At 38.3% G+C, this 144,179-nt stretch overlaps 5 protein-coding genes across 11 annotated transcripts in view; 3 read left to right on the top strand and 2 right to left on the bottom strand.

The window, feature by feature from the left end:
- Window positions 1-3,475: 3,475 nt before the first annotated feature.
- cacnb3a (calcium channel, voltage-dependent, beta 3a) lies at window positions 3,476-32,153 on the top strand. Of its 2 annotated transcripts, XM_043224428.1 has the most exons (15): window positions 3,476-4,116; window positions 5,298-5,390; window positions 17,253-17,372; window positions 17,591-17,713; window positions 17,853-17,971; window positions 19,013-19,086; window positions 19,380-19,399; window positions 20,082-20,162; window positions 20,239-20,297; window positions 20,506-20,606; window positions 20,835-20,986; window positions 21,073-21,168; window positions 22,248-22,418; window positions 23,354-23,400; window positions 27,178-27,307. In XM_043224428.1, the coding sequence occupies exons 1-14, from the start codon at window positions 4,036-4,038 to the stop codon at window positions 23,381-23,383; spliced, it is 1,320 nt and encodes a 439-aa protein (XP_043080363.1). In that variant the 5' UTR covers window positions 3,476-4,035; the 3' UTR covers window positions 23,384-23,400; window positions 27,178-27,307. The 2 variants fall into 2 exon arrangements, with proteins under 2 accessions (XP_043080363.1, XP_043080362.1); XM_043224427.1 differs by lacking the exon at window positions 23,354-23,400 and having other exon boundaries at window positions 3,477-4,116; window positions 27,178-32,153.
- Window positions 32,154-32,769: 616 nt separating this feature from the next.
- On the bottom strand, window positions 32,770-39,162 carry ddx23 (DEAD (Asp-Glu-Ala-Asp) box polypeptide 23). Of its 3 annotated transcripts, none has more exons than XM_043224426.1 (17): window positions 39,048-39,162; window positions 38,351-38,538; window positions 38,144-38,263; window positions 37,898-37,988; window positions 37,757-37,822; window positions 37,537-37,675; window positions 37,282-37,415; window positions 36,227-36,339; window positions 35,896-36,039; window positions 35,407-35,632; window positions 35,113-35,258; window positions 34,852-35,029; window positions 34,334-34,576; window positions 34,062-34,213; window positions 33,858-33,966; window positions 33,593-33,767; window positions 32,770-33,373 (listed from the first exon to the last, which is right to left on the bottom strand). In XM_043224426.1, the coding sequence occupies exons 2-17, from the start codon at window positions 38,536-38,538 to the stop codon at window positions 33,150-33,152; spliced, it is 2,448 nt and encodes an 815-aa protein (XP_043080361.1). In that variant the 5' UTR covers window positions 39,048-39,162; the 3' UTR covers window positions 32,770-33,149. The 3 variants fall into 3 exon arrangements, with proteins under 3 accessions (XP_043080361.1, XP_043080359.1, XP_043080360.1); XM_043224424.1 differs by having other exon boundaries at window positions 37,898-37,991; XM_043224425.1 differs by lacking the exon at window positions 39,048-39,162 and adding an exon at window positions 38,640-38,788 and having other exon boundaries at window positions 37,898-37,991.
- On the top strand, window positions 38,428-45,719 carry birc7 (baculoviral IAP repeat containing 7). 2 transcript variants are annotated; one of them, XM_043224430.1, is made up of 8 exons: window positions 38,428-38,559; window positions 39,991-40,539; window positions 40,914-41,013; window positions 41,626-41,707; window positions 41,789-41,828; window positions 43,179-43,391; window positions 45,126-45,179; window positions 45,358-45,719. In XM_043224430.1, the coding sequence occupies exons 1-8, from the start codon at window positions 38,523-38,525 to the stop codon at window positions 45,558-45,560; spliced, it is 1,278 nt and encodes a 425-aa protein (XP_043080365.1). In that variant the 5' UTR covers window positions 38,428-38,522; the 3' UTR covers window positions 45,561-45,719. The 2 variants fall into 2 exon arrangements, with proteins under 2 accessions (XP_043080365.1, XP_043080366.1); XM_043224431.1 differs by lacking the exon at window positions 45,126-45,179.
- A 589-nt stretch (window positions 45,720-46,308) lies between these two features.
- On the bottom strand, window positions 46,309-95,402 carry nkain4 (sodium/potassium transporting ATPase interacting 4). 2 transcript variants are annotated; one of them, XM_043225309.1, is made up of 7 exons: window positions 95,060-95,402; window positions 77,769-77,906; window positions 73,966-74,046; window positions 68,919-69,116; window positions 59,603-59,663; window positions 52,322-52,406; window positions 46,309-48,655 (listed from the first exon to the last, which is right to left on the bottom strand). In XM_043225309.1, the coding sequence occupies exons 1-7, from the start codon at window positions 95,111-95,113 to the stop codon at window positions 48,646-48,648; spliced, it is 627 nt and encodes a 208-aa protein (XP_043081244.1). In that variant the 5' UTR covers window positions 95,114-95,402; the 3' UTR covers window positions 46,309-48,645. The 2 variants fall into 2 exon arrangements, with proteins under 2 accessions (XP_043081244.1, XP_043081245.1); XM_043225310.1 differs by lacking the exon at window positions 52,322-52,406 and having other exon boundaries at window positions 95,060-95,398.
- A 5,011-nt stretch (window positions 95,403-100,413) lies between these two features.
- Window positions 100,414-144,179, top strand: part of LOC122329057 — a 46,517-nt gene continuing 2,751 nt past the window's right edge. Inside the window, exons 1-7 of one of the 2 annotated variants that reach the window (XM_043225262.1) lie at window positions 100,414-100,697; window positions 125,725-125,893; window positions 131,809-131,863; window positions 131,952-132,039; window positions 133,648-134,183; window positions 137,627-137,746; window positions 142,665-144,179. The exon at window positions 142,665-144,179 is cut by the window's right edge and continues 2,751 nt beyond it. In XM_043225262.1, the coding sequence (XP_043081197.1) occupies window positions 125,790-125,893; window positions 131,809-131,863; window positions 131,952-132,039; window positions 133,648-134,183; window positions 137,627-137,746; window positions 142,665-143,129 (1,368 nt within the window). In that variant the 5' untranslated portion in view covers window positions 100,414-100,697; window positions 125,725-125,789 and the 3' untranslated portion in view covers window positions 143,130-144,179. The remainder of the gene's footprint in view (window positions 100,698-125,724; window positions 125,894-131,808; window positions 131,864-131,951; window positions 132,040-133,647; window positions 134,184-137,626; window positions 137,747-142,664) is intronic. The other variant, XM_043225263.1, reaches the window with a different exon arrangement.

The following is a 144,179-nucleotide window of genomic DNA, read 5'->3' on the forward strand; positions in this document are numbered from 1 at the left end:
GTGAAAACACAAACTAGTGCTAATGTTTCTTGTTGAGGTCAACACGAAACGGCTTGGGACTCGTTTTAAAACCGACTTGTTTCAATGATTCCGAGTCGACTCTCTCTTTTGAGAGACAATACCTTTATATACGGTGCACTTTGCTGGATGTTTTCATTCACTTAGAGGGGTGTTTCACACCGCACGAAAGATCCATGAAAAGGCCACACTAATAAACAAGTAGATCATTTAGCATGTAACTTTTTTTGTAACCCAATATTGCAAGTCCGGTTCTGCACAAAATTTCTTGTGCAACATAAAAGTGCTTTGTTCCTAAATGAATCTGCACTTAATAAAAAACGATTCTGCATGTGGCAATAAAAGCTATATTTTTGTCACACCTTTTGGTGGACCAGGTGTCACTGTTATATATTTGTTAAGTTAGGCATGCGGTTGGATAAAGAGGTCATACATCTTCTTCGTTCTTATACAGGCCCGTTCTTATTTCACTGAACTGGTTACAAGTCAAGCTTAAAAATGACGCTCTCCTTTTTAAATCTCTTCATAATCAAGCCACAGTATATTTTTCTGATGCAATTTCTACCAGTGATCTCTAACAGAGTCATTCTACATAGATCAGTGATCTCTACTCATAACCATAACTCCCTAAGACCCAGTAATCGTTTGAATTTTGTGTTGTTTTGATATCAATTTTCCAGTCTACCCGTGCTTCAGATCTGCTGTCATAAACAAGACGGCAGGTTTTAACAAGAGGGTGTGATTGTATGTGTGTTTATGATGAAAACCACACCTAAGAGTTTCGAAGTAGTTACTTATGGATCACACTCCTCCCACTGAGCCGCATTCCTGTCCTCTTCCAAGCTTTAATTTTACCTTTCCTTTCATTTTTTTCTATGATGTACTTCTATGATGACATTTGGACACATGCAGTCATGGCCAAAAATATTGGCACCCTTGGCAAATACGATCAAAGGAGACTGTGAAAATTTTAAAATGTCACAAAAATGATACCGTCACGTAGCTCTTCCAGGCAGTTGTGTTGATTGTAAATTCTTAATTATTGCCCTGGTGGTGGAAATGGGATTTTTCACCGCTCTAGCCGCGTTCTTAAAGCCACTTCACTCGTTTGTGAAGCTCGATTGCCTTTTGCTGCTCATCAGAAATGTATTCTTTGGTTTTTCTCATCGTGATGGATGATTAAGAGCGGAGCTTGACATTAACACCCACCAAACCGCCAAATGCGTGTGGATTTCAGCTGTGGCGGGCAACCTGGTCACTCCTGTTAGCCACTCTGCTGGGTTCAGTTTTATATACAATAATAAACATGCTTGTCTGAGACAAGTAGATTTTTTTTGAAGGGGCAAGTGAAAGAAGAGAATTTAACTTGCCCGACTAGATAACTAATCCGATTAAAACACGTAACTGCACCTAAATTTCAGATTTGATTACATTAAGTGCATGTATACGGCGACTAACAGGATAATGAGGGACGCCACAAGGTAACGCCAGTGAGGATCACACCGCTTGTCCGTGTGAGAGGATCTTGTGGAGAAATCAAAACAAATGAACGAAACTGCACACAGAAGAAAAATAGTTAGTTTTTATATTTATAACATACAACACAGTTAAGCAACACGACACCACCAAGAGAAGTTCCCTGATAACCATGAGTGCAAATCTGACATTATATACTAGAGTTAAAACGAGCAGTTAATATACATTTTGGTTCAGTATTTGAATTTATTGAAAGGATGACAATACATGTTGACTATTTTGCTCCATTTGGTTAATACAACACAGAGCAGCGATGTTTTTTTTTAATGAATGATTCCCGTTTTTGAATTTTGAACAATTCGAGTCAATGATTGATTCAGTGGTCCATTCATAAGGACAGGCACTTACTTCATTCTTGAATGATTCAGAACGAATCATTTTTATATTATAAATCTGAATGTAATATGACATCATATATATATAGCCTATATATGTATATTAAAACACCAAGCTCACAACATTACGCTGTTGTAAGTTGCATGCTCTGTAAATGTATTCATGTTATATTTCAGCTACACTGAACTGTCATAAAAAGCATCTAAATGCTGCTCCAGTCAGTTTTTTCAGTAGTGGAAAGATCGATTTTATAGATATTGATTACTAACAGCATATATTATCTTATTAGAGATTAAAGATTATGCCTGCATTTAATACTGCAAGGGGGGAATGCTTATTAAATAGGTCAAATGACTTGGAAACATTTGTGTGCAGTATTAAATGTTAATTGTGGCCAGTGAAAATGCTGAGTGGCTAGTGAATTTGGAAAACCACTAGCCAAAGTGGCTGGTGAGCAAATGTCAATGTCAAGCCCTGATTAAGAGAACTTGTTTTCCATCCTATTTCTATTTCTGATAAACAGGAAGCCGTGGCTGGATAATTTCATGTTAATAATCACCCTGGCGTGCTCAGAATTGTGAATATGAATGGGAATATACTTCAGAGATATTTAATTCATAAGCTAATAATTGTGTCTAACGTGCATTTGAGAAAAACATTTATTTAATACTGATACCCCCTTTAAATGACTATTATCCAATGAAAAGTTAGATTTCTGTGAATTATTCAAATAGAAGATCAAAAGCATCAACAATGCTGATTCATTTTCACAGCCTTCTTTGATCATACCAGTGGTGCCGATATTTTTGGCCATGACTGTAAATCTAGCTAAAGATGACATATATCGAAGCACAGCATGTGTACGAAATGCATGATTTTACAGTTATAGAGGACTGTAATATTAATATATGAATTATAAATATAGTGAAGTCACAATAGACTTACCTATTACAATCAAAAGAAATTGAAAAAACGTATTAACATTTTGGCCTTCTACAAACAATAAGGCGTTTATGCTCAAATGCCAGAAGAGGGCAATGTAGTTTACTTCTTCAAAAACATAAATTAAGCTTCAGTGTCAACTATAATTGCCATTTTTTAAGTAAATAAATAAGGTATATTTTATTTGGAAAGTAATGATTATTAACAAATATTTAATACATGCACACATTCACTTTTTTATGCCTTAATATGTTGTAGTTCATCACATCCTGTTAGGATTTAGTCTACAGTAATCATGTAAGTTGTACATTAATTTCCATTTAAATTGATCAAAATTAACAGTGGAAAGAAACGAAAAGTTTCATCGCTTGACAGTAGATATATGTGTCAATTTATATATATATATATATATATATATATATATATATATATATATATATATATATATATATATATATATATATATATATATATATATTATTTTTATTTTATTTTTATTTATTTTTATTTTTAAATTATGATTGTTTCAGACAGGTTTCCGACAGCCAAGGGCATTCAACCGAGACTTGCATAGAGTCACTCCACAGTCTTGTGAGCCAAGGACTGCCAAAGAAACGATCATATTTTGTCCCTATTTGTGAGGCTGTACACTGTACACTGCTTGGAGCTTCAAAAAACCCCACATTACCTGAGCTGTTGTGACGTAAACCACTGCAATGTACTTATCTGAGAAATATCAGACATGCACAAAGTTCACAGAAATCGACGGCAGGCTGCTCCAGTGCAGCGGTTAAGTTCTTGCTATTTTTTGACTCGTCTAAATTTGTTTTGCTTAAATATTAATCTCCATGCATGAGCTGTACAAGAGAGACTAATGTGCTCGAGAGAGAGAGAGAGAGAGAGAGAGAGAGAGAGAGAGAGAGAGAGAGCAGCACACAGTAGCGCGAGACACATCATCACAAAAGGCGCATGCACAAGAAGCAGACCCGTTGCATTCGTACACCTGTATTTCAATCTCGATTTACAATAACCCGCGCGAAGGGAATATATCTTAGGATCTCCGCGTGTGCAGCTCAGACAGAAGCCTGACTGCTCAATCGTGATACCCTCTTCTTCCTCGGGAGGCATATGTATTCGGCATCGCCGTTTCTTCCAGTAAGCACCAATGCACGCGCGCACCCGCCTCCCTGCGCTCTCAAATAGATGGTGCAAGTAAAGATGTCCAAATCTTCCGCAGACCCTCTGTCTGGTGTAGAAAGCGCTTCCCAGTCGCACTATTTCCAGGTAAGACTTTGGGGTTGGATTCGAATGCGGTCTCATAAATGGTTAATTTCTTGCTACTTGTTGTCGAGCGGCCGTGCATCGACGCGCTTCACGCGTATCCGCAGCGCGCTGCCGCGTAACGTCGCTTTCGATCAGTCACGCGCTGTTGTTTTTAACGAGCGGAGGCGAGACGTTCATGAGATGTTTCGATGCTCCCCCACCGACCGCGAAACTCCCGCTATCCCGCTTTTCCTCAGCCCCGAGATTTCCCACCGCAGCCGAGGCCTCGTCCTTCAGGCCGGCCGTCTGTAGACCCGGTCTTCATCGCTTTCTGTCGGTTTCTGCTGCTTAGGGATTACTTGTAGGCTCTACCGGTGAACCCTCACTGGTCTCACCTGTAGCCAGCTGAGGTCCCGTGGTCACCTGCCCCATCCCTGCTTCGGATGCCACGTTAAGACGCTTGCTGGTTTCTAGCAGGTCTGGGTCATCAGCTAAAGCATCTCGGATCAGCAGCAAATCACACATTAGCTGCTCATTCCAGTTTCATTTGCTCCAATCTCCTGGTTTTACAATTTTCAATATTGGTGGCTAATTCTTATAATCTCGTTCATATGTTTTCATGCCTTGTTCGCTCCAATATCGTTTTAATGCTTACTAAATATCGCGTTTTCATACATTCGTGCAACAGGATTGCTTAACAGACCGCTTCTATTGTTTATCACCCCCCAAAAAAAAAAAGCTTTTGAACAAAAAAAGGTAATAGCTGAAGCAGAAAGGTAGTTGCGTAAACACAACCACTGTGGTCTTTAACACTGGTCCGATCCGCTAGCTAGATTCACTGAGATCTACAACATCTCAGATACGGACAAACAAGGTTCCCTTGTTACAAACTTTACATCCATGTCATATTTGAAGACTTGCTTTAAAGAGCTCACAGTTACTCCAGACCTGTTTTCTCATAATGTGAACATGAATCTAACCCGAAACACCTGCATCTGGTGTCCTAACCCGCTTTACCAACTTACAGGTTTGTTCAGGTCTTGTCACGCGCTTTCTGAACCGAATCTGCAAAACCGTGCACCGATCTCAGCCTTTGCCTCACAACTTCAGGATTTAATGTTACGGCTCGGGTGTTTGGAGCATGTTGTTTCTAAGGCATCTCGTGTCTGATCTGTTTGTCGTGTTGTGGTCGTGTCGCACAGCTTCCACGAAAACTCCCGAAGCGCAAGGGTCGCTTTAAACGCTCCGATGGCAGCACCTCGTCTGACACCACCTCCAGCTTCATCAAGAGACAGGTAAGACTGGGGCTGTTCTTCGCTTCTTTAGTAGTTGTGTAGATTGACTCTGGAGTCTGCAGGTGTCTTACGGACTCTTGCCATGGCTGAGTAAATGTCTAGCTTGTTTTGTCCTAGTGTTCCCCAAATGGAAATGCATTATTATGTTGGTCAGAGGACAGAAAGACGTCTGCAAAATGCATAATTCCCTCAGCATTTGTATTAAAACACTGTATTTTTATGCAGAGGTCAAAACAAAAAGTACATTCATAAAGTAAGCTTTAAATTTAAAATACATTTTGTTATACATTTACATCACTATATATAATAATTTGTGTGTGTGTAGAGTTTTCCAGTTTTTGGGGGGTTTTTCACATTTCAAAAATCGTGTTTTTTTTAAATTATGTTATCATGTTTTATTGTGGTTTATTTTTGCTGTTTTCTATAACCCAACCGCAGTTAGAGTACACAATGAAAAAAAACATGATTTTTGAATATGATTAAAAATGGAGAACTCGTGTGAGTGTGTGTGTGTGTGTGTGTGTGTGTGTGTGTGTGTGTGTGTAAGTGTGAGTGCAAACGTCATCACAGTCAATGAAAAAGGCTTCATTTTTACATATTGTGTACATAAATTTTTTATATTTTTAAATATACTAGAAATTATGTAACATTTATATTGCATAATATATTACATAATTAAAAATATTTCGTAATAGTTTGTCATATTAAAATATAAAGTGATATTTATAATAAATTAATGTATATGTATGGTTGTTTATATATATTTATATATATTATATATATATATATATATATATATATATATATATATATATATATATATATATATATATAATAATAACTCTTAATTTCCCCCCCCTTATTTTTCATATACATGAACATGTCTGAAGTCAGTTAGAATTTGATTGTGGTGTATTCGTAGTGTATTTATTTTCAAGGAAATCAATGATGTAATGTAATGAAAGGTTGTTTTCAGGTTGTTGCTAAAACTCCTAAATTGCCCCACTCTTAAAAATCTATTACTAAATAACTGCTGGCGTCTGCAATTATTAGTTGAACTACTTTTTTTCATTTTTTACGTGCCTTCGGCGTCTTGTGTGATGTGTTTAGTGTAGTAGCTGATTCCAGTGTCTGTGAGAACCGAGCCTAACCCAGTACTGTACTGTAGTCCCTTGCTCTCACTCGTGCTGCAGTTCAAGACGTGGCCGCTAGATGGAGGCAGCATCTTCATCTTATTTAAGAGAATCTCTTGAAAACACCAAAAGGAAAAAATAGGTTATGACAAGCACACTAAATTTCTCCACGGCACGCTTCAGCATCCGTGTCAGCCTCGTTACATCAATTAATTCCTCTGTAATGAGTGACCCAAATTCTTTGGTTTGTTCTGCGCACACCGTACAAGCTCATTCGGCTTTTTATTCAGCTTGTAAAATGTGCCACCCTTAGATACCTACTCCAAATTCATCTGAGGACGCAAAGGCAAGTTTACAGACAAGGACGTTTCACAGAGACGTTGACTACTTGGTGTCCATCTTTAACGTGTTACCAGAGAGTCTGTATGTGTGTGTGTGTGTGTGTGTGTGTGTGTGTGTGTGTGTGTGTGTGTGTGTGTGTGTGTGTGTGTGTGCGCGTGAAGAGACGGCATATTGAGCGGGTTGTTAATTTTCATGACCAGGAGGTCGTGGCAGTTTCAATTTTCTCCCAAAATATCACAGTTCCTAAAATATTAAAATAGTAAAATATTAATGGAGCTCATTTGGAGTGGAGGCTGCTGGAGAATGTTAATCCTCACGCTCTCTCTGCGTTCAGAAAAACCTGAAAATAAGCACCTGTGACGTACATCACGGACCTCTTACGTGCACGAAGACAGCATTTTAGAGTTCGACGTTGTTATCTGTTTTGGTTTCAGCAGTCTCTTATGCTCACCAAGGCTGCATTTATTTATTACAATTTAAAATATACGTTTTAAAAAGTCATTTATACACGCAGATCTGGATTTTCAATTTCATTACTCCAGTCTTCAGTGTCGCATGATCCTTCAGAAATCATCCTGATATGCTGATTTGCTGCGCAGGAAATATTTATTAATTTCTTGTTATCAACGATGGAAGTCTTTTATGAATATAAAGTTAAACACATGGCTTGGAAATATTTTGTATTTGTTTAATTGATCTGTTCTGTAAATTAAATATGTCATTGCTAAATAAAAAATGTTTATTTTGTAAAAATAAAATAAACTGTAGAGGGTGGCAAAACGTCTAGCTAATATTATGTAATGCAATATTTATTAACATTTACAAAAATATCTTATAATCTAATATAGAATTAAACATTTATGAATTAAATATGAAATTAAATATTTTTGTGATACTATTAGATGAAGAAATTAGTGTACTAGCATTATTATTATTATTATTATTATTAAAAAGTCTGCTTTAATTGGATACAAATACTGTATATACTGTAACAAATTATGTGAAACGTTATTACAATTTAAAACAACCGTTAAAAGGTAATTCATCCTTGTGAATCAAAGCTGTATCTTCATCATCATTACTACAATCTTCAGCGTCACACGATCCTTCAGAAATCCCTCTGATACGCTGATTCGTTGTCAGAAATGTTTTGCACAGATTAAATTTTATACTTTGAATCCATTAAATGTTTCCCTGCTCAATACAACAAACAAATGTCTTGAAAAAGAGAAATGATCCAACGGCAGTATACCTTAAATGTCAAATGTACTATTATATAATGTAATATATATTAACATTTTAACTGTAATTATAACTATAGTTTATTACTATCACACAAATAAAAAAAAAATAGTTCAACTGTCTTTATTTTTGCCACTCTGTTGCAGAAACGGCACATGCACGATGAGCTCAAACTGTTTTAAGCACAACAAACGCTCTGTTTTTAGGATCTAAAGCGAGAGCGGTCTGCGGCTCTGTTTTCTCTTCCAGAAATCTTTGCTCTGACTCGGGTGGGGTTGTCTTGCTGGATTGTGACTCATCTCTGCAGGAGAAACAGTGGCATTTACCTGCTGCTGTTGAGTGGATCTATTTCAAGACTCTATCCGATCCCATCTGCTTTCTTATCGTCTGAAAACGCCCCCCACGTGAACCCTCTCCCGTACGTGCGCTCGCTGCGCCTTCCAGGGGCTTTTCATTTTGCCACACAAATTAATATTGATTAAAAGCGCATCAGAGCGGCGGGTGTGAGCCTCTGCTTTTATCGTTTCTGTGCATCGCATCGTTCCTCTTCTGTTCTCTCCATCCGCTCTATATATAGTCTTAATGCAGCAAACCGTCACATGAGGAACGCGTGCGTGGCTCTAACTGCATCTCGCAGTCAAAACATTTTTCGGGACATATACCACGACGGTGAGATCCTATTTTTTGTAAATATGATGGCTCGTTGATCATTCGATGCACCATAGTATTACATGATTACTGTAGCAGCGGGGTGTTTGTGTGTGAAGGAGGACTTACATAAGATGCACGTCCATACGTCCTCCAGCCCCTCCCACTCCAGAGCACTTCAGGACACTCTGGGACGCTGCTGTGCTACTCGTTATCTTTCTGACACCTTGCTAAACAGACATTGCATAACAAACTCTCTCAAGCGCTCTCAGGTGTCCCAGTTCGGCAACGCAGAGTGGGAATCGGGTTTTTTGCGCGGACCGGTTAAATACAGATAATAGACACGTGCTGCTGGATTTCTGCCGTCCCGCTTTTGATATGAGAATTCAAGAAGCACGGTAGATGTTAGATGATGATCCGGCACGAGTCTGATCACTTAGACCGCCTCGAAACACCTCTGCTAAACTAGATTCTGTTCATGTGGCTCATGACTGACAGTTTTAAATCTGAAAGTGCACTGCGTATAAAGTTACTTACTTATAGTTGCAGCACCATCATAGTCTTGAACCACAATAGGCATCTCTGTCTAGACACACACACACACACACACACACACACGAGAGCAGGCTATGTGCCGACAGATGATATTATCTGCGATATTCAAGGCAATATTAGGCTAATTCTCCTATTAATGTATAAAACTGTTATTGTAGCTATGTATGACTGGCTGCTGTATCCAAATATGAAAAACATGAATGTATGTAACATATAAAGATGTGCAACAAACATCAGTCAAGGTAAATGCTTTGCTCCAGCTGAATGATCAAATCCGTTGATTTCCTGTTTGGTGTCTGAAGTGTCTGTCTGAAGATCACTGGTCCGTCCGGCTAGTAACTGCTCATTTAAGGGGATGGATGTTCTTATGAATATTATCGATCAGATGTTCTTGTTTTAATTTATGTGTGCTTATATCAAAGGAACAGGCAATACAGTTGCCATATTAACGGCTTTATGTTTATTGAATGTAGGATAATGCTAGCTGTTTCCAGTTTGACTAGAACAAAGCATCTGTTCATATTTCTTAGGTCGAGCCATTTTTTTTCTCTTTTATCCAGGGCATACGAAGGTACAAAAATAACTTTATGGCACACCTGCCCACTGTGACTGTATTGAGAAAATATTTGGTTTTTTTATTCTTTTTTAATTTATTCATTTTGTAACTGACACTTATATTATTTGACTATTTACACTTCATATCTGCTTTCATGTAAAAATGTCTGTAGTTTTTTTGACATTTTATTAGTTTTGTTGTTTTTAAATACGTTCGTTATTTGTATATTATATTACTATTTTTTTAATAGGTTTACGCGTTTCAAGCTCAAGGCGTTTTTGGAGAATAAAATGTCAAGATTTGGTTGAAATAACGTTATGTTGTCATTCAGTGTAACGTTTATGTAAAACTCCTATTTTTATGTAAAAATTCAAACAACATGGTTATTCTGACTTGTACATTGTGTTTTAAATGAGACAAATGGGTCAAACCTAAGTCAGTGGCACATTAAAAATGTAAAGTTACAAATAATTAGTATTTGGGATGAAAGCAATTCATCTTTTAATGTGACATAAATAGTTTTTTTGCTGTAAATATGCCTGGCAAGATTGTTACACTCAGTGACATTAGCGGCTAACTTTAGTAAATCAAGCAGAAGTGTGTGATATTCATTTTGGGCTCCGAAAAGACAACTTTTAAAAAACGACAGTTTAAAGCAGTATTGCACGTATTATTTTGATGATTTTCATCTTTGACCCATTTCCAAATGAATCCGCTAAGTAAGCCAGCTAGTTTTATTTTCTCTCCATAGCCAAAGCCTGGTTAGCGCGAAGCTTAGACTAAGCCTGCCGGATCTGAGTTCTGCTGACTAATAATCAGACGGGAATAGGCTAAATTTAGGCTGAAGAAGCATCTTTATATCTGACAGACACAAAGGCTCCTCCTCCCGCTCACTATTGTTGTTTGGAATCAGACTGAAATTTGAAGGAAGGCAGAGATGTTAGCGCAGGGTATAGGCCGCCGTTGAAATCCATCGCATTAATAATGGATGGGAAATGGCCGCACTGACGGTTCACAAACGGCCGTAACATCATTAAGGATCACTTAACAGGAACACTTTTCCCGCTTGTGCCATGCACAGGCCATAAGCACAGGAAGGGGTAATGTGTAGATATATGAGTGCTTCATTCCTGAGTCTGCCTCTGTTTCTCCTCAGTAAACCCAGTTTGTCATATGCATTTCTGTTTCTGTGCATATGAAGTCCCAAACAACTCAATAGCCCTTTGGCACCTTGTTGAGAGAATTATTATCCAACGTACTGTACATTTAACCTAGCATGAAGAGTTGCTCATAGATTAATCCTCTAGTAAAAATGTCCAAAAACGATACGAAACCTATATTATATTATATTATACGTTAGCCTATATTATATATAATGAAGATCTGAGGGCCATTCACATCATGGCCAGTAACTATAACTACAAAGTTTTAATAGTCTTTCTAATTCTATTAGAATAGTGCAGTCCAAATCTACAGGTTTTAGGAATCACTCTAAAGCCGCTTTTCCACCATCGGACCGCTCGATTCCAATTCAATACTGGAAAAGTGGCTTAAAATGTGCGATGAACTGTTCCAGAACAGTGTTGTAAATACAACTTAACCAACGATTTCTAGTTGTGTCCTCTTTTGGAAGCACAAACAAAGTAGTTTCAATTTCACAACGAAACACAACGTCTCCAGAACATGGCGCCGCAGCAACGCTACAGGGAGAGTAATAGCTCCGCCTTCTTTCTTTGCATAAACATTTGGGCAGTGTTATGAAAATAAACATAAACCTCAATCATTTTCAAACCCTGGCTACAGCCATGAACATGGGAGCCTTTATTATCTCCTGACAGAGGATTAGTATTGTTTTTGATGTTAACTCGCCACCAAAGACAAAAAAAGACAAGATACAGAAACGGGTCACTCTGAACAGGTAAAAGGGTGTTGATGTACTTGACCATTGAGCAATTTTAACGAAATCACGTTGGGCAGTCGATGTCCCCTTTAAAGAGCCCAAGCATTTAAAAAGACAATAACATCATCCATATCATAGTTATCTTTATAATCATCAGTCTTGGTATGAATCTTGAACGTATCTTGTAGTTTTTGTTGTGTTTGGTTTCAGCCATAAATCTAACAACATGCAGCGAAGTCTGTTGTTCCAACCCACTTTAACAATTGAACCAAGTGAGACATTTAGATGGAAAATATTCCTCCGCTTAATTTGTATTTAAGATACAGTTGTTGTTTGGGTTGTATGCGAGTGTCTCAAGAGACATGTCCTTTTTTCATGGGACTTTCTGTTCACGTTGGTCTGTCTCTCTTTCCATACCTGTCTCTCTCTCTCTCTCTTTTTCCCTATGTCTTCCTCTACTCCCTCCCATGTGTACCGCAGGCTTTGTTTGAGGCTGTTATTTGGAGCTGACAGAATCAGGGCTGAGTTTCAAATATAGGAGGAAGCATCGCCATGGCCTCGCCAACCAGAAGAACGTCTCCCACCGGCCCAGAACTTCCATCCGTTTCCTCCATATTTTTTCCATAGCTACAATCGATCTCAGCGACCACCTTCATCATTCCACCCACGGCAATGTGGTTTTACACACCGAGGCATTTGCTTATCTTTACAGTATTATGCCTCATCTGCGTCTTATTATTTCCGCCTGCCTCGCGACGAGGTGGTGTTGTTCGATAACCTTGGGGCGTATCTTGACGTAAAAATACGAAGGTGTCTGATGGATAAATGATATCCACTATCAATCTACGAAGATTACGCACAGAGAGGTAGATGATCTATGTGCTGTAAGGGGAAAGGAGAAGCCGCGGGGTGGGGGTTGTGTGCTATATTTGGTGTTGCAGTGAAAGCAGGAGTGGGTGTGAACCAACTTCATCTGCCATCGGAGACTCGCTAAGAAAGGGGTGAGGGGTAAACATCTGCACACAGCTGAGTTAGGCTTTGGACTTGGGAAGAAAAAAGAGGGCGTGGATGTGGGCTTTTGTAAGGCAGCAAATCAACTTCTGCTCTTTTCCAAAACAATAGTGATGTAATATTGGCAGAAGACGAGTATGACGATGATTCAGTTATGAGAAGTTATAGGGTGCGTCTCAATCAGCCCTGGAGATCGCGAATCGGTAGATTTCTACACGTTGGGACGGCGACAACTCGATACGACGTCATCGCTGGAGTTATTATATTATATTAATGGCGTCGTCTCGTGTGGTTAATGTTTCGCGCTTCATAAATGTGATGTTATTTTTAAAATGGCAGATGCGTGCCCTGACTGCTGAACAAGGGAGCTGATCGAGACGCTCCCATAGAAACAAGCGCACAGCCATCTTTAGTATTTTGGGAATTTTGAACTGACGCTTTTGCGGTAGCTCTGTATTTCTTTGCATCGCTTTTGAAAACAAAAAATAGTGAAGTGTATTTACTTATTGTTAGATATGTAGCAAATCTGACAATCAAACGAAAAACTCGCGAGACAATTTTCTTGCAATTTTTTTTTCACGACCTTTAAAGGGATAGTTCACACAAAAATGTAAATTGAAACATTTGCACCTATATAAACCGTATTTTATAGCTAATCGTCGTACTCGCGTTAAAGAGAGAGTGGCCGAGAGTTAGGTCCAACATTAAGTTATATCAAGTGAGTTGGCCAGTAATCAACCACCTAGCAACAACCTGAAACGCCCTAGCAACCGGACAAATCACTCTTGAACACCCTGGAAACACTCATAACAGTTAACCACAGTGTGTTACAAAGCATGTATACTGGGTCTCAGTGAACTAATTAGTCCTAAATAGTTTTCTGAAATTAGCTTTAGTGTGTCCCAATCATAGTACGTTGAAATAAATATCCCAAAGGTACCCAGAACACACAGCAGTGTCCTTAAATTGATTGAAATGTGCAAAACACGACATATTTTCTTGGGGTTGTTTTTCTGTGAACTATATATCTCAATCAAATCAATACATTTCACCAAAAAGAGAGCAGCACAGTGGTTCTCAATATTCTCAGTTATGTTTTTGTTATGAGGAAGATTAATTGCTAATTTTGGATGAATGCTACACAGAGACAGTGGCCATGACACGCTGCTCACAATGAAAGAGCTGAATCTGCAAAAACAAGCTTTCTGTTCAGAGCCGGAGAGAGTTAAATATGCTAATGTCTGCACTTTCTCGCCTTTTTTCTTCTTCCGTTCGCTGACGTGAATACAGTCGATAAGGGTGTGTGTGTGCGCGTGTGTGTGCTTTACCTCATACCTCGTCAATAGGGTATTGTCTGAGTATTGTGTACAGATTTTCACTTATAGTTAAATATTACTAATTAGTGATAGATACATAAATGTGTGTGTGTGTGTGTGTGTGCGTATGTCTTAGTATCAGTTTTTATTGTAAATATGTACGCATATATTAATTTAAAAAATGTGTATACTTTTGCTTATATTTTTTCCATTATTAATTTTTATGTACAAAAGAGTCTGAAACCACTACTGTAAAAAATTCTATTATGCGCTTTTCTCATTTATTTAATTTATTGACAAATTATATATTAGCATTACAATAAGGATCAAAATATATCTAATATAATTTTACAGTGCTTTACTGGAGGCAAGAACATCAAATCTTTGGCATAAAGGAGCCACGTGGTCAATATTTTGTTATAATCTTATATTGTTATAATCTTTTTCATTGTTACATTTTCCTTTTATATATAACTTACTGTTATATTACATTACATAGAGATCACTGGCATTATAAAAAAAAAGAAATGTAGTACATTTTAAGAACTGTGTAACATCAGAGATGTTTGTTTCAAATGATGTTGGACTCGTGGTGGACTATATTTGCGAAAACTGTTGAAAAAGCTGTTGTTGGTGATGATGTTTTCTTAAGCTTCTCTATTTCCGTCCACAGTGAGATCCAGTCATTTTTTCCCCCCTAAGCTTTCTGCTCAGTGCAGCTTGGCTAGTCCTGAGGTGCTCGTTTTCATCCCTCCCTCCATTTTTCCTTCTTCTAACAGCTTGTACCACCCGCTTGAATTTTCATTTGTCTCCTGAGTTCCTCTCTCTCTCTCCCTCTCTCTCTCTCTCTCTTTCTCTGTTTCTCATCCTCTCCCTCCCTGCTGTGAGGTTCTCAGGGCAGTTATGACTGCTCTGTTTTGGGTGCTGGATCTCGTTGTTGTTTTTGACTGGCACTGAGCGCCAGTTAAACGTTCTTGGACCAAGAACTATCTTCAGAGTGGACCAGGAAAGGGTCGCTAGCCAAAGGACTATGCTTTGAGGCTACTGGGGTCTCTCTTGAGCTCAGAGAGAATGAGATAGCGTTACAAACAAACCACTAACCATACTCCTAAAGAAGGTAGGGGGAATTTTACTGGTTATGAATAAGTAGACAGCGAATTTGAATTTCAGAGCGAGCTTGTTTTTATTGTTTTGTATGATTGATAGGTATTATGGTCTGTGAGGGTGTTGGTCTGGATGCACAAATTCTAGAACTGCTTCATTATCAACAGTGTTATAGAAGACGTTGGCATCGGTTTGAAATGCAAATTATGCTGTTATTGCTATATTTAGGTGGGTTTTGTTTCATTATTTATAGAGTCATTGTTCTGAGCGTTACATGACTGCCTGGGGCTCACCGCTCTGGTGCTGTAGTAATCTGTCACCTTAGAGGCCATACAGATGAAATCTGAGTGTTACGATCACTACGCTCACAGTTGTATTCAATGAATTACAAGCATTTGTAGTGTATAGGCTCGGTTTGTAGCCCTGTGGAATCTGTTTGTTGGATTATTTGAAGCTGGCTGTGCCTTTTAGGACCGTACAGACCACTGGAAAAGCATTTGATGACTCACTGACCATTTCAGCTCTAGTGTTGCTCCAGTGGTTGTTGAAAAAAAAAAAGTGTAAATTAAGAAGATTTTTCTGTGAGTTACATCAACATTAAAAAAAATTTCTCCCATTGTTCACTAAAATACAAATAGTCATTCAATTTGACTCTATAATTCTGTAAATCACACAGTGGTTAAATATATTAAATGTACCACTTAATTAGGCATACCTAGCTAGTGCAGCTTTGGACCTTCTTTTGCCATTGACTGTGGAGTTTTGTCATATGGCACATATCCTGCTGGAAGTAGCCATCACGAGGTTGGAACAATGTGTTCAGAAAGGGATGGACACGGTCAGCAACAGTACTAAGGTAGTGGTGTTTAAATGAGCTGATGATCTGAGGCAGGATGGATCCATGCTTTCAGGTTGTTTTTGCCAAATTCTGACCCAGACGTTGAGGCTCATCAAAGCAGGGAACCATTTCCCAGTCTTATATTAACCAATTTTGGTTTGCCTTTGGGAACTGTAGCTTTGATTCCCTGTCGTTAGCTGAAAGGAGCGGCACCCATTGTCTTCTTCTGCAGTAGCCCATCTGTTTCAAGGTTTGAAGTGGTGTACGTTCAGAGACGCTCTTCTGCACAACTCAATTCTGAGTTTCTGTTGTCTTAACTCAGTCTGGCCATTCACCTCTGACCTCGGGCATCAAGACACCGAACTGCACAGGATATTTTTTGGACCATCCTTCTGTAAACCCTAGAGATGATTTAAATCACGTTTCTTCCCTATTCTGATGCTCGTTCTGAACTTTAGCAGATCATCTTGAATGAATCTACATGCCTAAATCTTCAATCGATAGCGGTTATTCAGAATGAAATACAAGTCGTTTGGTTTTCTCAAGGAAAAAAATCTCCCTCAAATAATTCTGTAAATATCAGCAACTTAGTTTAAAAGATTATAAAGGTATTTTAATCAGTCATAGCTAGATAGAGCAAATGCTGGACAAAGAATATTCAAGATTCAGCTGAACATGTAATAAACCTAATAAAGTAGTCAGTGAGTGAACAATCTACTGTACGTTCATTCATTTAGCAGACACTTTTTAGTACTACGTATTAAATCTACATAATAGTATCAGTAAATTGTTTATTTCTAAAGGTTTATTTTAAAGGATTGTTTGTATGTTGTGCACATAGATTGTTTTATTATGCATGAACTAAGCTCTTAGGTTCTCATTAATTTACAAGCGCTTATAAGTACCACATAAATAAGAGCACCTTTGACAAAAAACGTGGCACGCATACTGTTTACCTTCACAGTTGTGTAGCCCAAATGTTTCTATTCCTGTATGTTTCTTGTATCTCTTGCATCATCCTTATAGTAAACCCCTGGCCATTTTCTAGAATCCAAAAGAGTTTTAAATGGTTCATTATTTTATTTCTCATGCATTCTGTCTTCCCGTAGCTGTAGATTGATGAGTGTTATGACTAGCTAAGCTATGTTTACACTGCAAGTCATGGGCTATTTCCTGCGGTTTTCATTTCTCCGTTATGGCCTCCCTTGTTCCTGCAGGGTTCAGCCGATTCGTACACGAGCAGACCTTCGGATTCCGACCTGTCAGCGGAGGAGGACCGCGAGGCGTATCGGCGTGAAGCCGAACGCCAGGCCCAGCTGCAGCTCGAGAGAGCCAAGGTTCCTCAAGCTCTTCTTTAATGGGCTCTTCTTTTTTTTTTTTCTTACAACAAAGTGCTATTCTGCAAGTAGCTTAAGAAAAGTGCCAGGGGATCGTGCATAAAAATGCAGTTCAAGCAACAAGATTTTCTTAGCATTTAGTTGTAAATCATAAGAGGATTATTTCATTGGTTCTTGATGGTTGCTTATGGCATTATTAACATTGGTTTCCCTGGCAGTCCAAACCTGTAGCGTTCGCGGTGAAGACAAATGTGAATTATTGCGGGGCTCTAGATGAGGACTGTCCTGTTCAGGGTGCTGCCATAAACTTTGAAGCCAAAGACTTTCTGCACATTAAAGAGGTGAGTTGCATATACCCTACATGCAGACAGATGTGTGAAGGGTTTTACGGGTCAGTCGTTTTTGCTAACAGTGCCCATAATACCATAATAGCTCACCATAATAGCACTGAGCATGTTTTCCTTCGTGTTTGTGTTGCAGAAGTACAATAATGACTGGTGGATTGGAAGGCTGGTGAAAGAGGGGGCAGACATCAGCTTCATTCCCAGCCCCCTCCGACTGGAGGCCATGAGACTCAAACAGGAGCAGAAACAACAGAGGTCTCTCTTTCCCTCTCTGTCTATTTCAGACACATTTGCATGTTGACAAATTTTGTTAACTGCTGCTAAAGAAATAGCTCACCCAAAAGTGAAATGCTTGGCTAGGTAGGTTAGATGAGCATTTTCTTCTATTTTAAGAACGTTTTTCACCCAATGAAAATGTTGTCATCATTTAGCCGCATGCATGCTGTTCCAAACCTGTATGACCTTCTGTGGAACACGAAAGAAGATATTTTACTGAATGTCCAGGCTGCTCTCTTCCATTTAAATAAATTGTTTACCCCAAAATTTGCTGAAAATGTACTCGACCCCAAGCGACCCAAGACAATGGCCTATTGTCTTCTCACATCAAAACAACAGTCATATTTGTTTAAAACTGTTTTTACTTATACCTAGTGCTTGATCTGAGCATATTTCTCTACTGATGATTTTTTTACTTCATTTGGATAGAGGGCAACTTCAGCGTTTGAAGTTAAAAATCTTAATTATGGATTTGTTTTTTACAAACATTGTTTTCTTCATAAGACATTAACTGATGTACTGGATTACATGTGGATTATTGTAATGTTTTATCAGCTGTTTGGACTATTATTCTGATGGCACCCATTTAGTGCAGAGGATCCATTGGTGAGCAAGGGATATAATGTTTAATTTCTTCTGTTCTGATGGAAAAACAAATATATATTTTGGATGGCCTGTGGATTAATACATTTTCAGCATTTTTTTTTATTTTTGGGTAAACATTTTTTCTTAATAATTTTGGTATTTTAGTATGCTAAAGCTACTTCCCCTAGTTGTTATGGGAAAGCAAAGTGTCCAATGGTTTCTCATGTCAAAATCATACGCATGCAATGGGTCATGTATTGTTCCAGTACTGCTTTTTGCATACTGTAAAGCTCTAATACAGATACCAATATATGGCTAAATGATGGCATGTTATTGAAACTGACAATTCTGATCATGTCCAGATATTGCTTACCAGTTCTGTGAAGGCATTTGCTGTTGCTCTGTGATGGTGATAACATTTTTCTTTCTCCGCAGGAAAAGTGGTAACTCCTCCTCAAGCCTGGGCGACATGGTATCGGGAGGTTGGAGATCCACGCCGCCATCTGCAGGTGAGAGGGAGTATGACTGGCCCTGGGCACCATTCTGCTTTTCAGGGGATGTGTGAGGCTGGGAATGCTGCCCCAAATGAGCAAAATATCAGTAGGGCTGAAGATCAGTGAGTTTGTTCTTCCCTTGCTGTTTTTTCTTTGCTCCTCTTCTTAACCTAATGCATGATCTGTCACAGGTTAAGCCTCCACAGTCCAATGCAGTAGTATAACAGTTCAGAATGGAGTAAAAACATACACCGTTTTGCTTTTAAAATCTTTTGAATGCTGATTCTGTGTTCTCTTATTTTCAAAAGCCAAACAGAAGCTAAAGCAGGTAGGTGCTGATATGGACTTGTGATAGATATCTTACGATAATCTCTCTATATGGTTGATCGGGTTGATCATAATTATAATTTATAGCTATTTTGTACTTCGCTTGTAGCTTTTGGCAACTCTGCCCAAAATACACACAAAATGGTCAACAACACTGAGTATGTGTTTTTTTTATTGTTGGTTTATGGGCAGGATTTTTTTATTATTACGCTGGATTTTTGCCATCATTACTCCAGTCTTAGTGTCACAGGATTCTTCAGAAATCATTCTAATATGCAGATTTTCTGCTCCAGGAACATTTCTTTGGAGATGATTGTGCTTTTTTTAAACTTTTGATCAATATAATATGAAGATCTAACCGGTCCCAAAGCTTTGAGCGGCAGTAGTGTACAGTAGATTGGAATAATGTGTCTATTTACTGAATGACTAGCAAGTGTTTTTTGGAGCACCATGCATACATCAGTGGAATATGTGTCTTTAGAAATGTCTCTGTGACAGGCCTAGATGCTTTAAATAGTAAGACAATATCTGACGTCTCATGCATCTCAAAAAGTATAGCCTTTTGTACCAGGTTTGTTGCCGGCGTGTGCTGATACATCACAGAAACTGTTTGTAATCCAGTATTGTGTGGTTGTAGTTGATGCTGTAGTTCTGTGTGACAGTGTCCCTCTTGTCTTTGTTAGACTGAACACATTCCTCCATATGATGTGGTGCCGTCCATGAGGCCTGTGGTTCTGGTTGGGCCTTCTCTGAAGGGCTATGAGGTGAGCACTAAACATTATACAGCCCTCTGAATTTGTCTTTAAAATGTGTTGTCTAATGTGTCGTTTCTGTCAACAGGTGACAGATATGATGCAGAAAGCCCTGTTTGACTTTCTCAAACATCGCTTTGACGGAAGGTGGGTTTTAAAAATAAAATACCCTGTGTGTATTATAGAAGAATATTCTGTCGGTATTTACTAATTCCTATATCCTTAGAATGGCAAAAAATGCTCACAGGGTCTGACAAGCTCCAGAAAGTTAATGAAAATATTCTGTGTAGGGTTTTTGAAAGCTTTGGACGAGGAATCTTTATTTCACATTGTAAATGTATTGTTATGCTGACAGGATTTCAATAACCCGGGTGACCGCTGACCTTTCTTTGGCCAAGAGATCGGTTCTCAACAAGAGACCCATCATGGAGAGGTCTAACACACGAACCAGTTTGGGTGAGAACGGCACACACACCCTTCAGAGCTCAACAATAAGATGGCCAAAGGTCAATGGTCACGAACGTAAACAATTGGTTTTATGTGATGTACCGTACATTATTCTTGCAAACCGAGAATCTTCTGCCAGAATGCATTAAATTTAAACTTATGTCGTTGAGCACTGTCAAAACATTTTGTCTTAGCATTCGTGTTTTGTGAATGCTATTTGTCTGTTTGTCCACTCAGCGGAGGTACAAAGCGAGATCGAGAGAATATTTGAGCTGGCTAAAACTCTTCAGTTGGTGGTTCTAGACGCGGACACCATTAACCATCCAGCGCAACTAGCTAAAACCTCGTTAGCTCCTATTATTGTGTACGTCAAGGTCACCTCTCCAAAGGTGCGTCTGATGAGCTTGTGTGCACTATTTTAAGGAATATGCTGAAAAAATATGTAAATATGTGAAATATCTCTCTTTTTTGGCAGGTCTTACAGCGGTTGATAAAGTCGAGGGGTAAATCACAGAGCAAACACCTTAATGTTCAGATGATGGCAGCAGATAAACTGGCTCAATGTCCTCCTGTAAGTTCTTCAAGTTTAAAAACACACATACACACACTTCCCTTAGATCTAACATTGGAGTTATTATGGTAATGTTGTGAGAATCAATTTCTTATAGATTAAATAGTTTGAGCATTTTTACAATATTTCTTTTCCTTACAAAAGAAGGAGATAGACTGATGTTTTTAGGGCTATTACCAATAATTCACTCCCCCTCATTTTGTTCCAAATACTTATTTTGTTCTCTGGAACACAGAAGATATTTTGAGAAACTGTAATGATTGCTCTTTTTCGTGAAATTACAAGAAATGGGGACCAGAGCTTTGTGGTTTTTAAGGACACAAAAGCGCCATAAAAATAAAACCTTTTTCAGGGATGTTTGTCATAAATTGGTTGATCTGGTTGACAAAACCAGTTCTGAAGATTCTTTCATGATGCCTCACCAATATGAGCAAAGGTGGATGTCACTATTTTCATGACAACCTTTTTGTCATGCAAAGACGCTGAATTAGAAAAAATAAAAATAATATTGCTTCCTTTTTTAAAGCCTGAAAGCACACTTTCATTGCAATCTCATGGAAAAGAGTAACTAGTACTTATTCCTTTAAATTTGTCCCATTTTTTTCAACTACTCAAGAATTTTTGTAAATGAAAACAGAATGTACATTTTTTGGATGATCTATTAACAATTTTTTTTAAACATAATTTAGCTGTTTGTTCTGTTCGACCTAATTAGTTAAGGAATGGCAGTTTAGGGCACATCTGACAACTACATTGTCTTTTTTATTGTGTGTTATTTGTAAATGACGTTCTTATTTGTAAATGACGCTCACGTTGTTAGCGAACTGGTGTAATTTAAAATGTTCTTCATTCTCACTTGATTGACTGGCCTTGCTACAGTTCTAGTGATGTAGACGCTTGCTTTTCCAAACCACATTCTGACAAAAGTCATGTTGCATGTTGTTCCATAGAGCCATTATCCTACCTGTCGCTCAACGTCATCTCCCATCACCTGACCACCATCACAAGATATTTTATATAATATCTTCTAATTCCATCCCCTGCATGTCATCTTCTCCTCCACCCTGTCTCCCCATCAGGAGATGTTTGATGTCATTTTGGATGAGAACCAGTTGGAGGACGCCTGTGAGCACCTCGCTGAATATCTGGAGGTCTACTGGCGTGCCACTCATCTGCCTGGCACCGCCCCCCTCAACCCTCTATTGGAGCAAAATCTGATGACCCCGCCCTCAGCAATCTCCAGTCTACAGGTAAGGTGGCTTTGTATGGATGGGTGGAAACATTTAAAAAAAATTTATATAAAGATATAAGAGATAGCAGTATGTTAGTTTGCATGGACCTTTGGCACTTAGGATAATCAAAGTAAGTTTATACGAAGGGATTGTGAAACCTCTGGAATAGCATTGTCTTTAAGGAAGCGTAATAGCATATTAAATCACGATATTCACAACAGCCAGCAAAATCATTGTGCACTGTATATACCATAAATATTCGATATCGTTCCTTTTTTATTTAAAAATGCAGCCAACTGCATTATTAAAAAAGGAAAAAGTTTGAAGTTTGCAGTTACTGACCTAGTTAGACCAGAAGCCACCAGACTTGGTATGTGTTCTCATCGATCAGCCAGGAAAGTAGTCCAGGGACTGTGCTAAACATAATCATCTAGAATATAGATGGTATTTGTATCAGCTTTGAGGAATAACTTATATTTGTAATTAGTAGACCTATGTCTGCATCCACCTCATCTAGGATTCAGTCAAGTTCATTTAAAGCATACAGCTCACCTTGAAAGTCAGAAAGTTGCAGTTTCACAGAAAATAGTTTTAGGTCATAACTGATTTTCACTAGAATATGGGACACAGTTTGTAAGGTAGACATGCACGGTGGAACTAAAAAGCCTGTATATTCATAATATCATTTCAATCAATCAATACTATTCTGCTTCAAGTAATAATTGGTCAATCCTATATTGTATTTTAAAAAAATAGTATTTTTTAAAACTCATAATTGTTATTTTTCGACAACAGGAAAGTCCTCATTAAACATTTGTCTGTCCTTTCCCTTACTCCATATTTTCACTCTCTGTCTTTAAGTTGTCTTGGGTCCAGAGATGCTTGTAATACTGATATGTTGTAAGTCTCAATCTGTCTGTTCTGTGTCTCATTCATGCCTGACATCTTTGCAGTTCTCTGAAACACAGGAATTAATTGAATGAACACTTACAAACCTGCGGTGAGTAGGTGGGATGGTCAGACCGTCTTTCCCACTCTGTTGAACAAAACCCCACCCTGATACTTCTTTTTTACATCCTTCAATTCCTTCAATCCCTCCAAATGGAAATGGCCATCTGGTATCCCCATTGGAAAAGCACATAAAATAAAAAAAATCATATATGCAAATATATGATTTTGTTATGCTGTGGTTGGTGGAACGTGTAGCTCATTCCTAGCTTTGATGTGGCAATGCCATTTGCCCAGTGGGGAAAAAGGAGTAATACAAAAGCATTTAGTTTAAAATTATACAGGATTTAAAAGGACTTTTAATGTTAAGAAAACTAAAAGTACATTAAAATATTCTTAATACAGTGTTTCTTAAGGTGTAGGCAATGTTTCTAAAGCCTTGTTTCCACCAAGTGGTCAGGTACAGTATATTATAGTATGATTCAGGATGGAACACCTAAATCTAGCTTTCGTTTCCACTACTAATTTGTACCCTTGGTAGGTGTGTTGTATGCCAGAGAGTAGAAATCAACATACACTCTGTACACTCTGATGTAAACAAGCCCAACACAGATAAGTAGCATGGCAAAGTTAAAAATGCACTTAATTCCCCTTGTAGCACATGTAAGTGATGATTTTCTGTCAACTGATCAACATTCTGCAATGAATCTAGCTCCAACCTTTAGGTAACAAATGATTGTTGTAGGTGTCTCAGCGGTTCACTATTTAAGCACCGTTCACAACTTCTCACAATGAAAATAGAAATAATACTGTACTGTAACCATACCACTTGGTGGAAACAAGCCATACATGTGTAGGCAGCATATTAAGTGGTGAAGATATTACTTCTTTAAGATGTAGACAGCTTTTTTTTAAAGGTGTAGACCAGAACTCTGGTGCTTGAGGTCCATGTTTAGCTTCAACCTTGTTTAAACTGTCCTGCCTGTAACTTTATAATGATCCTGAAGGCCTTGATTAGCTTGTTAAGGTGTGTTTGATTAGGGTTGGAGCTAAACCCTAAAGGAAAGTGGATCTCTAAAACCAGTGTGGAGAGCATGTATGACATTTTGCGTTTATAAACATGCTGGCCAGAGGTCTTTAGTCCTGCTCCCGGAGAGCTACCTTTCTGCGGACTTCAGTTACAACCCCAATTAAACACATGTCTGCCTGTCAAGTTACCCTGAACACCTTTATTAGATGTGTTGTGTTTAAATAAGGTTGCATGATGTGTGAAGGTTGGAGAACAGTAGCTTTTCTGGAGCAGGGATAGAGATCCCTGGTGTAGGCAGCGTTTCTAAACATGTAGGCCAGGGCTATCACATTCAGTGGAGGGCCACTGACCTGCAGATTTTAGATCCAACCCAAATTGAACACACCTGTACCAGCTAATCAAGGATCTCAAGATTTCTAGGAATTTCCAGGCAGGCGTATTAGAGCTACACTTGACAGGACAGTGGCCCACCAGAACCAGAGTTTGAAGCATGGTGTAGGCAAGTTCAATCAGGGAGATCTGCAGCCCTGTAGAGTTCAGCTTCAACCCTGAAAAAAATCTCACCTGTCAGTAGCCTTTATAATTCTGAATAAACTGTTGAGCTTGTTTAAGTGTGTTTGATTAGGGTTGGATACTATACTATACTTTGCAGAACTTTGGCTCTCTAGGACCAAACTTGTATATCTCTGGTGTAGGCAAATGTGTCTTAAGGTAGCTTTTCTAAAGCTGTAGACAGTGTTTGTAATGGTTTTGGCAGCATTTCTAAAGGTGACAAGGTAAGGGTGTAGGTGGCACATTTCAAGGTGTAGGTCAGTGCTTCACAACCACATTCCTGGAGTTCCCCCAAAACTATACAGTTTTCACCTCTCCTTTGTCTGTCACACCCAGAGTCTCTACTAAGGAGCTAATGATCTGAATCAGGTGTGTTTTAATTAAGGAGACATGGAAAACATGAATGGATGGATGATTTAGCGGTGGGCGCCATTTTTTGGCAAATCACTGAAATTAATTAAGTGTGCGATGCGATACACTGCATTTTGGGAATTCTCTAGCCTTTGAGTGTACATCATTTGTACACTTGTTTTTGCAGTGCATTGTGGGATTGAATGAGCTATGGAAACTATGGTTTCGGACACCATTTAAAATGGCTGTTCTCTCAAATAGTGCACTATATGGAGGTATTGGACGGCGATTTTGGATACAGCCATGCAGTGTTGGAGGGCCTCCAGGACTGTGGTTGGGAACCACTGGTGTAAACTCTGCGGGACACTTCAGGACTAATGTTGACTATCCTTGGTCTAAGCAGAATTTCTACATTTCTAAATTTGTTGAAAAGATGAAATAGCATTTCTATGGGTTGGAGGTCATAAAATTTTTTAATTCAGGGCAATAGTCACATGCTGGCACTTCCTAGCTGTCCATTTCACTCCTTACAGAAACATTTTCTATCAAATGATGCAAACTTCCATATGGCAGTGCAAACTTTCCATTTGACAAGGCCTACGTTTTCTATGATTTCTATTGTTATGCACCCCTCTACACTTTTCGCTTAATTTGCTGGAATTAGAGCGAGCCGCACACACAGTCATCTCTGACTGCTCTGTTTATGCACCTTGCTGATTGATATTAACACCATAGAACCGCCATAAGATGAGTTCACAAAGCAGATACAGCTGCCTGTTTTCCTGTGTTATAAAGAAACTTTATTTATTTATTAACTTTACTGATTTCATGACTTTGGAAAAGAGGCTGTATCTGACCACACAGACTGATGCTTTGTGAATGTAACAACCCTTCTAACTTCCCTTTGAATGCAACCTCCTTGTTTCTGAAACTAACCTATGAAACAATCTTTTTGCTCCAGAGGAAAATGCATAGCAATCTTTAATGCACAGCAGTTTGATTTTAGACCTAGAACCTAAAGCAGCGGACCCCAATTCCAGTCGTCATGCCCCCCGCTCTATATATTTTGTATGTATTTCTTTTGTACGATGTTCGTTCTGTTAGACCGTAAGTGCCCTGCTAAGTGGACATCACCGGATATTCCACCATGAATTCATTTTGAAATGAATGTAGATGTTCAAAGGGCATTTAAGTGTATGAGATGTGAATTTAAACTGTATTTATTTACAGGGCGATATATGATGCCACACTGGTCTGTGTGTGAAGACAAATCCATGAATGATTGTTTTAAAGTGAAGTAAGCATTAATGGATTTCCCCTGCTCAGGGAGTAAGGAACAATCAACACTGTGTAGGGATCATATTAATGGGAGCACAGCATGTAGCTCTCTTCTAACAAGCTGGTTATCTGAATCAGGTGTGTTAACTAAGAGAGACATGCAAAATATGCAGAGCGGGGACTGAAATTGGGAAACGCTGACCTAAAGGCTTTGTTCAGACAGGCAGACAAAAATGAGATTCTTGCCACATGTGACTCAAATCTATTCAGTCTGAACATCTTGAACAGTCTGAGCATTTCCAACAAACTCAATCCAAACCACAATCAAAGATATAAGTTTACAGTTTGGAGAGTCAATCTTTAAGATCGGATTAAACAACAAGTCCGATTTGAATGCAGTATGAACAAAGCCATAGCATCCAATCACTTTGTCACTGTTAAAACTTGTTTCCTAAAACTTCCTCTCACCTCTGTGCACATTAAGTGTTATATATTTGTGTGTTTTTTTGTCTTGAGGGGATCTCCTAAATGAATAATTTTTCTTTGGAGTGAAACAAAAAGAGGAAGCACGTGACCTCAGTGAGGTTCAGAGTTGTCATCTTTGTCTTTTGGTCTCAGAACCAGCAGCTGTCGCCTGCCGGGGGTGGAGGGGGAGTGGAGGAGGAGGAGCAAGGGGAGCAGGACAGCCTCATGCCCTCCGACGAGGCCAGTGACTCTCGCTCCCTCCGTCGAGGCGGCTCTAGCTCCCTGCACCCCCCGGAGGACGAGGAAGAAGAAGAGGAGGAGGAGGAAGAGGAGGAAGACGATTACGAACCCCAACGCCACCCTCACCCGTACCGGGATGTGTATCCGCCCAACCGTAACCACCCTGGCGGAATCCACAGCGCTAATGGACATGAGTCACAGGACCGACTCCTGCAGCAGCGAGACTCGCAGGACGGACACAACCAACGAAACAACCGCCAGCGCACGAGAGCCTGGCCAAGAGACAACTACTGATCGCCTGTCTGCAGGAGTCTGGAGGGGAGGGTTGGGTTGTGAATTGGGGTGAGGGGTGATGGGAATTGGTGAGGAATAGGAAACGCACAGTGTGTGTGTGTGTGTGTGTGTGTGTGTGTGGACGAAGCTGCCCGTGGTTGATGAAAAGGTTGTGTTGTTTTCTAAGCTTATGTGGTTATTATTTGACGCATTGCACTACATTTGCTTTTAAAAAACAGGGCAGCGTTTCTCCTTTAAGATCACATGCATGTTCATATCAAAACATCTGAGCTTCCTCTAAAACCCCACCCAAGTCAGTTTTATTTCTTTATTTTTTTAATAAACTTTATTATTTTGCGTACCACACGCTCTCCCTGATCCTGATGAGCACAGAAGGCAATATGGGGAAAGGAAAAGCACTTTTATAGCATGGGATGTGAGTCACAATGAAAGATATTGTAGCATTTTGTTGCATCCTACTTTAATAGCTTCCTTTTTTGCTAGTGATCTTGTAAATGTGAGTATTACTCACAATTTTTTTGGTTCAAGCCCTCAGTCATGGTGTTGCCTGATTGGAGCTCATATGCACTTGTCTTATTATGAGTTGTTTATTGGTCCTCCTCTGGACATCTTTCAGGCAAAAGACATGAATAGTCATTTTCACAGTCACGTTAACAGATGTAGCAAACATTGCCATTTGTAAAGCACCGTGTAAACGCGGTGAATGTAGGAAAGGAATTCAGGGTTACGCTCTGCTGTCGTAGAGTAAAATATTATTTGGACTATAGTCTTGGTTTGCACATGAGCTGAATTCCAACTCCAAAATGAAGAAAAGCAGTCGATCTTCCTACATTTCCGTACTGCTGCATAAAGAAAGAACCTAATTAGGTCAGTGTCACTGGTTTCTTTTTCTGGGAAATGAGAAAAACTGAAGTTATTTTACTATCCAAAAGTGGATTAGTACCCATATATTGGATTTTTATAGAAGTAGAATGAAGTACAGATTTGATGTCCTTTTTTGGGATAGTCATGTTGTTCCTTTGTGACTTGATTGAGTTGAAAGTTGAACTAGGTTTATATAATATATACATTTGCAAGCAATTTATTTGTTGACCTTATCCGAGATAAGTCAATCACCTTAAGGCATCTTGGTCTGTTTTTGAACTTGCATGCACATTAGCTAGACTAACCTGATATATATATATATAAAGGTAAAGAAGCTAAATTGCGATTTTTTGTTTTTTGTTTTTTGTATCATTGTTTCTGGGTGATTTGATCAGTTGTGGAATGGCTGGCAGTTTTGGTGATCTCCCCGTTTAAGTAGATAGGAGTTGTACTTGCATGACTGGAAACTAGCATTACCAAATTGGCCACTGGATGTACTGGCTCAGAACGAATTTATCTTTACCAAGAAGAATGTGTCTCTTACAAGTGAGTGATCTTCCTCTGTCCTCCATTTCTCACCACTCTTTCCTCTCCGAGGCTCTGGGTGTTTAAGGGGGCGGTTCTCGTGGCCTACTTAAAAACATAGCGTCACATCTTGCTTTGGCGACACGTTGACTGCTAGCTAGTTTAACCACCTTATTGGTGGTTACATTAGCATATATCAACCAGGTTGTGTTACGACCAAATCCAAGTTTGTCCCTTTTCTCATTACCATGACTCTAGACTCGGATGTTACCTGTAGCAGCTTAGGCTGAGGTTTATCCAGTGTAGGACCATTCAAACTGGCCTTAATACTTATATCTTTACCACTGCATGTCTCAAATACAATTATTTAGGACTATTTGCACATTAGGGTTGGAACAGGACCTTTAGAACACTTTAAGTATATTAGAGTAGAAAAATCTACTCCGTTTTTTGTTTTCAATTTAAAATCTGCAACAGAATATTAGTAACGCATCTAATAACAGCTAGTGTATATATATATATTGAATGAAATATCACAGGATCCTGAATATAATTCTTTAAAAATGTTACTTTACTTTGTATTTATGGATCTGTATCGTTTTTAAGAAATGTTGCGATGTTTACAGAGTCAGGATTGCTCTCACTCAGAGATCGTTGACGTGAGACGCATTGAAATATATGTAACGTCAGTTGTTGTACGGTTATGTAAAGTCACATAAAGTTGCAGTACACTCTCATGTAGCGCTGTAGGTGTCGTTTGGTTCTTTTGGAAGAAAAATTACAGTTAAAACATCTAAGTGTTATTAATTGTTGTGATGGCCTCTAGATTTCAGGGCATATCCAAAAAGCGCCATTCAGAAAGAGAAATCCTTGTTTTTCTTCAAAATTACTTTTTTTTTCCAAATTAATGCAATGTTTATACATGGGACGTGTATTTAAGTATGATTTCACATAGACTACACAGTTCCTTCCAAACATGCACAGAGACTTGAGTGAATGTATAGTTGCATGCCTTAACACCTCTAGTCCTAAGCACTAATGCATTGTCCTCCAAAAGGACAGTGCTAAATTGACTGTCCCTCAGTTGATTGTGTTGCATTGATTGTACTGGATCCGTACACTCCCAGAATGCACTTTCAGAAACATCCGCCCTCATATTAGATTGTAAAGACTTGTCTTATTGACCAAAATCGATGCCTGATATGAAGACTGAGCCAACAGCGTGCACAGCGTCGTATTAGGACAACATCACTACTATAATACGTTAGCATCTTAGCTAAATGCTGGAGGGTTTTTATGTGTATGCCTGAAATACACTGAAATCCAAACAGGGACAACAATACTTGGTAATGGTTACTACATTGTACTGACGTGGAGAATGCTAAAGCTTGAAACATACTCTACGCAAGTTTTCATTATTAAAAATGATCGTAGTTCACTTCAAACGGTTGCTCCGCAATTGGCTTGATGGAGAAACTTACCATAGAAGAAGATGCAGTGTGTGCTATAGTGCCCCTTGTGGCAATACCGAGGATGTAATAAAGTATGTAGACTATGTTTCAAAACTAAAAGAGCCTTTCCGTGTCAGATTGAAGAAATCACCCAATTACCTGTTAACAACCCGCAGTGTGTTGATCTCAGGTCATTAGACAAGTCACTGTATCTTCTCAGCTCTTGCCTTTCTTACATAGTTTCAAATTGACGTAGATTGTGTCACGGCTCCGGACACTGTGTTTACAGCACCGATCGGCCATTTAGAGGGAAATGTACTAGGGTGCGCAAGTCAGGGTCATAGTCCACTGACAAATGCCTTGACCAATCCTCTCTTTTAGTGTACTGCATCTTTATTTGCTATCAACATGTCTCACTTTAATCTATCGTTCTATATTTAAAAAGTAAAAAAAATACAAAAAGAAAATCAGAGCATGAAAAAAAAAAATTCTATGCAAGTGTTGCATGTGATCTGATTGTTCCTTTCGATTGTTTCTGATCTACTTTAGTACTGCATTGATTCTCGTTGTAAGTATTATTCTATTTAGTAAGACAATTCACCCTCTTTTATACTGAGCACAGACAAGGGGCTTCTGCCGCAAAGTTCATTTTCTTTTAATTAGCCGTTTTTCGAACTCGTGGGCTTCGATACCTCCACTGTTATTTGTTCGTTTGTTTTAACACTTAGCCATGGCACGTTATTTGGATTGATGTGATTAGAGAAATGTTCCAGGTTTAAATTAAGCTGTGATGACAGAATCTGATCATACGAAATTGAATCTAATCTTTCATCTGATCACGAAGAAAACAAAAACAATCAGTCATTCATTCGTATGAAGTTTTTGTAATCGATATAAGCACTTTGACGACAACACAAGCTGCACATTTGAGCTTTTTAACCCTCTAGAGTTTCACCCCCGCAGACTTCCAAGTTCATTACTGTACGTGTGATTTTTGAGGGACAAGCCCAAATTGCGCGTTAACAGGATTCAGCTTGTTTTTAACTTGGAACATTCCTTTTAAAAGCATCGATCAGATACTTTTATGCAAGTCAAGAACTTGCATCGCTGTAAATGATAAGACGGAGAAAAGTGATGATTTATACGATCCACAATGCACAGTGTAAAAGAGCATGTGTACTGTGTGATAAACTGTATGAGGTTCTGTCAAAGTATAATCGAAAAACAAGATGCGCATGTCTTAATACATGTAAATGTACTCGATACATTTTCCCCCTATATCTGTTATGGCATAATATTGTTTTCTAGCGGACCAATACAGAATCCATAACAAACGCTGATTATTATTTTTTTTTCTTTCTAAAGGTATTAAGAAGCACAATTTATACAATGGGTATTATTTGAGTCTTTTGTCTTCGATTCTGTATGCAATACAAACATGGAAAGAAAACGCCTTAGAACATTATCACTTCCTCTCCTGTGTAAGTAGAGAAAAAGATATTGCACTATTTTTTTTCTTTTTGATGTCTGCTTTGTAATGCAATAAATGCACTATAGGTAGAACAATAATTGCAGTGGACACTTAATTGGTCCTCAGGCGTGATGTAGGTACACTTTCTCTCTTTCTCTCGCCCCTTCATCTTTCTGACAACACAAAAAATAAAATCCTGCCTGATGCTGTATATGCTTTCTATTTAAAGAAAATGCCACTAATTATAATAAAAAAACAAAACATTTTCTGTACTTTTAACAGTCCAGTGGTGTCTCAGTGGTTTAATCATTGGTTACAAAAGGGTTTTTTGTTTTGTTTTAAAAATATGCCAAAGAATTATGCATCACTGCTGTTTTACCTTACAGAAGCTATTCTTATTCAGCGTCTTATCAGTGTTGAGCAGTTACAGTAGTAGTAATAATAGGTTTTGCTTTGACACTAAAAAGATTACTTTAATGTTAGCGTGTTCATGTCATTTCCAATATAATGATATCCGACTGAAAAGATGATAATTTACACTTTTTGATCGCTCAGAATCACACTTTAAAAGAAAATGGATATGCTCAAAAAGAATAATGGTGATCAACCTTCACCAGAATTCATTTATAAATAAGTAAAATTGCCACTAAAGTAAGGAATGCTCTTTAAATCAACTTTTCACAATCCCACTGGATTTTGTTTTCAATAAAATACATTAAAAAAACCCTAAGAATTATATCTAGATTCATGCTGCTTGTGAAATCCATTTAAAACGTTTTATATTTTGGCTGTGTCATTTATGTAACTGCCGAACAGATTATCGTTAAAGATTTTTACACATCAATCTGCTATCAAGCACTTGTATGAATATATTTAAATGAAGTTCAAATGACAAATTACTCAGTCTAAAGGACTTTATTTATCCACAGAGTGAAGAGTTTTACCTATCCTTTGACTGACATGGAGTATCTACAGATGCATTCATGAATTAGCATTTTTTACACCATTTAAAAACACAATTACATGTAATGTGTAAAAAAAAAAAGGAAAGATGTTTGCTGCTCTAGCCGAACAACTTAGGATGTCAAGTATTGCCTTCTCTCTACTACAGCTTTCTTACAGATTTCTACACTTTGTCATTGGTTTATCTGGCAGAAAACCGATCCTCTGGATTACTGGTGGTCTCTCATGAACTTGGTTGCAAATAATCTGGTGGTAAAACACAGCACACTTACAAGATGTACAACAGGAAACAAAACAGCATGTGTAAATGGTCTGGCTCAGGCAAAGATGGTCTCCTCTCTCCTCTTCTTGGTGAGGATGGTGCCGGGTTTGTGCTGGGCGTCCGGGTGATTGGCCAGCTCCGGAGGGCAGGTGGACACGGGGCTTTCTAAGATGGCCTGTTTCAGGTCGTAGAAAACAGAAGAGTCTTCTTTGGTCAGGAAAGTCATGGCCACACCACTCTTTCCAGCACGACCCGTTCGGCCAATACGATGGATATAATCTGTGAACAGAAACAAAAATTAAATATTATTCCTCCGAATAATAGCGTAAAACAGAAAGTCTCCTTATATAACCATTTGACAGTTCTAAAGGGACATGGATAAAAAGTGACTATAACCATTTATAAAGTGGACAAAGTTATTTTCACCTTTTCCAGGGGTAGTCTGGGATTTTATTTCCATTCAAATTCAAAATAGGGTTAGAATGATGTTGAACTCACCCTCGATGTTCTTGGCCATGTCATAGTTGATGACCATGGAGACGTCCTGGATGTCGATACCTCTGCCCGCCACGTCTGTGGCCACCAGGATGTCCTTCGCTCCCGCCTTCAGGTTGGACAGAGCAAACTCTCTCTGTTCCTGACCTTTACCGCCATGGAGTGTACAAGCATTATACTGCAGGACAGAAGAAAACAAAGATTGAGATTTTCTGCCAGAGTTATTTCCAGAAAGCATCACAAACATTAATAAACACTGTGCACTCACTCCGATCTTCTCCAAAGACTTAGCCAGCACGTCACAACCCTTCTTCTGGTTAACAAAAATGATGATGGGCGGCTCGAAGCCACTTGCCAAAACATCCAGCAGCTTCTTCCTGTTTACCACGCAAGAACATTTGGTAAGGTAAGTACACTTCCGATGATAACGTCCACTTGAATACGACTAGTTACAGTTACTGTGCACTCTGACCTCTTTTCACCCTCAGACATGAGGATGACCTTCTGCTCCACCCTCTCGTGAGGTTTGCCTGCAGAACCGATGTACACCACCGCAGGCCGACGGAGGTAACTTCTGGCCAAACGCTCCACTGCAGGAGGCATAGTGGCTGTAAACATGACCGTCTGAAAAAAACATGAGAAAGGGCATGGATTTAAGTGATTGTAGCAGGAAAAAAAAACCCTTCATAATTCATTGTTCACAGTCAGTTATTTGGTTTAAAATACGGCGATGCTCTCTGTTACCTGTCTGTATTTGTGTTTGCCTGACTCAAAGTTCTGCATCATTTTTTCCGGGTCCTCCGCATCATCCGTGTCTGGCTTCTGATTGGTCACAGGAATGTACTCCAGAATCTTCTGGACGTCAGGTTCAAAGCCCATGTCAATCATTCTGTCAGCTTCATCCAGTACCACATATGTGCATCTGCTCAGGACGAGGTATCGGTTTTCCAAGACGTCGATCAAACGACCGGGTGTGGCTATAACAATCTTAGAAAGAACAAAACACATATGAAAACTATAATGACTTTCATTGTGAATCAATATATATATATATGCATCGTATGCATGAGTTAATTTGCAAAAACATAACTCTGTTTTAGTTAGTTTTTTTTGTCTCATATATTTTAATATATATAACACAATACAGCTAACTAACACAATAAGAAACTTTTGCTTTTGCTGAAAATTTTGCTAAATAAATGCAAAATAAATAATAATAATATATATATGCATTAATAACATGGAAGGTATTGCACTCTCACCTCACAACCCATCCTGAGTTTGAACCCTTGATCCTCTCTGGATATTCCACCGATCACAGCCACTGTCCGGATCCCCAGCGGTTTGCCAAATTTAATCGTCTCCTCCTCTATCTGCTGTGCCAGCTCACGAGTGGGGGCCAGAATGATGGCATACGGTCCCTGATCGGAGTCCTCGATCCTACGGTCACAAACACATCAGATTAGCCACATCTGATCTGATTCCACGGAACAGTGGACTGCCGTATGAAGGTGAGCTCTCACCTGTCAATCTTAGGTAGAGTGGTGATCCAGACCAATAAAGGAATGAGGAAGGCGGCGGTTTTACCACTACCAGTCTCGGCCACACCGATGATGTCACGGTTCTGTAAACCAATAGGAATGGCCTGCCTCTGGATAGGCGTGGGATCCTGACAAAGAAAAAGAATGCACAGAACAAACATTTTAAATATTAAATCAATATATTTAAAGCATTTACACGGACGCCATAACAGCGAAACAGTATAAACCTGTCTAATTGTATCAACTGAGAAGCGCACCGAAGAAATACACACTGACCTTATAGCCGCACTTTTCGATGACCTCCAGAATGTGTGGCGGCAGGGAATACTCCTTCCAGTTGCGGATGGGGTTGGGGATCTTTCCTCCTTTGGTCGTGATGCTGTAGTCCTCTCTGAAGATTCTCCAGTCTCTGTCTGTCATCTCATCAAGCTTCTTCTGAGACCAGTGCCGGTCGTCCCAGCGCTGCTTGGCCTCCTTCTTCCGGACCTTCTTCAGCCTCTGTCTGTGAAACACGGTGCATTTTATAGCATATACATTAAACCTGTCAAACTCTGTTAATGCTAATTATGCCTGTAAGTGAATAATAATTTTATTTTGGGGATTTTTTAATAAATACAATAAAATTTACAAAACATTATTTATGTCAAGTTCATAAGTATAGAATTTATTTGAAATAGAAAATCTTGGTAACATCGGAAATGTAATGCATTCCGGCTGAACGGTGTTTTTCAGTAGAAATATGAAAATGTAACGTGTGGGACTTACTCCTCTTGCTCCTTCTCTTCAAGAGTCCTTCTCTTCTCCATCAGGTCTCCGTAGAATCGGGACTGATCTCTCTTCTGCTGCTTGAGGTCGATGCCGGCGATGAAGCCTCGGCCATACAGCTGAACCTGATGCTTTTCTTTATAGCTAAACACATAAACAGAGTAAGCCTGTGCATTGTGAAGTAACGCTTTAGCTCCTTTATCATATTATCAAGAGTGACCTAAGGCAGTCAAAATCAAATGCAACGCAGTAAAATATACAAAATAATCTGGACTTTTATGTTCAAACAGCAAAGGAGGCAGTTATTTATGGCATCTCATGAGACGCTCACATTGGATTGTAGTCGATTGACGTGTCTTCAGATGCATCCCACTCAAAGACGAACTTCCTGTCATTCAGATGGCGGGTACGCCTCCGTTTCTTCATACCACCAAGATAACGCTCCTGAAGAGAAAATAAGGAAGTGTTGGTTCACCATTAGTCAAAAAACACAAACACCTAATGCACTTCAATTCACCACAGAAAAGAAAAATTAAGGAAAGGTGATTATTCTGATGGGATATTTCCTATTCCTAAAGGGATATTCCAAGCTTCTCCAGGTCTCAATGCTTTTTGTATCAAAATAGCCAAACAATGTGATTCAACATCTGTTTGTGTACAATCTTATGTAAAGTATCGTATAGTATAAACAGTCATCAATATACATTGCTATTTCTATATACATTCAATTTTACTTTTGATTCAAAGTGTTACTAGGCAAATCTTTTTAATTATTCATTCGATTTACTAGCAGTTTATGATTAAAAGTGGTTATCCTACACCAAACTTTAAGTGCAACTATTAAAATTCAGTATATCCGTTCAGTATATCTCTATAAACTCTATAATCAAGTGTAAATAAAGATGAACGAACATAACACATCTGAAATATTGTAACAGTTAATGCATGATTTCATACAGTTGACTTGACAAATATGATGCACAGCAACACCTAAACACAAATACCCCCTAAAATTCAAGATATTAGTGCAAAAAAAACACTGGCCCCTGTATGTGTTTTCGTCTCATATTTCTAACATTTGATAAGCGATACTGCACAAGCAGCGAGAGCAATATCAAACGAGTTCTGCTTTTACCCCGAACATAACATAAAATGTGAATTTATTCACGACTTGAACAAATGATGTGAATCAATGATTCAAAGGCCCTATTATAAAGGATGTTTACTTAATTTCTGAATGAACCAGCCATGGTTAATGACTTTTACCTCCACCTGCTGGACGATCTAGTTTTATTTAGAGCATAATTTAATAAAAACTAAATAAATATATAATAATAATAACAACAACATTATAGGGATAGTTAGGTGTAGTGTAGGACTCCTCACCTTTATGGCCTGCAGTTCTTTTCCTTTGTCTTTTTCTTCTCTAATTTTCTGGCGCCCATCATCCTCATCATTGCCATTGTTCTCTCTTTCCATCCGCTCCCTTCTTTCCCGCCGTTCTCTCTCCTGAGGATCCTCTGCAAGTTGAATTGTAAGATGATGAGAAGAAGAAAAGAGACACAGACTAAATGACACAAAACTCATCTTAAAAGTATAAGGATGATTGTACAAGTGCTGCTGTTGTCCATCCTCTCTCACCTAGCATCTTCCTGCCAATGTCCTGAAATACTCTTCGTTTCTTCCTTTCCTCGTCCAGCTGTCTGCGGCGCTCCTCTGCAATCAGCTCCCTGCGTTTGATGGCCTCAGCTTCTCGCTCTGCTTTAGACAAGAACTTGGGCTGCAACAAAAACAAATGTTTAGGGGGAAAAAAACAACAGTGGAATGCATTCGCTTAAATATAAATAAAGCGTGTCTTCACCTTAGATTCTGCCTCTTCTTCCGCTTTCTTTTTAGCAAGCAGTTCTTCAAGAGAAAGAGGCTGCACCTGGAACAGTGTAGAAACAGTGTTAAAAATAAACCAAATAAGCATTTAAACTTAAAATGACTTCTAATAGAGCACCTTCTCTTTCTTCTTCTCATCTTCCTCCTCTTCCTCTTTTTTCAAATCCTTCTCCCTCTTTATTTTCAAATCCTTGGATTTAGGAGAAGTGCTCCTGGAAAAAAAACAACGACACTTAAACAGTCTTTAATACTTTTGACATTAATATTGATAATACTGCAGTGTCCACTATTATTTATCATTTATTTTTCTTTAATTCATGAGCCCGTTTTGCCCTAAAATATTTTTTTGAAGTGCGATTCATACCTTGATTTCTTAGACCGGTCCTTGTCCCGTCTGTCCCTGTCTCTTTCTCTGTCTTTGCGGCTCCTGTCTCTGTCCTTGTCTCTGTCTCTGTCTCTCTCTTTATCTTTTAGACGACGGTCTCTACACACAGAGAAGAAGAGTTCAAGCGTTAGAGTACAAACCCATCAAGGCACTGATATGAGAGGAGCAGTATATAACTGTCCACACCGCTCGGGAGATTTGGATCTGCTGCGGGAGCGCTTGCGTTCACGGGATCGGTGCCGTTTGCGTTCTCTGCCGGGAGACCCTTTCCGATCCCGATCCCGATCCCTGGAGCGAGAACGACTGCGCTTACGAGACTCCCGCTCCTTCCCCGCGGTGTCCAGGTCCTTCTTATCAGATGAGTCACCCGCCATCTGGAGAGAGGGAGAAAGAAGGTTTGATCGCCGACATGTTTGATGTTTACGCCGAAGCTGCGTGGACGAGAGATTGAGTGGATTGCAACACGCGCACTCACATTTCAATATTTTTCTTTCCCCAAAACCGTGCGACATTTACCAATCAGGATCTAACAGATTATTGTGTAGACTTATTGCACGGGAAAAGCATTTGTTTAGGAAAAAAATAAGTCACATTTTAGTCAAATCATCAAAACACAGCTAACCACAGCGACTACAACATCACAGGTGCAATAATATTATTTAAACATTTAATGGTATATTAGTTAAAGAGTTTGCGCTGGAGTTTTAATAATCTTGTTTAACTCGCACTGAATGTGCAGCAGTGAGCACAGCAATGGCCTGCTCTCTCCAATAAACAAGACCTTTAGAAACCAGAACATGACTATAACAAGTAAAATCGAGTTATTTTGAACATGTTCAACTGTACCGTGTTGAAAACAGTAGAAATTAGATGCATTACTTGCCTTAACAGATCAAAATGAAGTCGCTTGCGAAGCCTGTGCGTTTCACTGAGCCGCCATTATGCTTGGCGTCAACATATGACGGACTTCCTGTGATGGATTATGGGAAATGTAGTCTTTACTGTTGACGACGACGACGATGATAATAATTATTGTTGCTAGTTGTTGTTGTTGTTGTTGTTTAAATAACATTTTTAACGATTAAAGTAGTAGTTTAAACGATTAAATATGTAAGTAGTTTATATTAACAGTGCTTCACTGATTACTTTGGATGAGTGAAAGGCTTATAGGAGATGTAGGCTTCATCCAAAATAATTTTAGAAATCTATAAAATTTCTAACAAGAAGAACAACAACAGCAACAACAACATAAATAAATCTTCCTGAAATACTTTTTTTTTTACGTTATCCCAAAACACTGTCGGCAAGATGTGATTTTGATTTTATTTATTTATTTCGCTTTGGGTTTTTATGTATTTTCTCAAACTAAAATAAATAAACCAAGCAAAATGTTGAAACATGTTCGAATGTAATGTTAACAGTGCTTGACTGATTACTTTGGATAAGTGAAAGATTTAGGCCAAACTTGAAAACAGCCTGAAATGTAGCTTATTACTGTTTATTATTATGATTATTTTTAATAATTATTTTTATATAATATATATATATATATATATATATATATATATATATATATATATATATATATATAATTTTTGTGTTTTTTAATAACAAAAAATACCTATGCGAAATGTTTGATTTATATAAATATATGTAGAGGCTATATGATAGGTATGCTCATGTGAAAGTTAGAGAAAATCAGCATGAAAGGCGTCTATTGTATAATGCTATTCAGGGCTTGGCCACAGCGCAGATCATTTTAACAACTGCTTCTTCTGGAAATGTGCGCGCTTTAGTAAACGGCGCTCTGTTCCTCGTAATAATAGGCTATATGGCCAGCGGAGGGGGGGCCGAAGCACACTTGAACGGTCCACTATGGAAGGAGAGCAGGATGCGGGGAGATCGTGGACATGAGCGCGAGAGGAGCGCACGGTTCGGGATGCGGAGTGAGGAGGAGAGACTCAAGACTTTCCGAAACTGGCCCACAGACGCGCCCGTGAGCCCCTCGGAGCTGGCCCGGGCTGGCTTTCACTATCTGGGCTACGGGGACACGGTGCGGTGCTTCTGCTGCGACGGGGTCCTGAGGCACTGGGCGCACGGAGACACTCCGCGGGGTGAGCACGAGAGGCACTTCCCCGCGTGCGGCCTGATGCTGGGCAGGGATGTGGGGAATGTCCCGCTGCGCTCGGACTCCGTGGACGGGCAGCTCTTGAGTCAGCTGCAGCGGCTGACCGTGGACGAGCAGGTGTTGTCCGGACAGGCGGTGTACCCGGAGATGGAGTCGGAGGACAGCAGACTGTCCACGTATCGCGGCTGGCCCACGGGAGCGTCGGTGCAGCCGGACGCGCTCGCGCACGCGGGCTTCTTCTACACAGGTGCGTCTCGAGCGAGGATGACAATTATTTTGAGAGCGAACTAAGCAAGTTAAGCGAACATTTCACGCGGTTTCCACTCGGCGCGGAAAAGAAACCCTCTCGCTTCTGTTTTGTGCAAACCACAATCACGCGCCGGCAGTCACGCGCACTGTGAATAAACGGAATGAACGAGAGAGCGCGCGAGCGGCGCCTGCTGCTTATTATTACGATGATGGGCGTTTCAAAATTGCATATCATTCGCTCTCATTAAAGAACAATACACATACGTTAACCTAAATGACATGAAAATCCAAATTAGTTCATAACTGACCCGGCCTGTTTACTTAAAAGCTGTTTGGAAAAGTTTTAGAAGATGATGACTGTATGTTTCTTAGGCCATGGCGACAGTGTGAAGTGTTTCTTCTGTGATGGTGGACTGAGGAACTGGGAGCCAGGAGATGACCCCTGGCAGGAGCACGCCAAGTGGTTTCCTCAGTGAGTTCCTGTTTCGTTTTCTTTTTCGAAGCCAATATAAAGGAAGGCCTACGCTGATTTCTGAGGGTCAGCGTCTTCTGGTTTTTTTCCCAAGTTCCGTAAAAAACGTCCAAGAGTAAGCCTATGTTTGATTAGCGTGTAAGAAATTCAGCGAGGGATGTGTACAGCTATCCAAGCTTATTTCCACCAATCCATCACATCCATCACACATTTCAAGAATAAAGTCAGAATTGTGACATTTAAAAGGATCTTTAAAAATCTTTTTCCCCATAAATCTGAGTTTTCCCCTTGTAATTCTTTTTTTCTGCCCTGAAATAAATAAACAAAGAAAAGAAAGAAGGTTTTTGCTACTAGTCTAGCTCAGTTTTTTCTCAGAATTGTATCTCACAAATCTGTTTACATTTTACAATTCTGACTTTGTATCCCGTATCTTTTTTCCTCAGACAGTTATTTCCACTAATTTAACAGTAGGGGGATACAAAGTTGCACAAATAAACAGCACAGAGACATGCTGCACATTCAAAGATAAAGTGTATCATATTAAACTGATGTTGTTTTGGTGTTTTCAGTGCATGCGTACTCATTAATAATACTGTCTGTGTGTTTCCACAGATGTGAATATTTGCTTCAGTCCAGAGGACGGGAATATGTGAGCAATATTCAGCAGTCCTACTTCAACATGAATGAGAGCGTGGTAGGTCATAACAGCGGTTTACAGCTAATTTAACAGCTATATGTGCAAGAATGCTTTGTAAATGTTTTTCTTTTCTTAAAGAGTGGATCTTCGTCATCAACTGCAGGGAATATTACATCAGGTAAGTCCATCCAAAGGAACCATGCAGGGGTTTTCAAATGTTTAAATAAGAAATATGGACTGCTAAAATGATGATCCCCCTTCAAGGGGGTCTTCACCAAAATATGATGACAGTTTTATTTTATATTTGAATCGAGAGAGCCGTTTATGTTGCGTGCTAAAGCATAAAACTGATAAAATAAATACATTTTCAATTCATTTCAAATGTATTTGTGCAGCTTATAGCTTAAAAACAGCTTTAATCCGAATAGAGCCGTGTAATTGGTTATAAAGAATAATAATTGTTTCTTCTGTTAGAATGCGTCTGGTAAGATTATTTTATTTTAAAATTTTCCAAGGACCAATAAGCCCCTATTTGAAAACCCCTGACTTTACGTATTCCCTGCGATTCGTATGTCCTGCAAAAAGTTTGAGTTGTAAGGATAAGCAGGCTGTCACGTGTGCTTATTACACGGCTCAATAGTGTACTTGATTCTGATTGGTCACTCAAATATTTATCACTAATAGCCATTTCCGATTTCCACGTAGCTGTATGTGAATTCTGTCTCTAAACCAATAAAATAAAGTCAAATCTGTATGTATTTTTGGTGCAAGAAGCTGTGTAATAAGCACAAAATATCACTCATTTTATGTTTCTCAGTAGTTATTATTATTAGTATTATTATTATTCCAGCTCTCACAACTTATTTTTCATCCAGGCAAAGGATCTTCTCTTCTTCTCCTTTCCTCCCAAACTAACAAAGATGACGTTACTCTAACTTTCAGTCTTTTTGTGATGCAGTTTTGCGGTTTCAAATTAACGAACTCACTACATGAATCACGCGCGGCAATATCTTGCTTGATACGTGCGTGTCACGTCATACTCTTTTTGTACTTCTACTTGTGAGGACCCCGGAAAAGACACTGTAGTTTCTGAATTAAGCGAATTGCTATGCGCTTTAAAGGAAAAGTTTGAACATTTACCAAAAGTGTGCTCAGTTTGTTTCTCCGTGGGACCAGTTTTGACAAATGTAGCTTCGTGTCACTCGCTCAACGCTGGATGCTTCGCAGCGAATGGGTGCCGTCGGAATGAGCGGCTGATAAAAACATCCCATTGTTCCACATCCCTCCAGTCCGTCGATGAATGTCTTTTTAAGTGAAAAGCTGCATGTCTGTATTGTTTTCAGCAGCGAAAAAGCAGTTTATTCCGACGGCACCCATTTGCTGCACACCATGTATCGGTAAGCAAGTGATGGAATTCATTCATTAAAACCCGCTAGGCCCCTTTTTACTGGTGATAACGTCCTCTGAGAATGCTTTGGTGGACGCGGGCCTCACAAGTGAAGTGCGTGCTCTCGTGTTCCTCTGACAGAGGTGCTGGGTGGGCAGAACTCGGTGGCGGCGGGCATGCTGTCCCCTGTGGTGCAGGCGGTGCTGCAGATGGGTTTCCAGCGCTCGCTGGTGGAGAGCCTGGTGCAGTCACGCTACCTGCTCACCGGCTCACACTACACCTCGGTCTCTGACCTGGTGACCGACGTCCTGCAGGCCGAGGAGGAGGAGAGACAGCCCGGGGAGCCCAGACCAGGTGTTTCCAAATCTCAGTTACCGCACATTACATAAAGCGTACATCGCGTAAAAAAGGCTATTTTGACCATTGCGTTTAACGCGGAGGAAAACGAGGTACAGACGTACCAGTGCTGTATACGGTTTTATTTATTAAGTTTCTAGTCTGAACAATCTGCATGCATGCTGTTATTGAATACACTGTACCTCTATCTCTCACAGCTTCATTTTCATTCCTGTCAAAAAAGAAATATATGGTGCTACCATGATTAGGTAAAGAAAGGACTTTTACCTATATATTATTTTGACATAATTCGGTTTTGAGACGTTTTAGTGTTCATCTAACGTTGAACACTCGAGAGTAACATCCTTTCATCTTTCTGGTAACATTTTTGTTTAGGGTCTAACTCTCATATTAACTAGCATGTATATTATTAGCATGCAGCATGTATATTACTAGCAAATTATTAGTACCTGCTGTTTAAGCACATATTAAATCATTATTCAGATTTCTGTTCCACACCTTAAACTAGCAAGCACCTTACCAACTATTAATAAATCGCATCGGGAGTTCATTGAGGCAAAGCCAATAGAACATAGAGAACATAGCAAATGTTTAACACTTTTTTTTACACTTTTATTCACTGAATGAAATACATTTCGAATTTGGTGCCTGCTGCAGGTCTCAGAAAAGTCAAGGGTCAACTAAGGGCTGAAAAAGCAAAAACATTTTGAGAAGATTCAGCTGAACCAATATGTAGCAGCTAATTAAGTAATTACTGACATCAGGTTTGCAATTAGCTATAAAAGGGCCATAAAATGAGCCAAAGTCCATCAGAAGCTCTCTGATCTGTGATTGTGGAGTACTCGAAAAACTAAAAGTAGAAAAAAAGCTGCTGTAGCATGATAAACATGCACCCGTCCTGACTATTTTGAAACCTATAGCAGTCATCAGATTTGAAATGAACATATCTTGTGCATAAAATTGTACAATTTCTCAGATTAATTTTTTTGTTTATTATTTTTTATGTTACCTATGTTCTATTGTGAATAAAATATTGGCTCATGTGATTTGAAATGGTTTGTTTTCATTTTATTAAAAGTGTAAAAAAAACGTCCCAACATTTGCAGAATTCAGGTTGTACTCGATAGCAAGAACTGGCTCCCAAATTAAAGTGGGACCATGTTTTCTAAAATGGATATTTTAAATATTTAGGACATAATGTATAACTTAATGGGAACATTAGCAAAATGAAATGTTTGAACATGGTGTCACCTAACAAAGGTATCAAAACACTCCATGCCACTATATTTGAGTTTAAGTTATTTAAGTTATTCAGCAAAAATCCTGATGTATTTATTAACAGAATAAAAACAGCCAAAGATTTGCATCAACATTTTTTTTCATTCCGCTGCACTCAATTTAATGGTTCTCTCTCTCTTTTTTTTTTGGCTATTTCATATAAAAAGGAACTTGATCAATGCATCTCACTGCGTTTTCTTGCACGAGTGACATGCTTTTAATTTGCCATCAACAAACCATCAAATAAAAAAATAAATATTTATAAACATACTTAAAAAAAAAACCCTTCTGTTCTCTTGGGTTTCGCTCTTGTGTGATCACCCCCTAAGATCTGAAATGACTTTGGATGGATTAGTAAATAATGACATACTTCAGACTTGTGAACTTGTCTTTTAATTTTCTGATAATGTGCTCCATTCATTCCTCTAACATATGGATGGTTTGTTCCCTCAGAGACTGTGGGGAGGCAGAGAACACCAAGAACGCAGGTCTCAGAGAGGGAGAAAGGTTCATATTAACACGCTCTCGTTGCACTTGTGTGTGTGTGCGTGTGCGTGTGTGTGTTTGGGTATATCTTCTCTCCATCTATAGCATCTAGGATGAAACAGATCATGCTATCAGTGATCTCACCTGACTCAGACCGATCTGAAATGTCCTAACTTGTGCATTTGCGTGTGTTTTCCAGTGCGATCAGACCTGAGTCCAGAGGAACAGCTGAGACAGCTTCAGGAAGAGAGAACCTGTAAGGTCTGTATGGACAAACTGGTCTCCATGGTCTTCATCCCCTGCGGTCACCTGGTCGTCTGCACAGACTGCGCAGCCAGTCTGCGGCACTGCCCCATATGCAGGGCAGTCATCCGGGGGAGTGTGCGAGCATTCATGTCGTGAATTATACTGCACTATATAATGGATATATGATGGAAAAAAATACTCAAAAACTTTTATAGATGCCTCCAATTCAGCATCAGTGCACCGACACAAAGATATATTGCTTGATATTTGGCTATACATTAAAGCTACAGGGGTCCAAAAATTTCACAATAATATAAATATTATATTTATCAGTTTCAGTGAGATGTTTTATTGGTTGAAATATTAATATATAATATATTAATATTGGTTTTTCCACATAAATTAATGACAGCAGCACTTTAACTGTGCAAAAAATGTTCTTTAGTGACCTAAATAAAGCAGGATGTTAATGATAAAATAAATAAATAAAAATAATAAACAAAATATATATATTTTCCAGGTTTATACTAGATTTTTGGACCCTACAATGCTTAAAAATGTTTTTGCATGCTTGTAAGTTCTGGACAAAACCAAATTTGATTTTGTGTCATGCCAAAGTGAACAGCTTTAAAGAGAAAAAAAAAAAAAAAAAAAAAAAAAATATATATATATATATATATATATATATATATATATATATATATAACATATGTTTAGATGCCAGCTTATAAGAGACCATATTGTATAATATTATCTTATTATTACTGTATTAACTCATTGCACTTCTATTTTCATTAATAAAACAATTTGCACATCTTTGTCAAAGATCCTCTTCTGTTTATTCATGTTTGTTGGCCAAAGACAGAGACAGAAGCACCAATCCAAACACAAACAAGACGTGTAGTCTGTAGATGAAAAGCATACTTTTATTAACAAACATCTATTTACACTCTGGTCAGCAAACATGTGTTGATGGACAGGCAGTCAATGAAGAACCACGGAGAAGAGCTCAAACACAGAAAACAGATAGAAAAAGTGTTTACAAAAAAACACCTGTAAAAAGAGACAGAGACGTACAGACAAGGGGAGAGGTGTGATATAAATCTATATCATTCGTTTTCTCCTTATAACGCTACTGTTGCTGGCCTATGTTGAATATCCTAAACTCTACAATTACAAATGTACATGAGTATTTTCAGAGTGGTACAAAATGCAGTTTTCCCGGTCCAGTGTACAGAAAGACATTGAACACTAGAGGGCAGGAGAGATCGAGGACCAATAGGAGGATCTCACTCCAACACTGAAGGAGATAACTGTAAGCTAATGTCATTAAGCGAAAAGCCTTGGTTTCTGCCATTTAGTTAAATGCTAACTGCTAAAACTTCCCCTAACTATGCTGAAACATTTAAAGGAGCAGTTCACCTAAAAATATATATATTTTAGCATTTACTCACCCTTCTAATGATGCAAAACTGCTGATTTACTTTCTTCCGAGGTACACAAAAGATGTTTTGTAGAATGTTCAAGCTACTCTTTTCCAAACAAGAAAAGCACAAAGCTATGCCACGACTTCGAGCTTTGAACATGCACTCTTAAAAACACTTCTTACCATAGAAGAATGCATTTTTGGTTTTTCCGATTGCCCAAATTCTTTAAAGGACTATGTTTTTCTTAGTAAAGAACAATTTTAAAAAAACACATTTTGTGTATAAGAAAGGTTCCCTGGATGCTAAAGTCTCTTCACGGACCCACAGATGCCAATAAAGAGCCTTTAATGTTCAGAGTGACCACTTTTTTCTGTTTGATTGGAAAAAGAGCGAGACAAGCATTTGTCCAAAGCTCTCCTTTTTTGCATTTTACGTGAGCGACGGCAAGGATGAACTGTTCCTTTAAAATGACTAAATAAGTCCCGTTTCTTTACCAGCAGGCCACAAGCACCCGAAAATGCTGCCAATACAGTACGCACGTCTCGTGATATGAAACACCCGGGAAAACAAGCAACTATGCGACTACGAAAATGAGAAAACACATACCGACCTTTGACCTCCACGTCTCGATTAGGAAAGAAATGCACAGTCTCTTCAAAACATGTCATACACACTTACGGCCAGTCATTTGTGCTTTGAGGTTTATGTTTCCAGTAAACAGTTACAGTAGCTCTGCATCTACAGTGAAAGACATGGACAGCCACTCAACCGCTACTCATACTCATACAACGACATGCTGACGATTTGTTCACAAACTAACTTTTGATTACAAGCACCATTCAGAACCCTTTTCTGTCTCGTAACACCGGCCAGTCCTGTTACATTATAGATTACGAAAACAGCATGAGGTTATGTAATAACTGTACTGTCGGTATCGACTGACTACCGGCCGGAGCCCAAACTAGTTTCTGTTCTAAAGGCTGATACAAACACATTGTGCGATAAATGATGATTATTAACATTAAAAATACCGACTGCATGCACAGTGACCCCAAAACTCCCGAGTCACAATTAAAATGCAAAACTTAAAAAAAAAGTGTTTTTTGACCTTGCATGCATGACTCCCAAAACTAACCCGTCTGATTTAACGACTATCACGCATTGTTTAGCGTGATTTAAATGTGCCTCGGTACAGCGATTTGGGGTTCACTGCATATAAATCAAGTCTTAAAACGAACAAAAAAGAGTCAAACTGAATTTTACAGTGAATTATGAGAATTGTACATAACGCTACGACATAAAACAGCTCTAATTGTTTCTTGTATTTATATTTTACACTTCCTTTGCTTCTATTTTTTGACTGCCACCGGAGGTCAGCTTTCTTTGTCTATTTTTCGGGGCCGCACCCGTTTTCCTCGTCTCTGCTCCCTGCTCTCTTTCACCGGGCCAGTTCCCGTGTGAAGGTAAACAGCGCACACACACACACACACACACACACACACAGAGCTGGAACTCTGTGAACCTCAACATCTCAACCTTCTCCTTGAATAACTGGGACGCGTGGACCACACACACCGCACCAACAAAACACCGGGCCTTTCTGTTTAGATATGTTTTACAGCCACTTGTAAGAGCGTCTAAACACTGCGGCCGGAGCGTCAGATGGAGCTGGGAATCAAGAGCCAGTTCTCCAGGTCTCCAGAAAGGGCTGATTTAGGACGATTAGGAAGCGTTTTTAAACGGAGGAGAAGCAGGAGCTGAGAAGCAGAGAGGAGGAACGGGCCGAGAGCCTCTTCTTCACGACGCACTTTCATTTACGAAGACCTGGAAAACACAAAAAGAAATGTTAGGGTCCTCCGATATATCGGATCATTTTGGCACCGATAGTGGCTTTCTTGTTGTTATTTGGAGTGTTCTTTGATTAATTTTTATTAATTGTTTTATTAATAAATTCTATTAATAAAGTTATTTTTTGTTTCAGTTTAAATGCATATACTACCTTTCAAATGTCTGGGGCCGATATGGTCAAAAAATTAAAATAAATGTATACTATTATTTAGCAAGAATGCATTAAATTAAAGGTGACCGTAAGGATATGAAAAAAATATTTAGCGCTGTCAAACGATTAGCAATTAAATAATACGTGTATTTGTACTGTGCATATTTACTATGTATATATAAGTACGCATGCACTGTTATGTTTATATATTAAATATATGTATATCGAATATAAATTCTGATGATAAATATATACCGTATGTGTGTGTATTTATGTATGCATAATAAATAAACACATACATATAAAATGTAAACAAAACTTATTTTGAATCGCGGTTAATCATTTGACAGTATTAAAAAATTACGATTTTGTAAAAGGTTTCAAATAAATGCTGTTGTTTCGATCGTATTTCCAAAGTTTGTTTGATATATAATATAATAAAATCAATAAATGAATGAATTTCAAAGATGTTTAAGCAGCACGGCTGTTTTCAACATTGATATCAGTGAAATAATGGCTTCTGGAAATTTTGATTTTTATTGTAGGAATTTTTTTTTTGAGGCATTATAAATACAAATAATATTTACCGTTTCATATGGCCTTACCACACTGACGCTTCACACAGCAGTGTATCCAAATGTTTTATTTAATTTAATAGTTTAATAAACATTTTCATGGATAAATAATTATTTCTTAAATGTATTGTAATAAAGTTTAGCACTGTTTGACATTAAGTTAACTATCAGCTATCATATTAACTATCAGCTTATTAATTGGTTTACTGGCCTGTTTTCCCCACCTGAAATATTGATATTAGCAAAATCCAATTAATTTTCAATCAACCTCTAATTACAGTACTAAAACTTCAAATTTACTTGTGAATGCACACACACACACACACACACACACCTGCTGGGTGATTTATTAAACTCCCTGTGATGGTGAAACGCATGTGTATCTGGAGACAGGACAAGTACTTCGCTCATTTGCAACTGGTCTGATTAAACTGTCATGAAAAATGTCCCTGGGGCAAATATAATGTGTTTAGCACCTCCGTGTGCACATATTGAAAAGGCTTCTTCTGCACACACTCATTACAGTGTCTGCATAATTTAAGGCTTATTGAAATGAGGCCAGGGCCGGTCTCAGAGGAACCACTCCACTGATCCAAATTTCCCACATCAAAACCAAGATGAAACTCCTACTGTAAGATTGAGGGTGTATAGCAGCAGGTAGCAGGCGATCAAGACCCTTTCGGTCTCAGAAGCATTTACAGAGGGATTTATAGCTCCCCTCTACGAGAGAAGAACAGGCCTGACAGAACTTTCTTCTCTGGAGCAAAGCACGAGCAGCTTTATAATACCTCGAGCAGTCACGTGAATATCGCTCGAATGGCCTCGTGGAAGCAGGTGACCCGCGTGTTGCCGTCTTGAGCGCACGCCACGCTCCTGAGGTCATTTCTTTCAGCCAATCACCTGAGCCATAACTGTCACGTGACTGGCAAGTCTCTGAACTGTGCGTATAATGCTTCAGAGAACGATAAAACTGTTATTTATTGATTGATATATTTATTTTTTGGTTTTTTTTGTCACACCCCTGGACTTTTTTTGTGTGCGTTTTCATTCCTCATATGTCACGCGTGACCTAGTTTCTGTCCGGTGTGAATCAGTTCATCACGTCCAGGTGTGTCTCGTCAGTTGATGTCATTTCCTCCCGTGCTTGTTACCCCTCTTGGAATCGCCTTACTGTGGATTTATTAAAAGACTGTTAATTGTTATCGGTCATCTTCTTTGCCTCCTTCCCACCCCTCACTCATTTATTGTTGCACGACTGATTGTTTGGTGACATTGCTGTGTGACTAATCTCGTGATTTCTAGCCGGTCTTTAGAAAGCACAGTGAAACTGTAATTATGCAAATTAATCTCGTTTTACATTACAAATTTTTCTTCTTTAGACAGTCATTCTAGCACGCTTGTTTATTAATATACATAAGTAAATATTTCAAAACATTTTCTTTTTCATTAACACTGTATCATTTTGATCGCTTTGCCTTAAATGTATTTTATGTATTTACACGCATTTTGATTTACGGTTATGCAGCGTGGCCAACATTTTTACTGCGATTTTTCATGGGATGAGTCCTTCATTCCTATTTGTAATTGTTGTAATGTTATGAGTCATCTTATAGCAAGCCAGTTTGGTTGATATATTTATTTTTATATATATTTTTAATATAATCCACTTCTCCGGTCTTCTTTAGTAATGTTCAATGCAATAAGAGAACACATAGTCTCAAATGAAAACAGCTTCCCCCCGGCCTGCTTATGTGTAATTCTAACTAAATCACAAATACGAGTTATTCCCATCAAAACTTTTCTAGCACGATGAATACATGGCCAGAGACACTTACAATCAGTTTTTCACCGGTCTGGCTCGTCCAGCCGCAGACTATTATTCTCAAGAAGATGCTAATAGTCTAGCTGGCACGTAACTAATGATAAAAGCGAGGAGAGTTGGCCAAACTTTTGCGGCGCCTCCGGCTGCCAGTCTTTAAAACGAGATCTGACCTTAAAAAGTTTCCGCAGTACATAAACAATGAAAGCGCTGGCATGGATCTCATGTTAAAAATGAAGCTGAGCTGGAAGCACATCAACACTGGCATTTGTTCCATGTTAAGATAGAGAGCTTTAACAAATAGTTAACGCGCAACATTTAACAATAACAATACAAAAATGTCCAAGCTGATATAAAAGCTCCTTTACTGTTCGACTGAGCTTCCCACTGTTTGACTAATCCCTCACTGGACGAGATCGGAATGCTTAATGAATGGACTAATTAAGAACTTACACTAATTAAAAGAAAACTTACTTTAATTAATGCCTCAGATAAGGGGCAAGCAGGGACAAGTGTAAGAGGATCTATTTTACTTAACTCACACACACAGGGTGTGTTTGATTGGATTCACACACACACATTTTACTTTTAAACAGGGATGTACGGATGGCTAAATTGGTTTTATTACAACTGTAAATGAAACCTACTAATTAACTCAATAATTGCTATAATTATTTTAATTTGTAATACTTCTGTGCTGTTGAATGCTTGGATCTGATTGGCTGACGAATGTTCTGGGATGTGCAATTAGCTTTAAGGAAATGGACGGCTAAAGTAGTTCCAGACGGGTCTCGATCTGACTTTGTCAAAATGATTTCAGTTATTTCAAAGGTCCTCCAAAGCCTAAAATAGCAAAATAACCAAAACTCAGACCAACAAACACTACAACACAATAGCAAACAGGATAAAAAAAACTACTTATTCCCATGTTTTCGCCACTAAATAAATGTTTCAGCAGCCCATCGTCAATTATTCCTTACATATTTTACATTATTTAACTGATGACATCTTGATATGTGTTCAGATGTTGCTCATGTGTGGAACACATTCTTCACACACACACACACACACACACACACACACACACAGGTACTTACTGATGCACGGGCTTTAACAGAAGATGAGATGGTTTCTCATTGACATGGTAGAGTGGGAATGGGTCAAATCCACCAATAAAATCAACTGAAAACCAAACAAAAGATGAAATTAAAGAATGAAAGAAATGAAACAGGAAAATGAGCCATGAAGAGAACAAATGAAACATGAAATGATAATCGCTATGTAAAAACCACTAACAGACATAACGCATGACAGAAATATGAATGAGAATGAGAACATTAACGCTGAAATATAGACTAGGACACTTCAGATTACACCAATCAGACTATTATTAACAGTGTGCATGTGAAATGTGATGTGATAAAACACACACGTTCATGTACATGACATTTTTTCTCTGTATATATACAAAACTCTATTCGTTTTCACTCCTTCTCTCTCTCTCTCTCTCTCTCTCTCACACACACACACACACACACACACACACACACACACATAAAGAAAGACAGAGGAATGAATAACAGGTTTCTGAATGAGTGATTTTCATTATCAGATGTCTGGCCTCATTCAGCCCGGTGTGATAGACTCCACACTAAAAATACACACAGACACACACACACACACACACACATTCCTAACTCATACACAGCAAAAAAAGAAGATCAGCCCTGCATCCCAGTCCCAATACCACCTATTTGAAATGTAAATAAGTACTTGAGATTAGAATGAGCCCCAAAGCACCGTCTGTTAAAAATAGTGTCAAATTGTGCCCAAATTGCGTACTATTTCTGGGGATTTTGAAATGTGCATCACACTATGAAGTTTGTGAGTTCAAGAGATCGTTCACTCATAAATTACAATTGTCGTCTTTCCTTCACCTTTCATTTTCATTTCATTTCATTCTGGTCTCACATTACTTTCTGTTGTGAACGCAATTTCCATACCAAGGCATTTACGAAGAAATTAATTAACGGAATTTGCTAGACTCTAATAAGATGGCTCAGTTATCAAAGGCGCTTTGATACACACATTTTAGTGCATACTTGCATAGTAGGTGAATTGGGATCCGCTGTAAGCGAACATGTGTTTTAGCTGTGAAAGCACAAACAAGCCTTTCAGTCAATCCATAAAACCGCAACAGACGGCAATCTCAAGAGCAATTTCACCTCCATGTTTACGCGCATTAAACATACAGCAGGCTGGAAAATAGCAGGGCTGGTTTGTTTATCACAAATGACAGGCTTTGAGCTCATAATGTGTCTGTAGGATCCGTGGAGCAGAGACCATGTGCGGAGCTGCTATGTGAGGAATGCTGGGAAGGCAGAAGTTATTCCTATTCGTTTGAGTAAATGGATAACTTCACATGTACTTCGTACATCAACACTTGTTCGTATTGTTAGTTGATAAATGCAACTAACTGATATTAACAAAATTAAGAAACGCTTAAGGCCAGCTTCACAAACAGGGTGCAGTTTAAGTCGGGACTAGGCCTTAGTTAAACTCAGTAATAAAGCAACAGATATTTTCAGTGCATTTTAGTGCATCGTGCATCGCCTGTGAAATAAGTTTTATCGAGTAAAACACACATTTCCAGAACAAAACGCCACTCATTTCCAGATTTTTGCTCATCCACAAGCCACTTTCAGCACCAGCCTAGAACAATAAAAACGTTCATTAAAAATGACCAATATATATACGATCGACTTCAGAGATCTACAACACTATTAAAAGTTAATAATAAAATTAATCAAGCTATGTACAAAATGTACGATGAGAAAAGGCAGCAATGAATGATATGACTAACTATACTGGCTGAAACTTATGAAATTTATTTTCATATGCAGACTGTTTCTGCGGTGGAGGACGTGCCTTATAGACAAATGAATCTGAAGCGAGAGGATGCAAAGAACTGTAGTACAACTGTTCAGAAGAAGATAGCCACTAGGGCTGAGAAGAGAGGTGGGTGGAATGAATAGCAGTCACAATACTGTGAAAACACCTCAGCTGAGTGAGAGAAGTTAAGTGTGTGTCTCAATGTATGCAGATCTGAGAGCGCTCTCTCCATGAGCGGAGAGGAGAGGAGTCCTGAGGCGATGGTGGGACGATGCCCGACCACAGCGGAGCTGGTGGATCGATGGGGACGCCTACGAGGCGTGGGTAACGGAGGGTGCTCTAGAAGCACAGTCACGGGAGAACGCCAATAACTCATAAATGATATTAAAATGTATGCCATTTAAAACTGTCATTAAATCACTAAATACCTATGTTCTTAACCCTGTTAATTGTCATAATCTGAACTTTCCAATATCAATATCCAATATCTAACTTTCCAATATCAATATCCAATATCATTCAAAATCTGATGGCAGTAAAGTGTCATGGTTACAGTGTACCACCCCCCAAAAGGTGCTTCCTGTGCCATACAACAACCAACTGGGAGGCACTCTGGAGGCTCCAGGGGACCAGGATTCAGGTCAGACGGCCTCAAGAGCAGATCTGGGGACTCATGCCACCACTGTGGAGGGGGAAGGAGGGGAAGACGGAGAGCTGATGAGCCAGGGTGGTGTCAAGGATTCTGGAAACCGAGGCAAAGTTAGAAATTTGCAGAGCCGGAGTGACTGAGGACCAAGGTGGAGCTGACAGGAGGAAGGAGCCCAACAGAGCAAGTGGGACCAAGTGACGAGGCGCAGCCAGAGAAGAGTCCAGAGGAGATCGAGGGATGATTCCCGACCTTTGCGGAGCTGGATGGACGAGGGAGTCCTGGAAGCGCGGAGACACAGGGGTGCTTGGCCAGCATGGGGACTTGGGGGTGCATACAAGGCGTGAGTACTGGAGGGAGATCTGGAAGCATGGTGTTACCAAGAAATCTTACGTAAAAAAATTAATTTAGCAAAATATTATTACAAACTGTTGTTGTACAAATTGTAACATATTTGCAATGTAATTTATTCCTGTTATGCAAAGTTTAATTTATTTAGCATTATTACAAGTCATATTACAAGTCTTTTATCAGTGTTGAAAACAATTATGACGCTTAATTTCCTTTTTCCAAAACGTCTTTCCGACCCTGAACTGTACAATATCATATGTTATATAAAAAATATTATACAAAAAAATAAATTAAGGTTAATAACCAATATGATACTGAAATATTCAGCAACGAATACCTACTGAACAGTGTATACATTTATTTCTCGCAACCATCTATTCATTCAATTTAAATTAAGTATGGCATCTGCTCATCTGAAAAAGGTTAAGGTCACTGCAGTCCACAATTTTTGTATGCCTCTATTTTTTCCATCATCCTTTCCAATCAAAATGCTTGTAACGGATGCACAAATGCAAATTCAAACCCGATCTCAGTGTGCAATGACGTTTAGTCTGAAGTAATCTTCAAATAAAAACAACATCTCTGTAGTACAGCGTATAGCAAGAGTTTAAACCGTATCAGCTCGGCGTTGCATAACAGGTAGAAATCACAGAGCTCACGCAAATAAAATATTCTTGTGTCTCTCTCTCCCCTGCGTAATGTAAGGCACATACATCGAGAAGCGTTCATGCTAACATTCAGCTCTATTTTGACCCACTTTCATAAAAAGCCTGCACAGGAATCTGCTCAGCGCTGATAACCAACCAGACACTCGAAAGTCCCACACACAATCTCTCTCTCCTGCTCCTGCTCTGATGTGAAGCCAGGTTTGCGTTTTCTTTTGGTAAAGGCAGGTCTGAGAGAGGATCCGGGCTTAGATCAGTACTCAAGAGCCCACGCGTCCCTGGAGCTGGCAGAAGGGCTGGTCTGTCCGCTGTGATTAGATTAGATTCACACGGCAGCGAAGTGACTGCTGCTGCTTTTAATGAGCCGGCGATAACAGTGGGACCGCGACTACAAACTAATTATGAATGCAAGTCATTTAAAACAGAAAGAAAGAGCGAGTGAGATGAGAAGGAAGGGCGGACAAGGCAGAAGAAGAATCCATGGATAAAAATGAAGCCTGACACATTATTATTCAAATCACCTGTAGAGAGAGAGAGAGAGAGAGAGAGAGACAGACGGAGAGAGAGAAACTTCAGAGGCGAGGAAGAGCAGTGGAGAAATTAAATCCTCCACTTCAAATGAGCGTGTAAATGAACCACACACAGCTTTGCATGATAGAAAATAGACCCACTGGGCTGCTTACACACACACACACACACACACACATCTGTCTGTCCAATGGCAATATAGCATGAGTAAAGGAAAAAGTGCTTTAGCCTACAAATTCGAACTTACCCACGACCACAAGTCAACAATCATCTCCCTTAGATGCTTAAAATATTATTTTAGGTACAGAATCTGAGGTGAAGTCGGTGCTTTAAGGGTCTGCAATTTAAGTCAGAGACCTGCAAAACCTCACTTCATTGCTTTCATGGATAAAAGCATTGAAGATTCTTTCTAACACTTTCCAGTCACTGCCTTCACAAGCAAATAATTCTAGGGAAGCTATGAAATGGCAGCTTGGCAATGTAAAGTGTCTCAACTACAGCCTAAAAATGTTATCATAACTCGTTGAAACTTTAATTATATATATTTAAAATTCATCAGACACTAAAAGATGCAAATCGCTTATTTTGATTCATTGCAACTTTGACATTGACTTCATATGTGAGAGATTTAACATTTTAGTGCACAGTAGATTTCTGTATGGGCTGCAAAATGCTTCATAGCAATTAATCGCATTCAAAATAAGTTTATGTTTACATACGTATTTGTGTGTGTGCTGTGTATATTTATTATGCAAACTATACACTTAAAACGCACACATGTATATTTTTAAAATACATATTTGGACATATATACAGTACATGTATAGACTTTACATATTATATAAATAAATCTAATATACATTTATTTAAAAACCGTAATTGTCCGAAGCTATGAAAATTATTTTTGTGTGCAAAGAAAATAACATAACTTATTCAACAATTCTTCTCCCCGAGTTACCGTCTTGAATATGTTATATTTGTTTAAATAGTATGTTCATATCTTCGTAAAATTGGAATTATATTTCACTGATGTCCTTGCTAGGTTTTTGTGCGTTTATCGTGGTAATATCCATTCATGCCATTCATGGCAGCACAAGGGTGAGTAGTAATAGTAATTATTTTTTAATAAACTACACATTCAAAAACAAGGTGGATAAAGCTATGGCTGGATAAATTTCATTAGCGCAACTGTGTTTTTCTACTCGCTATTTCTAATCATTTTAAGAGTGCTGTCATTCAAGAAAGCATTTAATTGGGCAAAAATCGTCAGTCTAGTAGAAAAACATTACAATTTACAAATGCTTCAATGTATTAAAAATGTATTTAGCCAACTTTTAGCAGTGCACTAGCGCGCAGATGTTCTCAAAACTAACAGGCATGAAAGCCACCAAACGGACATTTTGATTTCACGCGCTCTTCAAATCTCCAGGGCTATGAAGCAACCTCGGAGCAATAAAACTTTCCTCGGCGTACTTATAATCACTTTGATGTTGGTAAATTTGTACGGAGCATACATACAGAGTTCAACCGAGCACATGCGCATGATAAAATACAAACAGACAAACCACCTGGGCCGGTGTTTGACCCGTACAAACATGGCAGTGGCTTATCTCATCCCCTGGGCTTCACTCAGGTCCTCTCCCACTTACTGAGGCTGTTAAAGCTTGTTCTGCCGAGACCAAATAATTGCTGTTTATATGCGCTGTGGACAATATTTTGAAACTGAAGTGAATTTGTACAAGCTACAAAAACACCTATCACCTGTATGCCAACAGAGTCTATACAACACTGGAATGCACTTTTTTTTTTACCTGGCAAATCCTAATCTTATTGTTTATCTGATTTATCTGGCAAACTCTAATCTGTGCTGCTACTGGCATCTTCCAAGAGTGTTACACACACACACACACATGCAGATTTCCCACAAATACACAACCCAGGCTCACTGGGATACGCCTGGGGTGATATTTCTGAAAAATAATGGAGTTGCTTCTTGCATGTTTCGTGACACTTTTAAAGTGAAATTTCCAGCGAATGACGCCAAAAGTACTTTCTCTCTGATGAATCTGGCAATTTTATTATGCTGGTTGTTGTCGCTAAAAGCTTCATGCTCTATCACATTTGAATATAATGTATGGCCTACAATAGACCTGACCTGATAATGTTAAAAAAACAGCATACTTATGATAAAAAACACATTTGTGACCCAGTACTACAAAACCGAAATTTTTCGAAATTGAGATTTATGTATCACCTGAAATCTGATTGATGTACTTGGTTTGTTAGGGTCGGGCAATATTTGACGTTGCAAAAAATCTGTGTGAAAACACCAAATTAAGTTCTTAGTAATGCTTATTACTAATTAAAAAATAATATAAATATATATATATATATATATATATATATATATATATATATATATATATATATATATATATATATATATATATATATATATATATATATATATATATATATATATATATATATATATATATATAATATATTTACAGTAGCAAATGTACAAAACATATTCATGGAATATGACCCTTACTTAATATCCTAATTATTTTAATATGTATTTTTGGCTATTGCTATAAATATACCCCAGCGACTTAAGACTGGTTTTGTGGTCCAGTGTCACATTTGCTGTTTAATTCGCATTTGCATTGCAGATTAAAACAATAGCAAATTAGATGCAATTAAATGCATGCGATTTGTAGCAAAAAAAAAAGTTCTTTCAACTCCAATCCAAATCCACCTAAACTTTAAGGCACACTTGCAAAGATGCAATCTTACTGAGTAATGCAGCTTTTCTCACAAAATGTCTAAGAGTAGTGCGCTCCCCCTCACATGGATCAAAAAAATGGGTTTTACATACATATTTCATATTCTTCAGCATTGATAATTCATAAGGTTTAGATTTATTCTCAAAAAAAACAAAGCTAGAAGGACACAGATCCATCATATCTTGAATGTTTGCGTAAGGCTACAATCAGACAGACATATTTCTTTAATAAAATTGATAGTGTCTGTTTTAGACACATAAACAGGGGAAAGAATGTGTTGTTTGGACAGGCTTGCATTTTTCTCTTATCTCATACACACACACCCACACACACACACACACGCACACGCACACACACACACACACACACACACACACACACACACACACACACACCCACACCCACACACACTTTTGACCTGAGCAGACAGACATCAGCCCTCCACACCAGCAGAACTACTGCCAACCAGACAGATTGGCATGATAGGAGATAAGAGAAGATACTCACAGCTGTCCTCCTCCTCTGTGATGACACTGATGACATAGCAGGCGTAGATGAAACCCAGCAGCTGAGGAGACAGACACAAACACATCAGTGTATCGAAAGAGACTGACAGCACAAAGAGCGCCAAAGACAGACAGACACCAGACTCGGACAGATCTTTTCACCTTTCGCTTTCCACTCGTGTCTTTACCTTACGGCAGCGCATTGTTATTTTGAAGCAAAATTTTTATATTTCTGTGACTGCCTGGACAAAAATATCCCGTGATTCTTGAGTGATGTGGGTGGTTGCCAGGGTGTTGCCATGCAGTTGCTATTTCTTTTACTTCATGTTTTGGGTGACACTATTAGGTTGCTATGGTGTTGCTATGCAGTTGCTAGGCATTGTGAGTTAACTAAGTAGTTACTAGGGTATTTTGAATAACTGCTAAGACTTTGTTGTGTTGTTGCTAATACTAAGTGTTATGAGTCAATTTCAGAATTCTTTAGTATGTTTGTGAAAGTAATCTAAGTGATTGCTTTTAAGCATTGCTATGTGGTTGCTAGGTGTCAGTGATTGCTAGGACGTTGCTAGGTGTGCTAGGGCATTGCTATGGAGTTGTAAAGTGTTCTGAGGGATTGCTAAGGTGTTGCTAGGTGCTCTGGGTGTTTTTAATGTGTTGCTTAATAGACTTGTTAGGTGTTGTTAGTGATTGCTAGGGCATTGCTATGGTGTTGTAAGGTGTTCTGAGGAATTGCTAGGATGTTGCTATGGAGTGGCTAGGTGTTCTGAGTGATTACTAGGGCACTGCTATGGAGTTGCTAGGTCATTGCTGTTAAAGTTTGTTGCTAGGTGTTCTGGGTGATTTTTAGATTGTTGTAATTACTATGTATTTACTAGGTTGTTAGGTGTTTTGAGAGAATGCTAGGGTGTTGATATGGAGTTGCTAGCTGTTCAGTGATTGTTAGGAGGTTGCTATGGAGTTGCAGGGTTTCTTAGTGATTGCTAGGGTACTGCTATGGAGTTTTTAACCACTTTTTTTAGCATGCTGTCACGTGGTTGCTAAGGCACAGGTGTATGCAGGGTGCAGTGAGTGGTCACTAGGGTGTTGTTAGGTGTTCTGGGTGCCTGCTTTATTACTGCTCAAAGATAATGGTTAATTACAGGGCACTGCTTACTGGCCAAAGACCTAAACCCTATGAAAGAGTACATTGTCAACAAGTTAAGAATTGCTTGTAATGTTCTTTATTTTTATTTTCAATAAAAGCATCCACTAAATGAATAAATGTAATGTATATGAAAATGAAAATGATGTGCTGTATCATTCACGTGTGGGATTAGTTACTCACCAAAGTTTAATACTCAGCATTAGGGGCGTTGTTGAAGTCCCTAACCATAAGTATGTGCAGCAGGAACGGCAGGCACATCTAATAAACCGTTCATTATGAGAAACACATGGCCGATAATACATTACTCAAAGTGACATTAGAGAGAGTTTTACGAAGTCCTGTGCCAAGTGAACAGGGGACGTGTGTGTGTACGTGTGTTGATGACGGACATATTGATGGGTACGGCAGTGCCACAGAGGCAGATGGCACAGCTCTGCATGAAAACACACACAGGGCAAACTCAAGTCTCAGAGAGTGGCACTATTCCAAACCAATTAATCTGTCACTGGGCAGACTGCCCACATACACCTTCCCCCGAAAAAAAAAAAAAATGTTTGCATAAGAACGAGAGAGATAAAGAGAGAGAAATACATACTGAAGAAACTTAAATGAAAGTGCATGAGGCCGTGAGAGGTTGTGGCGGAGCGGCTGAACGCTGATGTGCAGCGGTTCAGACCTCCAATCGGCTTCATTACACTGAAGGACTTGTGAAATACCAACTGCAACAGAGGAAATGTCAACAACCAGGCTGCCAACTACAGCTGACTTGATTAGTATGTCGCGTTTACCTTGAATCTGTTGCTCCAGGTTGCCATGTGTACGCTGAAAAGCCGCGGAAGTCATTTTAAGCCAGTCATATAAAGCTAATATAGTGAAATTGTTTTCTGTTTGTGTATATTTTTCTAAATCCAAAGCTGAATTATCAGCGTCAGTCTCACACAATCCTTCAGAAATCTTTCTAAGAAGCTGATTTGACGCAGAGGAAACACACTTTATAGTTTAAAACTATTTCGTTATTCTACGTTTTGATAATATTTCTTTCAAGAACTATCCCAAACGTGTACTGTATTTTCATTCATTGTACAAATATGTATTTTCCTTTTCTATTGCAATAATAACTGGCTTACTGTACATTACCGCTCGTTCCACACAAGAACAGTACCCTGAATCACACAGCAGAACCGGCTATTATTATTCAGCTATAAATATTAAACCCTTTGTTGAAGAGCGCTCTCACTCCGAGATCAAGACACAGACGTAACCCAAATGTAATAAATTCAAAACTAATTCTTGCTCAGGGCATCTCAGGCAAAAAGTGGAAAGACAGACGGCGCTGCTCTGCACCTGAGATCTGACCGCTCTCAGCTCAGATCCAGCGCAACACTTGATATCGCCTTAATTATGGTCATTAAAAAACATAAGCTATTTAAAAGTCAAGGACTTGAAGCCAGGACCCTCTGTTTCACCGTTTCAGGCGTTCCTCTGCTGATTTTCAGCGTTTTTTTCCCACTCTCTGGTGAAGTGGCACAAAGTGATGCAGATTTAACCTGTTCTCTCTCCTCTGATATATAAAGCGACCGAGCTGACAGGTTGGGTTAACGGTATTTCAGGGGTGTTTCATGGACCGATCATTCAGGTCAAAGGGTAAAGCTGCTGTCGAGAGACAAGGTTTCTGGGTCGGTGGCCTTCGACTCCCTCGGGGTGTTTCTCATGACAGCTAATTCAGATTTCAATCTCAGTCTAGTCTTTCTAATGCCTTTAATATGAATAGAATTATCTCAGAATTGCTTTTGTAATCATGGTGAAATCTGCCTCAAGAAATAATCCTTAGAACTCTTTAAAAGTGTAATATAAAAAGTAAACTTGGTAAAACGGTCAAGCTCAGCGAATATCAAACTGCTCTTTAAAATAATGGAAAACTTCAGAGAAAAATATGATATAATTTAGCAATTAAACACTTAAGTGTTTTTATATATCAAAAATCTTTTTTAAGAATTTTTTTTTTGTCAGCATGGTTTTATCTGCTTGAATTCTTTGAAAAAAAAATATCATTTTGAACACAAAAAATTAAAAAATGTTGCTTGTGATGAATCTCTTTACAGCACTGGATCTTTACAGCATTGCATGTGAATTCTTTACAAGTTTATGACCAAATCTCTGACTCAGAGTGAGAGATGTGTCTGTATGACTGACAGATCAAACGCCGGCTCTATGAACACGACCTGGTTCTGTCATCCCAACACTTACGTAGCGCTGCTGTCTGGTCTGGGCTTTGGTACTACACACCTAAAAAACACTCGAGTTTGTGTTCCTCTGCAAATGAAATCTATATTAGGAGGAAATCACATCACTGGCCTGAATTAAAGACAAAAGAGAATCTGAACACACCTAATGAAACTCTTCACAGTGTGTCAAAGTCAATAGGCATTACAACTTAAGGTGTCGTATTATGTATGTCTGTAGAACAAAGAAAAGTTTAATATGTAGTAGTGCTAATTAGAAATGTACAAAGCATTGCTGTATATGCATTCTTTAAAGAAGTCTATTTATTTGATGAAAAATACAGTCAAAAATGTGAAATATCAGTTATATTTTTTTCATCTGAATACACTTTAAAAAGTAATTTATTCCTGTGATGTAAAGTTGAAGAACTTATTCAAATATTCAAAATTTTGTAACAATATAAACTAATATGGAAAGGTTTGTGGTTTTGGTGAGCATTTTGTAATATTTTTATTTTATTTCTGAAAGAAGATAAGCTAAATTGCTAAAAAGTTCATTATATATATACACACACACACAAACACACACACACACACACACACACACACACATATAAGCTTTCCTAAAACATAAAACCAAAATGTTTTGACTAAATCACTAAAACTACTGTGTGTGTGTGTGTGTATTTATATATATATATATATATATATATATATATATATATATATATATATATATATATATATATATATATATATATACAGTATATCCATACACACACACACACACACACACACACACACACACATTTATGTGTATGTTTAAAAACGTCCACAGATATTACCTTCAGTTCACACTATATTTTGTATATCATTTCAATAATAAGTTCTCCTTTAGAGGTACAGTAAACAACTACTTTAAAAGTATCACCACCACCATCAGTACAAAAACTACACTTCCATTTCTCTCAAGTGGCTTTATCTACTTCAGTTTCAGCTGGCTGAAGCCGAGGCGCAGAAAAAAAGAATAAGAGACTGCAGTAATACAGACCCAGAAACTGAATACATGTCTGAATGATGGACACACATCACAAAAACCTGATGCTTTGACCCACCGCACGGACATGATGTCTGACAGAGTAACCATGTGCCAAAGTCACCCTGCTGTGAGAGAAATTAGTCCAACACACACACACACACACACACACACACACTTACATACCCTGTAAACAGCACTTCTGATCTCTCTCTCTCTCTCTCTCTCTCTTTCCTGCAGCCGCCGGAGGCAGAATTCAGAGCCGTATCACATCTGAATCAGAGCACTCTCAACAACACTTCACAAAAGTGCTCTCGCTGCAACACACTCGCAGCACTTCACACCCACCAGATCTGAGATTAAAACCAGGCAAAAATATTCCACCTGTCATGGCCGCCGAGCGGCTAAACAAACGGCTCTCAGATGTTTGCAGCTGGCCACGTCTAATCAAAAATCCACTTACATTTGTGTGTACATGAACAGTGATTAAACCGCCGCAGGGAGCGAAGGGAGACACTTTGAAGTGAAACTTTTCTTAATCATGTTCTCAGACGTGAACTCAGCAACAGTCTGGATGGGCGTAAAACAAGCTGAATTTGTGATAACGCGGCAGAGTTTGAACGTGACCATTTTTTTAAAAGCGTGTTTGGGTGCTGAAGGAAAAATGAGAAGAAAATCACCCAGGAATCATGCATTTTTAATCTGCTTATGTCTTTAAACGGCGCATTTTAAACCCTTATCTCGTGCCAATACCTAGAGAATAATGTTTTATTAGTAATAGTATTAGTGATCAAAACTCATAAATGTCAATTCAAAGAACTTTAGGACACTTGTTTTGCCTCTGTGGCCTCAATGCAACGCAAATCTTTGCAACAACAACAAAAAAGGTTTCGGGTATCTAGTAGATTTTCAGTGTAGATAAAAAAGTTCCTTGAATATACAGCCATCTATTGTCACTCCCTGGGGCAGAGAGCATGATGGGAAAGGAAGTGATGAATTCCCAAACCTTCCTGACAACATACTCTTCTCCGTCTGAAGCTACTGCCTTATCTTGACTTCAGTGTTTTACTGAAGAGAGAAGCTGAGATATGAGAGCAAGAGATGTCAGATGAGAAAAAAAGAGAGAAAACAGCAATAGACAAAGATGGAAGAGGAATGAACTCATCCACCCACTTAAACTGATAAAACATAAACGGAAAAAAACGGAGATTTGTGTAGTTATGACAGCAATGCTTTTCTTCTTGGCAAAATGGTGAGTGAAAAAAGTTAGGTCAACCTATGCCTAATAAAAATGATATTAATTTATTTGATTTGATTTTGCAATCCCATTAGTAATGTATATAATATAATTAGTGCTGTCGAATTATTAATCGTGATTAATCACATCCAAAATCATTTTTAAGCATAATATATGTGTGTGTACTAAGTGTATTTATTATGTATATAGAAATACAAACGCATGCATGTATAAAAGAATAACATGTATTTTTATATATTAAATGCATTTATATATATATAATATAAATATAATTAAATGTATAGTGTATGTGTGTGTATTTATATATGCATAATAAACAAACACAGCGTATATATTATGAAAAAAAACTTTTATTTAATTACAGTTCATCATTTAAAGTCACTATATAATATAATGTAAAAAATAAATAGCACTGAGAGCTAAAAGTGCAATCGCAGAAAGAAGGATGCTGAGGAACGGGTGGCATGTGAAGGGCGATGTTTATGAGTTCCCTGCACAGGTAGCTCCCTCATGAGTTGCACTAATGAGGAAAGCAGATGGTGCTCTCACGTACACACCTCTCAGTTGTCATACAGGGAGGGATTTACATGAAGCTCTGCTAATGACTCTTTCAGTTGTTCGCTTGTCATCCGAGGTGTGTGTCCTGCTCTCCTCTCTGACTGTCCTCCTGTGACTGCGCTGATGAAACTCTCTGAAGCGCAAGAACGTGACTGTTCACTACGGCACGAGTCTTTTTTGATAGTGACCTAGTTTTGAGTCTTAAGTTGCGCACACAGACGCGTCTCAGAAATCTTTATGAAGCATCTGACCCGACTCGCTTACTCTATCGTTTGCCCTCTCAGTCCTGAGCAACAAAACTATTTGTCGCAGGTGACAAACCTCTCGCTCTCTCCCAACGTTGCCCGCTAACACCAGTCATATTTCCCCCTGATAAATAAATGCATTCAATCAATCATTCTGTATGGGGATGCTCAATGTCTGATGACACTGTAAGTTAACATACAGCCTATTAAAAACATACAGCTCCTGAAAAAATCCAACCACCCCTTTAGTTCGCTTTCCATAATTTGCGACCGACAGAGGAATTAAATCGTCAGGGATTTAAATCTTTAAGACTCAAACTTACACAATGTGAGAGACAGTTTTTTTTTTCGACTGGGTAGGGTACAAGTCATTTAATCCAGTTTATATACAGCAGCATGCATTTAAAGTGGAACAAAAACATTTTTCTCAAAATAAGAACGCAAGAAAGTTTTTGAATGGTTTTGATCCACTTCAATGTTGACTACTGTATATATATATATATATATATATATATGTATATGTATGTGTGTGTGTGTGTGTGTGTGTTTGTGTATTATTATTTATCTCATGTAAGATGCATTTGGTTGAGTTATGCTGCAGTAATGCGCTTCCCTGTAGTACTACGATGATTATCTCTTCAGTGCGCAGCGAGAGCAGGACAAACAACGATGCAGAACATTAATAACTATGACTGGGACTGTCATTTATAATGAGGACAATTATCATGAGAACGCTATTATAATAAATCGCGTTGTTGCATAAAGAACGCGTCCACAAAAGGAGTTCATTCAGAGCCGTTCACGCATTCAGGGCAGGCATTCGTGCAGACAGACTATAAGTCGTGATATAAATGATGAATTAAATCTCATTGATTAAAAACCTGCTATCGAATGCTTCGCTGCTGGTCATCTTCAGCGCGAGCGGCTCAAAACAGAAATGCGGAACGATAATAACTAGGCCTAATGCCATATACGTAACGTTATAATGCGAGGACTACTGGGAAAAAAAAATATTGTGAATTCTTAGCTCTTTGTTTACATTTAACATTAACTATATTTTAAACAGAGCATAAAACATTGTATTTACCCCATTTGTATCTGCGAAGCATACATTACACATCACCCTGTGAGTTAACGAATGTCTGACTTGACTCTTGGTCATGTTTTTTACCCTCCGACCCCAAACATATGCTTCGACTATCAGATAAATATCAGCAAGATTTGAAAATTCTGATTAAGAAAATCCTTAGTCGGTGGCACCCCTAATATATATACACACACATGCATGTGTATATTTTTTTCTATATTTAATTTATAGTATATATATAAATATATTTAATATTTGAATTTTGAGGTTAAATGAACAGTTCAGATGCTGAAGTTTTTCTTTTTGGGTACTATGTACAGGTTTCTCTGTATGAATGGGTTGAGACTGGGATTTAGAGCATTTGAAGTAAAAGTTCTTCATAAACTCATCTCATTTTTGACCAAGATGACTTTTAGAGGCTTTTGCATCTGAACTTTTCATATATACATAATACGTGTGCACTGTGCATATTATGCAAGCAAAAAACATTATTTTTGACGTGATTAATCGCGATTAATCGTTTGACAGCACTAGTGAATGTATATTTAAAATTGTTTCTTTTGTGGATCATAAAATTATTCAGTTAATAACTGAATATTCAGTTATAACAGTCAATAATTCATAATACTAATTATAATTTAAACTATATTAATTATATATTAAATAACCAATCACAGTTCAGTTCAAGATTCTATTACGGTATTTTTTCTACAAAAAAAAAAAATTCAGCAGTGATTACGCAAAAAAGAGGTCTTATTTTATTTTTTATGAATTCAATTTTTTAAAGCTAAATCTTCTCCCTTATTTATTCATTCATTCATTTAAACTCCTTTAATCACATTCTCATTTGTCTGAGCATTTTAGCACTTCCTTTTGAAACTGTGGTGACAAGACCACAAGCTGAGTCCTCTGGGCACGAGAGATAAAGATCCGGATGCCTCCCACTAATCTCTGCATTCCCTGTAGAAGAAGCCTGTAGGAACCTGACTGGAGTGTGTGTTTAAGCTCCCACTTCCTGCAGGCCACTTTGTTCAGCTCTCACCGTGAACTTCTCAGTTCATTGTTTGAGCAAGAGCAGATAATCATCACTCTGAATAAGCTTCCAGCACTCGACCAGGGTTTAGTTGGCTCACGTTTATTTGAAATACAAACCTTTTGTCAAAATATAAACGTCTTCACTGTCACCTTTGATCACTTTAAAGCATCCTGATGCTCAATCAGTCTTTTACAGAGCTTTTAACAATACAGATTGTACCTAAGCACTGAACAGTATCAAATAGGAGAAAAGAGTGATAATGATGTATAATGACAAGATTAAACACTTAATTTTGATTAAATGGAGATGTCTGTGTAATCAAATCGATGATAATTGTTAGAAATTAAGTGTCCCCAACTAAGCAAGCCTGAGGCGACAGCGGCAAAGAAAACAAACCCCCATCCGTGGCATAATGGAGAAAAAAAAACCTTGAGAGAAACCAGGCTCAGTTCTCCTCTGGCCGGACGACCAGCACGTAATTTAAATATAAGTTCTGTGTTAAAGGCATGTTATTTGCAGTTATGTTATTTATCCTATAGTGTCCTTGCATAAAGTAAGTTGTGCGTACACTTGTAGCTGTTATGTATCTTTTTAAATCATTGCAAGTTCTCTTTTGAGCTCCTTTTGAGCTACTACTTGGAATATTCAAGAAATGCTTGTTGAGCGTTTTAGCTTTTCTGCATGACATGGCATATAAATTTTATCATGTGTATGCGTTTGGAGTGACTTACAGAGATAAGGATTTGGAAGCCGCTGTGCAGGACTTCAATGTACTGGTACTCCAGCAGGCAGCCCATGATGGATATATAGGACTGTGAGTCTGCACTGCGGTTTTCGCTGGCCGGGATCTCTCTTCGGACACAGCCCGGGCCGTGCTCGCTCCACCAGGAGTGGTGTGCCGAGATGTTAAAGGTCAAGAGGTCGCTGTCCTAAAACGATAGAGAGGAAGAGTGGTCGTCAGCCTCAGCCACACGTCAGTATAAAGTATGAAGAAGGGAGTGACGGAGAGGCTGCACGCTGTAAAGCATACATGCATAATTTAATGTGGAGATGACAAAGAATCTCTTCCATAGACATATGAGAGGGAGGAAAGATGTGCATACACACAAAAGGAGGAAGTATGTGGTCATAATCATGGGTTTACACATGAAAACTGATCAAATTTGGTAAAACTGTAGTGTGTTATTCAAGCATATTTTATGACGACAAACATTTGTATTTTATTATTGCTTATTTAGCAATTAAATCCTTCAATATCATTGCAGGGAGTTACGTTTACATGTATGCATTTGTTATTGCATTCTTTTTTTAACCCTCTATATAAACAAAAATCAATTCAATTTAATAAATTATTTTTGTTTGGAATAATGAAGTTTTTTTGAGAGCAGTTTCTTGTGCCTGCAAGCCTGCAGTTATCTGTTGAAAAAACACTGCAATAACGCAGATTATTGTTTTCTACTGTAATATATTTTTTAAAACGCTGTTGGTGTCTGTGATTAATTTTTGTAACTAATAGTGTTTATGTGTATGTATATACAGTCATAAAAGTGTTTCAGTATTTCTAGATAAATGTGTAAGCCCTACCCTAATTGTGTTCCACAGCTCGTTCAGCAATACTATCTTACAACAACAATTTTTTCCCATTTACAATACAAATTCGGGGCTCCCAAATCCCATTTCACATATTACTGCAAATAAAGGGAATAATTATGTTTGCGTCTGTTCACACAGTCCTTGTGTGAAAGTGCAGTGAAATACAAGTGTCACCTTAGAATTATGCGTCTGTGTTGCAAATGTTCCTCACACGCTCATGGATACGTGTGCATCAGATGTAATGGATTCTGTCAATCCACACCGTTTTCGGGCTGTATGAGATGAATGACACTTGTCAAAATGAAAACGTATGGACTGTCGTATGCTTATTAGAGAGAAACTCGTCCTTGACCTCTTTCCGGCTAATGGAGACACAAAGGCGTTTGTCCCCTTCATCATCGGCAGGCATTATCATTATACGAGTCACTATATGTCACTGAGAAGAGTGTGTGTTTGTGTGTTCAGAGAGGGGGTCGATACAGACTGGCCTGTCCCGTATTTAATCACAGCCACAGTGTGAGACTGACAGCCACAGCCTGCGGCCATGCATGAGAGGACAACCCCACCAAAACACCTCAATCAAGCAGACAGAGAGAAAGAGGGAGAGAGAGAGAGAGCGTGTTTCATAAAGTGCCCAAGCACTTAATATGCCTTTCCTCTTCAGTGAAACTACATGTCTCACGTTCAGGGAGTTAATACGGTTCTCCATTATCTGAATGCGAGAGATTAATTCCACATTCACGTTGTGTCAGAATTATCGTAATTATGAGATGACAACTCTGAGCAGTTTGAGTCTGCTGAATTATTAGTTTCCATGGCAGCGCTCACAGCCATCATAGAGTCAAGTGCGGTTTTGTTGTTGATGACAGCAAAGTATTTTAAGACAAGGAGATTAAAGATGAAAGAATGAGCAGAGTAGATTTAAAAAAATTTATACTATTATTATTAAAATTGGCGCTTTTTTCCCTGGATCATTACCAATTAAAATCCGTAAAAGAAGAGAATGTATTTTTGCTGACAGGATTGCATTTTAGTTTCAAATGTTTCCAAAAGTGATATCTAGTAGACACAGCACATAATATGCACTGCAAGATATACACTCAGACATAATATACACTGGAAGACAGAAATACATAAACACTGAGACAATAGAGACAACATAATAACACTGTGAAACAGACACAATAAACACTAAAAACAGACAGACATGATAAACACTGAGACAGAACGGCATAGACAGACAGACAGACAGACAGACAAAATAAATGAGAGACAGACAGACAGACATACATAATAAACACTGTAAGACAGGCAAAAATAATAAACACTGTGAAACAAACACAATAAACACTAAGACAGGGAGACCTGATAAACACTGAGACAGAACGACATAAACAGTTACACAGACACACAGACAGACATGATAAACACATTAAGACAGACAAAAATAACAGACATAATAAACACTAGGAGGCAGACATACATTATAAACAGACTGGAAGACAGAAAGTCATGATAAACACAGAAACAGACAATAAACACAGTGAGACAGACAACACAATAAACACTAAAACAGACAGACGTGATAAACACTGGGAGACAGAACGACATAAAGAGACAGACACACAGACAGACTGACAGACAAACATGATAAAAGACTGGGAGACAAACAGACAATACTAAGACAGGCATGATAAACTGTGAGACAGACATGATAAACATTATAAGACAGACATTATAAACACCGCAAGAGAGACAAAAATGATAAACACTGGGAGACAGAAAGCCATTATGAACACTGAGACAGACAGGTATGATAAACAATGCAGGACAAACAAACAGACATGATAAACAACAAAAATAGGCTGAGAGACAGACAGACAGACATAAACACTAGAGACAGACAAACACTCTGAGACAGAAACATTACAAGACAGAGAGACAGACATTACGAAACAGACAGACAGAGATGATAAGCACACTGCAAGACAGACAGACACATTGATGATCGACATTACAAGAAAAACAGACAGATGGACAGAGAGACAGACAGACACAGAATCTAATGTCAGACTGTTTCATTCAGATGTATTCTTCTCACCACAGTCTAATTATAATCAGTCTTACAGCAGGGGGTCCTCGGTGCAGCATGATATTATCATATAGCATGCATTTGCTGTATGACAGTAGAAACAGCAGTCATATTTTGAGGTGTTTCATTAAGGGTTGTTGCTGGCCGTGTTATTGCAGGGGTTGCATGAAAAAGGCTGAATAATGGGGAGCAGGTGGCAGAGGGTCGGACTCAAGCATTAACTCAACAGATGGACACACAGCACTCCCTCACCACTACATATGGACAGCAGGAGGACAAGCGGCTAATGGAGAAAACACACACACACATATAAACACACAGAAACAGGAAAAAAAGAATCAATGGGCAAACTCGCTGCTTCTGGACAGCAGATCTGTCTGAATCAGCTCATGAATATTCATGCGTTGACTTTATAGAGGTGAGGGGGGTTTTGGGGGAAGGGCGTCCCACCTGTGACAGCCCACTGTAAAGAAAGGGGAGGGAGTGACGGAGCGTGACTGTGTGAGACAGAGGAAGAAGAGGATGAGGATGATAGACACAAAACACCCCCACACATTTCCAAGTGGGATAAAATGTCAACACACAAGCATAGGATAAATTCACAAATAGGTGCAGAAACGACCAAGGCCATGAGCCCAAACTCTCTTAGGAGCAAAGAACAAAACTAAAAAGATTCAAATAAATATATGAATCAAACAACATTAAAAACAGCTGATACACATATCTGGGGGGATTGTGCTGAATGCATTACGTTTTGTGAGATGAAGTATTGGCTGCTGAGCCACTGAAGCCATTGCAATTCAAGAAACCAAGCGCTCAAACTGTACGAAAAAGCCTTTCGAGATATTTAAAAGATATATAAAAAACAAATAAACTACTGGATCTGGTAAGATTTTTTATGTTTCTGAAAAAAAGTATCTTGTGTTCATCAAGGTTGCAGTTACTGAAAACGGAAGTACTGTGAAATATTACTGCAGTTTGAAACAACGTTTCTATATGAATATATTTTACTACGTCATTTATTTCTGTGATGCAGCATTATAGCTCCAGTCTTTGGTGCTGCATGATCCTTCAGAAATCAATTAAACATTTCTTATAATCGATTCAGTTCCAAATAAATGATAATAAGAGCAATTATTTTATACAGAAATCTTTGGTCAACGTCTTTATGATCACTTTATGATTAATTTAATGCGTCCCTTTGATGTCCCTTTTTATATGTGTACCCTCTCCAATCGATGTCCAACGTAAAATCTGAATTTTGAAGCAAAACCAAAAGAAACATTCTTACACACTCCATTAGTGACTGTCTTTTTACTGAAGAGGAAGCAATTAACCTGGAACAACATTCCTGTCAAACAAAACATCCTAACCATGTTCTCAACTATTAGCATTTATTAAAATTAGAGGGGAAATTAAATTATGTTCAGGCCCCAAACTCAGTACTCGAGCTGTCGATGATTTTTGGACAAATATTTCCTTTGTCCTGGAATAAAAAGGGCCATTTGTCCCATGCAGCTGCGACAAATGTAGAAAAGGTTTATTTTGAAAGAAAAGCAGCTCATAATACATGTACCAGATTTACTCCTCGTGCATCTGCATGCAGACTTTAAGACGTTCTGTGCAGCCTCCCTCCACCTCCTGAAAGCGGATAAGAGCTTTTCATTGTGGGGGAACAAGAAATCTGAGTCCAGGAAACTGGCCAAGCAGGAGTCATAAACAAGCACACGCAGAGAGAGGAGAATGTGTAAATTATACAGCGAGCCTGTTTCTCACTGTGCAAACACACTAGGGGCCGAGTGTTTGAGTCCATGACCTGTCGGCACATGCAGACAGAAGTGTATCACGGGATGGGTTGGGGATAACACAACTACTGCTATAACTTCTGCTTTCATCTGAATTCATTTCCTCTGCATAAATGCCCTGTTGTTTTCCGTGACAGTTCAGTGCAAACATAAGCTCTGGCGCTTCTAAATAAAGTTTTAGACAGTCTGTTCAATGGCATTTAGCCGTAAAACAAGGTCATTAAAATGCCTTGTATTCCTAAACACTGACGGGTGACTCGTGTGTAACTTTAAACAGGAATCTCGTACCTTTGATAGACCTCCAACCTCCAGGTAGAAGCAGATGATGAAGACATTCCAGGCCACCCACAGCGCCGTCCACACAGTATACTGTCAAAAAGATGGACAGTTCATTACTACCACATTCAAACAAAGGCTACACCGGTATGGTACAAATTTACTGTTAAAAATCCTATTATTTTAAAAGGAATCATTTGACTATTTTCTGTGAGGTGAAAAAACGTCCCAAAGCAGATTTCGCTCATGTCGGGCTACCCGAAAGTGACCTCTGCGTGAGCTGTACTTTTCACATCTTGAAAATAGATCACGTATTTTGTTTGCCCTCCAAATTTCAATGTGGCCACAGTATAAGAAACTTCTGTAAAAAATGACACAAATGCACTTTGCTAATGTGAAAAAGTGTTCATCTGTATCGACTTGCTACTTTAGGGTTGAAGGAAATGCCTACAAACTGCCAGGACATTATCCATTTTTCGATACATAACATACAGCCTAAAAAAATTCTTGACCGAAAAATATACATTTTGTTCTTATTTACTAACCATCATGCCATTACAAAACCTTTATGCCTTCCTCTTTTGTTCATGCAACGTAAGAGATCTCAGCTTAATTTTGGACCCCAACGACTTTCATAGCATAGAAACGCTTTCGTCTTTTTTGTGCTCCACAGAGGAATAAATGACAAAATATTAATTTCATTTCTCATTATTTCAGTACCGCAGCATATATTAAAGTACCACGCTGATACCGCACTACCAAATTGGACAGCAGGCAACTACCCGTCTAAAACAAGTTCAATCTCAGCCCCGTTCCAGTCTTAGTAACATCAGAGCTGTTTTATATGGGAAACAGGAGTCGATGCTTGAAAACATGTTCGGGTTTAGAGCTCAGTCTTGAGAAAAGAGCGTTTCTTTTACACAGGATCTTATCTTTCATCTCCCAGATTTGTATCTTTCTTTGTTCTGATTTTATCTCCTTTTTTACAGCAGAACATCTCATTTGAACATCAAGCCTTTTGTCTTCCTAGTCGTTTGTACTGTTGTTTACCACACACAAACGCGATCAATTAGGATTTTACGAGCCTATATAAATCCCATTGAAATGCTAATCTGAATTAGCGCCCCCAACCTGAGAAAAAGAAAACGAAATGAGCATTCATTTTTGCCAAGAGCGCAAAGAGAATAGCGCTCCTGGGGAGTTTAAAGAGAATACAGAAGTTTATGCTGCACAGAAGTAAAAATGGATCTCAGGTTTCCTGTCAGTCCCTTACGGAGGACCGGCTTGGGACGACTTCATAAAGCAATTTTCTCTTGCTAAACTGAAAAAGAGCGTTTTCCACTGGGATTTCCTCCACAGATATACAAAGATCAGAAGACTACTTTGTCTGAGGATTTTTCTATTTTGGATAGGTTAACTGAGTTTCTCGCAAAAGTTGAAAACGAAGCGAAGTTGCGAACTCCATCCAGAAATTAAAATTCATTCACAAAGATGAGCTTAACGTTTCCGTTCATGGACTTCGATTTGTAAGTACGTTACTGCAAAAGGCACCTTCTTCCTCAAATTTAAGAAACAAGTGAAGTTGTGTTTCGCTCAGAAAGCCTGCTGTTTGTTTGACAGGACACCGTATCCATCCGTGACTCCAAAAAATACAAGCAGGTCAGCAAGACGAAGGCTTTAATACGTCTGTCTCTCAGAAGATGAATGTGTTGGAAGGAAATGATGCGCCTCAGACGGCATGATTCACGTGTCAAATCACTATTATGTGGTGACTGGTGTCATTTTAAGCTGTTGCGAAGCAGAATGAGTCTTTATAACGTGACAGGGACACAAGCCTGAGCAATACTCCTCAGCATTCCCAGGAGTCTCAGCGCCGCTAGTCTTGTTTCTAGGCTCATCTATCTGCCTTTAACACGTTCTCATGCCTTTGTCTATTCTCGGCTTCTCAACTTGATTAACTCGATGTTTCTTCTCGCCATGTGAGAATTTAGTGTTTGAATTAAATTATCATCACATTTCGGTATAATCAAATGTGTAAATCTAATGTGTAATGAGCATATTGATAAAGTTTGGTGTTAAATAACTGATAATTATTTGTTACTGTGTACTCTCATTCAACAGCTTTTCAATGATTTTATACACAATAAGGCAATAATATGGCAATAAAATCAAGTATCAATAACCCATCTTTCTTAGTTTTATATCTTATTATCTTTATGTCAGTTTCAAGAATTAAAATGCCCCTATTATCAGCCAAACACTATAGCAAAATGCATATGAAAATAATGCAAGTAATTATTTTAAAAACTGCATTTTGCAATGATAAAAGTTAGAAAGAAAGGTATTCTGTGTTGATATTGCAAGACTTTATGATTCTCACAGCATCTAGTTACCATCTTTGAATAAATAAATAAAAGTAACCATATTTAATTCCATTAAAGATTATGTGACTTCTGACAGCCTGATTAAATAATGAATCAAAATAGATATTTTACTGTGGTTAGTGTTAAGTCTAGCTCATTTACATTCTTCTACACAATATACACATTTTGGTAAATTTAGTAGGCCATCTCGTTTTTCGAGGCAGTGCACAGAATGCTACATTTAGGCATGAATTATAAATTATAATAGTCTGTTATGCTATTTCAAACATAGCCGCGATGTAAACCGAAGACTACTGGTTATAAAAATAAAAAATAAAATCTGTATGAATAGAATATTAAAATTCCAAAAATAGCTTGCGTCCCATCTCATCAACTGAACCAAAGGCTTGATAATCCTGCTGAAGCTGAAGTGAAGCTGCATCATGGATTGACCCAGTGAAGAACTGAAGGGAGCTGGACTCTAATCATTTAATTCATGGTAATTAGTTGCAGATATAGGGGATTAAAATGCCATACAATGTGTCAAAGTGTAAGGCTGGTCCAGTGTCTGCAGGGCCGCATGCCAGAGTCCATTATCAGCAGAGGGCTGTGTTCAATTCTGCTTCAGAGGCCTGCTGTCTTTGTTCAACAGTAAGCAGATTTGCATGTGCCGCAAACACTATTTGCATATAAGCATTTCTAAAACAGACGGACAAAAAGAAACTGACGCTGCTAATAAACAGATTTTGGAGAAACCTATCAAAACCTGTCAAGAACATGCCCTGGTCATGTTTCCGAAAGAACAAAAATAATGTTTTGATGAACGTGAAAACCATCTTTCGGGGCTTTTTTGTGCATATTGCCTTTTGTAATTATTTTGTAACACTTCCTGTTCTCTTTCTCTTCCTAACTCTTTATTTTTTTGTCATTTATGTTTATTTATTTACATTAAACATTTATTGTAATGCATGAAAGGCCATTTCTGCCACATAATAACAAAAAGGCAATTGCAACCTTTTATCTCGTAAATCTGACTTCACTTTCGAATTTCTTTTTTCTGCCACAGAATAAAACATGAATGGTAACTGTGACATTTTATTTTCACAATTCTGTTTTTCCTCTCAATCGCGAGTTTACATCTCAATTCTGAGGAAATACGTATGAGATATATTCAGATATATTATGCTCATTACATGTTTATCGTGTGTGTGTGTGTGTGTGTGTGTGTGTGTGTGTGTGTGAGAGGAATTGAGGAAAATTTCAAGGCAGAAACAAGCTTCCATATTCATGAGATGAGAATCTAATAAGAATGAGAAAAATCAAAACTGAACACAATTTCAAAAGTATATTCAAACTTAATTTCTTCCATTTTACTTTTGGTGATTAAAATGTGACCCAATTCGTTTTTGAGAAGTTCATCGTAGTTAAGGATGAATTTAAAGCAGCACTTACCACCACAATGTAGCGAGGTCTATACTGAATGGTGCCAAACAAACCCAGAATGACAACCAAGATGTGGAAGAAGTTTGCAAGGATGGGAGCCCACTGGTAGCCCAAGAAATCAAACACCTGCCTCTCTAATGCCACCATCTGAGAGAGAGAAAGAGATGAGAGAACATATATTTAGATGAATGATTGAGATGAGGAACGATTTGGAATAAAACTTTAGTGCATGCGACAGCTCATTTGCATGATCACTTTTCCTTTTATTCTTTGATTATTTCAGTTGGAGGACTATCAAAGGATTTTGATACACGAAATGTTTATGTGTCACACTCAGCAAAAGAGTTTTCGCAAGAACAAGAAACAACAGAACGTCTCGGTAATGATTCTTTTAAATTCAGGAGATCTGTGGAATAATAATACTGTAGTAGTGGATCTGTTCAAATTTAACACCAAACACATTTCTTTTCACAACACAACATTTTCGCCACACATTTGGAGCCAGTGAAATAAGAAGCCTATTTTATTCTCTTTTATCTATTATCTGACACATGTACAATTCAATTTATACAATTAACAATTAAACAGTAGTTGTGGTGCCCATATATGCATTTTTTTAAACTGCCCCTATTATGGATTTTTGAAAATGATGCAAAAAAGTCATGCGTTGTGTAACGCAGCTGAATTAAAACATCCTGCAAAGTTTTCGATCTCAAAGTGCACCGTGTATAAAGTTACTGTCTCTCAAAAGAAACTCTGAATCATTGAAACAAGCCGTTTGCCATCGCCGTCCACTCGTTGGTCTTTTCACATTGGTCTGAATGAAAATGCTAATCCATTCTTCACCACTAGGTGCTGCTTTTGGAGCGGTAAAATATTTAATGCTGTACACAAAGCAGCACTGAGCTCACAAACACTGATTTACAGACATGATGAGATGAAAATGAGACCAGTCGGCCAATCACTGCTGATTAGAGTCACTCAAAGGAGGGGTTTGAGCAAGAAAAATAAATGCATATTATAAGAAAATGTTCATTGGCATTGCATGCATGTCAAGCTGTTGTTTGGGACTCCCAAAACCAAAATAAGAGCCTTTCATTACCCATAATAGAGGCACCTCAAATAAGCATGCAATAATGCAAAGAAAACAAATACACGTTGTGTAATTTATGCACATTATAAAGTGGTTCAGAAAATTTTTTTTTCATTATGGTCTATTTTCTACAACTCTCTCCAAACGCACTTGTTTTCTCATCTTCAAGTGGCTCTTAAAACACATCAAACAGCTCGTTTTTATCTTCCTAGCCTGCGTTTACTCAAGAGCGTATGAACACGAGGGTGTTTCTCCGACAGGTGCCCGTGTCCCGCCGCCTCCTGTGAGACTCGCTGTAAAGGCACGATTAATGAGAATTCAGTGAGAGCGTGTCACGTGTTGTGAGCTGCATACTGCGAGATGATGAAAGACAAAAAGACACAGAAACCTGCACCGCTTGCAAAGAGAAATAACGTTGTGTGATAGATGGTAATGAAATGGAAACCTCAATGTCGGTTTAATTAAATAACCCTGTTTCAAAATTTCATTGAATTCCACTCTTTCTGCACTCATGAATGCCAATTAAATGTCAGATAGTACGGAGAGATTAAAATACCGTCTAATTGATTATGTACACTGTTGAAAACAGTTATTTGGTGGCATCTGTGGTTGCAATTATGGAATTTTTCCATTCCACAAAAAGCTTTTTTACGGTGTAAAAAAATGTTTTTGGTCTATTTAAATGTTCTTAATACTAAGAAACAATTGATCTTTTAAGAACTGTTTCTTGAAAAGTTATTAGGGAACTCATAAATGGTTTTTCTATGGCTTTTAAGAAAACTTGGCTTTTAAGAGTGTTGGAGAAATAGAGATAACTACAGAAACTTCAATAAGTTTACCAATTAGGTAAAGGCTATATTCCTAGGTTTAAGTGAATAGTTTAGATGAAAATTCATTCATCATTCGCTAACCTTCATGTCATTATAAATCTTTCTTTTGTGGAAGGGACACAGAAATTTCATAGTCATAGTTGACTGAAAAGTGGGTTTTTATTCTCTCATTTGTGCCTTTGTACACTGAAACATGGTATGTGAAGATGACATAAAGCTGTTTTATAACCGATCATGACATGCCAAGTATGAATACGTTTATGTCATTCCAAACTTGTCAAGACCCAGAAAGGTAGTAAGGACATTAAAAAAACATCCATGTGGCATCAGCGGTCCAACCTTAATTTTAAGAAGCTATGAGAATACTTTTGGGGCAGGTTTTACTAACACCTCGCACCAGAACAAACCCAAGAAAATCAGTCACAGAGATCTGGAATTGTCTGAGACAGAAATAATATCAGAATACTAACCAAAGTCAGTAATTTAATAAATAAACCTGAAAGCTTGGACTTTGGGCTTAGAAACAAGTCCCCTTCTATTTACATCCTGTCTGTCCTGCTGACATTTCAGAGCTAAATGCCAGGAAACACAGCATCCCGCCTGACAAAGACCAGCGCCCTGTATGAGCACGAGTGCCAGGGGATTGTGGGACTGTGGGCACATCACAGACCTGGCAGACACAATTAAGCATCTGCCATGATGGCTTGATCAGAGCCGAACATCTTGGACAATGTGTGGAGCAGACAGCAGGAGTGATCACACACACACACACACGGAGAAGTGTGGTGGGGGAGGGGGGTGACGAAAAAAGAAAGGAGAGTGTGATGGATGAGGAGAGAATGAGCACAGATGAGAGTGGAAGAAAGGATACAGTGAGGAAGATGAAGTGATTGGGAAACAGACGGGTGGGACGTCATTGAAAACAAGTGCCTGATGACGGAGAGAGAGAATATAAAGCTAAGAGAAACTGACATCTGTCCCATTTGAATCAGCAATTGGGAAAGTGATGACCTCCCAGTTAAAAGTTTGAACCCATGAGATGCAGTATGTCTAGGGAAAATATAGAAACATAATAACACAGTTTATTGGAGTTTTACAGGAAAATACTGTTTCAGTTTTTCTGCTTTAAAAAATTCACATTTAAAATGTTACTTTATTTGAATAATTATATACATAGACCAATAATAATAAAAAAAAATCTTTCTTTCTTTTGATAATTATTTGTTAAATTTACTAGCACTTCTTGAATGAAAATAGTAAAATAAAAATTAAAATATCTTTGTTTGATATATCTCTGAGATAAGCCAATAGTCAGCATAACACAAAAACATGATTACCCCATATGATTTATTAGAAAGATTAATGAAACCAGATTCCTTTCAAAACCGTAAGTTCAGTCATGCAGTATGGATATTTCAGAAGTGACCTCACATTTCCATCATCACAACATTATCAAGCTGCTTCTGGACCAGCTCCATGTTTTAGCACATACTTAATGTATTAGGAAAAAAAACTTGAGATGTTCTCTTTAAGTAGACAAACTTACAAAAGACCGAGCACCACTGGACAGCTGAAAGCCTGATTTTTGTCGAAAAGAAAAATTAAGATATGAGGCAAGTTGTTACATTTTGCGGAACAAGATCAGGATTAAAACTCTATATTCCCAATACAATTTCGTAAATATGTTGACTAGGCTCCACTTTTACACATTTAGTGCTTTTTAGTGAGCACAATCTCTCTCGCCCAGTGAGAATCATTGAATATTGACCACTATCCAAATGTAACATTCACATCCTAATGGCGTCCAAGTTTCCCGCCAGAGAGAGAGAGAAATCAAATCAACTCTAACGACACACAGGAGGAAAAAACAACCGGTCGACTGATAGCTTTAGTAACCGTTTGAGAAGCCAAGATTGGGAAAGACTGTTATTGGTGAGTGCTGGAATTAGGCTAATCAGGACTTTGGCAGGTGGTGTGATTGTGCTTGTGGCGTTTTGGAACGCTTTCGGTGCTGGAGTGGGATTTCAGTCCAGGCTGTGGAGAAGCGGGTTGGGTTGGGTTTTGGGGTCGTCCCGGGGTATGGACAGATTAATGGTAGAAAATGTGGTCAGGTCATGGGGCTGAGGGTACAGATCTCAAACTAATTGAGATGTCAGGCATGGATTTAGACTTCACTGCACAACAAAATCCACATATGATGCTGACAGCAGCTGATAGCGAGATTAACAGGCTTATTTTCTAGCTTTGTATTGTTGCAATGTTGGTATGTAGCAACAATTTCAGGAAAAAATAAATAAATAAATTATACTGCATAGACAGCCAAGTTACAGTAGTTGCCCAGTGGTGAATTACTCATTTAAAGCCTGTTCACACAAAGTCTGATGCTAAATGAAGCATGGAGGTGTAAAATGTTTTCAAAATATTTTTGTGTAGCAAAATGTTAGTAGGCCTAAAAGTACATTGCATTCAAAAAGGACCAAAGTGTTTCAATATTTCTCCTATTTAAAACTTGACTCTTCTGTAGTTAGATTGCAACTAACTGCCGGTCTTAGTACACAATATAACTACAGAAGACAGAATATAACTACAGAATATCTAAACTCTATTTTTGAATGCAATGCTACTGGTCTAATGGGATTCAATGATCTATGCTAAGCTATGCTAAAAGTGTTACCGCAAGACCCAGAGATCGGCTGAATGGATTCAAAAACAGCAAAACTCAACTCTGGGGGAATTGGAGAATGAGCTTATTTCCAAAAAAAGTGGACTGTTCCTTTAAGTACAAAGGGCTGTAACGATCCCACATGGCAGTTGTAACTGAACATGTTTACTTTGTTCTCACTAACCAACAGAAACCTCCGAAAAGTGTGAAAGCAATAGAAGCGGAAAGATGCCATGTTAAGTGTTTCATGCATGCAAACAGCTAATGATGGAGAACACGCTCTCTCTTTCTCTCTTTCCTTGACTTGTGGGACTCATTAGCACGTGCAGGAATGGCTGAATGCTTTTAGAGGCTGAAAGATGAAGCAGAGGTTCCTGGCAAAGTATTCCGATCTCCATCATATCAGATTCACTCCCGCTCCTTAAACCAGCCATTTCCCTTAGATTAGCTTCAGCTAGCCCACAAATCAACTTGTGTAATGCACCTTTTTTGTCCCTGATCGATTACCATGAGGCTAGGATCCGCTGCGGTAATCATCTGTTTAAACTGGAGGTAATCCCATAAAGAGTGTGTGCAATCCTTCAAATCATTTTGGAGAAGATGTTACGGGTGTGTCGGCGGGGGTGAGGTTAGGAATGAAGTCCAATAAGAGAAGGAAAGAAGTTTTACATTTCTCTAAAGCTTAAGTAACAATCAAAATAGCTTTTGTTTACGGCTAATAAATCCACATAGCTACTTAATAAACATTGGGGAGAAAAATCGTATTATATAACCTTATTTTATACAGCAAGGATGAATTAGATTCTATTTCAAATAAATGCTATTTTTTTTAACCTTCTATTCAAAGAATCTTCAAGAAACCCCTATTAATTGTTTTCAGCATTAATAATACTAAATGTTTCTTAAATCAGCATACCAGGATGATTTCTGAAGGATCGTGTGACACTGAAGACAATATGCTGAAAATTCAGCTTTGCATCACAGGAATGAATTACATTTGAACATTTAAGTCGTAATAATATTTCACTACATTTTTACTGTAATAAACGCAGCCTTAGCAAGCATTACTGACTTATTATTCTTAAAGTTGTGTGTCAAACTTTTTTTAACAAACAACACATTGCTTTCATTTCATTTCATTTGACCCAGCCTAAATGGATATTGAACACTGAGAAAATAGCATGAGAAGTACAGCTGTATGCTATTCCAAATCAAAGCTATTCACGCACACACACACACCACTCTGTGTTTCTGAATGATAGCGAGGGTGTGATTTCCGGCCCGTGACCCATGACTGCATCCATCTATCCATCCACTCCCCTCTCCCTCCTTCCTGACCCACATCAGAGAGTTCAGCCAAACCCTTGGGGAGGTCACCTCTTTTCTGCCCCATTCTTCCTACTGATAAAAAGGTGGCTGTTTTCCATCCTTGATAGCAAGCCTGCTGTACAAACATCACTAAGACACAGATAAAAGCAGAACATCTGAACAATTCAGTCATTCAGTGACCCCTCCATCTGTTAAACTTTCCCCTAGCTGGAAATACCTCATTGCGTCATTTCTACTTTAGTCCCAGGTTGGCTATTGATTCACATATCGCATAAAAATGGCGAGATCTGATTGGTTGGCTTTACGCAACTTGTGGAATTAAGAATCAGAATCAGAAGATCCCCGTAATGTGGAGGAAAAAATCTACGCATTCTGGTTAGAAAATGTGAGTGTGATCATGCGCTGCAGTCGATCAAAATCGGCTGTGAAAGCCTTGAAGAGGACAAGCTCATTAGTCAGATTATCACTGGACAAACCTTATATCCGCATTCTGATTGGTCAGATGGCCTGTCAATCAAGCTCCCCGTGAAGGGTCACTGATATTGCTGTTCTGGACAAGATCAATTACTTCAAACGCAAAGAAAAATGACAAAATACAATATATATATATTTTATTATATTTTTTTTTACAGACTATAATAACGCTGAAAAAACTATTGTAATACATTCCCTTTGAAGCCTAACGCTACAATTGCATTTTTTTTCTCCAAGCCACAGCAAAACTAACAACAGCTGCCAGGATGTTTTTCATCAAAGTGTGTTGTAATTAAGTCCCTGTGGCATTCATCATTGCAAAATCTCTCATAATTCGTCTTTATTTGCAGTAATTAACTGCTCCAATCACAGTCAGCTGTCCGGTTGATAAAGCCGTTAATTAGAACATCACAATGTGCGATTACAGCTTGTACAACACAGTCAGCAGCTTTCAGCCAGTGAATTGTGCTCAGACCTGTGAACCCCGAGCCAATGAACATTAATGACTTCTCTGCACTGAGGAGTTTTGCATATAAAAGACTAACAAGTACGTCCAGTAATAGTAACGTAGTGGGGGCTTGTTTATTGCTGTTAGAGAAGCCATCTATCCACGATGTGCATCGCATATACAAACACGCTCTCTCGATTTCAAGCCCCAGCACATGGAGGATTTACACAGTTCAGTGATCTCAGGGTCAGCAGGAAATCAATGAAGAACCGAACGAGCTGAAATGATAATGGACGTGCATCTGGAGGCCTGGAGATGTCTACAGGCTGTTTAGTTTCAGCAGAAGGTCTGGTCCACATTGCATTTATACAGAAACCCACAATCAGACATAGGTCTATTCACGCCAAAAGCCTACACCAAGTGATAATAATATTCTGTTTATTATAAGCTTGAGCTCATTAAGGTCACTTGGATTCTGATTGGCTGGCATGGTTTTTATGAATCTAATCTAATAAAAAGAAGTTGGCCGTTTTCACTGGGAAATTGAGTAAAAATGACACATACTGCATGCATGCATAAGTCGTTTCAAGTAAGACACGTTTAGAAAATTGACAGGGTGAATCTTCCTTTTCACTTTCCACACACAATTACACAATAAACACCAGAAAAATAATAGAGATGTATATTATGTGATCAAAATGTCTGGCATGCCAGGCCAGTCGGTCACTTTATAAAGAACATTACGTATATGCACACATAATTATTCACTGAACGCATAACTCACATTCCGTCATCGTTTTCATAAATATGATTTTTCGTAGTTCACACGAAGATGATAACGGTGTTGTTTTCAAAAGGGTGTAAACAAACAGACATAACGCTTAACGCATAAAAGTCAGGTTTTAAAATCAGGTTTCAGTTTAAAAACGCCCCATTAATTAAGTTTTTACTTTCCTCATCCGGATTCATTCAAGGCACGCTGACTTTGAGCATTCAACAACGCTAGGCTAACAAAAATACTGTAAGTAGCAGTCCGAACATGAACTGATTAGCTAAAGTAATAAAGTCCAATGAATTGAAATTTCCAGAATTAGCACATTTTCAATTTTTATTCTTTTTTCAGCAGCTTAACAACACAGAGGGATGGATCTGCACTGATCTAAACGTTCTTATTTATCTCCATCACTCCACTTAACTGTATGCCCCTCCTCCTCGTTTTGCATATTAAAACCATATCCTTCACAATGGCTTGATTTCTGCTGCATGATTCTGGGGGGGGGGTTGCTATGGGAACCACTCCACCGGACAGCTCATAAAGGTGCTTTTATGGAGAGAGAGCACTCTGATCTCTGCATTCAGATTTATAATTGGTCCTTCAGCAGTGAAGGTGAGACGAGGAGGAGCAGAAAGTCAGCACACTCCACCCCCTGTTCCTCTCAAAGCCCCCGGCATGTACGATAAATCACACTCTACAATCAATAATTCACACATGCTCAAGGAGGGGGAGGAGGTCAACGAGACAATTAGAGACAGACTCAGATAAAGAGAGGAGCATGCGGAGAGATAATGGTGACTAGGGGGTCTCCCTTACAGTTTAGTATCGTATTTTTTTCTTTTGGTATTAGCATAACCACTCAATATCTGTTTCTCAATATCTCCATCCTGAAGAACTTTCGAACATCATCTGTGGCATTTGCTCTTCAAACAGGACATTTGGGCAAGGCATATCAAAGGGCACACCTTATTTAAAGCAGCCAGCAGAGTTCGGTTCATCACAGCCATGAAACGAAGGTGCATTGAAATCATAAACTGATGAGTGACAGTCAAACTTGACTGAGCGTTTAATCTTCATCTCTATTGTTAATAGAGCTTTATAAATAAAGCTGACTGACTGTATGAGGACATGAACACATAAACTTTATCCCCAGAGCTGCTTTAAGAGTAATTTCACCAGCATTTTACCATTTGATGAAAACATCACTTATAATAATAACAATACTCACTTCCTTTTACACAGTAGAAAGTAACTCTCTATAATAATAAATTGCATTGCTGTTATTAAAACATTATTTAGGGAAATGCACAATACCAACATTTTTAAATAGTAAACTCTGAAACATTTTGCTGTGTCAAAAATAAAAGAAACTGTTACTTTAAATATGTATTTAACCCTAAAACACAGAATCCGGTTAAAAGTATATCGGGTAACTCAAAACGTCCGAAAAGATGAAAGATTTTATTTTATTTGTGGAAATAGTTTTTTTTAAGGTAACATCACTGATAGTCATGATTGACAGGTTACACTTGAGCTATGGCTAACGTTGCTAAGCTAACTTATAGATGTTAGCTAATAAAATAGATGTAACTTTCCCTCGTGTGCTGCTCTTTTTCTTTTGTCTCCTTCACTTCTGCGGAGTATCATATGATCAGTCACCTTTCCCCTCAGAGCTATTGATCAGCATCTGGGTGAATGACTGGCCTGCTGTTGCACTCAACGCAGGGGCTTCGCTTTTTCAGAGCGCGGTCAATATCCATACTCAAGGCATCAATCGACCCTATTCAGGAACGTCTTGTTGTGGACTCAGCACACAGGTGGTCAAAATCAGTTGTCGTGGCTGAGTAATGATCCAAAAAGACCAAATGCACCCACTTATCAAAGCCTGCTAGCTTAGCCACAATGCATTATTCACAAAGTTAACCTGATTCGTCTGTTCTGAATAGATGCTTTAGATCGCTGATATCAGCAGCTGCGCACGCTTTCCGTTATACTTCAGCGTTTGTTTCTCGGTGCCGTGATATTAATTTAGCCCGTCCTTGTCCTGAAGATGCTGTTTGTTGGCATTACACTCAATGTTCATGTCCTCCGAGACGACACTCTTGTTTGTCATCTAGCCAGTGCTCAGAGTCAGACACAATGAGTTAGCCACGGCCTGACGGGACATCGAGATTGAGAGAGGGAAAGTACAACACATTTCGTCTGTAACTCCACACTGAAGCTCGGGATGTCAGTAAATGCAGATGGAGGTCAGAGGTCGAGGAGATCAGTTGGTTGTTTGCTCGCTGGTGGGATGTTGATAAAGCAGCGATTCATATGCACTGACACAGTGTTGACTTGTGCGTGAATAAGCACAGATATGGAAATTCAAATCCATCATTGAGAATGTCTGGGATGTGAGTAAAACATTACATCCAGCTCCTCCATTTCCATTTGCCCTTCATTTTCATTTCAGTCTGATGCGGATGTTTTCGTCCCAAGCAACTCGCGGCCATGGCACGAGCGCAAATTTCATCTTCGGAGGGGGGGCAATGAAAATGCATTTCTCAAGAGCAATTTTTACAGACAAAATTGTACTTGTGCGCATAAAAAGTAGATAATCGTCTTCAGCAAGCTCAGCGATCTACCACTTAACATCATATTGAGCAAAACACAGCATTACATCTTCAATATTAGCCTAATATAAAAACAAGTCACCAAACAAATACACCCATTATTTTCCGTGAGGGCTCGTTTAGTAATGACTCTGCATCGTCTGTATTGAAGAGAAAAGAATCAGAATGCTTGAAGTAAAATAGTTCAGTGTTTGAAGTACGTGTGATACTGCTCCTCCCCCCTCTCGCTGAATTCTGCCTGCGGTTACAGCATGCTCAGTTTCATATATTTAGTTATGCGTAGCCTTTCAAAACACACTCTGATTGCACAGGTGCTCGGAAACACGCACACAAGAAGCCCTCACAATATCAGTTAAGAATTTATCGACATAAAATGTATTTGTTATTGTTTAAACTAGTGTCTCCAGTAGTTTATTGTTGCTGTCGTTCCGTCTCTTCAGTTTGCTAACACTTTATTTCCCTTAACTAGTTGCTTATTAGCATGCATATTACTAAAACATTAGCCATTTATTAGAAATAACTGAGCATATTAATGCCTTATTCTACATGAGCTTAGTCTACATCCCTACCTAATATATAAAATTAACAAACTATTAATAAGCAGCAGATTATGAATTTATTGAGGGAAAAAGTCATAGTTAACAGCGAATAAGTGTAAAAAAAATCGCAATTCGTTTTTCATTTTTGTGTTTTCCATTTTAATGTTTAAGACGTTTTGCATGTAGTTTATATTACTGAAACAAAACAGCATTTTATTTCAGCTAATGTTCGCTGTATTTCAAGCTACTTTCTTAGTTAATGGTTTGAGTTTTAGTTAAGTACAATACCCCTGGTGGTATGATGAAATTCATTGTTCTAGATCTGCTGCCATCCTTCTCTCCGCTGGATCCCTCATCGGGTCTTTCTGAGTGCAGCAGAAGCATTAAGTGGTAATGGACCTATGTGTGTGTGTGTGTGTGTGTGTTTCTGTCTTTCTCTGATTCATTCCACTAATTACTCTTAATACCAGCCTGAGTGCATTAATGAAAAGTTGTTTATTCAGAGTACATGGACTGTGTGCGAGTGAGAGAGAAAAGAGGTGGCGTCCTTTGTTTTATAAATATTCATCTGCTTGTCTGGCTGGGGGATGCACATTGGGTGTTGGGCTGAATCGTATGCAAATCGGCTGATAAACAGCGTCGCACATCCCTGCCTTTATTTGTCTGGGAAATAGAGGCGGCCGTCAGGTCTCGTAAAACCGTCGGGTGTTTCTATCTCCCCTAGCTGTCCTGAAACAGCCAACAGGGGCAAATTAACCTTTACAGGAGGGCAAAAGGTTCCATCAACATACCCAGTGAACCCCTGCAGCCCCGTAATGACACCTCTCCAGCAAATTAAACCACAAATTACCCCGTCCGAACGCCTTTTTCCTGCCCTCCCGTGAGGGTCTTTGACTTTGCGGAGTCAGCTGGTGCATGTTTCCGTGGCTTCTTGTTTCCGCTGGGAGCGCTGTTTGTTTAGATAATCTGGCTCTCAGCGGGGAGTTAAGAGTAAAAACACATGACATGTCAACGTTACTTTTTCTTACAGACGGACCGCGAGGAATAGCACGCCGACTGGACTTATATAAAGCACGTGTGGGTTCGATATGAGTTAAGCTCTTGTGACAGCATCATTGGCATGCTGTCGATTTCCTCAGAAAATCATTTAATCTTATTTGTCAGTTTGCAAAAGCAAGCAAATTGTTAACAGTAGCAGGGTTAAGCTAAAAATGGTTCCATTTTGTAAAAAAGAAAAATCGCAGAACCAAATCTTGAAATATGAAATGCTTCCTGCGCTATTTTCAAGGGAGACGCAACACCGATAGCGAAAGCCACACGACAGCGACACGTCGAGCCAACAGTCGCTCAATGTCGGCTCGTTTTTAAGATGTTTCCCAATTCAGAGGCTGCATCCTTTAAAGACTGGATCTGACGACCAAATGTGTCACAAACGAGCACCGAAAACTGTCCCATTTCAAAGGCTCCTTCAAAGGCGGCCTTGAAATGTGTCTTTTGATACACAGGCCATGCAGGATTCAGGATACAACTAATGGATCTTTTGCAGGCCAGACAATCTCAAGATTCACTGTGCACTGGATATGTCAGGGGGTTTTGTTGTTGTTGAGGTAACTGGCTTTTAACATTAACAATTGTTTAAAAACAAAAAAAAAATTATTATGCACATAAATGGACCATGGCTGATATGGAAGCGTTACATTTTTAAAATATTTCCATGAACACAACTTTAAGATCGTTTGTGCTGATCTGTGCAATGTTATTCTCAGTCTTTTAACTCCTATCATGTCCATGTACGCCTGTAGAACCTACAAATTTTATCTGATAACTGCAAGCCAATGTTAAGTTACATTTAAAAGTAATACATCACAATATTGTGTTACTCCAAAAAAAAGTGACTAATTGCATTACTTAGTTACTTTTTATGGAAAGCAATGCATTGTGTCGCTTTTTCTAATCTGGGATGAGCTTGCATATAATAATTTTTTTTATATTTTTGGCAGCTGTAAAAAATTAATAACCATCAGGCTGAAATAATTAGCATTACATATTTGAAAAAGTAACTCATTTTAAAGGTAATGCATTACTTTACTTGAAAAACGTAATCTGACTGCATAACCTGAGTTACTTGTAATGCATTTCCCCCAACACTGATACATGCTTATCAAAAAAAAAAGATGCATCTAAAAAGAATAGTAACCGTTTATTTTAGGGTCTCTAGTTGCATGCAATATTACTAGAATATTATCCATTTATTAGCACTGATTAAGCACATATTAATGCCTCATTCTACACGGCCTTACTCTACACCCCTAATCCTAACCAGTAGCAACTTCCTTACTAAATATTAATAAGCAGCAAATTAGGAGTTTATTGAGAGAAAAGTTGTAGTAATTCATTAATACATCCTCCCTATTCTACAAAAATGCTTTAAATAGATACTATAGACTACAAATGTAAGTTCTCAATGTAAACCGTGTTTGGACCAAGGTTTTGAATGGAGAACTTTCCTTTAATCTGTATGTAAAAAGATCAAAGAGGTCATATACGTTATCTACTCAACATTCATGCCTGGATTCGACGTGTGTGTGTGTGTGTGCGTTACGGGTCAGAAGTCAGAGAGTATCCTCCTCCTGACCTCATTACCGTATCTTTCCACGAGCCTCTCGGCCGTAAAGAGGTCAAAGCCACTGCCGTTTATTACCCACAGTCCATCAGTCACTTTCTCTGTTCAGGGGCTGTCAAACACACACCATTAAGTGTGTCTTTCTCTAGTCAACAACGTGTACAACACTGCGAATACAACTCTCCTTTTTCCGACTGATTAGTCCGCTTTTTCTGGTTCACTTCAAAGAGTCTCTCGATTTCTGTCCTAGTTTGACTCATCTCTTAAGGAAAGAGATACTGTAGAGGAAATGTATTGCACGAGGCAGTGTTTTGTGTGCGTGCGTGCACTTTCAGAAATAATCTCCACCTCTAACATACTTAAAGGATTACTTCACGCAAAAATGAAATTTACTCACACTCATGTCACTGCAAATCCACGACTTACTTTCTTCAATGTAAAAAAAATAAAATAAATAAAAAATAAAGCAAAGGGACCGAAAACAACATAACACGATAAATAAGATGTCAAAACGCTTGGCCGTTCTTTAAAATTCCTCGTATTCAGCAGAAGATTTAGAACAAGAGTCCCATTCTTTGGTGAATTATTCCTTTAAGTCAAAGAAAAAAATTTTTAAGCCGCTTGTTAACAAAAGAAAGAATTTTTAATCAAGAAAACCTCATTATTAGGCTTTGCCTGGATACAGATAAAATTCCTCCCAGGTTCACCATGAGTCCCTGCACGGCCCGATCATGCGAGAGAAGCGGTAATGAGAGACGCTTCGTGGAGGAGAACGTCTCAGAATTACAATAAACACCATAACTCTCCGATTCATTCCAAACGTAGTGGTTTCCAAGTCTACGTGGAGAATGTTTGTAAGAAGAAAGCCAGATCAGCTCACCACCAGGGAGTCTTTAAACCAGCTGCTGACAGTTTCATGTGCTTTTAAACAAACTCCTCGTCTATTACTGCTAGAGCGGAGATATGGAGGAGGAGGAACCAAACCAGATGTTCCTCAACAGCTACAAAGGCTGAAGTTCAAAACGGTTTATGTGTGTCTACCTGTGTTTCCCATGCTCCTTTCTTTCCCTTATCCGGCGCAAACAGATGTGTACAGCTCTCACGAATGATTTCAGATCAGTGGAATCATCTCCAGTGTGTGGAACTGAGAAATGAGGAGCCATTCAACCAAAAAGTAAACTTGTCCATGCCAACTTTTCCGCCGTGATGCTAGGGCATTGCTAGATTGCTGCTAAGGTTTTCTGGGTAGTTTGCTTATTGGATTCACACGTATCTCACGTTCAAAATGAAAAGGAAGCAGCAACAGATCTTTACTTTCGCATTGTGACTATCACAAACGATTTAATCACGATTAATCACGTGCGAATAACGTTTTTTGTATACACAATGCATGTGTACTGTTATGTTTATTAAATATATATCTAAGAAAAACTTTTATTTATTAAATATATATTTATATTTTATATATATATATATATATATATATATATATATATATATATATATATATATATAATTCACAAAATATCATTTTAAACTATTTTCTGTAATTAATAAACAAAAATTGCTGCATATTAATTTTGGAAACACATTATGAACATGCAACATAAAAATATTCATTTTGAAATTTGATACATTTTGCCATTAAGTTATCATAATAATATAGATTTTATTAAAAAAGCTCTAACAATGTCCAATAGCCAATATAGCACCAACATATCCCTAATATTGGTCTCCAGACAAAACTCATGTGCTTCCTTCATCTGTTTTATAATCTGCCTGGTAAAACTCATCTGATCACTTCAAAGTAATACCATAAATCTCCTCAACAAGCCACGGCGAGGAACAGATTACGAGTCGGAGTTTATTACTTAGCGTTAAGGGTTTCTTCAAATCTCTAACCTCAAGTATGAGCAAGACGTTTGTCTCAAGCAGCGCTAATAAATAACAGCATCAATCCATCCGATAAATTATTAAATCAGCCTAAGAGAGTTTCGTGACATCTCTCCACCGAGAGCAGCAGTAACATCAGACCCTTGGACATCAAGATAATAAGATCTCGCAGCAACACAGAGAGCAGAACCGCATCAAAGCGCGGGAACGTTTCCCTGAGGTGCCTGAAATGAAAGGAAGACGGACCCTGTCAGGCTCAGGAAGGGCCGGAGGTCTGACAGCAGCCGACGTGCAGACACGCATGCATGCGGGCCGAGGAGAGTTACACTTCTGTCTTTAGGGGGCAGCAGGTGTCAGCGGTTTTTTAATGCTCCTGTCAGAGAGGATTGTGGGGAGGATGGACGGCGTTTCTCAAGCGCCGCCACAGGTACCAGAAATAAAAGAGGCGGCTGCGGTGTCAAATCTGAATAAGGTGCAATCGGTCTCCAGCAGCTGTTCAGCGGTGCAGGCGTACATTGCCGTGGGATCAGTGTAGTCGTCGAGGCTGGGATTGAAACGGCGCAAAAAGCAGCTGCAAAGACTTTCCGCATGAAAACGAGGACACGATTCCGAAGCCAATATAACTAACAACTTCTACGAACACTTAAGCTAGGATGGAGTCTCAAAGTGAGCTGCAATAAAGATTAAGCGACGATCGCGGTATAACAGCTTCTTGGAGAGACGAACATCTCTCTCTCTGACGGGAACATGGGTAGATCTAACTAATGACTAACCGCTGAAAGCTCCTGCCAACTCTTTCTAGAGTGTAAACAGATCAATTTAACGCCGAGGGGCATGCCGTGGGGTCTGAAGAGTCCTCGCCGTGTCCTTTCACATGCTAAACCATTGTTCGAAAGCATCCGAACGCGGGATCCGCTGCGTCAGCACGGGCAGATATTTACGGAAACTTCATCACGAACACGCTCTTCATGTTTTCCACCCGCTGTGAGGTCAAGGCCGCAGAGATCCGCGTGTTTCGGAGGTTTTTTAAGGGTAAGCTAATTATCTACGAAACTGTGGAAGCGGCAGATCTTTTCTTCAGTGTTATAAAGTACATCAGACAAGAAAAAAAATACACAATCCATTTATTAATCCGACGTACATCGTAGACGCCGGAAGACCGAGTTTTGACATTTTGATTCAAAAGTATGAGGGCAAAACGTAACGCAAGCATTCATTGGACCTGTAAGACGCGTATAGAAAATAAAGTGGGTGAATTTTTATGTCATGCCGACTTAAGTGGTGGTGAATATTTTGATGTGACAAACATGACATGCAGAATCTGTCACTCAAATGGTTTTAGATCATTTACTAACAACACAGCAGAAAAAAAACATAACGCCTTTTACATTTATTTCATGTTTGATGTGGAAAGCAATTCTAATTTTACTGTCTGATGGTGGTGAAAAGTTAACGGATGGAGTTCAAGATTAATTTGAAAGCTTATTTTTTATAATAATAATAACAATGACGTGCCAGTTAACAGTATTTTGAAAATGTGTACATTTTCTATTTTCATATATTTAATAGTACGCTGTAACATTTATTTGACACTGCATGAGAGAAACCGACTGTGCTGACACTTCTGTGAGAAAAAGAAAATCTGTTTAACAAATTCAATACAAACAAATCCTTGGCGTATGAAGTTGTGTATTCTGTTCTGTCCCAGTAAAAAAAAATCAGTGCGTAACACTATGAGAAAAGTTCTCCTGGGTTGACTTCAACAGTGGAAAGGCATTAAACTGAACATAAAAGTCTTTTACAACTCTGGGCTATTTTATGGAGGGGCCAACTACTTACAACACATGTTAACTCTCAGATCAAGACAAAAGAGTTCAAGCACACACAGCGTTTAAACGGTGTATTAAATAATGTATCCAGCGACATAACGAAAAGGCGTCCTATACGGCTATAACACGACCGGCTCACACGCGCGTTGGGAGCAGGCGTAATTACGCATTTATAAGAAAACAAACTCACCAACTGAAACGTGCACAGGAATATAAGGGTGCACCGTCCGCTGCAGCAGCCCATTGTGTTAAACGCGATAATGAGATCCTGAATATATGAGACTATCAGCAGAAAGTCCTAAACAAACACAGAGAAGCGCGTCAGTCTCTGTCCGACACAAAGCGGCTCCGTTCCCATTGTTTCCAGCGGCGCTGAGTGAAGCACGCGTGGAAGTGTGAGCCGAGCACTGCTGTGGCGCGAGGGTGTGTGTGTGTGTGTGTGTGTGTGAGAGAGAGAGAGAGAGTGTGTGTGTGTGTGAGAGAGAGAGTGTGTGTGTGTGTGTGTGTGTGAGAGAGAGAGAGAGACTGGGAGAGACAGAGAGTGAAGTGCGAAGAAGAAAGAGCGAGAAGACGAAGAAGAACAAGGGGGTAGACGGGGTGAGGCGGAGGGGGTGTATGTAAATCACAACAGCTTGGTCTCACATACACGGACACAGCTGTGTGTGTGTGTGTGTGTGTGTGCGCGCGCGTGTGTGTGTGTGTGTGTTGATCCGAGCCCAAGGAAAAAAAGCTGGAAAAAATACACGCCAACCGCAGCGTTCGAGAAAATGACAAGCAGGCGCTGGTGGTCTGGTTTATTCTGGTCTGGTCAGCTGGTTTGGCTTTTTGGCCAGCTGATGGCATTGCCCGACCAGCTGGAAGGCGCCCGAACCCCTCTGAATGCGGTCATCTGGCCTGGGAGACAAGCACTGAAACCAGCCTGCACTGGTGTGGTGGTTTTATCTGGTTTAAGCTGGTCTCCTAAGTTAAGGTGCTGAAAGACCACTTAAGACCGGCAGAGAAGCAAGGACGCTGTATCTAACCACAAACAGAAAGCCTAAGACGGCGTGCTGGTCTTAAGATGGTCTACCCCGATAAGATGTGGAAAGTTTCAATCTAGCCTACATAATCAGACTGGCAGACCACCTGAGGCCAGGAAACATGCTTAGTAATCATATCTAGAGCCTATATGACGGTATGTTGGTCTTAGATGGTTTTTCCAGGCTTTCCAACTAAACCAACTGGTTCCCCTTCAGACCAGCAAAGACCAGTAAACTAGTTTAGTTCAGTGCAAATGTTTTAACCAAGTTTCACAATCTAACAAATAAACCAGCATTAGGCTTTAGAAGGGGATTAGCGTTTTTCAGATTTTTATTATGAGTAAAGATGACAACACTGTCGCTTGATAATTATCTAATGTAACAACTAACGTGAATAAACAACGAACAATGCATTTATTGCGCTATTTACTCATCTTTGTATGAACATACAGTTATTCGTTGTTTATTCCCGTCAGCTCACAGTGCATTAACTAACGCTAACAAATACAGCTTGTGATGTTAATAATGCATTAGCAAATGCCTAATTAAAAAAACATTCATAAATGCCGCAGAAGTATTGTTCATTCTTAGTTCATTTTAACTAACGTCGTTGACTAATGAGCCTTTTTTTATTTTCTATACTATTTATCGTTATTTATTTGGTATTAATTTATTAATTTTGACAGGTTCCCACAGCTCATTGAAGTCTATTATTAAATCCAAGGCGCCACCTGCCGGTCGCGCTTCGCCACTGCACCCCGCTTAGTGTCAGCTCGTGTAAATTAGTGTTATTACTCACTTTTATCACTTTGTTACAAAATAATATTTTCCTCACAATTTTTACTGTTTGTAACTCTTTTTTTTTAGATCTATACGACCACGAGCTGCTGAGGAAATGCAGTCAGCGCAGAGCATAAAGCAGGATTTCTTCTTTGCTGATTTGACTGGTCTAATTTTCTGCTGCAGTTACATAAACACACACACAATGGAAGACTATAGGGTTATACACAATAACAAGCATAACTTTTTTTCAGACACTGCACTGACTGTACAGATACTGCCTAAAGCCATATCGCTCTGTTCAGATCCATGTTTATTGACCTGATAAACTAGGAGCTCCATCGCCAAACCTCTGTAAATAACACACACATTAACGATGGAGTTAATCTCGATAATATCACTTGTTGTTCGGTAACCCTTGTCTTCTCTCCGTGACAGCTGTGGCTCTGTCAGTGCGGATCCATTATAGAAAACCCGTTAAAAGCGGTTCCTCCCCCGTGCTGCGGTGCTCTTTCCTCTCTGAACATGAAGAAGAGTGATGAATCTTTTACAGGTTGAGCCTGTATTGCCATGGAACACTTCACTTCTCATTACATCACTGTAGCCTCTGCTTCCGCTCTTAAAAGCTTCCCTCCTCTCTGTCACTAACACACACACACACGCGCACAAACACACACACACACACACACACACACGCACACACACACACACACACACACACACACACACACACACACACACACACACACACACACACACACACACACACACACACACGCACACACACACGCACACACACACACACACACACACACACACACACACACACACACACACACACACACACGCTCGCACACACGCTCGCACACACACAAACGGCTATAAATAGCTTTTGGTGATATTTTTAGATGAGAGAACTGCAGATGCTGCTCTTTGAAGAACATTATACTTTTGTAAATATTTCATTTGTATGAAGATTTTGTAGTAATTTGGTTCGCATTTTTTTGAGACATTTGTGCACTTTGTTTGTTTGTTTGTTTGTTTGTTTGCTATCATCTTTTATTTATATCAGTTTTATTCGTTTATTTTGCTTTTTTTATCGAAAGCGTTATTGTCTCGCAGATGTTAACGTTAAAGATTTAAGAATATTCATGCATTAGTTTGTTTGTCACCTTTTTTATTATTGTTTATTTCTAAGTTATATCCGTTCATTTTAGTTTTGTTTTAGTTTGTCTTTGAAGGACGTTGCTCCTTTATAAAAATAATTTGCACATTACCTAAAGCTTTTATTCACAATGCATTATAAACATTTTCAGAATGCACAATGTAATGCATTATATCTTTTTATAAATAATAAAATAATCACGATGCATAATATATGGGTTTATTATGTTCAGTTCCAATTATTCATGAGGTCTTACAATGCATTATAAGCTGCATTACAGGGCATAATTAATGCAGTAAAAGTTTATAATGTATGATCTATCTATCTATCTATCTATCTATCTATCTGTCTATATCTATCTATCTATCTATCTATCTATCTATCTATCTATCTGTCTATCTATCTGTCTATCTATCTATCTATCTATCTATCTATCTATCTATCTATCTATCTATGATAATGATAAGGTTTATCATTAATGTACAAGGATTTAATGAACAAATTTTAACAATGGCATACAAATTTGATAAAGCATTAATTGATTAATTTATTTTAATCATACAATACATTTAATTGGGTTTGTCTTAGTGTGTTTTTAGTGTGTCTCTGGTCCCCAAGACGTGACCCGCTCAGACACCAGGTGACACTGGGCTGTATCCGTAAGAGTATCTGATGGGCTCCTGGGGGTCCGCCGCTCATCTCCTCCCTCCAGTTAAAGTGTGTTGATGTGTGCTCTTCTCAAAGGGGGCTTGGGCCTTTCTATTGTACACTTTTCAAACCGCTAGACCTAATGCAGACTGACAGGCCGGTTAGCAGTCGAGACCTGTGCTACGAGCCAGACGTAAATAGGGACCACAATCAGACTCCAACAAAGACGGAGGAGTATAAAACCTGCCCACACACAAGAGCACTCAGAGAAAGTGAGCTCCTCATTGATCGTTTCGGTGAAGACCCACAGTCATAAAAGAGCTGTGATACAGTAAGTATATTTAGGCCAACTTTAAACACAGCCATGACTATGTTAGTGGATGCTGCCCAAATACTGCACACTATCACACTATTATTTGATGCATTTATCGTGATCAATTATGAAGCTGTTTAGGAACGACAATAGATACCATGTTGGTAAATCACAATAGCCGTAACAGTTTATAGGTAGAAAATAGAAAAAGAAGCACGTTGTTCATCGGTCTTACTTGTACTGATTAATGCTGTAATTACACTGGAGCATGAACACTTATGTAAAGCGTGGCACGCAGCTATTATTTAATTAAAACTATTGATTTCTACAGTGCACATTACAAGAAAGGGGTATATAGTCCAGCGGAGGCAGTACAATACAATACGACTTTATTAATCCCAGCGGTGCAATTTAGTTTCAGGCATAACACAAGCAGACACTGCAAGTGAAGAGCTAAAAGCCATACGGCACAAGAAGGAGAAAGGACTGACGATAGATAAAATAGCGTACTATGACACAGTGTTTGTAAGACATAGAATAGACTGTTTATGTGAAATAGCCTGTGAAACAACGGCAAGAGGAATAACAACCGAACTAGAATAAGGAATCAAATAGGTTTCGGTGGGGTCCGTGTTTCTGCAGGTTCATCAGTTAGTGGCAACTGTGAACGAATCATTTAATCATTTGTTCAGCCCGATTTATATAGAAATACTTTTTGATCAAAACAGTGAAGTTTGAGGGCGTCATTGAATCATTTATTCAACCGATTTGTTCAAAAACGCTGATTCATTTAGTGTTCGAAGCAATTTATGAGCGATTCGTTTGATTCATTAAAAGAATCCTTCAACAAAAGGCATGTATTGTATTCGTTAGCAAAACTTAATGTACTATTTCAGTCTAAAATGCAAGTCACTCAAAATGAATGAGCTGTTGGCCAAATCAGTGTGCATGTGCTTCCTTAGGACTAAGCCCAACGCCTAAATGTTCAGAACGTGATGTTATAAGTAGCCTATTAAACTTCATTTTTCATCTAAACATTACGTATTGAGTCCAGGCCAAGATGCTGATGTAGGCCGTTTGTTCACAGTGGGAACTGTTCATGAATCGACGAATAAACATGGTTTGGTACAAAATATAAAACAATCGACATCCTGCTTGTTTCAGCCAGCCTAGTAATTGTTATGAAAGCCTGTTATAAACTTTAAAACTTGACATTTATGCTTATTCTTTGTTTGCATATATATATATATATATATATATATATATATATATATATATATATATATATATATATATATATATATATACACACACACACACACACACACACACACACACATATATATATAGTGTATATATGTGTGTGTGCGTGTGTGAATTTAAACCTTACTTAAACCTTTAAACGTAAATTGCAGCGTTATTTACAGATTGAACTAACCAACATCACAGAGCCAGATAAAACACATCAGTATCATTCGCATCAGTATCACCACCAGCCTAATATCTGCACGCAATAAATGCAAATGTTAAATCTTTCAGAACTGGGCCGATTGTATTTCCTGAAGGGCGGCCCGATCGCGTTATATAGCAGCACGTCTCCATCGGGTGGCGCTGCTCGGGCTCGCGCGGATGGAGGGACGAGTCTCATCACATGGTCCATATGCCCGGAGAAAGTGAGCGATCATCGCAGCCTCTGCGCTCTCGAAACTCAATCAGAGTAGGCGGCATCCGCGGCGGATGAACCGAGAGCTCGAGACCAGCCACGATGCCCAGCCTGCAGCGGTGCGCGCCGGAGGAGAGCTGAGGAGTCATGCCGGAGGAGAGCGCACAGTAGAAGTCTCTCGCTGAGGAGGGCTGGGATGCTGCGCGCCGCATCTCTCTCTCTGGCTCTGTGAAACGCACGGTAAGCGCGCTTCGCCTTCCCTCGCCGACCGTGTTATCTGCTGTTCAACTTTGAGCTGTTTCCTCCGGCGTTTGGAGGCGTTTTACGCGCTGGGCTGTTGGACACCAACTTTATGAGACTCTCATTAGCTCTGTCACTTTATGTAACTATCATTCCGCGTAGCCTAAATATGCAGTTTGGTTTCAGACTCTAGACGTTTCGCAGACAATAGCAGCCCGAGTCGGTCTGAAACGCGATTAGGGCTGTGCTGAGATCTTGTTCAGCAGGCTGGAGATCATTGAATGGGTATTCTGAGCTCATATTGATGTTCTTATTGATTCTGTATTTTCTCGAGAGGGGCGGCGAGGAGGAAGATACAGTACTGAGAGTAAATTAATAAGGTAAAGATGCTTTAAAGTGTGCACTGAATTAGTTTTTTTTAAGTGAATTCATGCTTGTCTCATTTGCTACCGTTGAAAAAAAAAACTATACCAAAAAGTGCAATGGTGCAATCTATTTTTCAGGATGCCATGGTTCTATCAAGCCATTTCTATCAACATTTTTGCATGACGCTTCTATGTTTTTGGGATGGGACCATATTATTTTTACATAACGCCACGTACTTTTACCATGGTATTTTAAATATATGAGTACACGGTGAGTACTGGGGCTGTATACCGTGGTACGGTGATATTTATACTTATTTCATTATAAAAAATTGCTATCCACAGTACATCCAAGGAACACAAAAACCTTTACGTAATTTTTAGTGCTGTCAAACAATCTCACTTGACCACACCCCAAACAAATGTTTTTGATGAAATGATATACGTACGTGTACTGTGCTTTATTAGTAAAGCGTACATAAACACACACACACACAGTATACATTTACACGCGTATACATCATATATTTGATATTATACAAACAAAAACGTTTATTTCGGAGGCGATTAATCGCGATTAATCGTTTGACTGCACTCGTTATGTACGACTGGACGCACTGCACGGTCATTTAGTGTCTTGATATGTGTTATATGTAACAGTATTAATGTCGTTACTGCACCGGAGGACTGTTTTTGTAAGGGATATTATTTAACGTGGTGGTTTTTTTGCACCTGTGATAAAGCAGCACCTTTTCGTAGAGCGCAGTTAATGGCGCGATCTTCTAAGTGTTGAGTTCTTCCTCCTGGCCCAGCGGGATAGACTTCACTCAGGCAAGAAAGTGACTTAACACCGAGAGCTTATGCCCCCCAGTGCACGCTGACCGAGAAACTGCACGAGTCTGTCCGATACAGTGAATATGGATGAATGAAATCCTCTTACACTGCAGCTCAGACTCACTGTGAGTGAGTGCACGAGAGAGATATGCTCTCTACTGAGGGCTTAGTGACCCATCGACTGTCTTTTGCACCTTATTGTGTCAGCTGTGTTGAGTCTAATGTCATCAGCAGAAATTTTTTTTTTTTACATTTGATAATTATGTTGCAGGATTGTGGATCGAAGCACGCTTGACTAAAGCATGGCCCGTTGTAATCTAATTTCGGTCAGTTAATCGAGTCACAACCTGTTCACATTTTATCATCATCGTCCACCCTTATAGTGTACGTCACTCAAATATCAAAGCTGCTTATCATTACTGATTTTCATGTTCAGCTGCACGGTAATTTTTATTTATTAAACAATAATTTGTTGTGAAACACAAACAACAATTATTGTAGTTCGTATCGTTATCTGGTGAAATACAAACAACAATCTATAATAATATAATAATGATTATAACTGGTACTACTACTTCTGCTATTAAAAATAATAATAATATATTTTTTGTATTTCACCAGACATTGTCATTTCTGTAATAAAGGAAATTATTATTATCATTATTATTGTTGTAGTTGGTATCATTATCTTGTGAAATGCAAACAACAATATATAATAATTCAATAATAATTACACCTACTACTACAATAAAAATATATATACATATATTTATTGTATTATATTTTTTCACAAGACATTGTAATTTCATTAATAAAGGAAATTATTATTATTATTATTGTAGTTGGTATTGTTATTTTGTGAAAGGAAACAACAATATATATATATATATATATATATATATATATATATATATATATATATATATATATATATATATATATATATAATTTTTTAAATTATTATTATATTTTTTCTTTCTTGTGAAATAGATTGTGAAGTAATAATTATAACGGTAGCAAATAATAAATAATAATACCAGTAATCATTATTATCATGTTACGTCATTAGGTCATGTTAAGTGCTCTCAAATCAAATACTACATACCAGTATTAAAAAACTATTGACACCGTCAGCTACCCACACTCACATATATATATATACATATATCACATTTGTAGTTTTTTTTAGATGTCCCAATGTAATAGTTTATCAAAGCAAACATTGAGAAGAGCTTTAGAGACACGTACCCTCTATAGCAGTTATGGGCTTGCTCTTAATAATTCAGAACCACAATAAAACCATTCAATACTTAAATACTTAAAAAACTAGTACATTGTTTAAAAAATGTCTTTGATTATATTTTCGCTACACATAGAGCATCCCGAAAAAGCGATATTACAAGAACCGGCTTCCTCTTATGAAACACACCGTGTATGAAATCATGTAAACTGCAAAAATGGCATGACCTTTTAAGGGCCACCAGCAGCTCTCTTCTGTTTTGCTGCTTGGCTCTTATATATTAAACATGCCACATCCTTACAGACAGGCTACAGTGGCTGCATTTTTAACCACATGACCAGAGTCTGTGTTGTGTGACGTGACAGACCGTCATGCTGTCACAGAAACCGGCTCGCTGCGGGTTCACTTAAGTGTTTGAAAGGTGACCGAGCGGGTCAGTCTTTACGCCAGATACGCTTTTTGCTGTAGACGCTCTCCCACGTGTGCAGCGCGCAGACAGGGTTTAATATGCACGCCGTGCACTCCTGCCACCGTTGATGTCAAAGTAGATTCAGGATCAAGTAACACTCGTATACGCTTCTGTATCTTAAGACAGACATGAGCCGAGAGAGAGAGAGAGAGAGGGAGGGAAACATGAATAGTCCCTATGGATTAGAGTGGAATATGTGTGACGGAGGGTAGAGGAAGGGTTTAGGGCACCAGACACACCGACTGTATGAAAATCCCTTAATAATTAACACTACACAGGGCACGTGGACAGAGGAAGGGCACGAACGGATGGAAAACCACTGTGTACGTGACAGTTACGCAGAGTGGTCAACATGTTAACTAGAACGAATGAATTCTACTGAGAAGTGTTTGGGGGATCTCCCAAAATGAATGAAACATGAAGCTCTCTTTAAAGTCGTCTTAAAGGGACGGCACACCAAAAACCAAAACTTCATGGTGTTGGAAACCCGTACGACTAACATCGTTCCGTAAAAGATATTTTGAGAGATTTTTTAAATGTTTTATTTTTTTCTACGTGGAAGTCAAACAGCCCTCAAAAACGGTTTGGATAACCCTCCGTGTATTTATATGTTGGTGTTAGAAAGCAAGCCATGCAGGTTGTCATGACGTCGATTGGTAATTTTTTTTTTTTGCTAAACTGCTTCCTGAAATAGCTCTTTCATTCTTTAAGGTTCTTGTGTGGAGTTTGCGGTGCATTGTGCCATGAAGGACCTTCAGCATCCAAATCACAAAGGGCTCCTTATAGTGTAAAAACGCTCTTGATTTTACAGGCTTTTCAGATTCACGCTCAAAAAAAAAAAAAATGGACGCTTATTTCACTGGTACGCAGAAAAAAAGCTCTAAAGATTATGGCAGCTGTTTTGGGACACGCAATGAAATAATGTTTATATTTTCCTTTCGTTTCACAGAAGAAAGTCGTACAGGACGGGTATCACTGAGACATTCTGTATATTTTTTATAATAGTTAATTCATTTAATTTTTCTTTGTTTTATTGTTTTATTTCATATTTGTTAATTCTGTCATATTTATTAGTGTTTTAATTTAACTTAATTAAAATGAGAAATGCTGAGGATGTTATATATAATAAATTATATACATATTTAATACATAATATTTTCATAATAATATTTTCAGTTACTTCAGTTAATATATATATATGGGTAGTCTATGCATCAATGTGACTTATGGTGTGAACTGTAAGAATGAAGATACATTTTTTTATATGTTATTTTGTTATATTATATATATATATATATATATATATATATATATATATATATATATATATATATATATATATATATATATATATATATATATATATATATACATACACACACATACCCTCTATGTACCCTCTATCAAAATTTATTTACTTTCTTTATGCACACTTCTGGTCTTATTTATTCAAAAAATGTAAAAAATAAAAATGTATTCATAAACATAGACCAGAAGTCATTTGGGAACAAAATGCTACTTTACTCTCACGTTTCTATTCAGATAAAAAAAAAAAAATCATCCCACAAGCAAAAGAAACCCTTATACGCCGCCATTTAGAATCCATTGCTCATAAGAGTCTATTGGTTTCTGGGTTTTTAGAGCACCGGTACACAGATGGCTTTCTTTTGGAAACTTTTGGAAAAGTTCTCCTGCGGTATCCGTTTCTAAAGGAACCCTTATCGCGAAGAGTCCCAAAGTGTTGTTCTTCACAGCTGAACAAGAGCGACCTGCGCGGGTTTGGGTCACTGGCATCCTCTTCAGTCTGCGGGGCGGAGAGGCGGTGACCCGAGGAACAGCCTCTCGTTGCATCGAGGATGACAGAAAGTGAGATTCATGTTGCCATTCCTCTCATCCAGGCAGACAGGAACCCCCCTCGCTCTCGATTTCTCATCACTGGCTATCATATGCTCAGGAAATAGGAGTGGGCTGCACCAAACTCAATAGGCATTTAAGCACTTAGGAGTATTTCGGGGCCTGTTGTGATACGCATTAGACTAACAGGCTTCATCCATAACACTACACAATATTGATTCATTTCCTCAGGGCGAAGGGCATAATAGCCTTTATCTATTTTCACTCCTTATCACCCTTGTTGCCTAATCACTTTGACTGTTTGCTGCCATTAAGGTGCTCAAAGCGCCAACACCATAATCTCCGAAGGGTAGAAAAACCCGCGTGAAGCACTTGTGGCGTCGCTGATGTAGCAGTGGCATTTCGATTAATTGAAAGACCCTACTTGTGTGTCGTCGTGGTGCTTCGTGCGATGACCGTTAACCAGAAGAGGAAACGCTGGTCTTGTGCAGAGACAGACCGGACTCTGGAACCTTTGCAAATGGTCCCAGCTAATGCGTTTTGACCTATTTTTTTTTCTGAGGATGGTCTGAGATCAGCTTTCCACGTCCTCTTTTGGCCCACGCTGAGTCCTGGTTTCTGTAGCTCACTACGGTCGTGCGCAACAGGAAAAGTGCAGCATGCCTGTGAGCTGCAGAGCATCCGCCTAGAAAACACAGACGTAGATCTGAGAGAGAGGGTGAAGTGAAACAGAGGAAGAGACGCTGGCTTGGCCTGCACCTCGTTCTCAACTGGTTTTGCTTTCGGGTCGAGATGTATCCAGCGGTGACCCAATGCCTGTACCAAAATTGTTCAGCGCACTAAAATATAAGCCAAAATATCAGAAATTGCATTGCTGTGTATTGATAATAATAATATAGTGTCAATGTATAAACAATACCTAAATAACCAATAATTAAATATTAATAGAAAATGATTGCTTTACACATTTAAGTATGCATATGCAAATGTTTTTTTTTTGGAGGCAGCAGCAATGCTCAATATTCTAGGGTGCGCTGGGGGCATATTGACATTTTAAGTAAGTTAGGGTATGGTTACATAAAGCCAAGTACTAAAAAAAAAAAATTGACTGGTACAAATGACTGCTTTAGACAGGAGATCCCTGTTCATTGCATACACTTATTGTCTAACTGTTAGAGAACTCTTAACAATACACAATTAATACTTTAAAGTGCCTCTATTATGGGTAATGAATGGTTTATATTTTGGTTTTGGGAGTCCAAAACAACAGGCTGACATACATGTAAGGTCAAAAAACACTTTCATTTGTCTTATTATATGCACTTATTTTCACCTTGTTCAGCGATTCGTTTTTTTCAAACCACTCCTTTGCGTGACGCTAATCTGCGGTCTCATTTTGATCATGTCTGATAAAGCAATGTTGCGAAGAATACGTTTTCATTTTTTATTCGGACCAACGTGAAAAGACCAGCAAGTGGGCGGCAACATGCTAATGTTTCACGTTGACGTCACCATGAAACATTAGCATATCCCCGCCCAGCTTAGGACCCGTTTTAAAATATTAATAATTCAGAGTCAACTGTTTCTTTTGAGAGACAGTAACTTTACACGTGGTGCACTTTCAGATTTAAAACTTTGCGGGATGTTTGCATTCACCTAGAGCCGTGTTACACACCGCGCGAAACACCGTTTTTTAAAGATCCATAATAAGGGCAGTTTAACTGCGCAAATAAACCTGTAAATGGCTTTTAACGGAAGCAAGAGCTGAAGATGAAGACGCTATAGCAGGCAGAGCAAGATCAGTGTTCACACTGTGCAAAATATTAGAAGAAAATACTAAATAATAAATTGGGGTTTGTCTGAGGGAATCAGATTGTCTTCACACAAGTTTTTATGGTATTTATTTTCATCTTACTTCAATTTAATGCTAATTAATGTAGCATTTAAAAGTGTTCAAATGCATTCAAAATGCTGTTTTCTGTCACGCTCTTTGAGAAGCATTCGAGTTAGTTGAAGCAAGATGTACCTTTTCTACATAAAATTTAAAAACTAATTTTCCGGCGTTTTGTTTGCAGTACTTTTTGTGCGGGATTCATTTTTATTTTTTTAGTTTTATTTTTCACTCTCCTATAGATTGTCATCAGGTGTGCGAAAATTCATTTTTAATCGACTAACATTAAAAAAGCACGAATGCACGTTGGGTTCATGCTTTTTTATAGCTTTATTCGGTTTTAAAAGTCACAATCACAAATTTGAAATTTTTAACAGGGATACTGCGTTAATTGCATCCAATAGTTTCTCACTGACACCGATTTATCCCTGAACGTATGTCCCACAATGCACTGCTCCTCTGCTGTGAGCACCACCTGAGAAACATCAGTGCAAGATTTACCAGATGAGCTCGATCATTTTAGCAAACTCTGTCGACCTCTTCCCATTTCGGCACTATATTACCAATATAAGACGTTCCGCTCACCGTTGCTTGAAAAAACAACAGGATGTAAGACTTAGAAACAGGCTATGAATAAATCGAGTGTCTGGTTTCTATTTTGTAATGCAGTTGAATGGAGCCGTGGAGACCGAGATCAAGACATTGCGACGTTTATTTATAGTTTATTTACAATCACAATCTCAATGCCGTCGTCTTGGCAAACGGCAACAGCATCCTTATCAAAACAACACCTACATGTTGTAGCGAGACGCAACAGTCTGCAGTTTGCCAGGAGGTGAAAGAGTGAGACGGAGTGCGGTAGGAAATCAGTTGTGGTAGTTCAAAGAATCTGTGGTCTTACGTATGAAGAAACACACGCTGACATGCAGGAACACACACACACACACACCCTTGCTGCGCTGTCCTCTTTTACCAGTGTGTCATGTGAAGCAACGGCAGACACCAGTGCAAGTCTATTTTTAGCAAGTGCCTGCAAGACGCAAGCACATATGTTAAAATGCCGCTGAGCGGAATGGCAATGATAGCTATCTTTGCATCTCGTTGCATTATCATAAACCAGACGTGAATGTAACGTATAGGGCAGTGTTTTGAACGGCAGCAGGAATGCTTTGTGTCACGTACGTGTCTGTTTTTATGCTCTTGCTGAACGTGGGTTTGTCTTAGCCATGCTGCTAGCGTGTGTTGCTTTTTTATGAATGCTGTACAGATTGGCGTTCTGCTGCTTTTCTTGTAAGCGTTAGAAGCACACATCATGTTTGTTTTTTTGGTTTCGTTGCAATGGCTGTTAGATGCAGTCGGTAAAATGCTGTCTAACACAAAATTAAGCTAGCGTGACGCCTTAAATTGTAAAAATCTTGAACTGTATCCGTCAAAGAAAATAAACGCCAGAGCTGCTATGCAGGGCTATTTTAATATTACGTACTGCACTGAAAAGAAATGGAGTAAGAAACAAGTTTCACTCAGATATTGTTAATAAATTGTACAAATAATAACAAACTAAATGTAAACTTTAAATTGAAGTAAAAGTGACTGAAATGAAATATTCCAATTATCTTTATTTTATTTACAGGTGTTAACAATAAAAAAAAAAAAAAAAAAAAAAAAATATATATATATATATATATATATATATATATATATATATATATACTGTGTACTAATATTAATATTAGCATTTATTTTTATTTTATTTTATTTGCAGTTAATTAATGTGATTTTGTCATGTTTATTATTTTTAAAAAAACATACCGTATAATCTATTAATAAATTAAGTTTAACTGTATTTTAGTTTTAGTTTTAATATTTTACATTCATGTTTTAAGTTATATTTCATTCCAGCTCAATTACTGAAAAATGAAAACTGCCGTTTTAGTTTTAGTTAACAATAACACTGTTATTCAATGCACTACAGTAAAAACTGACTAAAAACTACCTAAATAAAAAACTAAGCAAATACACATATATAAAATAAGTATAAATAAAAAAATACCTACATTTTCTACACAACTCTTAGCTCACGATTTCCCACCATTACCAAAAACACAAAAGACTGTCATAAGCTAAGTCATCTGGGAAGACTATTAGTTTCGCTCCACCACACAACCCTGCTATTATGATCGAACCATCAGGCAAATATTTTCTTTATTCTAAAATTAGCTAGTCCCTTCAGAGTGACATCTTAATTCACTAAATTACTATTTTTACTAGCGTATATTTCATTTTGATGTACATGTCATCTGTACTGCTAGAAATGGACAGAACCACAAAATAAAACACGATGACATGAACCAGGGATTCAACGAATATAAACAATGAATAAAAAAAACCCCTAACAAGTTCATAAAATATTTAGCACGACCACCTGTGGTTGACCACAGTATTTTTTTGTCTGTTGAGTGTTTTTTTTTTTTGCAGTCATATTTTGCACGCGCCCCGCTCGTGGAATGAGACTAATATAGGTATTAGTGTCTCAAAGAAAGCTCTTTTCTTCCCCCGGTACAGCAGGTGAGGCTTGCGCCGAAGTGATTGGAGGATGAGAGCGCTCTATTTCGGGAGTTTTCTTTGTTGAATTAATTTTGCTTATTTATGCATGCACCTCCACATGAAAGCATCCCGCGGTCCCTGGTGGAACTGATGAGTTGTGAAATGAGAGGAGTTTTAGCTCTTCCTTTCTTTCTTTTCCCGCTCGCTCTCCGTCTGATTCGCTTCTCTGGCGTCTTCTGTTTTTTCTACAAATTTTTGCCTCCCCTCGCTCTCTCCGCAGACGAACGGAAAGGTCACCGAAGTGTTTATTCCCGGGGCGACGGCGCTTTATCGAACGCGACGGATAGATCGGTGCGGCATCGATCCCTCTGATCGATGGCTAGAGTGTTCGGAGGACTACAGAGGACTCTAATGAGATTGTTAGTAACCCAATTAGCTGCAAAAAACACAGCTTATGAATTATGCAAGCCGCTACGCTCAGCCGCCGTATCAAAAATAAACTAAACGCATTATTATCAACCTGATTAGTGGTGAGCAAGGTCAACGAATGTCAGTCTTCGTTATTAGATTCGTGACTTCGAACGCTCCACTAGCTAATCATTTCTGTCTGTCCAGTCAGGACAGGAAGTGAAATGGTATATAACGTTGCTTTTATTGGAAGTAGGCCTGATTTTTGATATGTAAAAGCACTCGGTTTGTGGATGAGACGAGGCTGAGCGGCTGTTTAGCAAGGAATGAGGTTGAGGAAAGACGGATGGACAGATGGGAGGTCGGTCAAATTCGACTGGGACTACATTTTTCATAACTCTGTCAGGCGTAAACCTGCTTCGGCTTTCAAGCTGCATAAAATCAATGAGCGCGCCATTAACCTGCGATTGCACCGGTTCACTCCACCGCTGCCCGCCGTAGTTCACGACCGCATCTGAACGCCTCGGTCTGCCGAGAAAGAGAGAGCGCTTTGGAAATGTCTAACTGTATGACTACAAACATGCTATGACATAAAACCGAATCGTTTCCGATTTGAATCCCCACGTCACACTGAAAATAGATCTTAGAGGAATACTCTGGGCTATTTACAGCATCGGCGTATTAAATATAAACTTCAATGTAAAGCATTTTTCTGCTCGCCTGCTTTCTTAAAGGAATACTCCGGGTTCAAGCTGAGTTCAGGCGACAGCACATGACGTTGATTCAAGTCCTTTTCTTTAAAGACATGTAAAATCTTTTCATTAACTTGTTTTATGAAAGCAGTGGAAGTAACGATAGTATGTTCACTTTTAGCATTAGTGCTCTGTGTGAAGTTGTATCAAAACTTTGTTGACTCAGAAAAATGTAGACGCTTTAAAACAAGAGAAAACTATTTTAAATAATGCAGAAGTTTAATTCCATTTTAAAAGCCTCACCGTATAAACTTTACATTTTTTTGAATCCAGACTAATCCAATTTGAAACGCATGAAGACGAACTTATTTATTCAGTGTTTTTTGGAAGGTTTTCTTTTTGGTTTGCTTCTAAAAAATGCTTGTTACTTAAAAAAAGGATACTTTGGTTTACTTCTAAAATAGGATTTCTTAAAATACACATTTTCAGTGAGAAATATGAATCATTTAAACATTTACACGCACAAACATTAAACTTATATATGTTTTATTAAATGTAATTAAATATATATATATAAAACTATATATGTTACATGTCTACAATATATTATGCATTGCATTTTTATATTACTATATATAAAAATTATTTTTACATAATTTTTTGCATTTTATAAAATGAAATAAAATATGTAATATGTAAATAAAAATTTATTTTTAAAAGTATTAACACACACACACATATGTATACACACACACATTTAAATGTATACTTTAAATTAAATAAAATTATATTATATTATATAATAAAATATATGTATACAATTATATGAAAAAAATAATAATAAATAAATAAATAATATATATATAAAATACACACACACACACATTTAAATGTATATTTTTAAATAAATGACATTACATTTATAAAATATATGAAGTATATGTAAAGGGTTTTTTAAACAAAATGTAATTTTTGGGAGAACTATTCCTCTAACTACCTAATCTACAACTATTTTCCTCTTTTACCTCAATTGTAAGAACTTCATCGTTTATTAATCTTGAAAACAACAGACGAGTCAAAAAACCATTGGGTCAAATGCTGTCAACCGAACGTGGCTCGTGATCGAACCCTACATTTAAGACAAATGCTCTTTGAAATGATCTGAGTCTATGGGTTTGGGTTTGGACAATCCTCAGGCTCTTATATGAATCGGTTAATAATGAAGCGTTATTTGAGCTGTAAAGTTGTCCAAATCATCTCTCCCTACTCGGAGAAACTTTTTGGGTAGACACATGCATAAACATGAGGCTGAAAATCAACCGGAATGTGCTTTTAAGAACGGGGCTTTATTCTCAAAATCGAGATCTTTTTGAGGCTCGAGGTCTGATGGATTTTTAGTGGGGGATTATTAAAGAAGCTCCCTTTGTCTTTTTGCTGCATACTGTACACTTCAAACGTCTCACACGGCTGTTATATATTATTCATGTGAGAATTATGTAACGGTGCCTACGTTGTGAAATGTCATAGAAGATTCAGAGGAGTTTGTTAGGCATCAGGTTCGTGGATCTGATGGTGGATGGAAAAGACAGTTACACTTTATACTGCCATAGACAATCAAGCGGCGCTCTGCTTTGTTCTCCCGCTGGAGAGCGAGCGTGTTTTATGCGTTTGATCACGACGTGTCCCGCTCGCAGTGGTGTGTGGGTGTGGGTTCGTGCGCCGATGTGGAGGCAGGGCGGAGGTTGCCTGCACCTTTGCAGAAGAAGGTGGAAAGTGGGTGAGTCATCCAAAATTAAACCACAAAAGCAAGAGCGGATTTGTGCGCTCCGGGACTGCACACACACACACTCACACACCTGATAGCGCGGGTTAATTAACGATTAACCTGCCGTTTTAAGCAGTAATGAAATGCCGTTTACCTGAACGAAGAATTTCGTAATCGCGAAACGGGTCGGACGGCCGTACAGGTGGACCCTGATCATTCAAACAAATCCCGGGAAAATCCACCGGTTCGCTGTTTAGTAGCCGATTCAAAAGCTGTACATCGTTCGGAAGCGCAGCGGACTGATTCATAACTTCATTAAAAAAATGTGTTTCAGTGAGAAAGCACTGAAACAGGTAAGAAAGAGAAAACGAAAATATTTATAATTAGGCTATCGTTGTATATACATATAATACAAAACAATATACCATTAAATATGTAGCAATTTCAATAGCAATTATCTGTTATATATTTGATACTTTTTTGCATAAAAGATTATGTAGTTAATATATAAAATATATATATATATATATATATATATATATATATATATATATATATATATATATATATATATTAAAATGTATAAATATATACACAATAATATTTTAATATAGCATTGTACTGAAATAAAATATCTAAATAATTAAAAATGTTAAATAATTTATGAAGAGTATATTTGCAAAAACAGATGATTTTTGAAATTGTGAATTTTTATTGTTATGAAAAAATGTATATATATTTTTATTTAATTATTATTATTATTGTTATTTTAGAATATCCATGTTTTATTTCTATCATATTAGTAGATTTTTTGTTATCATATATCATAATATTATACTATAAAACACTGACGCTTCATTATGTGGTATGTGGTATGTCCCTGTATCTGTGCTGGTCAGAGAGCAGGATTTAGAATCAGCTCTTTTGCTCTCGTCAGATGTCTTCTCGTCTGTCACGTCTCGGAGCTGAGAGTAGAGGGAAAGGCGGTCATCTTCTGAGGTGACCCCGTCAGAGACGGCGAGCAGAAGACGTGTCTGTCAGCGGCCGCTGTGCGTCTGGGGTCTGATCAAGAGACGAGTCGCCCCGTGGAAAAGAGCTGGGCGTGTCTGGAGACACAGAGCCCGGGATGGGTTCCTTCCGCCCGCGTGTGCCGCTGTTTTAGCGCTCAGATTGCTTTCCGGACGTCTGAGCGGTCCTCGGGGAAATATAGTGCCTCGGAATCAGCGTACGAAGGAGAGCGGGCGACGGATTGGCTTGAGAGATGCGTCCCGCCGTCTCTTTCCGCAGGGGGATGTGCGTGAAGCCCGGGGCGGGCCGCTAACGTTTATAAAGCCATATGACTTGGTGAAACCCCAGAGGTGTTGTCAGGCTGTGAAAAATGTTGTTAAGTCGCAAGCGCACTAGTGAGCACACTAACACGACTCTCAGGTTAAAGGATCGCTTTACTCATAGCTTGCATCTCGCTTTTTACGGTTTTTCCAAACCCATGCGGAACAATAGAGCTTTAAAAGTACGTATTAGCACGTGACGGGCATGTAGGGGTATGCCCCGGTGACAGCTGAGATTTCCCTGAAGGTCAGACGTGTGACATGCAAAGGCTTATGGGTTTTTGATCGACGTGAGGGTGAGCAAAGGATTCATTTCTCTGATGAACTGTCCCTCTAAATCATTGTTTTCTGTAAACGGGTTATCCGGTAATTGCTATCAGTGAGTCGATTCGCTGAGTTTGTGAACTGAATCCAATTAATTTGACTAAGAATTCATCTTTCATAGCACGAATGATTCTCAATGAGGCTTTGGTTCGTTCCTGTGATTTCAGACGCTTCTCGGTGACTTTGAAAGCTCAAAGCTTGATGCGCTATGCACTTATACACTATGTACTCAGTCTTGTAGTGTATGAGTTATATAAGGTTATTATAAACGGGGTCTGATAGGCCCTCCACCGTAATTAAAGCTGTGAGAGTTGAGTGTGCTTTAAAGAGCACTTTTTGGGAAGCTCGGTGTGAACACTGATTCGGGACGCGCTTAAAAGAAAGACTGATACGGTTTTGCTTTAGACTGCCATCTACCACCTTGGAGGAAAAAAAAAGCTGTGGGTTGTGAAGTGGGACGGAGGGATGGAGAGAAGATCAGACGAGGATGGGGAAGGACGTGGCTTGGGTCTGGGTTGCGTGTCTAACCTCGAGAAGGACCAATCCAGCGACTGGAAAATGATCGCAACGGTTTTTATCACCTCTATCCTCCTGAGCAACGCAACCCAATCATAGGTTTTCTAGGACATCTGTCTCACAAGTCTCTCTGGATAAAAGAGCCTTTCTCTCGGAAAAAAAAAATGTATTTGCTAAATATTAAATACTAACACTGTCGCAATTTGACGAACTGCAGCAGTTAGCATTTTTAAGGTCAAGTGTATGGGCAGGTAAATCACTCTAGTCTTGGATCAGTAAGTTTATTTATTTATTTAAAGATTTTTTTATTTATTTAAAAACATTTCTACTTCAAATGAAAGCTATTCTTTTAAACTTTATATTCTATTTTTAAACTATTATATTACTAAAAAATTATGGTTTCCACAAAAGTATATATCAACACGACTGCTTTCAACATTGATGATAATATTTCTAGTGATATCAAACAATTAATCCACATCTAAAAATATATTTTTAAATACTTTATATAAATGTAATAAATATATTACATATATAATATATTAAATATATTATATATATATAATTATGTTTATTATGTATATATAAATAAATAATAAAATATATATATATAATGTAAAAAAAATATATATATATATATATATATATAATTATGTTTATATTTATATATATATATATATATATATATATATATAATTACATTTATTATGTATATATAAATAAATAAATAATAACATATATAGAATATAAATATATATATATATATATATATATATATATATATATATATATATATATATATATATATAATTATGTTTATATTTATATATAATATAATTATATATCTAATTATGTTTATTATGCATATATAAATAAAGATGCTGTATATTTGTGACGTATTTGGACTGGTTTGTTGTTCTTTTCTCCTTCCATGTGCTCCGTGTGACCCACTTTGTTAATTGTCTCATTGTCGTCAGGTGTGTGTTGTTAATTTGTGCCGATTGCCTTGTGTTTAAGAGCCCCGTGTGTTTGAGTTCAGTTTGGTCCGGTCTTTATCCTGAGACGCGTGTGCTTTCTGTTGATCTTCCTGAGTGCCTGTCTTTATGTTTATTTGTTACTTTGTTTAAGATTAAAAGTTATTAAGATCATTTCCTCGTCCAGTGCTCCTTCTCCCTGAACCACACCGTGACAGTATTATTTTTAAATGTGTATGTTATTAAAAATATAGCGTAAAATATTTATATATGATATGCATTTTATGAATACAGATATGAAAATATTAAATATATAAATATACACAGTATTATGTAAACAGACTTTTATTTTGGATACACAATGAATCATTTCACAGCGCTATTTTACAACATTACTGTATTTTTGAACAAATGTGTCTTGCTGAGTATAAGCTGCTTCTTTTAAAATGTAACAATGAGTTTATTTATACTTGCCCAGCTATCCTGTGAAAAGCCTCGCAAACGTTGCCAAATTCGGCGTCTGCATCTTCTTTTGAAGCGCTAAATGTAGTAGCCTCTGCCGCCTTGTAAACAGAAGTTTATTTCCCGGTGGACTGATAAAAACCTGTGCTCCCTGACTCCTGGAAATTGCATAAAGCAGTCGGTCAGATCCGAGCTTGCTCTTGCCACTGATGTGTGCAATCTGCAGCCTGTCAGCGAACGCTTCTGGGCGGCCTATGGACGCGCCATCTGAGGCCAAAACTAGGTCAGATATGGCATAATGTGTCTAATGTGACCGAAAGCGCATGTAAGTGTTTACGTATTCCTTATTTCCCACATCTTAATTGGTTCATACGGCCTTGATGTTATCAAACGATGCTTAAAAGTGGATTAATGCGCTTGTGATGAGCCCGATCCTGTAACTTCCCGACCCGGAAGATAACGGCGAGTCTTGTAACGGATCTGAGCGTGATGGATGATGTAGTCCAAAATCTGTTGAGCTCCCTGCTTCTCTCACCCATTTTCCGAGAGCTTGGTTTTTCTTGTCTCGCAGCAGTTGTGAGTACAGAGGAGGAGCAATGAATTATTAAATGCGCCGTGTTTGAGCAGAAATAGAAACCTGCCTTCAGAAGTGCGAAAATATTGCTCATCAACAGGGAAAAGGATGCATTTGTTTAGTTTTAAAGAAACTCTATAATGTTTGCTGCTAATCTATAACAGGGGCTTCTGACAGCAATCTATCCAGTCATAGTATAGGGATTACATTTGAATAAGGGTTAACGTATGCATATTTTTTCTTATTTGTTTATTATTATTATTATTTATTATTGTCGATTTATTATTATATCAACTTATTAGTTCATTCATTTATCCATTTATTTATTTACAAACATGCAATTCTTTAGTTTCTTTTTTTAATAAAAACCCTAATTTTAATAAAATATTACTCATTTTATACTATTTAGCTTCACGATTTTATTGCATTTTCTTTTATTTTTTGCAATTAGATGTATTTATTATAATTTTATTTAAATAATGTGTAATATTATATAATATGTAATATGTAAAATTATTTAAATGTTTAAGTACTTTTTTTTTTTTTTTGCCAATGTAAAATGATTTTATTAAAGATTAATGAAATAAATAATGCTAATTCATTTATTCTTTGCACAATTTCTCCAATGTTTAATTTGCAGAGTAATTTTGGCATTTTATTTCTGAAATCTAAAAATAGTTCATAAATAATATTTTGTACTTTTTTTAATAAAATTATATTCTGTTTTATTATATATTATTTTATATTATTGTTGTATTATTTTATTTATTATATATTTAAATAATAGTACTATTTTAAAATAATTTTAAAGTAAAATTGCATTTTGAAAATGTAATTTAATTCAATTTACATTTGCTTCTGATTATTATTGTTCTAAATGTATACTTTTAAAGTGTGAACAGAAAATGATTGCAGGTAAAAGTGGCGAAATATGATTGGGATTTGAACCTTTTGTCTCCTAATGATTCTTTTCCTCTCTGAAACTTAGACGTGGCGTGTGTGGATGGATGGAACGAAACTAGCGATGGCCATTTTTATGACTTATTTATTATTTATCCTCTCATATCGGTGTCTTATAAAGAACAAGCAGACGCTCCCTGTGGCTGTTACTCCGAGTGCTGCTCTAATGATGCCGAGGGGTGGGAAACCAAACAGACAATCAGAGATTACTCACGGATCAAAGTGATTGGCACGTCTGCATCACTGACACCGAAGCATAGGGAAGAGATTTGTCACTCTCACGCTCGATGACTGTGATAGAGAGAAAAAACATTTCCATGCTCAAACAGCGTTACGGAGAAGCGCGCAGGAGCCCTGGCGAACCCTCGGCAGAAGCAGGTCTGACTAGTTTAGAGTTAAGACGCTTTGTGAGAAGTTAAGTACTGAAATCATTCTAATCTGCTTTCAGCAGACGTTTGATACTTTAGGACATTTGGAGACAAATTCAGTCTGTGTCGTAAAAATCCCATTTGGGTGTACTTGAGGCGTTTAGACCGTCTTCAAACCGCTATGAGAAGACCTAAGTGTTTATTGATGAAGTCTACAGCGACTGTAAACTTCAAATAGCTGAAAACTTTAACTGAGGTAGTGTTAAACTTTTTAACGACTGGAGAACAGTCATGGGTGTTCAGGCGGCGTTTGGGATGTTTCTTTATCGTCGCAGTTTGCAAAGATGCACGCGTTCATCCATCCAGAGTACAAAATGTGGTTTTAAGAGGTCAAACAGCCTTACCTGGTCTCGTGGCGTAAACGTAAACTTTTTAGCGAAATACGTACCAACAAGTACATATCACTGCGGTTTCCAAAAGAAATGAACACCGGAGGAAGTAAAACTCTGTAAATTTATGTGAAAGGAATCAAAGGTGTCAGAGTTTCCATTAATAATGATACGCTTGAAGTATATCATGGTATGACTTCAAAACAATATTAATATGCTGGGAGATTTGAAAATGTATGCTTTTGAACGTTAGCATCACGCACGTCCAGCTTCGTATGTATGGGTTTTTATAGACGGTAGCTTTGTTCGGTAGCTCACAGACTATAGAGATGCTCTGCTTCAAATCCTGTGTAACTACGCTTCTAATCTGTATGAAAGTAAGCTAAAGTGCATTAGTTTTGCTTGTTTAACACTATCAGGTAGGTTTAGGGTTTGATTTGGTGTAGGGCATATATCCGTAATGATAGAACATTAACTTTTAGCAACAGTCCCTGGATATTTCAAATCAGAACCGCAGCTATACATACCTATATCCATTTACACAGATATTTTTAAAAGAATTGCAAATAGGAAAAAACACAGAAAAGCCCATAACCAAGTCAGAAACATGGTGTAAAATAAAACTAAAATGAATCAGACTTTCGGTTCAAACTATGTAGCATTTTGTCACACAACACCAGTAGGTTTTGGATAAAAAAACGAATGCTGATTAAAAAAGGCTACAACATTAAGCAGCCTATGTTTGTATGTTTGTAATAACTGCGGAGCAAAAATTCCAGAAAAAAATGGGAAATACTAATAATAAACTGCTTGATGTGAGAATCAGCTGATGTCTATTGCAACAACAGCCTTTATTGATAGATAGATAGATAGATAGATAGATAGATAGATAGATAGATAGATAGATAGTGCTTGCTTCAGTCAGGAAGTAAAAGCCTAGTAATGTTTTTTCATTTATAAATCATGACTTTTGAGGTTGTTGTGCTGTTGATAAAGTCATTGATCTGTATTCATCAGCTTATTTTCACGATAATAGCGTTCAACAGTGGAATTCATTGGGGATGAACTACATTACCCACGATTTTATAAAGAAATCTCCACCAATCAGAGAGTCAATCAATCAATCAATCATTTTTATTTATGTAGCACTTTTAACAACACAGGTTGCATAGCAGTATAAAGTAGAAAACAAATCGCACCAAAAAGAAAATACACCTTAGCGCCCATCTGCTACCAATAAACATTATATATGATCATAAAATATGTAATATATAGTATTCATACATACATACATCTTCAACTTGATGGTGACTTGATTGTTCATGTTTGCACGAATCAATCGTGATCCAGCTTCATGTGTTTTTATGAATCTTTTCAAATCATCTTTAACGCTAATAACATGCTAGTTAGCCAGTTTCACAGCTGACGTTTACAGTCAGAAGAGAGGGGCCGGGTCAGCAGAGCTCATTAGCATTTAAAGCAGCATGGACTAGAAGAGCTCGGTGAAAACAGAGCTGATTTTGAAGAAGGTGATTTGTACACTAACACTGAGGAAGAACGTAGGTTACAGGCTTTTCGCTAAAAACCTAAAGAATCACATCAACTTGAAATGGCCATCCGATGACCATTTAAATACAGGAAAGGTTAGTTAATGCATAATACGGGGTTTGTTTGCATCAGTAACACTAAGCAATAGTGATATGAAGCTTGCTGGCAGGAGAAACCATGACCTATAACTGCTGCCAGCATGATGAAATCTGTTGATACAGTAAGTGTAAACACACACACACACACGGTCTCGGTCTAACCATAAAAACGGTCACACTGCACTGGTCAAAAGTCATCCCGTCCACCCGTCAACCACAGTGTTGTGAAGTGTCCAGATGGTCCTCTTTGTGGAACGGTCCACAGTGTAAACCCACAGGCCACGGTGCTGAGGTGTTAAACGCTCGACTGTCTGCGAAATAGCCAGCAGCAACGGCTCACCCAGTTCTGAAATGTCGGGGTCAGTCGGGGACTTGTTCTGCAGCCTCTCCGAGGATATGGATTGAGGGGTTTTCCGCTCTCATAATGGGATTTGTCCGCATGGTGAGCTGAAAGATGGAGCGGAGTACGAGGAGCAGCGGGAGGCTGAACTCCCTCATTCTCACGAGGTGCCGTTTGTGATGGCCGCAGATGGAGTTTAGCTGTCATATTAGCAGGGCGTCGAGTGCATGTGACGAGCGGCACGTGATTCCGCACCGAATCCCCCCAAAACAACAGGCGCTTTGAAGTAGAAAGAGAGACGGAAAGAGCTCCGTGACACCGTGGAGCGTTTCATGTAGCAGCTAAAAGACTGCAAACACACAGGCTCTGTAACGGAAACTAATTTGATGCTTGACTGTTTATAGAGGCCAAATACAATCCCGGGTAACATGCCATATTTACCGCTGGAAAATTTGGAAATCATTTTGAAAAATACGTTTTCGAGTTGGGCGAGTCATAAACTTTAACTATGATGGAGGGGGCAACCGATGCTGCTGTCAGATCTGTTCTCACAACAATTGTCGCAGAAGTAGTGTACTTATATAAACGATCATTCGAGGCATACTGTATGTCTTATAAGCAGTGAAATAAGCATGCATTTGATTGAAATTGTAGAGTTTTCAGCAGACTGCATGTGTGTTGAAACATCCTTTTGTTTATAGAATGCTATTTAAAAGTTATTTTAACATTTCAACAAAGTCATACGCATTAGCTACATCATAAAATGCTTATAAATTGGTCATTTTTTTGGTCATTCCAAAAAATGTTGTTCTGAGAGAATGCATGAGAGCGTATATTAAATGTTAGTCGATTTGTAAGAATTTATAACGTTACATAAACACTACTTTAGGTGGGGTTTATCTGTTATCGTGGGCATTCATCTCGATGGCAGCTGCTCTGCTAGTGTGCAAGCGCTCCTATGGAAGGATGTGACTAATGTTGTTTCTAATTGTTGAAATGTTTTCTGAACCGCCAGAGGAAAAACTGAAGTTTATGCTAACGCTCTATAGGGGAAGTGCGTGGCAGTGCTGAAAAAGCATGCTTTTTGTTATGATCAGTAATGTTCTGATTCTAAACCCGTGTTAGCATGTTTCTAAGCTAATACCGTTTCTCTAATAAGGACAAAAATTGTCAGGCATTCTCACAATAATACTGTATGTACTGTACATGAATTACTGAAACGGACATCTCTTGTCTTGAATCTGTTTTAATGCCTTGAATGCACAGCATACATTAAATTCTACAACCAACTACAGTTTAAAAGCACTTGTTTTGAACACATATGCATTCATTCATTCTTTTTCTTTTGAACGAAACATTAAAATAAATGTTTGCAAGAACGCAATAAATTGGAGAGCGACAGTAAAGACCTTTTATAATTGTTACAATGTTTTTGTCAAAAAAGCTGATTGGACTATCTATTTGTCAAAAAAATCAAGAAACCATGTATTGCGCTTTCCACACCAAACATTAAGCAGCACAAATGTTTTTAATATTGATAATATAAATAAATGCCTCACAATGTTTTCTGAAGGATCATGTGACACTGAAGACTGGAGTATTGATGGCAAAAAATTAGCCTTTGATCACATTTTTCTTTTTAACATTTATAATAAAAACAGACATTTGTACATATCAATGTATAATAACATTACTGCATGTACTGATTTTTTTTATTTTATTTAAAATATATAAAAGAAATGCATATACATGTAAATATTTTTAAAACATACTGTATGTGTGTATTTATATATACATGATGATAGATAATTACACAATACACATACATTTATTATGTGAACAAAAACGTTTATTTTGAATGCGATTTAATCGTTTGACAGCACTTATATTTTTATTGGTTACATATCTCATTCATCCTCGTGTCTGCTTCATTTCATACCGAACTGCACTGAATAACACGTGCTGGTATCAAAATAGCAAGATTTAATTTTTAGCATCACACACATAGCAACAGGTTCAATCATATCGGCCAGATACAAATGTGTATGCGATTATCAGAGCACTGCTATTTTTTTCTGATGCTGACTTTAACACAGCTAATAATGAAGACGAACAGACTTCTGCACCGGTCCTGGTTATTTGCCTGAATATTTCCTTAAAAAAAAAACTAAACTGTGTGCACTCTATTGGTTACACGTGGATTGGGACAAACCCATCACATTCGGTTTGTGACTTCCTGGCCACAATTAGGTAATTCGTAGCAGGTAATCCTGAGTTGAAAGAAGCTTTGGGTCGTTTCACGGGCCATTAGAGGATGAGGGGAGGTCAGGTTTGAGCAGGGAAGGAACGGCTCGTCTACCTCCAAATGTGATTACAACGATGCAGCGGTGAGCGTGTGCATATATCGGTATGATGGGATTTAGATCGCGTTCACCTTAAAGGACTAGGCCGGCTGCACGCGATGGCGGTGCCTGCTTTATTTAGCAGTGTGTCTCAGAAACAAAGTGCATTTACAGTAATGGAGACTTTTGTCATCTAGAAACATTGTAGTCGATTTCCATCTAAATAAGGTCGTCGACCTATTTTTGTGGTTATATTTCTATAGATGACGTATTTAATGCGCTGAAAGTGCAGGTTGAAGCACAAATAAAGCTTTTTCTTCTGTGGTAATTCAGAGAAAATGCACATAGCCCTGCTACACACTGCAAACTTGCCATTTCCTCCGAGCAAAGCTATGCGAGCTTAATCACACACGCTCCCAGATTAAAGTGTGTGTGTGTGTGTGTATATGTTCATCAGCGCTGCTATGGTGAGAGGTGGGAACAACAGAGACGTACGAATTGTTGCTAGAGAAACCTTCCCATGGGGAAGCACTGAACAACAAATACTTGCCCTGTTTAAAGACTCGTCCGAAGCTTGATACTGTCTGTCGGGCTTCTGCACCTATCAGCGCTCTGCTCTTTTCTGTTCTTACAGCGTTTAGCTGCAGATTCTCCTCGGTCCATCCCGACCGAATGTTTGGGAAATGTGCTGACAACGGCATCAGGCGGAGCAGAGAGAGGGAGGGAGGATGCTTTTGAATTATTCTGGGGTGGTAGAAGGATGCTATAATATCATTGAGAACGCCAAAACTGTGTTTATCTCACACGATTATTGTTTTAGCAACTATCCACACACACACACGCACACGCACACACACACACACGTGTGATTCACGCCCACAATCATAAAAATGGTGAACGCTTTTGGGTTTCCATGACCTCCTTTCCCGAGTCGCTCTTTTGTCATATCCCTCTCTCCCTTGCACTCTCTCTCTCTCTCTCTCTCTCTCTCTCTCTCTCTCTCTCTCTCTCTCTCTCTCTCTCTCTCTCTCTCTCTCTCTGTTTCTCGGTCTAATCCTGAGCTTTGGCCACATTTCTCCTCTTGCTGCATGTGTGTCATTTTGTGTTTCGTGTGTGTGTTTAGAGGGGAAAGCTCGGGCCATCTTGAAAAATTGATATTTGATCCCGTGTGTAAAGGAGAGGAATGAGTCCAGCTAGCTTCATACCAAACATCAACACCGCTCTCTTTAGCCTGTGATGTATGATGGATTTCTTCGTATGCCAAGCTGCCATTTTTAATGATGAAAAATGTCAGGGCCATATATATATATATGTGTGTGTGTAAAAACAAATATGACTACGTTGTAATGTAGGACAGCCCCGCCCACTGTGAAATTTCACTGAAATCTGACTGAACATTTTGCACTTTATGTTTATGTACTTATAAGATGCTTATAAAATATTTTTATTATTTTAAAATAACCCAGAAAATTTTACTGGGTCATGGGCCAAAGACAAAACGGAGTTTATAGCAAAACAATAAAAGTTTAATACATTATTTTTGTTCAATACAATCATTTTTTTTCACAGGGGGAAAAATATTCTAAGAATGAAAAAAATTCACAACAGCTATTTGAAACATTAAAGTAGACACTTTAAATGCCCTACAGAAATGAACCATGGTTTACTATACAGAAAAACATGGTTATTGTAGTTAAATCATGCTAAGCACAAATTAACTATAAACGTGGTTATACAAAAAACATGGTTACCTCACTATAGTAAAACCATGGTTAATTTTCTGATATGCTCTATGTATATAAATAATTGCTTTTGTAAATGTATTTTTAAGACACAGAAATGTAGTCTTTGACCCTCATATATTATGATTTTCTGCGATCTTGTCAAATCAACAAGTTGCTTGTTGCTGAAAGCTAGTAGTGTCTGATTAGGTACTTATATACCATATTACTGAGTGTTCATGTACCGTGGTATTTTCAGGGTACTTCAAAGAATCCCAAATCATAGATGTTCAAAAACATGGTATTAGTGCGTGTCTCCGTACAAGAGCAACTTGTACTTGTACACGTTAGCTTAGCTTTGCTTGTAGCTAGTCTTCATATTTCCCCTACAGATATGCCTCAGCAGAAATATTAAACTTCAGATTTAATCCCATGCATTACTGTACACAGGGAGAGATTAAACGCCAGCCATGACTGTCACTCATGTGTGCAAGCAATCTGACAGCTGATTTGAGACACTTTAGCTAGCATTAAAGCAACTGGCAGAGGTAGGCTACTTAAAACCAATCTCTGGTTACTGGTTTTAAAACATAGTTCTTTCTTAAGCTCACTTTTCTTCTTGCTGTAGGTATATTGGTCAAATCGCTTGAGCCACATGGGGTAAAGCAACAAAACCAGTCTAATATTTATTGTAAATGTGAATTTTCGTATTATGTGAGAAAACAATATTCATTCATTTTGGTTGCCAGTCTAATATGTTCAAAAATAAGTTTCATGCTCAAAAGGTTTTCTTTAAATATTGACACGGAACATCTTGATATGCTTTAACCGTTTTTAATTATTTCAGTCACTCTGTATTGGTCTTCTGGCAAGTAGCTTAAAAATGATTATAAGTCTATATGTATTAGCTTGTTCATTTATGTGCACTTTTCTGTGTTATTAAATCAGTTCTGTGTGCTGTGGTCCTGGTCGTAGCTTCTGATCTGATCTTGAGTGTGTGTGTGTGTGTGTGTGTGTGTAGGTGCCCCGGACGAGCCGTACGGCAGGACCTGTGTGTGTGTGTGTGTGTGTCTACAGCTCAGTGGAATGATTTCAGATCTCCCCAAGGTGCTGATTCTGGGGGCCATTGCCGCCGCCTCTGCTTTTGTGGTCACCATCCTTATCGTCCTGGTGTGTGTGGGGTGTCAGAGGTAAGAAAACACACACACACACACACACACACACACACACACACACACACACACACACACACACACACACATACATACATACATCTGGTTTACAGGAACTCTTCAGAATTTCTTAGGAGAAATGTTTTTATACTGTATTTTCTATACCCTTATCCTAACCTTACACCTAAACCTGAGCCATTTTTGATGTCCATAAACACTTTTTAGTACGTTTAAAGCTTTTGGTCTGTGGGACCTCATAAACTGTGTTTACATTGTAATACCCATGCCATTGTACACATTTGCGTCCTCATAAACCATATAATATACCAGAGAACATACACACGACTGCAAACACCTTATGGTCTATAATACTGGGGCTAAAAAACAGTTATTTATCATATTCCATATATTTAAAAAAAAGTGTTTATGTTCCTATTTTACCTGCAATATTACAAGAAAAAAAGTTGCACTGTTTTAAAGTGTCCTTCTTACAGTGTAGCAAATAATCATTAATTAAGCATAAGTTATTAATTAAGTTATATTAATTAATAATATATATATATATATATATATATATATATATATATATATATATATATATATATATACACACACACACACACGTATTAATGCTGTCAAACAATTATTTAATTAATCACATTCAAATGAAATGTTTTTACTTGCATAATATATCTGAGTGTAGCCTACTGTGTATATTTTTATGTATACATGAATACACACACACACATATATATACATAGAATTTATATCATATATAACATATAAAAATCTTATTTTGTTAAATTAATTGCAAATATTCATTTGATAGCACTAATATATATATATATATATATATATATATATATATATATATATATATATATATATATATATATGTGTGTATATATATGTATATATGTATATGTGTGTATGTGTATGTATATATATATGTGTGTGTGTATGTGTATATATATATATATATATATATATATATATATATATGTGTGTGTGTGTGTGTGTGTGTGTGTGTGTGTATATATGTGTATTTATTTATTTTATTTTATTGTAATTTTTTTGCATTTTTTTTAAGGTTTATATTAATTTATGACCATAACAGTACATTGTTCATAAGGCGCATGAGCTTTCCTAATTATTGGATTGCTATAATTATGCAGAATTTTCTTAAGTTGAATTATTATTGCTTAATAACGTTACATCAAAAACCTTTTGCATAACTTTCATTTAGATGAGTTCATCTTTAATCTGAATCTATACTCTGTCATCTGAAATGATCTCTCCACGTCTGATCCGATGTTATTAAAACTGATGTCAAAAGAATCGTTAACTGAAATCGTTAAGGAACCAGAAGGGTTGATTCCACAAACATCTAACGCTTTGTTCCCGATGTTTTTACGTTTGCTAATAAAAGTCTTTGTAGAGACGCGCCCCTCCCATGTGCCCAAAGAATGCGTCAGCTTCTTCAAAACTCTTCCTCCCCACCCTCGTGTCAGGGCACCTCCTCCTCTTTTTCTGTAGTTCTATCTCTCCCTCTGTCTCCATCTCTCCTTCCCTGCTGCGGAGCGACTTGATGAATGCTAATATCACTCCTTCAGCAGATTGCGTGCCCTCTGTTGGAGCCGTTTCGCTGGGAAATGCCTTAAGTTAAGCTCTGCGTCGGATGCTCATTTGTGACAAAGACTTTTGCTTAGAGATATTACAAGGAACGAAACCCTCCAACAAATCAGTTTCACATACTCTCAGGCATGTTCTATTTCTGTTTTACGTAACGTTTCACAGAAAAGATGAATAGGGACTATACTCGTTTGTTGCATACTCACCACAAAGTCATGTTTTTGCTGTACTGCAAAACAGCTCGCTCTGAACCTTTTACAAGATTGCTGTATAGAAACGGAGTGTTTCTGTGCTTTATTGCCACTCTAATGGTAAAAACACAGTAAATACGACTGATATTTAGTGCTCGGGGAGAAGGTTGGCGTTGCTGCAAAGTCACCAGATGCCTAATGGAAACCACACACTGAGCTCATTGTTCTGAGATACACAAATTATGATTGAGTAAAACCCCTGTTTCAGAATTAAAATGTTCCGTCTCATTTCCATCGCAGAAAATGAAAATGTGCTCACGTATTCTAAACAAGCACGACTTCTGTGGAACATGAAAGGAGAATTTTTATGCCGCTATTTTAAATGCAGCCAAAGCTTAAACTGCGTGTTTGCACTGAATGCCAGGTTGGAAACGCAAAAGAGATTTGTGAGCTGTGGTGAATGGAAAGATCTTTTAGAAAACTTTTCTACATTTCCATTTGCAAAATAGAGATAACAGAGTTTTAAAACAATACTCAAAGAATTCTCAATTCTCAAAAATTAAAATTTTTAAAAAGCAAACACAAAAAAACCCCGCAATAAAATATGATAACATCATTATTTTTAAATATTAAATCTGTTTTTCCAAATAAACTCTTAATTTGTTGACTGAAATAAAACTTATGTAAATAAAAAGGTAATGAAAATATTAATTCCAAATATACTATAATAGCATATTAATACTAAAATGAAACTTGTTCAGAAGATTTGACTGGATGAGACTTTCTATAGGTTCAGTACACGTTCACTTTCCAGTTTTTGTGATATAATGTTTATTACTACAAAATTTAATTGGTTTTCCTTTTTAATGAGGCACAATGCAAGTGAATGGGGCACATGTGTAAACATTAAAACACTTACTGTTTTGGCAGTATAGCCACAAGACATATTGGCCTCATTTATAAAGTGTGTGTGAACATGTCTGATCTTAGCAGGTGCGTACGCTTAAATCTACTCCAACGCTCTTATTTGTAAAAACAGGCTTTGACGAGGAAAAGTGCTTAGCGCCGCGTCAGGGTCTGAGCAGATCTATGCACTTTTTCTTGTTTGAGTTCTGCAGGTTTTTGGAAATGTAAGCTGTTCTTGCAACTCGCAGCTCTAAATTAAAGACTTTGGATGATGACTGCACTCTAAAAAAACATTGGGTTGTTTTGACCCAGCAGTTTGAGTTAAAGGTTTAACACAACCCTCGGGATAGTCACATTTTACCCAGCGCCTCAAAAAACCTTCTTTTAAAGAGCCATCTCTTCAGAAACTTTTTATAGTTTGAAGAACCTTCGTTCGCCACAAAGAACCTTTTGCGAAATAGAAAGGTTATTCAGATGAAGTGGCTCTTCTATGGCATCATGAAGCGCCTTTATTTTTAAGAGTGCACGTGGAGAAAAAAACAACAACTTACTAACTTTAGGAAAATGAATATTTGCTAAAAAAGAACTCAAGATGCAGATGAGTTTGTTTCTTCAACGTAATGTATATGTAGCATCACATCACTTGATCACCACTGCAGTGAATGGGTGCCGTCAGAAAGAGTCCAAACAGCTGATAAAAACATCACAGTAATCCACAAGAAATCCATTAACATCTCGTCAGTTAAAAGCTGCTTCCATCATTGAGGCATTTTAGTTTTAAACTTTAAAACTAACCTTTAAGCCATTAAACATATTTGGTTACATCAAAATTTAGAGTGTCATAAACAGACGAGAGTTAAAAATGTCTCAACGATTGATTTGTTTCTTACAAACGCACAGCTTTTCATTTCACCAGATATTAACCGATAGACTGGAGTCGTGTGGATTACTCGTGGATTATTGTAATTAGCACTAAATCTAGAATATTCCTTAAAACATACGGCTATGCTAAAGCTCGGTGTTTGCTCGCTCAGCTGTTATTGTGCTGTGTGAGGTTTTGCAGTGCATTCTGCGAGTCATGTGTGTAGACGCGGGGTCACTAATACCCAGGTGCACGCGTGTCCCTCCGTCCCTTTCTGACCTTCACAGAGGACCAGAGCCATACACCCTTCACAACAACAAACTAACCACAGACACTGTCATCACGTTATTGCACAACCCCGATTTCAGGAGCAATCTTTAAGACGTCCCTTTTATAGCTAGCCACGTTACAGACCTGATGTCAGTTAACTTAGTTAGTTGCTAGATGTTCTCCCAGGTGACTCTTTTCAGAGCCAGCTTTTTCGAGACCTGCATCAGGCATCAAATTCGAAATGAACTGATTTAGTGGATAAAAGCGTAAAAACCCTCTCTTTACGTTCTCTGTGTTCTGTTGTGAATAAAATATTGGCTCGTGTGATTTGAAAGTCTTTTAGGTTTCATTTCATTCAAATTTAAAAACATTTATCCCAACGTTTCCGGTATTGCGGTTGTACTTAAATCCCATGTTACCAATTCATCCATATAAGCCGCCTTCATCTAGTCTAGGGAGTAAAGGAGAGAGAGATGGAGAGAAGAGAAAATCCTCTGTTTCACAGATTCGCCCGGGTGTGAGAGATGCTGCGGATGTTAAAAATGGGGTGAGAGTGAGAGGAACAAAAAAGAGGTGTGCTTGAAAAAATGTGTGCATTTCACAGGCTGTTGGATTGGCGGAGAAAGAGAGAAGCTATAATTGATGTCACACCAGGTGTGTGTAGGGAATGAGAGGAGAAGAAAAGCGAGGGAGGAGGGATCGTCAGGGTTACCTATCCATCCTCTGGCTCTCTCTTCCTCCGGTACACCTGCAACACGTCTCGTCCCTCATGATTTCACAGTCCGTCCCTAGATGAAACCAGACCCTGGCAATCCCACAGAGAGCCATTACAAACACTCGCTGTAGTGGAATTTTACTTCCTGTCCTATTCAACATTGCACAATAGCTCTGGTACAAAACCCAGGGAGCTGCATGTCTAGTGTCTAAGGGCTGCAGCTTTATGAGGCTGCGCTCTAAACAGAATGTAATCTCATATGTGTGCTGCGTACTTGAGCTTCTTACTCGTAGTCGCTGTCCACTGTTTTCCTTGTTTTTCTCTTAAATAATCTCTTATGAACAACCACATATATATAATATATATATTTTTATACATTCATGTTTAAACGCTGATTTCAAGGTGAAGAACTACACTACCCATAATCCTTAAAGAAACGTTACTTTTCAACATCGTTATCATGATCCTTCAGAAATCAATCTAATATGCTGATTTGCTTTTGCTGCTGTGCAAGAAACATTTCTTCTTATTGTGTAATATTTTTGTGGAAACCATGACACAATATTTAATGATTCTTTGATTTAAAGAAATTTCAAATGAACAAAATCTATTTGAAATAAAACTGTCACTTTTAATGCCACTTTACTGTCACTTTTGATCATTTTAATATATTCTTGCTAAATAAAGTATATTTAAAAAAAAAAAAATAATAATAAATGCAAATCTCTCTGAACCCAAACCTTTAAAGTATGATACAAACAATTACACAATTATATAAAATAAAATGACATTAATGATTTTATCAAATTATTAAAATAGAATCGTTATAGAAACTACTATTTAAGTTTTTTATATTTTTAGGCTTATAGTAAAAATGAACAAGGAAAAATTGGAACCATGTCTGCAGAAAAATGATATAATAAATAATATAATATAATTATATAATATAATAAAATAATATAATATAAATATAGTTTTAAAATGGTTTATTAAGTGTGATAATCTAGCACAAACATTAAAAGCAAACACAGTTGTATTAAACAACATTGTTAAATGAGAGATACTTGAGAGATACTATTTGTAATCATCTTGCTCTTGAACTTAAAAGAACTTTTCCATTCAATACTCATCAAGGCACCTTAGTAGGCATCTTTACTGCCTGTCATCACTGTTGTGTGGAAATGTCACCTACGTTGCCTTAAAATACTATCTAGGTAGGCAGCACCAGACTCTGCCAGAGTGCTAATACTCCAGTTTACTTACAGAACCTTCCATGTTCCAGTCATTAAATACTTTATTTGCATGTTCTCTGTATCCGATCTCTTCCTTACAAAGAACGCTCTCCTTTTATCTACAGAAAAAACAAAAGCAAACATGGCCACACCAACGGAGGGGCTCAGAAAAAGGAAACGGTGAGTGCAAAAAAAAAAAGAAAAAGTACAATATGTATGCACGCATACACGCGCGTTGTAATTCTGGACATAATGTTTTGTATTTCAGGCCGCTCTGCGCCAGTCCAAGCTGAACTCAATGAGTAAATCTGACACCCGCCTGCACGACATGCACAGGCTGCCCTGCAACGCCAACGGTGAGAGAGACAGACAGATGTAGCTGCTCTTTATGACATACGTACGCGAGACTCATTTAGCGCACATACGCACAAGTGCGCGAAGGCTGACGTCTCCAGAGACCTGTCATGGTGATGTGTTTACTAGCTCACGTTCTCACCGCCACAGACGTGTGATCTGCGAGGCTGAGGATGACACACAGAACACACACATGCCAAAGCCTTGTGTACATTGGCTTATAATCCTTCAAATCCAGATTTACGGAGACTCAGCTTTATTTAGTGCGCAAAACACAGAATGCACTTTAAGAAAGATAACGATTGCCGGTTCGTATCATTCTGGTGGTAACGTCCTTGAATCATCCGTCTACGCTATTCCAAGTGATTAAAAAAACTACTTTTTGTGTTGATGTTATCACACATTTCAAGACTTTTGAGGTTATAAAGAATGTTGTGGTGACATTGTTTCGAAATGTTTCTAAAACATTTATATGCCTAGTTTTCTTGTCATGACTATAACGCTGTTTAAAGGTGGCAAAAACATTTCTTGCTAACTTTACTGTCGCTTATACTTGTTTGTATGTTTATTTTCAAATATTTTACTCATTTTGACATGTCCAGTGTTCGTTTTGTGATTATAATGTTACTTGGTTTCCTCAAATTATTCTTATAGCGTTCCAATAGCTTTCATTTCAGCCAACAGATAACGTTATTTGAACATTAGTTTATAATATTCTAAGAACATTCAAATGTTCAGTTTTCTTCCCGTGATTAGAATGTTCTTACAAAACATTCTGCTAACTTTATTTTGACCCAAGATATACATTTGAACATTTGTTTTTAGAATTTTTAAATGTTCAGTTTTCTTGCCATGATTAGAATGTTCTTTAACGATTACAAGAAGTTTCTTAGTGTTCTGCGCGTTTTCTTTCTAACCAAAATGTTCGCGTTTATTTGAATATTTATCCTAAAAACATTTTCTCTCAAGATTGAGAACAAGCACAAGCTCTGAGAATGTTGATAATCAGTATATTTTCTTTCATTCATCAAGTAAAAACATCACAAAGACTTTCTAAGAATGTTTTCTCTCAGAGCGAATATCAAATATTAACAAAGCGACGAGAATCTTCCATAAACTGTATTTCTAGAATGTTTCGTTCTAAAAAATGAACTTTTCAAAATGATATCAAAAGTTAAATGAGGTCCGTACTTGTTATGCTAAGCTAGCCAGCTAAAGAATTAGCCTGCGAAATAGGCTAGGCTAAACTTGAAAGGTAAATGCCTAATTTGAAAAAAAGAAGGTATTTTTAGATTTGGTAGCATCATCTGATACAAACAAAATTTTAGATTTTTCTTGTTGCCAGTGTTGCTTCATGTGGACTTTGAATTCATTGTACTGTCTGTAAGCAGGTTTAAACATATTTAAAAGTGTGAAAGCGTGGGCAAAACACAGGTTAATCGAATAGTAATGGTCTGCCCTCTTGTGTTTGCCTGCAGTAGTGTCAAATGTGACATTTTTAATGACACTTTGGATTTTATTTACTCTTTGTACTATGTATTCATTCATTATCGCTCCAAACATCAATCTTAATCCTCTCTCCTATCAATCTGTATTATTCTGATTGACAGGCGCCCCTAAGAGCCGGCCGGCCAGCATGGATCTTCTTCTCCTGCACACCCGCCGCTCCAATTCTGACCTCCGTCCCAGCTCGGCCCGCCAGCTGCCTCGTGCTGCCAACAAAAACGACCACGAGGAGCGCGAGCACACCTACTCCGAGGTCTGCCGCCGCTTCTCTCCAACGTCCCACCCGCCAGATGACGGCCTGTACGAGAGCGTAGGCATCAAAGGGGCGGGGCCCGACAAAGCTGCCCCGCCCTCCGCCCCGATGTCAACGAACACGCCCGCTCAGCGCCGTGCCCACAGCCCGACGGCCGACGGGAACGGCCGGGGTGGAAGCAGAGGAGGCGTGAACGGCGTGAGTCAAGACGAAGTGACGGCAGAGTACGCCTCCATACGGAAGGTGAAGAAGCTGGAGCGCGGCAGGAGGGAGGAGGTGGCGGAGGATGGAGAAAGGGAGCACCAGAGCGTGTCCAGCAGCGAGTCCTCCAGCAGCACTTTGCCTAGGAAAACAGTGGAACCGTTTCACCTACCCAATTTCCCAAAGGTGAACATGACACAGATCGGCCGCACAGGTTCAGAATAGGCATGAAAAACCAGTGGCAAAATCTCACAGACGTCTTTAAAGTATGGAGAACAGTAGGTCATATAATGTAGATTATTACAAGTAACCGTCTACAACATCCTAGGCATTTCTGTAGTCGGTGCCGATACCACTGAAAACATCCACGGTTCTGGTACCAAAACAAAACACAAACACAAAAACATTAAACATTAATGAAGTCAAACAAAAATTAAATGTAGAAAATCAATGCCATTCTTTAATTATTTAAAATTGCGTTTTTCCACAAACAGCATGAAAAACGGTAAGCAAGTCTCACCCAAACTTAAATTTTAATAAAATTTAAACACATTTAATTTTTTGGTAAATAAAGGGGATTTACTATTCGAATTAAAAGGTGGAAGAAATATTGCATTATTATTTCTTAAATTTTTTTTTAACATCCTATCATTTTAACAGCCTATCACAAACATTATTCTAAATAATTGTAATATATTTCTGGCACAATGTCTGAACCGATGCAATGAAAAGTCTTTTGAAACAACTTTTCTGGCAACTGCATAGCAACACCCTAGCAACCATCCAGAACACCCCAGCTATCCATAATTCACTTAAACCTCAGAACAACATAGCAACTGCATAGCAACACCTAGCAACTATCCAGAGGATCCAAGCAACATCCGTAACTCACTTAAACCTCAGAACAACTTAATAACTGCGTAGCTACACCATATCAGTCTTGTGGAACACTCTAACAACCACATAGTAGTGCACTCAAAACAGCTAAGTGTGCAACTACATTCCAGCATCATCATGGTATATTTTGCACAACTTTCATTTTCTTAAGAAAAACTGATTCAAGAAGTCGGCATTGCTAAAGATGGGGCTGTTAGATGAGGACCGATCTTTAGCAGTTCAGAGTTCTTGCATATGATTTCCAGGCAACAGAAAAAAGTGAGAAAAAAATGTATTGATGTAAGCCTGGTAGTGCGTGTTTTAACCACCAGAGAGTGCTGTTTCCTTTATCTCGAATCTTAATGACTGAGATTAAATGACTGATGACATCTACATCGTAAATCTTTACTTTTTTTTTTTTTTTTTAAGAAACATTACAAAGTGTGAAAAAGTTGCCTTGGCCTTAATCTTACTCATTAAAAAATGACCAAAAATTCTATTAACACTGAATTCAAAATAGACTGAAGTTTTACATTGCCATTTTTTTTTAGCTGTGTTTGTGTGTGTTTGCATTTCACCCATATTCCTGTCCGCCTGTCAGCTGATACCTGTTTATGTTGTGTTGGGCTTTCAAGGACAGATAAGACTTGCCGAGATCAGAACAGCCGTGTGGAACGATGGTGCCTTTAAAATGGAAAACACACAGACAATGATCGGATAATGATCCAGTCTTCCTGTTAGCTCAGCTCTGCTCTACTTGTCTCTGTGTGTGTGTGTTTGTGCCATTTATTTGCCACATGTGGAGATAAAAATCTTCTTTGTCACAGGTTTGTTGATTGATGGCTTGTTTACACGGGCACGGTATTGTATTCGGTGCATACTTTCTAAATCTGACTTACAGTGTGCCATTTGATGCTAAACTCTGTGTGTGTGTGTGTGTGTGTGTCTTTGACCTGCATTACATCCAAGCCTGCAGTTTAATGTGAAAATGAGCATGCAGTATGCTTGTGCGGCACATGTGTCACTCCAGTGCACTGTGCTGGATTATGTAAGGTCTGTTGGCAGGCTGCCAGCCCCGCCATGTGTTTTTTTTTTTTTTTTTTTGTGCATTTTTTTTTGTATAAGGGATCAGGGAGGAACCACAGAGCAGGTAGTTGCTTCAGCCAGGGAAATAAATAGCAGCAAACACTGTAGCCATTCATCTGCTGGTATTAATCATTCATACGGGAGGTGTGTTTCTCTCCCTCTTTAATCATCGACTCTCTGCACGGCGTACATATCTGCTCCTGTAATGATTAACTCACAGAACATTTCCATTGTAGAAACAAACACCAATCGGTCCTGCGTGTCGTTCCAGACCGGCGTGACTTTCTTTCGTCATTCTGTCAAACGCACACAGTGAATTATGGACGAATGCACTGGCCATTAGTTTTATAATATAAGTGAATGAGGGCTGGTGCTGATGAGCTCCAAAATGACAAAAAAATAACGCAGGTCTTTATTCCCCTTCACCCTAGTATGTATAAAAAGCACTTATTTCATACTGAGTGTAGTTCAAGTTTATTAACATATTTACTGAATACTAAAATGATATTAAAGTCTTATTCGGCGTGCTGCTTGTGTACAAAGCCATCCTTATATAGCCTAAAATGTGTTTTAATGCCACTGCTGATGAGGATTGTATGATCAGTCTTTAAATGCTTGGTGTTTAAAGTGTACCTAAAGCGTATTTGCTATGGTTTCACTTTAGCACAGTCAAATATACTCCAGTACAGCTTTAGCTGGACTTCAGCACTACTTCTAGACAATTAAAGTGCGTTAAGTACAAAATTAGTAAATTTAGCAGACTTTAAGTATATCAGTCTAGTATACCGAAAGTGCAGCAGCATATGAATAAGTACATGAATGTGTAAATGTATTCATTTACTTAGCATGAAATATTTATTTGAAAAATTATATTTCAAATACATTTTAGTGTATTTATTTTTCACTAAAGCAGTGAGCTGTTAGGTTATTTTAGATGTTTGTGTACACTGTTTTCACTAATATTTAGCTTTTAAAATGTATTTTTTGTTTTCTTTTCTAATGCATTTTTTATATTACACTTTATTATACATCGTTATGTCGTTATATGTGACATAGACTTACTATTATTAATTTATTTCCAGTCCGTTACTTTAGAGCTTCAGCTTAAACTTATTTTACTTAATTGCCAAGTCAAGTTTTTTCACGTAAGATTTATATTTTATTGCATTTCATATTTATTTCAGTGACCACATTTTTTGTTTTAGTTAACAATAATCACCTAGTTGTTAAACTGTTAATTTTTTTCACTAAAATTGACCACAGATGGCTGCCATTCGAATGAAAAAACATCCCAACAGACCATGAGCACTTCACACAGTTCCAGTCCATTAGTTAACATCCTGTAAAGTGAAAAGTTGCATGTTTGTATGAAACTAATCCATCATTAAAATGTTGAACTTCAAAAGAACGAAAAAAAAAAAACCCACTTCCTGTCTGAATTAGTCAACTACAAGCACGGAGCTTTTCACTTCACAAGATGTTAACAGATAGACTGGAGGGGTGTGGTCTATTGTGATGTTTTTATCAGCTGTTCAGACTCTCATTCTGACGGCACCCATTCACTGCAGTGCATCCACTGGTGAGCAAGTGATGTGATTACACATACTGGACTAGTCTCTTGCTCGAGGAGATCTGACCAGCCTGCATGCTCCCTGTGTGTCCAACAGGAGGCGGTCTTCATGGGCAACGGAGAGCAGTACATCTGGAAGCCGCCAGAAGAAGAAGAGATGATCGTGCCAGGGGTTCCTCAGCTGGAGAACGGACACGGCCATCCCACCGCCGTGGAGGTAACGGCTCCCTCGCTATCCTAGCGCTGCAGACGGGGTCGTGACATTTGTCTGTGTTTGCATGAAGTGATCGTGTTTCAAACTTTGACCTTTGACCTCTAAATCTGTGGGCCGCTTGCGTACATTTCGGATCTCTTCAGTCTGTCCTTTGTGTGTCAATAAAGAGTATTCTGGGACAGGAAGTGAGTGGAATGATGGCTGCAGTCTGATATAAAAAAGTGAGAGAGAAAGTTTGAGCCTTCTTTATTCCCTCCCCCTCTCATCTATCTTCTCTCTCTCTCTCTCTCTCTGTGTCTCTCTCTCTCCTCCCTCCCTCTCTCTCTCTCTCTCTCTCTGTCTCTCTCTCTCTGTGGCGGGCTTGGAATGGCTTGACTAACAGGCAGGTCAAAGGTCTGTAGACTGTGCTTGTCAGTTCAGGGTTGTTGGGAGGGAAGGAATATGAGAAGTGGGGAGAGGTCAGGACCGACAGCCACTATGGGTCAGCTTGTGTTTAATCAACTTCCTGTGGCCAATCAATACTTACAACTTGGATCCAGATAAAAGCATTTAGATCAGAGATGTGTAGTGTAAATTATGTTTGAAGAATAGACACACATTCTAACAGGAAGTTATATGCACCATTATTAAATAGGTTTTCTTAATCAACGCTGTCGCCTTTTGAGGTAAAATACCCCAAATGTTATTAAGGTGCAATAGAAAAGCAAAATACTTTAATAAGAAGAATAGACTAATAGTTTGGATTCCTAAAGATTTATTTTGTGTTATTTTATTTCATGTTTTTAATAGTCACCATTTCTTGTGCTAACAAGGTTGCATTTATTTGATCAGGCCTACAGAACAAATAGTAAAATGGTTAAATATTATTACAATTTAAAAGATTTAAAATGTTTTTTATTCATGTCATGAATTTTCAATATCCTCCAGAAAATTTTCAAACTTTATGATTTGCTGCTCAATACATATTTATTAACAATGTACAAAACATTCATGCTGCTTAATAATACATGCTAATAATAATACATAACTTTGGAACAATAGTTCATGTGTCAAATTAAGTTTCAGTAGCATAGTATAGTTTTGTTGTTTTAAATATAAAGCTCACCTAGTTGGTTAAAACATAAAACATTTTCATATGGATTACATAGTTTTAACTTCATGTGATGTGTCAGTCATACATAACACATTAGTACTATAAGTAATAAACTGGATATGTTTAAAATACACATTTGGATTCCATTTGGATATCTCACCAAGTTGCCCAGCAACATTACTCAAAAAGTTGCCCAGTGCATCAGCCGAACCCAACAATTATGTTGTTCTCGGGTGGCATTGAAGTGCTTTGAAAGTGACTTTCTAGGCTTATTTTGTAGAGAGCAGTGTAACAGTAAGCTGAATGTCTCTGGCTCGGATGAAGTGTTGGTGAGCTGAGCTCTCTCTCACATCTCCGCTCATTCCTTCTCTCGTCCAGACACACCCAGTTTCATGTCATGAGGTGTGTGGGTGTGATAGCGCGCGGCCCTCTGCTCCACTTCACCTCACACATTATACTCAGCATGGGAAAAATCATTGGGCTTAAAAAATAGTTTCATGTGTTGTGCATTGTGACGTTTTTATTTTTAAAAGTATTCGCTCTGGTTTATAAAAACTGCATGCAAAATTATTAAGTTATTAATTTATAGTTGCAATTACCTAATGTAACCATAATTAAAAATCTCCAAACAGTTCAGTTCTATTGCTTTTTTGACACCTGTCTATGCACACATGCTTGTAAAATTTTAATTGCCTCAGTAGCTGGATTTGAAAGTGTGTGCATTTGACTTGTGTGTGTGTGTGTGTGTGTGTGTGTGCAGGGGGAGGGCTATTGCAAGGGAATGAGAAAGAGAGCGATATGAAGGGGGAAAGAAAAGACAGCGAGAGAGCAAGAGGAAGGAGAAAAAAAACCTCTCAAGGCTTTCTCAACAGCTGCAGAGAGTTTTGAAACCCCCGTCATTGTGATTTCCTCTCGCTTTGCAAAGCGCTGCACAGCACTGTAAACAATGCTCGACACGGAGGAGGAGAAGAGATCAGAGGGGGCGCACACAGACACGCACACATTCGGCAGTTTCCAACAAGATGAAACTCAGCGGTTTTCTTCAAATCGGCTGGTTCAGTCATGCCTGTGTTCAGACACATGCTACGCCTCATGCCGTGGCCTGCAGATTACAATACAGGCTAAAATACTGCACGCCGCAGCGCTGTTTTCCAGGCCGGTTAGAGGTGTTAACATGACAAACTCAATTGTATCCGCAGCTCGATTCATGCCATGACATCTCCTCGGCCCTGTGCACATGAATGCCGTAAAGGTCACTATGCGAGCTGGAGAGCCGAGTTGAATTCTTGACTGAGATTTTATACATGCCATTGAGCTGGGAGTGCTAAATGTCATCTACCCCAGAGAGGGCATGTGAGGTGAACGCACACACACACACACATCTTTGGATTTGGTTCAAACCTGTCATATAGTGATGGGTCTTTCTTGAATGATTTGTTCATTTTGAATGAATCTTTAATGTGCCTGGGAGTGATTCGTTCATTCGCGCATGCGCAATATCCTATAGTTTCTGTACTGGAATTTGTTCGAAAGACTCGGGAGATTAACTAATCAATTCTCTTTCTGGATCATACTGCATTGGTTAAAGCTAATGGGGCTGTCAAGTGATGAAAGGACGACTTAAACTCGAAGTCTCGAGAGATGGACTAATCAGTTCTCTTTCCGGCTCATGCTGCAAATCTTATTGGGTTGTAACGCAATTAACGAATGACTAAAACAGCTAAATTAATCTTTTCTGTTTCCCTTAGCATTACAGTTTGTATTGTTGTCGAGTGATCTGCGTTTGCATAAGCAGTAGATATGTTAGGCAAGTGACGCATGACTAAAATGAGCTAAAATGAGCTAAAATGAATGAAATGACACGAAAAAAGATTTGTTCGGCTTGTTGAATGAGGCTCAAAGATCTGAGTATGTAAAATTATCCAAACCTCCCATCATGGATAAATAAATATGACACTAAAACCACCGGCGACATTTGAATTTCCACATACTTTGCGACTGTTATATGGGTACGTATTATATAGTATAAATATGGGTAGTATGAGGGAAACCCATACTTCATAAATTCTCTCCCATGGCCTCCCATGGAACTGTTTTTGACATGCAATATACTAGGGAAGTATTCAATTTCAGACAGAGCACTTGTTTTAATGAGCGATTCATTGACTCAAAATGGCTGATTCATTTAGAACCAAAGCAAATGACTCTTTTTATGAATTAAGGATTAAATAAAATAATTAATTCAAAAACAGATTCATTCAGGAACAGTGTTGCTCTTAGATGCACAAATGTTCTACTCCGTCTTTCTTTGTAACTATTTTTGTTGGTAAAACAGAAAAATAACTTCTGTCGATACTGTAACTCGCTTAATATTAACTTCTTGTTTGCTGAACTCTTCAATCAATCACATTTCCAGCCGCGCTCACATGCTCACATTCTGGAAAACTTTTTAGTTTTTTGCGTGTGTGTGATTATTATGTAACAATACCGTATCTTATAAAAAACACATCTGGGAGTATATTTTGTGTTCGCACATTGTTAAAACAATTACAACATTATCGTAGATGATAATATCACACACCCCTAAATAGTGTTTGTTAGATGTTTTCTTGTATAACATTAATAGTAATAGACCACACATGGGCATTAGAGGAGGACTGTGGAAAATCTTCCTACCCTAATAGCTCCTGTCTGGTTAGCGGGGTTAATGGCGTCTCGGTGGGCTGCTGTGGTGAAAGTTTAACAGGCTTATCTGCAGGTTAGGTAACAGATAAGAGCGTTTACACTGGCTCTGTCGATCATAGCTAAAGTGGGTCATGTTTCTGCCGTGTGCAAGCAGAGTCCTGTTACCACACACACTATGACACACGAGTCAAACACTCAGTGCTGCAGGCATCGGTCTAGCTCGTATACTACACCTTCAGTCATATCTGTGTTAACTCTTATCTGTCCTGTTGCTTTTTTACTTTCACCTCGTTAAGCATTGCCACTATTACTGTTGATCAAACCACTAAATGCGATTATTTATTTCTTATGTATTCCGAATGATACTTCAAATTATGATCTTGCTGAGATGAGATATGATATTTTTATCAACCTTAAACAGTTCGTTTGATGAAAAAAAAATCGGTGGAGATAAATATCAAAAAGAGGAGGCAAGTAAGCAACCATCTAGCAGCCACACTGAAGCAACCACCCTAGCAACTATCTGAAAAAACACTTAGAACATCATAGCAAAGACCCAAAACATCATAAGTAAAATCTAGCACATATAACCAACTTAACAATCACTTAAAACAGCCTAGCATTCCCCAAGCACAACTTACTAACCACCCAAAACAGCCTGGCAACCACTAAGAATGCCAGATTGACCCAGAACACCCACCAAATATCATAACCACCAATAACAGCCTAACAATCATTCATAACAACATTGTAGTAGTTAGTACACCCTAGTAACAAGTCAACTCCAGCACCTAGAATACCCTAGCAACCACCGAACACCTTAACAACTCTTTAAAACACCATAGTGCCCACCTAGAACACCCCAATAAAGCACAAAGCATTACTCAGCTATCCATCCAGAATATACTAGCAACCACCAAGAACAACCAGCCACTTATATCAACCTAGCAACTAACCAGAACACCATAGTAACTGGACAGGCTAGTTGTAGTCTGTTTTTGTAACTCCTTCAGCACTGTAACTTGAGAATGCTCCCCAGGACGGTTATTATTACGAAATCCTCTTTGGCAAAGCTGATATTTGGCAGGCTCTTAAGTGTTTCTCATTCTGCGGTTCTCTCTCTCTTTCTCTCTCTGTCCTCAGATCTCTGACATGTACTCTACCGTTTGTAAGACCCTGAAGAGGAGACACCAGCAGGGTCAAAGCCAGGAGGATAGCAGGCCGACTGTCCCTGCTGCGTCCCAAGCGGTGGAGCGGGGCGGTGCGGGCTGGCCTTCCGCCGGTGCTGCAGGGGAAGAACCGTGGGGGAGGAGCGGCCCCCAGGAAGAGCCCTGCTACGAGCCTGTAGGCGAGAAGACGTGGCCCCGGGGCCTGGCGCAAGAGTCAGACCCGGCCTACGCCACAATCGATTCCCACCGGAAACGAGAGAAGCTGGCCAGCAACACACTGAAGCCGAAAAAGAAACCCGCACAGGGTCCGGGCAGAGCAATGACCTGCGAGAATTTTTACGAGACTATCGGCGACGTGAAGCAGGGAGCAAACGCAGCGAGCACCACCACTATCTTTACCTTTAACGACGGCATGGAAATGTACGTTACGGGGCTATAAAAAAAAGCCTGACTTAAACCGTCAAATTAAACACCTACAGAGGGGGGAAAAAATACAAACTGTAGCCCTCTGACAAATGAGAAGATACACAGCCTACAGCTGCCAAACACACGCCAACCTACATAACCACACAACCGATGTATATTTATTCTAACCATAGGAGTGCACAATCAGCTGCAGACAATACAACACTGAATTGGCTAAACCAGGCCTGCAGCCGGGCTGTTTTTAGCTGACAGGCATGCTTACCAAATCCTGGGGTCTAAACTGGTTTTTCCACCATGCTGCAGTTGCTAATGATAGTTTACTGCAGGGTTCAAATCAATATGACTTTAGGACTCACCGTAGCACTGGGGAGTTTGCATCCGATTATGTACACTGCCAGCCAAACGTTCGGAGTAATTAAGAGTTTTTGTAAGAAGTCTCTCACTGCAAAAACAAATTATTACAATTTAAAATAACTGTTTGCTATATGTACATACTGTAATAAGTAATACGTTATTCCTGTGCCGCAAAGCTTAATTTTCTGCATTAGTAGGCCTATACTCTTCAGTGTGACGTGATCCTTCATAAGTAGGTACTGATGCTGAAAATTCAGCTTTCCATCACAGAAATAAATGACGTCTATGGAAATAGAAAACATTTAAAATTGTACTAATATTTGTGCATTACTGGTCAAAAATACAGACTGGGTGAAGTCTGAACTTCTTTCAGGAACGTATCTTAATTGTTCCAAGCTTTTGACGGGTTGTGTAAAATCACAAAGTGCACAGTGTTGGTCAGCCCCACTGCCGTGTGAGCACTACCTGCGCATTAAGACAGGGATCACATGATGAGACGTCAGTTTAACCCCCTCCGCTCCCGCTCTGAAAACACACCTGACTGGTTCTCTCAGCTTGAGACTGCCAGCCACCACCACAGTGTTAGTTCAGCTGAAACAACAGAATACAGTTAACTTCTCTTGTTTTCCACCTTAATAATATGTACGTGGTGTGACAGTTTTAGGTGGTGTACATACAGTATGTCTGGTCATTTTTCAGCACGCATGTA

The sequence above is a fragment of the Puntigrus tetrazona genome, chromosome 23, assembly GCF_018831695.1.
Source record: "Puntigrus tetrazona isolate hp1 chromosome 23, ASM1883169v1, whole genome shotgun sequence".
In the NCBI taxonomy this organism is placed as follows: Eukaryota; Metazoa; Chordata; class Actinopteri; order Cypriniformes; family Cyprinidae; genus Puntigrus; species Puntigrus tetrazona.

Bases quoted from the DNA above. Each gene is read 5' to 3' on its own strand.
- cacnb3a (XM_043224427.1), top strand. From the start codon at position 4,036: ATGGTGCAAGTAAAGATGTCCAAATCTTCCGCAGACCCTCTGTCTGGT. The intron at 5,391-17,252 runs GTAAGACTGGGG...TTGTTCCTGCAG, and splicing joins CCAGCTTCATCAAGAGACAG to GGTTCAGCCGATTCGTACAC. The intron at 17,714-17,852 runs GTGAGTTGCATA...TTTGTGTTGCAG, and splicing joins ACTTTCTGCACATTAAAGAG to AAGTACAATAATGACTGGTG.
- birc7 (XM_043224430.1), top strand. From the start codon at position 38,523: ATGAGTCACCCGCCATCTGGAGAGAGGGAGAAAGAAG. The intron at 40,540-40,913 runs GTGCGTCTCGAG...TATGTTTCTTAG, and splicing joins CGCGGGCTTCTTCTACACAG to GCCATGGCGACAGTGTGAAG. The intron at 45,180-45,357 runs GTTCATATTAAC...TGTGTTTTCCAG, and splicing joins GGTCTCAGAGAGGGAGAAAG to TGCGATCAGACCTGAGTCCA.
- ddx23 (XM_043224424.1), bottom strand. From the start codon at position 38,538: ATGGCGGGTGACTCATCTGATAAGAAGGACCTGGACACCGCGGGGAAG. The intron at 37,676-37,756 runs GTGAAGACACGC...TTTTTGTTGCAG, and splicing joins AAGAAGAGGCAGAATCTAAG to CCCAAGTTCTTGTCTAAAGC. The intron at 34,214-34,333 runs GTAACAGAGAGC...TGTTTTTTTCAG, and splicing joins GCAAACACAAATACAGACAG to ACGGTCATGTTTACAGCCAC.
- nkain4 (XM_043225309.1), bottom strand. From the start codon at position 95,113: ATGGGCTGCTGCAGCGGACGGTGCACCCTTATATTCCTGTGCACGTTT. The intron at 74,047-77,768 runs GTAAGTGCTGCT...TCTTTTTGACAG, and splicing joins GACCTCGCTACATTGTGGTG to TATACTGTGTGGACGGCGCT. The intron at 69,117-73,965 runs GTACGAGATTCC...CTATCGTTTTAG, and splicing joins AGGTTGGAGGTCTATCAAAG to GACAGCGACCTCTTGACCTT.